The 121,896-nt window shown below is 40.1% G+C and overlaps 1 protein-coding gene across 5 annotated transcripts; it reads left to right on the forward strand.

Moving 5' to 3' along the window:
- The first annotated feature begins 49,991 nt into the window (after positions 1-49,991).
- XPO1 (exportin 1) lies at positions 49,992-121,656 on the forward strand. Of its 5 annotated transcripts, XM_087717481.1 has the most exons (26): positions 49,992-50,158; positions 51,310-51,335; positions 54,907-55,038; positions 57,152-57,253; positions 61,045-61,117; positions 87,654-87,715; positions 87,824-87,868; positions 87,951-88,132; positions 89,187-89,235; positions 89,316-89,435; positions 89,544-89,672; positions 92,580-92,738; positions 102,450-102,647; positions 103,923-104,061; positions 104,443-104,624; positions 105,645-105,801; positions 105,952-106,115; positions 108,292-108,426; positions 109,451-109,634; positions 111,450-111,556; positions 112,493-112,687; positions 115,690-115,858; positions 116,014-116,148; positions 116,242-116,401; positions 116,490-116,586; positions 120,623-121,656. In XM_087717481.1, the coding sequence occupies exons 3-26, from the start codon at positions 54,913-54,915 to the stop codon at positions 120,767-120,769; spliced, it is 3,216 nt and encodes a 1,071-aa protein (XP_087573607.1). In that variant the 5' UTR covers positions 49,992-50,158; positions 51,310-51,335; positions 54,907-54,912; the 3' UTR covers positions 120,770-121,656. The 5 variants fall into 5 exon arrangements, with proteins under 5 accessions (XP_087573607.1, XP_013925408.2, XP_013925406.2 ...); XM_014069933.2 differs by lacking the exon at positions 51,310-51,335; XM_014069931.2 differs by lacking the exons at positions 49,992-50,158; positions 51,310-51,335 and adding an exon at positions 51,607-51,955.
- The last annotated feature ends 240 nt before the right edge of the window (positions 121,657-121,896 follow it).

Consider the following 121,896-nt stretch of genomic DNA (forward strand, 5'->3'; position numbering starts at 1 on the left):
AGAAAGAAAGAAAGAAAGAAAGAAAGAAAGAAAGAAAGAGGGAACAGAACCCTTTCCCTTTGAAGAGTATAAAAGAACTTGTGTTCAAGTCAATTTAAAATAAAAGTAAGAGAGGCCTGGAAGACTAGAGTCACAGTCATTATTAGTTTTTTCTTTCTTTCTCTTTTTTGTTTTGGAAACATGGGTCAATACTTAGATGAGGAAACCTTAAAATTCCAAAATATTTTGGCTGGAATTCAAAATCTATTGGAAGGATATGGGAGAATTGAGAAGAAGTTGGAAAGACTAGTCTGAATGCGGCTGCATTCTGGACTAGCTGTAGTCCCCGAACTCTTTTCAGTGGTAGCCCCATGTAGAGTGCATTGCAATAATCTAGCCTTGAGGTGACAAGGGCGTGAGTGACTGTTTGAAGTACACCCCGATCCAAGTAGGGCAGCAATTGATGCACCAGGTGAACCTGGGGAAAGGCCCCCCTGGTCACAGCTGACAAGTGGTGTTCCAGTGTCAGCTGTGAATCCAGGAGGACCCCCAAATTGCAGGCCCTCTCTGAGGGGGTGTAAGTTTTCACCCCCCAAGATCAAGGATGGACTGTCTGAACTGTCCTTTGGGGGCAGCATCCACAGCCACTCGGTCTTGTCGGGATTGAGTATGAGTTTGTTTACCCCCAACCAGATCCTGACAGCTTCTAGGCATCAGCACATCACGTCCACCGCTACACTGAGCTGGCACGGGGCAGATAGATACAGTTGCGTATCATCTGCGTATTGATGATAAAGATAAGACAATAGATGAATTTATTAATGGAGCAAATGTGGGTGAAAATGGAAAGAAGGAAATATGGAAAAGGGAATTTGACGAATTGGAGCTCCACCCCAAATTCCAGGACACAGAAGAGAAAAAAATACTAATGATGATAGACGTAAGAAGAGAATTTTTTTCAGAAGCAAGATTGACAAACAAAGACAAGTTAACTTTAGTAGCAACTGGTGGGCAAGGAGATTATCTGAGAGACCCTTCAAGCAACAAATTGCAGAGAGAAGCCTATAAAAACCTTATAAAGGAGATAAAAAGAAGACTGACTCCACAATTGGCAAGAGAGATAAGATTGTTTTGTTACTGGAAAGATACAGGTTGACAATGAAAGTTGATAATAAAAAAAATAGTTTTTTTTATTATTGGTGATTAATAAGTAGGAATTTTGTAACTCCTAGATTGTTTTAGATTGTTATTAAATGTTTACTCGCTAACAATTTATTAACTATAAAAAATAATAATGAAATGCTAATGGATCCAGCATAATGATCTATACATGTATTGACAATTTAGTAAAAGAAATTTGGATATAAATTGTAAATTGTGACTTGGGAAAAAGACCTATAAATTTTATTAACAAATTTTCATTTATATCTTGTTATAAAGGTGTAAGGTTTTTTGGGGGTGGGGGCCCTGATGAGAGGAGAAGGGGCATAAATAGTAAATGATTTTTAGTCAATTATAATAACAACAAGGAAATGTTAATGGATATTATTTAACAATATATACATGCTATGTAAAGTAACTTGGATATAAATTTTAGTCAGTGAGTTGGGAAAAAAGGGGGGGAGGCTTAGAAACTTTATTAATTGACTTTTACTTAAAAGATGCTATAAAGGTGTAATGTTATTGGAGGATTTTTTGAAATAGCTAATGAATGCCATTATGTGGTTGTGTTTTTAAGTATGAATGATTTAAGGTAAAAGCATGTTCAAATAATTGTAGTCAAATGAGAATTGTGGTACATTAATAGTAAGATATGCAAAGATTTTTTATTTAAAGTGTATAATCTAATATGAACTATAAGTAATGACTGTGGAAGAAATGCACGAAAGTTATCTGTAACCAATCAACACGCTTTCTACAAGATGTAATGAAGGATGATTCTTTTTTTGTGTTTTTGTTCAATTAAAATAAAAAAATTTCAAAAAAAACTTGCTGCTGTTAGGGACGCCCCCACTCCTACCTGTAAGGTGGAGCTGCAGGTGTTCCTCGGCCTCCTCAATTTCTACGCCCCTTTTATTCCTCACAAGGCATCATTTGCTGAGCCGCACCATCGGTTGCTCAATCAATCGACAGCCTGGTGCTGGGGCAGCGCGAGGCACATGCGCTTGCGGCTGTCAAAGCCATGCCTAGTACAGTATGATGACAGGCTACCACTGATGTTGGCATGTGATGCCTCCCCCTATGGTGTGGCGGCTGTTCTGAGCCATGCCTTCCCCGATGGCTCATTGCTTTTTACTCTCGGACACTTTCATCCATCGTACAGAATTACAGCCAGATTGACAAAGAGGCTCTGGCTGCAGTGTCCGGGATTTAAAAGTTCCATGATTACCTTTACGGGCAGCACTTTATCTTGCTCACTGACCATAAGCCTCTCCTTGGGCTTCTGGCCGGTGACCATCTCCCCCCACCCATCCTTTCACCTCGAATGTCCTGGTGGACTGAGTTCCTGGTGGCGTATTTGTATACGCTACAGTACCACCCGAGGAAGCAGCTGGGGCATGCTGATGCCCTTAACAGCTGCCCGTTACCTCTCCCTGTCACATACCCCTCTCTGGCCTCCACAGTCTTGGCCATCAAATTTTTGGACCTGCCACTCTCCGATTCAGATGTCGCATCCCACTCACTGATCAACCCCACTCTCTCCCAGATCCTCACCTGGAGAAACTGGCCGAAGAGTTTCAGCCTTTTAAGACACACCAGCTGGAGCTCTCCCTCTGAAGCGGGTGCCTACTCTGGAAGGACCGAGTTATAATTTCCCCCACCTCTTTGCAGACCCAGGTTCTGGAACATCTCCACCAGGGCCACCCAGGCATAGCTTGCATGAAGGTTTGGCATGCAGCTATGTTTGGTGGCCCAAGTTGGATGAGGCTATAGCGACTTGGGTCAGCCGCTGCACCAGTTGTCAGGAAACCCACCCGGTGCCCCTGCGGCGCCTGTCAGAGAGTGGGACCTACCCCGAGGCCCCTGGTCCAGGCTACATGTAGACGTCACAGAGTCTTTCCATGGCCAAAACTTCCTGGTGATGGTGGATGCCTACTCGAAGTGGATAGAGCTCTTCAACATGACATCCTCCACCACCAAGGTAACCATCCAGCAGCTGCAGCGCCTTTTCACCACCCATGGCATTCCAGACACCTTAATCCAACAATGGAACCCAATTCACAGCCGCAGAATTCCAGTAGTTCCTGCCCGGCCTGGGAGTCCGCCATGCTCTCACAGCCCCCTACCATCCTGCGTGTAATGGTCGGGCAAAATGGGCAGTCCACTCGGCCAAAGAAACTTTGGATTGAATGGGCCATGGTGGTTGGCTGGACAATGTTACGGCCTACCTCCTTGGACAGCATTCAACCTCCTGCCCCATCTCTCACAAAAGCCCCGTGGAACTGCTGATGGGTCAGCGCCTGAGGACTACACTTGACCAGTTGTCCCCCCTACTATATTATCCCTCCACCTGGCGGTCTCATTAGGCCTCCAAGAGTATTCCTGGAGGGGGATCTGATATTCACCAGAAATTACACAGGAGACCCTAGTTGGGTGACTGCCACCATCACCCAACTAACCGGCCCCTGTCTTATAGGGTCAGTTTCCCGGATGGATGAGAATGGCACTGCCATGTGGACCAACTGAGGCATCGCCTACCAACCGAGGCCTTCCCCAAGTCAGGCCTCCCCTATGATGATGACATCTGCCGGCCAACAGCCTACAACCAACCTCAAGCCGAAGCGCCTGTCATGTTGGACTTTTCTGCAGTCGTGGCCTGCCAGGGAAGGTCCTCCTGACGTCACCCGGAGCTCCACTCCTGTTGAGGAGGAGCTACCGCGGGAAGGTCCTACCTCTTCACTTGCAGCACCGCTGGGTGGCATTCTGGGTGGGTCTGGCACAGCCCCGCCTATTTAAGCGACTACACATTTGCCACCTTCAGGGCCTGCGCTCTTGCTGGGGGGGAGGAGTGTTATGTCCTCGGCTTGCGACCAGTCTAAAGTCCTTGAATTACGACCAATTGCTAGTCCTCAACATACGACTGACAGCCGTCAACTGCTGAGCCACGCCTGATTGGTTTAGACACGGCTGGCTGAGCATAGGCTGTTTCTGTTGTTCCTATTGGTTGCCCTGCTTGACAGCTCTAGTATAAATTACTGTCAAGCAGGGCAAGGTGCTGATTTGTAAATAGTTGCTGTTATCTGCTGTTGCTGTTAATAAAAGCTGTTGTGATTTACCTCAGCCGTTCCATGCTTCCTCTGTCTTCACAGTATTTAATACATGTAGGGATCATAGCTGGCTCTATAAGCAAAAGAAGAAATGCAAATCCTAGGTGCTTCTCCGAGCTAATTTTCTCAACCTTTTGTTTGTTGAATATCTGAGTTTCTGTCTTGATCCAGTCTTTCTGAATGGATTACCAAATCTGCATTTCAAAAAGCTTGCCTCCGCAGTTTCTGCTTGGAACAGGGAAACATGAGGCTAGTTTCTGCTTCCCTTAAGATTTTTTTTTTCATTTCTCCTTATCCTGTCTTTTTAATATTTCCCCAAATATTTCATTCTTCTGGGGGTGGGGCTCCCATAGTACAAATCCCATAGCACAAATCTCAGATTAGGGAAGGCAAAAATCTTAACAAACAAACCACATGGTTGCATGGAAGACAGAGAAGAAGAGACAAACAGACAAGAAAAAACAAAAGTTCCAATATTTTACCTTTTCTTTTAAGTATCTTTATTTAGCCAAATTGGTTTTTCCTGTGTCATTCCTCAGCAAAGCCCAATTGCCACACAGTTTCCTTGCTCTCTTTTTACTCATGCCAGCCAAGATAGGCATGTGCCTGGTGTCACGGGCTTCAAGAAAATCTCCAAGGGAAGTTCCTGTCACCCACAAGCTAATGCTTCCCATGACCCTTTAAATGTAAGGCTCACTTTGGCTTAGCTGGGTGACCCGCCGTAAGTTTCAGAAAGAAAGAAAAATTCTGTGAAGGACTTTGATTCCCTCAATGAAGTATTCAGCAACTTTCTTCATAGGGAATTCTGGCTTATGTTTTCAGATCCAAAAAGGGGACCCAGGAAATATAATATTCTGCCTTTTCAATATTTCCCAGGATATTTCATTTTTCTAGGAGAGGAGGGTGGCTAACTTTCTACACCCTGTTGTCTTTTCAGTTTTCTGACCTCCACTTGAACATCTTGTCTTTCTTGCTTCTATGAAACAAAGACCGTAACTAGTCATTATGGCTTTTAATCAGGGGAAACCTACCAATCAAATAATGTAATTCCTTGCAAAAGATGCTTTCCTGCATGAATAGATCAGTGCCCATTGTAATAGAAAGGAATCTACTAACTAGACAAAATTGCAAGAGGGATTTTAACTTCTGACTCAACCAAAACTCATTTCTCCCCGTGGAGATTCGTACCCTCACCACCCTTCAGACCTTCCGCACAGCCCTCAAGATCTGGCTATCCCGTCAGGCCTGGGGGTAAAGATAAGGTGACCAGATTTTCAGATTGGTAAAGAGGGACACCATTGACGCGGCGGGGGGGGGGGGGCGGCGGCTTGATTAAAAAATTTTATTTTGTCAAAAGGTCACACAAGGCGATTATATGACCCCAGGACACTGAAAGCATCATAAATATGAATCTGTTGCCAAACATCAAAATTTGGATCACGTGACCATGAGGATGCTTCAATGGTCGCTAAGTATGAAAAATGGTCGCTAAGTGTGAAAAATGGTCATCGGCAGTTGTAACTTTGGTCACTAAATGAACTGTTTGAAAGCTAAAGCTAGCTTACATTATGCTAGCTTACATTTTCAAGAGAGAGAAGCTGGATTCAATGGGATTTTTAGAAAATCCCCACTCCTGTGCACACACTCCTTCTTTCTTTCTTTCTTTCTTCCCTCCTCTGGATTCAATGGGGTTTAGGAAATCTCCCACCCTCATACACTCCTTCTTTCTTTCTCTCTTCCCTCCTCTGGATTCAATGGGGTTTAGTTTAGGAAATCTCCCACCCTCATACACTCCTTCTTTCTTTCTCTCTTCCCTCCTCTGGATTCAATGGGATTTTTAGAAAATCCCCACTCCCGTGCACACACTTCTTCTTTCTTTCTTTCTTCCCTCCTCTGGATTCAATGGGGTTTAGGAAATCTCCCACCCTCATACACTCCTTCTTTCTTTCTCTCTTCCCTCCTCTGGATTCAATGGGATTTTTAGAAAATCCCCACTCCTGTGCACACACTTCCTCTTTCTTTCTCTCTCCCCTCCTCTGGATTCAATGGGATTTTTAGAAAATCCACACTCCTGTGCACACACTTCCTCTTTCTTTCTCTCTCCCCTCCTCTGGATTCAATGGGATTTTTAGAAAATCCCCACTCCTGTGCACACACTTCTTCTTTCTTTCTTTCTTTCTTCCCTCCTCTGGATTCAATGGGGTTTAGGAAATCTCCCACCCTCATACACTCCTTCTTTCTTTCTCTCTTCCCTCCTCTGGATTCAATGGGATTTTTAGAAAATCCCCACTCCTGTGCACACACTCCTTCTTTCTTTCTTTCTTCCCTCCTCTGGATTCAATGGGGTTTAGGAAATCTCCCACCCTCATACACTCCTTCTTTCTTTCTCTCTTCCCTCCTCTGGATTCAATGGGGTTTAGGAAATCTCCCACCCTCATACACTCCTTCTTTCTTTCTCTCTTCCCTCCTCTGGATTCAATGGGATTTTTAGAAAATCCCCACTCCTGTGCACACACTTCTTCTTTCTTTCTTCCCTCCTCTGGATTCAATGGGGTTTAGGAAATCTCCCACCCTCATACACTCCTTCTATCTTTCTCTCTTCCCTCCTTTGGATTCAATGGGATTTTTAGAAAATCCCCACTCCTGTGCACACACTTCTTCTTTCTTTCTTTCTTTCTTTCTTCCCTCCTCTGGATTCAATGGGGTTTAGGAAATCTCCCACCCTCAAACACTCCTTCTTTCTTTCTCTCTTCCCTCCTCTGGATTCAATGGGATTTTTAGAAAATCCCCACTCCTGTGCACACACTTCTTCTTTCTTTCTCTCTTCCCTCCTCTGGATTCAATGGGATTTTTAGAAAATCCCCACTCCTGTGCACACACTTCTTCTTTCTTTCTTTCTTTCTTCCCTCCTCTGGATTCAATGGGGTTTAGGAAATCTCCCACCCTCATACACTCCTTCTTTCTTTCCCTCTTCCCTCCTCTGGATTCAATGGGGTTTAGGAAATCTCCCACCCTCATACACTCCTTCTTTCTTTCTCTCTTCCCTCCTCTGGATTCAATGGGATGTTTAGAAAATCCCCACTCCTGTGCACACACTTCTTCTTTCTTTCTTTCTTCCCTCCTCTGGATTCAATGGGGTTTAGGAAATCTCCCACCCTCATACACTCCTTCTTTCTTTCTCCCTTCTCTCTCCTCCTTGTCTCTTTCTGTCTCTCATCCTCTTTCTCTTTGTCTCCTTCTTTCCCACTCTTCTGTCACATTCTCTCGCCTTCTCTGTCTCTTTCTGTCTCTCTCCCCTCTTTTTTCTTCCTCTCTCCCACTCTTTTATCACTTTCTCTCTACCACCCAACCTGTTCCCATACTTATCTTCGACTGATCATGTTTGCAATAATTTACCTTTTCTAAATAGGCGTAGTTCCCTTACCAGATCCCTTGCTCAATCAAACACACACACACACACACACACACACACACACACACACACACACACACACACACCATTTTTCTCCAAACTTTGGTCACAGCATGGTTCTGACTTCGGCTGGTGGGAACAGCTTTCCTCTTTCCCCGTCCAGTTTGGCAACAAGTCTAGCGGAGGGCTGTCCCCATCACCGATGACCGGGGCAGAGCGGGGATAGCGAGAAGGCAGGCCCGGCTCTTCTTGGCTTCTGCCTCTCCTAGCAGCATACAAGAAACCCCGCGACCTCCGGTCTCTCTTAATTTAGATACGGAAACGGCCAATAGGAACGGCTTGTGGTCACAGATCAAAAGAGGAGATTGCGACGGAGAAAGAACATCCATTATCCAGCATTTCGAAACCACCGCGTAAACAGAATTTGCCCTGACGTTTTTCCCATGGACAATGAGCTCTCCCTCAGACCTTTTACAATACAGCCACGCGCTGCCAGACTCCAAATAAGTTCTAACTAGGTTACCCAGCCCATGCAAGCCAGCAGCGTATGGACAGGGGAACGAATGGGCGGCTCATTCGTTCCCCACTCATCTGCCCGCTCACACGCTACAATAGCCAGCCCATGGAAGCCAGCAGCGTATGGACAGGGGAACGAATGGGCGGCTCATTCGTTCCCCACTCATCTGCCCGCTCACACGCTACAATAGCCAGCCCATGGAAGCCAGCAGCGTATGGACAGGGGAACGAATGGGCGGCTCATTCGTTCCCCACTCATCTGCCCGCTCACACGCTACAGTAGCCAGCCCATGCAAGCCAGCAGCGTATGGACAGGGGAACAAATGGGCGGCTCATTTGTTCCCCACTCATCTGCCAGCTCACACGCTACAATAGCCAGCCCATGGAAGCCAGCAGCGTATGGACAGGGGAACGAATGGGCGGCTCATTTGTTCCCCACTCATCTGCCCGCTCACATGCTACAGTAGCCAGCCCATGCAAGCCAGCAGCGTATGGACAGGGGAACGAATGGGCGGCTCATTCGTTCCCCACTCATCTGCCCGCTCACACGCTACAGTAGCCAGCCCATGCAAGCCCGCAGCATATGGACAGGGGAACGAATGGGCGGCTCATTCGTTCCCCACTCATCTGCCCGCTCACATGCTACAATAGCCAGCCCATGCAAGCCAGCAGCGTATGGACAAGGGAACGAATGGGCGGCTCATTCGTTCCCCACTCATCTGCCCGCTCACACGCTACAGTAGCCAGCCCATGGAAGCCAGCAGCGTCTGGACAGGGGAACGAATGGGTGGCTCATTCGTTCCCCACTCATCTGCCCACTCACACGCTACAATAGCCAGCCCATACAAGCCAGCAGCGTATGGACAGGGGAACGAATGGGCGGCTCATTCGTTCCCCACTCATCTGCCAGCTCACACGCTACAATAGCCAGCCCATGGAAGCCAGCAGCGTATGGACAGGGGAACGAATGGGCGGCTCATTCGTTCCCCACTCATCTGCCCGCTCACACGCTACAATAGCCAGCCCATGGAAGCCAGCAGCGTATGGACAGGGGAACGAATAGGCGGCTCATTCGTTCCCCACTCATCTGCCAGCTCACACGCTACAATAGCCAGCCCATGGAAGCCAGCAGCGTATGGACAGGGGAACGAATGGGCGGCTCATTCGTTCCCCACTCATCTGCCTGCTCACACGCTACAGTAGCCAGCCCATGCAAGCCAGCAGCGTATGGACAGGGGAACGAATGGGCGTCTCATTCGTTCCCCACTCATCTGCCCGCTCACACGCTACAATAGCCAGCCCATGCAAGCCAGCAGCATATGGACAGGGGAACGAATGGGCGGCTCATTCGTTCCCCACTCATCTGCCCGCTCACACGCTACAGTAGCCAGCCCATGGAAGCCAGCAGTGTCTGGACAGGAAAACAAATGGGGGGCTCATTCGTTCCCCACTCATCCGCCCGCTCACACGCTACAGTAGTCAGCCCAGCGAGCTAGCAGCTGATGGGTGGGGGAGGGCGGCAGAGAACCGCTCAGTTCCGGAGCTTCTGCCGCCCGTGGCAGTGCAGCGCACAGGGGCTGGCTGTGACGCGAGGAGATGAAATGAACTCCGCAAACGGGGAGAAGGAGGAGAGGAGGCCTGTCTCCTCCCCATAGCGCCTCCCGATTCCCACTGGTACCAATCTATAACATGATTACTCACCAGTGAGTAAGCGCAGCTGCAACCAAAAGACGAAATGAAATGGGGACTCGCGCAGGCGTGCTAAGCTAAGTGGACTCCAGCCAATCAGTGAGCTGGTTGGCCAGCTCACTGATTGGCTGGAGTCCAGGCCAATTAAATCAGTGAGCGGCAGGCTGGGCTGGCTTAAATTTGTAGGTAGCATAGAACAGAACGATGAGCCAGCCCAGCAGCTGATGGGCGGGAGCTGCCAGCGCCAAAACAAGCGTGCCTTTTGAAAAAGCGGGCGGGACGCGGGAAAATGTATCAAAAAGCGGGGGTGCCCCACCAAAAGCGGGACGTCTGGTCACCTTAGGTAAAGAGTATAATCCGCCCCCACCCGAATGTTGAATGAATGTTGCTTGATTTTAATTATACATTGTGTCTATATGTTATTGTATGTTTTCCCCCTCCCATACAAGTTGTTAGCCGCCCTGAGTCCCCTCAGGGAAAAGGGCGGCCTATAAATAAACTCAACTAACCAACTAACTAACTATTTGGGGCTGTGTCACAAAAATTTGGCCATTTACCAAGAATGCCTTCCATGTACCAATACTTCCAGTTTGCTTAGCTAGCATTTAAACAACAACTGTATTAGAATGCCTTAACCAACTTCAGAAACTTATCCCATGTAACATAAATACCATCTATGAGCCTGATGCTCAAAAGGTAGCATTACACTCTCATAGTACCCATACCCATTTCAGGCTTCACAGTTAAAAGCATTCATCATGCTTCTTAAGCCACCACAGAGTAGCACCAAGGTCACCCAAAGAGCAATGAAATCTGATATGAGACTCCATTTCTTAAATTTGGTATTCAGCTAAGTTAGATGTTTCATACTAGCAGCTTCAAATTTCATGGCAAAATCTTTGTGTCATACAATACCTACATGGCACAGCTCCATAATCCAAATGTAAAACTCACATTTCTCACAAGTCGCACCCATTTCCTTAGAAATGAATAACAGTTGGACTAACAATTCAATCTATTTCTCTATCCATTTATGCTGAATCAGGAGCAGGCATTTTTAAGTTAGTCTAGTTCTCAACATTTTCCATGTTTTTTTTAAATTTCTGTAAAACTAAGCAAAATATTTAATTGGAAAGAAAAAAAGTAAAAACCACCAAATTATCTTATATGGATCTAATGATAGCAAAGCAAAACTTTTTTTTATTACTCTAAAAGCTGAAAAATCTAGATATCACTTGATTTGGTTCAAAAGCTGGGATTTGTATTTTATTTAAAATCTCAAAAATAATTTAGAAAAGCATACAGTAGTTAAATAACCATCTATAAAAAAGGAAAACAGTAAACCAACAACATCGAAATTATTTCATGGAATATGCTTTCAGTAAAACAAAAAAGACCTAAATATTAGGGATGTTTAGCTAGAATAGGATATAAGGATTTAGTATTAGTGGAGGATTTTAGAAATAGTAATTGAAAGGCCAGTATGTGGTTATGTATTAAATTTTGGTATATTTTATGATGAGGGACGCTTAAACAATTATAGTCAAATGAAAATGGAGATATGATGATGGTGACATGTATAAATATTCAAGTTAAAATACTTAAGTTAATATGAATTATGTTTGTTGACTGTGGAAGAGATGCACGAAGGTCTTTTTGTAACCAACTGATACACTTTCTATAGCATGCAAAGAACAAAAAAATTAAAAAAAATGACCTAGACAGCTTATATTGTAAAAAGTTATTCTATTAATTAATTTCACTTATGTATGTCTTGGTAACCACCCTGTAATTCTGATCTGCTTCTGTATCTACAAAGAAAGAACTATTGTCTATGGAGATTCACAGTCAGCTCTGAAGAAGCTTCTTGGATGAGAAGCAGAATGTCTTCAAAGAAAAACCAAAAAGTCCAGTTGCCTCTTGAAAAAGTACCTTTGGGACTATAAAGAAATAGTTCCTGACAGCCTTGGCCCTTGGTATTTCTCCTATGCACTTCTTCAAAGAGTTATCTCATGAGTTCCTAACCACGTGATGAGCCTGCCCTAGTAACTGTTCTTCTACATCTTGTCATCATAATATTGTCTTCATCTCATCTCATCATATCTCATCTCATCTCATCCCCAGCACATAGAGAGACTCTTCAGCTGTTCCAGTTTAAAAGTTGCACTTTCCCTCTTCTTTTGACACCATTTTAGCTGAAGTATTAGTACCACTTTATATTAGTATTAGTACCATTTTGGAAAGCCTTAGTAAGGCCACATCTGGAATACTGCATCCTATTTGGTGACCTCATTACAAAATAAATGTTAAAACTTAGGGAAAGGTGCAAAGAAGAGCAACGAAGATGATAAAAGGCCTGGAGACTAAAATATATGAAGAACAGTTGCAGGATTTGGGTTTGGCCAGTTTAGAGAAAAGGACTGCATGGCAGCAATATTCCAGTATTTGAGAGATTGCCACAAAGAGGAGGAAGCCAACTTATTTACTAAAGCACCTGTAGTCAGGACAACAAACAATGGATGGAAACTAATCAAGGAGAGAAGCAACCTAGAACTAAGGAGAAACTTTCTAACAGTGGGGACAATTAAACAATGGAACAGTTTGCCATCAGAAGTTGTAGGTGCTTCATCACTGGAGGTTTTTAAGAAGAAACTGTACAGTCACTTGTCTGAAATGGTATAGAGTCTTCTGCTTCAGCAGGGGGTTGCACTAGAAGACCACCAAAGTCCCTTCTAGCTCTATTCTGATTGATTGACAATATCTTTAGTGACAATGGCACAAGTATCAATTATCCTCATGAGAAACCCGTATTCAGAACAGAAAGTCACAGGATGGGCAGAACACACTGGCTGTAGGTTGTGAAAGGAGTGAGACATGACTATATATTTTCCCCTTATTTATTCAGCCTGTATGCCAAATATATATTACAGAAAACTGGATTGGAAGATAAGTGAGGTTGAACAGTGGAGGAAGAAACTTCAGTAGCCTGCAACATGTTGATGACATGATTCTTAACAGTCAAAAATGCAAAGGATCTGCAATGTCTGGTAATAAAAGTCAAGGAGCATAATGAAAAAGGGACTAAAATTAAATATAAAGGCCAAATTAATGGCAACTGGACTATCGCAATGTGGTGATAATCTGTGACCAGACTAGGAACATAGGCTCCAGGAAGATCAAATTGTTCTTACTGCACTGGGATTGCAACAACTTCCCCACCCTGTGCCTACTGGAAACTACAATTTGTTATCAAAATGAAACTATGTCAGGGTAATAATTTACAAGCTGACCAGCTGCTACGATGATGTAATGCTAGGAATGAGTCATTAAGGTTTTTGGGGTGATATCGCTTTAAGAACCTGTAATAAGAAGAAGCCCTGTTAGGGCATATCTCTCTCTCCATGTGTGCTTCCATACTGTAATTTCTGATTGCTATTTGTTTGAGGTCTGACTAACGTATGTGTATGTATATATTCTTTGTAGATAAAACCACTATTCAAAATACAAATCTCTGTTTACTGTATTTGCTCCTGAGTTGTCTCACATAGTAACACTGTGAGCTCTCTGACGAACTACCTGTGGCATTTGTGGCAATATTTGACAAAAAGCATCTTAGATTATTGCAGATTAGAAAAGGAGATTAAGTCTACGGAGGATAATACAGTGGTTTATTATCTTTCTTAACAAAACATTTACTTCTTCATTTCCCCACCACATCTTCTATCTTACTCTTTGCTCTTTCTGTTAATTTGCAAAAAATACAATTATGCAGCTTGTTCATATCTGTCTGGGGTACAAACCATTGGTGGAAGGCAGTGGTGGCTTTCAATTTATTTCACTAGTGGTTTGCTCATATGTGCATGTGGATGCGCGTGATGCATCTGCACAGAAGCATCCGGGCATGTGGGCAGAGCCTACCACTGCCGCCACTACCGGTTTGTCCGATCCTGGGGCGAACTGGCAGAAACTCACCTCTGATGGAAGGTGAATGTAAAAGATCAACTCCTGATACCTGTAAGAACAATTTGTTTACAGCAGCTCTCTCTTTAGCAGCCAGACTTTCAAAAGCTGCCAGTTCCTTCACCCAGATTTTTTTATGGACAGATATTATAATGTGTTATTAAAAAATAGTTCAAAGACAGAAACAACTTCCAGTAAAAAATACCTCCTGATCACATCACCAGCAACAATTAGTCAGTTTGATATTGTGTGTGTGTTTTTAAAGAAATGCCCTAGCAACTTAAAAATTGGGGAAAGTGACACAATTATTTGCTTCATTATTTTAAAATTACAAGAATATAGAAGCAACTAAATGTACAGATACGGTTGGCATCGCAGCCAAAGCCTGTTTCTGGAAATCATGCCCTCCTCTAACCTGGAAGTTTTTTGAACCATGCGAAAGAAATCATTCTGAGTTCCTGCTGTAGTCTTTTCCACAATCATCTGATCATCAAAAACATTTTTTATATTTCTAAAAATAGATTTATGGATTGGATTGGATTTATTACATTTATATGCCGCCCTATTCCGGAGGGACTCAGGGTGGCTCACAAATCAAGGGAGGGAATACAGACAAGGGGAAAAACAACAAACAAGCAACTACAAAAGAATTTTAAAACAATCAACAACCACACAGTTCTAGCACGGGAAGACTATGGAAGACTATGTCAACCCCTCTCGAATTGTTGAGTGTCAGGTACTATATAAATTTCAATAATAATAGACCAAGTTGGTCTACAAGAAAGATCAAATGATGAATAGAAAAGAGACATAACAAGGCAAAGTATTACACAATCACATTTTGTGACAAAGCAGATAACCACAAGAGCAGGAAAGTTGAAGAAAGAGACAGAGGGAATAATTTTGGCTGCACAACACCAAGCCTTAAGAATAAATATATATAAAATAGAGGATTGAGAAGGCAGAAACAGATACCAAGTAGTGCCTCTGCAAAGAAGCTGGGGAAACAGTGGGTCGCATAGTTAGCTGTTAGAAGAAGATAACACACTTTGACTACAAGCAATGGCATAACAAAGTAGCAACAATTGTGCATTGAAAGGTCTGCAAGAAATACCATTTGCCTGCAAGCAAGAACTGGTGAGACCATAAGATAGGCAAAATAATAGAAAATGAAAAAAACTAAAATGCTCTGGGACTTTAGAATTCAAACAGACATGCACTTGCCACATAAAACCCTCAACTTAAAAATTGTTGATAAGAAAAACAAAAAAGTCTGAGAGTGGATGTTGGAGAACCTGGAGACAGCAGAATAAATGAGAAAGGTTACAAATATCTGCAAATAGAAGTAGAATGACTGTGGCAAAAGAAAGTAAATATTGTTCCAATAGTAATAGGTACAATGCACCACTTGAAACCATGGGCATTGACAAAATCCCTGTCAGTCAATTGCAAAAGGCAGCTTTTACTTGGAACAGCTTATATCCTGTGACAATATCTTTAACATTATCAAACAATATCTGTCTATCTCTAGTCTTTGGGAAGGACTCAATAAGTGAATTAAATGCCAATTCCAATTTAAATTTCTGGCTGACTGTGTAATCAAAAATAATAATGAAATTTTGGTATGATGTAGTAATGTTTCCTAAAGCATCTGACAACTGACCCACTGATGAGAAGGTTGAATAGACATAATATTGATTTTGTTTCCCTCAAGAGCCTCGGCTATGTAATCTCATTTATCTGAGGCAGAACTGATGAAAACAGAACTAGGTCTTTTTTAAGTTCATCAAGGGTTTTTTAAGAAAGTGACCTTAGCCCTTAAATAATTTCAATTTTGCCAGCTGGATTCAGGAAACCCAGAGCATAACTTTTAATTGAACAAAGCAACAGTCTGCCTCCAGAGGTAGGTTCCAGCTTCTGTTACTGCCAGTTAGTTCAGGGATGTGCTTTGCGCACGCTTGATGCACGCTTATGTATGCACATGCAGTAGTAAACAAATTGCTTCTGCGCATGGGCAGAAGCAAAAAACAGGATGGCAGCACCTACCCCACCACCGATAGAACCATTTCAGAGGCGTGGCCAGCTGAGTTATTACCTACTCGTCCGAACTGGTCCGAACTGGTAGGAACCCATCTCTGTCTGCCTCCCCAAAGTCTATGCTTTCCTTGTCCCCACATTCTACAGAACCACTTTCTATAAAACCATACACCACCACAATGCAGTTGCAGGATATACATATCTGGCACTGCCTTGATAAAATCCAATTCAATTCAAGTTGAATAGATACGCTAAAAATAACAATCATGGGACCTGACTGGAGAGCAGGATTTCTCTGTGCTATTTATTTTTATGTGGTAGTACTCTTTTTGCTTTGGTTTTTAGGAGTTGTGGGTTGTTGTTGTTGTTGTTGTTTTGGCTGAACATTGCCTGGTATTATTGGATTGGGGCAGTTTACAAATATAGTAAGTCAGTCAATCAATCAATTAATCAATCAAAGGATAAAATAAAATAGAACCAATAAAATGGCCCTGCCTATCAATATCCAAGCTGGAGGCCCATGTGATCTTTCTCTAAACTTTCTCTCTGTAATGAACATGTGTTGAAACTCAGAATCTCCAAGATAAACCTAGCTGACTATATTTATTTAATTGGAATTCTTTATATGTGATTACTGCCTACCTTTATTTTTTCTATATTTTCTTTGTCACATTTTTTTAAATAGAGAAATTTGGCTTCATTGGTGTCACTGAATTCTTTGAATTTTTCCTTAACATGCAGGATTCTACAGCTGTACACTACCGCTTCTGTTTCTGAACTAGCACAAGGTTTGTTAAGTTTTATATTCTTGATTTTATGCAGGAAGTTCCAAAACAGCTTCTTTTCCTAGAACTGAGCTGAAGAGAGAGGTTCTTGATAGAAGGACTAAGAATTCCTTAGCTGGATTGATTCAGGCATGTCAGACAAACTACTGCTGTGGCATCCTGTTATAAATATCTTTAAAAAAGAAAAAGGTTCAAGAATATATCTGGATGACTACCTATATATTCTCTCTGGGACCCTTAATGACTCCATAATCTATAACACAGCTTAAGTAGTAATTGTTTCCTTTGCCCCTTTGAATAGGCCCTTCCTTGAATTGTTTCATAATCTATACTTGCAGGTTTAAACCAATGCAGTGATATCTGATTTGATATCGTGCTTGCTTCTAGAAAGGTTAAATCAGGGCAACTGGACCTGTTAATCTGAGATATTTTGCTTTCCATTCAGGAACCTTCATCAATCAAAAAAGAAAAAATAATAGTTAGGCAGGGAGTCCATAGAATGTACCAATGTACCAAACCAACTGCAGGAGTTTCTCTGCCAAATGCAGTGGTGGGATTCAAATAATTTAACAACCAGTTCTCTGCCCTAATGATTTCTTCCAACCAATTCACTTAACTGATCAGAAAATTAACAACTGGTTCTCCCGAAGTGGTGCGAACTTGCTGAATCCCACCACTGCCCAAATGTATTGTGATATGTCAAATGAATACTCAATCAATAAAAGGTTAAATCAGGGCAATTGGATCACAGTTTGTTAACAAACCTTTTGGAAAGAGTTGGTACGTTCTGTGGGAAGAAATATCCATCTGATTCAGATCCAAGTGGGGAGAAAGACACTGGAAACATGGAGGCTGGAAACATGATTGGAAATATGGTTTAATGATGAAGCAGAACCACATGGGTTTGTGGTTCTGGACAGCTGACCAAATGGAGTTGAGAGTGAGGGGTTCGATACCATCGACCATGGTATCCTTCTGCGACGGTTGCGAGAGGTGGGGGTGGGAGGCACCGTTCTTCGGTGGTTCTCCTCCTACCTCTCGGACAGGTCGCAGTCGGTGTTGGTTGGAGGGCAGAGGTCGACCCCTAGGCCCCTTAAGTATGGGGTGCCACAGGGTTCGGTCCTGTCCCCCCTCCTGTTTAACATCTACATGAAGCCGCTGGGTGAGATCATTCGGTGACATGGGATAAAATATCACCAGAACGCGGACAATACATACTTGTATCTGTCCGCCCCATGCCAACTCAGTGAAGCAGTTGACGTGATATGTCAGTGCCTGGAGGCTGTCAGGATCTGGATGGGGGTAAACAAACTTGCTCTCAATCTTGACAAGACCGAGTGGCTTGTGTTTTACCCTCCCAATAATTGGCCATGTATTCCAACTCTCAGGCTGGGGGGTGAAATTATACACCCCTCAAACAGGGTTTGCAATTTGGGAGTCCTCCTGGATCCACAGCTGACTTTAGATCACCATTTGTCGGCTGTGACCAGGGGGGCATTTGCCCAGGTTCGCCTGGTGCACCAATTGCGTCCCTGCCTGAACCGGGAGGCTCTCACTCACGCCCTTGTGACCTCAAGACTGGACTACTGCAACGCGCTCCACATGGGGCAGCCCTTGAAGAGTGTTCGGAGACTTCAGCTTGTCCAGAATGCAGCCGCAAGAGCAATTGTGGGTGCGCCTCGGTATACCCACGTTACACCTATCCTCCACGAGCTGCACTGGTTGCCTATTGGTCTCCGGATACGCTTCAAGGTGCTAGTCATCACTTATAAAGCCCTACATGGTATTGGACCTGGGTACTTGAGAGACCACCTCCTGCCGATTACCTCCCAAAGACCCATTAGATCCCACAGACTAGGCCTCCTCCGAATTCCATCTGCTGGCCAATGCCGGCTGTCAACTACCCAGAGGAGGGCCTTCTCTATGGCTGCTCCAGCCCTCTGGTACGATCTCCCCGTGGAGCTTCGGACCCTCACCACCCTTCAGACTTTCCGTAAAGCCGTTAAGACCTGGCTGTTCCAGCAGGCCTGGGGCTGTTGAGTTCCATCCCCACTCGAACTGGTGTGCTTGTTGAGACTTTTTAAATTGGTTTTGTATTGTTGTTGGTTTTTTGTTGCCTTCCCTTTTGTATTGTCCCCCCCCCCTTCCCTTCGGTTTTGTTAGCCATCCTGAGTCCCTCGGGAATAGGGTGGCATACAAGTTGAATAAAACCTCAAACCTCAAACCTATTTGGGCTTTGCACTTGAGCTTCCTGTTCTTGTGCAAGAACATGTATTCTATTAGCTGTTGTCAGTTTCCTATGGGATCCTATAGGGGTTATGTAGAGGTCATAGCTGGCTTTATAGGCAAAAGAGGAAATGCAAATCCTAGGTCAGTGATACCTAACCTTTTCCGGACTGAGTGCCCAAAGTGCGTGCTCCTGCGTGCAAATGTACATGTGTGTGCCCAAACCCACCAAATGCAATGTGTGTGTGGGCCCCGCACATGCACACTTCCCACAGGCATGCACTCCATATGTGCCCAGCATGCGTGCTCCCCCTATATGCACGCACGGTTTCCCCACATGCGCACAAGGTCTCACACACATGCTCCCCACTACATGCATGTGCATCCCCTGCACACGCTCTGCCCCACGTGCATGCACTGCAGTCTGACAACCAGCTGGCCAGTGGGAGGCAGGAGGTGGGAAGCTGGAGGCACACATGCACAGCGGAGCTGAACTGGGATTACAGCTCGTGTGCCCAGAGAGGGCACTGCCTGCTGCCGGTGGCACGGTCCTAGGTGTTTGTCTGAGCTCCCAAGTTTGGTTGAAGTCTGCTTTGAGGGTGATGTAATGAAGGGGTTTGTGTTCTAAAAGAGTTTTGGGTAAGTCCTGCTTTGGCTCTTGGGTGGGAGTATTTGCTTATGAATATCTAGATACTATAGTATCTATCTAGATACTTCTTTCAATATCTTTTAAGTGCTGACATCTGATGTGGATTATTAAGGAAAGTGGGGGTTGCTTTCTGCTTCAAAAAAATGTTTCTCCATTTCTCCCTTTGGGAAATACAATAATCTGCTTTTTTCAGCATTCCTCAAAATATTTCATTCTTCTAGGATGAATGTTTAAAAGTGACAAGAAATAAAAAAAGAGATTTACTTCCAGCTTTCTTCACTACAGGAACAATTATATAGTAACTTTTTACTCTAAACCAAAATAAAAAACACAAAACATCATATAAATATTTATAGATTAATCAGTCAAGTTAACATTAAAATTACATTAAAGAAAACCTCTTACTCTAAGTTTAAACACAAGCATTAAAAATATACTATACATGTTTAATAATAAGATTATATAATATTAATTCTAAAATGAAACCTTATTTTCCACTTTCTCAAGCAAAAAATCCAAAATTGGTCTCCACATAGAAACCAAACTAGACAGTTTTGCCATCTCTGTCAACTCCAATAATTTCAAAAACCAATTGCGGGATTGTGCGTATTTTTCACTTCTGTGCAATTAAAGGTCTTGCTGCCATTGTCATATATAGAATCAAAGTCCCTTGTTTTCTTTCAATCTACTTCTCCATGACATCGAAAAGCTTCTGGTTTCAATTTACATCCATTTTTAATATGTTTGATTCCAATAATTCTTGGCAGTATCCTCCAAATATCCTCCAAATCAGGGGTGGGTTCCAGTAGGCACTACTGCCAGTTCACTTGTGTGTGCGCCGCCCCCCCCCCACACACACTTGATGCACACTGCATGCACATGCATAGTGCAATTGAAATTGTTCTGCGCATGCCCGGAGAACCGGTTCGAACCGATGGGAACCCACCACTGCTCCAAATGTGATAAAAAGGTACCTTCACATTGATTATATTTCCAACACTTATTCTTTATTCCTTTATGCCCCTTTGACAAGTGGGTACACAAATCTTGATAAATATGCATTTAGAGTTTTCCTATGATCAAAAAACCAGTTAAGTGTTCAAAATAAACTCCAACATCATGTTTAGTACCGGTAGCATGTTTAAAAAGAAGTCATAAATAGAATAGAAATACAAAATTGTAATGGCTGTCAGTGGCAACTAATTATTCAGAAGCAAATCAGTAACACATAATACCCTAAATATAAAATCCAACCCTACAACATGTGGTTAACATTATTATATTGTAAAACTCTACCGCCCAGAATTGCCTCAAATTGTGAAATGGGCAGCATATAAATTGAATAAATAAATGAGGACCCAGATTGTGGGGGCGATATGCTGACTCTGTAAACTGCTTAGAGAGGGCTGAAAGCCCTATGAAGTGGTATATAAGTTTAACTGCTATTGCTATTGCTAAATAAAATAAAAGGCTTGCTTGTTTATTTTGATTTTTTTATTTTGGAATCCAAGTGCATTTGATCAGAAAAAATGTGGCATCTGCCAGTAGAAAAGATTTTTCTTCTTCTTTGTGCATCTTCCTAAAATTCACTCTGCATTGGAGAGTGTAAAAGGAAACATGGTTCAGAAAACTCAGTTCTTATATTACTTAGTAGCAGTATAAAATATTTTTGAAACTTCAAAATAGTTAATCCAATACCATACATTTAGTGAGGAGGGTTAGAAATTTTCAATGTCTTCAAACTACGGTAGTAACTACTTCTTATCAGCCTCACCAGCATAATTATGGTAAGCTGAGGTTTGGATTTATATAATGGATTTATATATATTACCTCAATAATACATATAGCAAAAATATTTAGGGAAGGCAGTATTGAACACACCTAAGACTGAATGCCTAATGCCATGCAACTTCTGCAGCTCCAATACCTCCTCTAACCACTTTTCAAGTGTTTATTCTCATGACACAGCCTGTTCCAGCTCTAACTAACCATGAAGGCAGTCTAAATTTGTCCTTAAGTATTCCAGTTTTAAAATATATTTTTCACCTCTTCTCAATATATGAGTTTTGGCATAGAAGCAATCTATAATATCTCATCCATGGCCTTGAAGGCTGCTTGAAGCTCCCTATGGGTACCAGCCCCTCACATCCAGTCACTAATTTCTGGTCTCTATAGCTATTTTGGATTGAACTGCAAAAGAATCCAGACAGCCAGTTTCCACAGAGGCATATGTCCATGTCGTTCATCCATTCAGTCATTCATCAGAATCTATCAATTATTGCCCTTAAATTATTCCATAATAAAGTTATAAGAACAGCCTTATTACTTAGGCAGATTATAGCACATCTGACAAGACACACCAAGCACTGTATTTTCTTGTCAATTCAGGTTCTGAAATAATGCACATTAATGCAGCCATGAGGAAGAGCCATATGGCTATTCATGAGCTAATGGCTAAGATCAGATTTTTTTTCACTATAAACTTTCTTAAGGTATTTATTTAAATTAATCTAAAAAAAATGTAGAACCAGTTTGATGTGCTGATTAAGCCACCAAGCTAGGGTCTTTCACCTTAGACACAAAGTCAGCTACGGCCTTAAGCCAATCACCCTCTCCCAGCCCTAGGAATTACTTCCAAAAATCTTGCCATGAAAGCTACAGAGACTAGTCCATGCCAGGAATCATCATTAACCCAAAGGCATGCAAACAAAGGAACATACTTAATATACATTTGTATCCCTCATAGAAATCCTCTAATGTGGAACAGATATTGAAAATGCCAAAATTGTGTGGGTTCGAACTTGACTTCACAGTGACCAACCTGTCCTCTATAGATAGAACAAGAGGACAGCCAGACTTTTTTGATAACTTATAAATATATGTTTAATTCTGGGCTAGTGAAGAATAGAGATATGCAGAAACCATCATCCCATAAATAAATTTATTTGTTTTATTTTTCACATTTATGTTGCCATTCATTTCACAAAAGGTGACTCTGGGCAGCAAACAATTTATTCTAAAATATTAGTCCAATGATACAAACTCTTGCCTATGAAATTTTTGGGTCCAAGAAATATATCAGGCATAACAATGGCAAACAAATCATTTGTTGGTTTGATATAGGATTACTGGTTAAGGACTGGAAAAATATAGCTGATCACTCAATGACAACAAGGGAATTCAGATAACACATTCTGTTTTCATTGGTGGCAGTCTAGACATGATAACCTTTTTTTACAACAATAAAGTAAAGGGTTATCATATAGGTAAGGTTAAGCCGGACAAGAATGCCCCGAGCCTTATCCATTCCATAGGGGATTGAATACCTTATCTACCTGACTAAGTCTAGGGAGGAAATTGGTAAGATTCTATCCTGATAAGGCAATCAAGATATCCTGTCACTGGAGTTAATGTGTACAAGGCATATGTGACATGGGAAGAATGTGTATTTAGGAGAATGATCAATATCCTGCCTGATAAAGTATAAAAACCTGTAACAAACTGCCCTTCGGGGTTCAGATTCTGCTTGAGCTACCACTGCTGAACCTTGCACAATAAACCTTTCCCTTCGACAAAGAGCTGATCTGGTCTCATTTCTGCAACAACAAAAACCTCATATTACTCCTTTGATAAAAGATAACAGAATAACAAAGTTGAAAGGGGCTTTGGAGGTTTTCTAGTCCAACCCCCACTTGGGCAGGAAACCCTATACCATTTCAGACAAATAGTTGTCCAAATAGTTTCTTTAAAACTTCCAGTGTTGGAGTATTCATAACTTCTGGAGGCAAGTTGTTCCACTGATTAATTGTACATGAACATGCCATATTTAGCCTGTTGGTTAAATGGTCCTAGCAGTTCAAAAGCATGTAAATGCGGGTAGATGAATAAGTCCCACTTCAGTGGGAAGGTAACAGCATTCTGTACGCCCTTCCACCTACAGACATGCTGGCCATATAATCATGGAAGCATCTTCAGACAATGCTGGTTCCCTCAGCTAGGAAAGGAAGGTGAACACACACACACAGTGGACACAATTGGACAGGGGAACTTTTACATTTTTAAATGGTCTTGTAATCTATGGCATTGTGATTATAGTTCTGGAAGCAAGTTAAAAGTCTTCACTTACTAGGCTATAATTTTCTAGAATTCTATGGGGAAAAATACAGATTAAACCCGTTTAAGATAGTAGTGTAAGTAATATCCTTACCTAACCATGCATTTGATTGGATTGAGGATGTAGGTTTTGAATGACCCAGTAGATGGCGTACAGACATTCTTTTAGAAAATGAAATACGTTATTAGCAGCGCTAAGTTCAAGACAATAATATTGTTACACATCCCTTCTATCCTAATTAGAATAAAATATTCAAATTACTGTGCAAGACTTTACGGGTCATTATTTTCCTTCTGCATTTGAAAAGTATTTTCTGAATTTCCAGAATCTTTTGACTTACAACCTAATACTATATCCATTCAAAATCTTCTATCTACAATTTCCAAGATCTGAGAGTAGGGAATATCTTTGAAACTTTTCATCTGCATATTCCCCAGAAAATTCCTTTACATTTTTAATAGTGTTTATTTTCATAAAGGAAATTAATGTAATTTTTCTCTAACCATACATGTAATGGAGTTTGGGCAAATAATAACTTTCCTAGTTATACCTCTCTATACTGCTGCAGAAAAGGTACTAGAGGTTTTCTTGCTGTACAAAGGCCAAAATACAGGGTTCCATTTTGAGCCTAAGGTTTTGATTTTGTGTAGGATCATCATAAGCAGACCCCTTTCCTTTAAATTCCCTTTGAATACAGTCCACTTATTTCAGAATTCAAAAAGAAGTTGCTTTCTACTAGAAGTTCATAAGACAATATAAATATCAGTGCTTTAATTAATATTTTCCCATTGATCCATTTCTGCATTATAACCAAAATTCTTATCCTACTTTATCATGCATTCTTTAACTTGTTCTTCCACTGTTTCAAATCCCAGCAAAAGTGTGTACATTCTTTGAAAACTTATGATCTTCTAATGCAGGGCTGTCAAACTCACAGCCCATGGGCCAAATGCATCATACGCTGGCCCTGCCCATGCCCGGTTTAGCGAAGGGCGGAAAAGTCGCAATACGTCACATGACAATGCCGTGACGATGCAAGTTTGACACTCCTATTCTAATGTAAGGTATCCTATTTTTCAGCAACATCCATTGTTTCATTCTGGCCATACACCAAGTAGCAAAACATATTATAAAAACCCAATCCTCTTCTTTCTTTTGCATCTTATATTTAACTTGTGGTGGTTTTTTTCCCCTTGCAATATAAATTTAGATTTGTCTTTCTGCCATTGTTTAAATAATACACAGCTAGTCGTCAGCTTACAAGCACAACTGAGCCCCAAATTTCCATTGTTAAGCAAGGCAGTTTTTAAGAGAGTTATGACCCTTTTTTTACAACCTTTTTGTCACAATTGTTAACAGCAGTTGTTAAAGGAATCATGCCATTGTTAAGCAAATATGGTTTCTCCCATTGACGTTACTTGTCAGAAGCCAGCTGGGAAGGTTATAAATGGTGATCACATGAGCCTGGGATAGTGCAACTGTTATAAATTGTGTGACTTTTAGGATGCTGCAATGGTCATAAGCGTGAAAAACGATCATAAGTCACTTTTTTTCAGTGCTGTTGTAACTTCAAACAGTCAGGAAATGAATGATTGTAAGTCATGGACTACCTGACTTGACTGTTGTCAAAACAGGTATTGTCTGAAACAAAAATGGCACTCTTACCATTCATTTTTAATCATAGAATTTCTTCCCTACAGGGACAATTTCTAATTTCTTCTAATTCTAATTTTTTAATTTCTCCATCTTAATTTCTCCTACTTAATTTCAATCCGTGTTGCAATGTATTATTTTGAAACAAAGAATTCATATTTGTCACTGTACTCAAGTATTTTACCTATTTTCTCAGTCTTAAAATCTGTTTTCTCTATCAGTTCTATTTGATCTTTCAATTTCATAGTTTTTGTTAATATGTTTGTACTTCGGTTATTAATCTGGAAACCTACTAATATATCAAAGTCCTTTCATCTTCCCATTAGTTTTCTTGAAACGATTTTAGAAGTGGTCCGCCATTATATATGAGAGAAAGGTATATCAGTTATGTTTCAATCCAAGTGAAAATTAGTTTTTGTAAATTCTAGTTATTTTTTTTTCAGAATTCCCACACTGTAATTTTCCAATCATCACATTATGCTCTCATGCAATGCTCAGCCCTACATATGATGAAAGCAGATGTTTCTGGTGTAAACAGCCATCCACTCTGCAATCCCAGATCTAATCTAAATAGCCTACATTATTTTACAATGCCACAAACTGAATACACAGTGCTCAGTCATCCAAAATTGTTCTTTACTAGAGAAGCAACTTCTAGAATAAAAACACAGGTTTAAAATGAAAAGCTTTCAAAATATATGCATGCTGTATAATTTCTCTTCCGGTTCAATGGCTTTCTCTGATAACCAAAGAAAAGAGGTCTGTGTGTTTCTGCATCTGTGTATTTTCTAAAATACTGTTACACCTTATAACAGTTGCTAAAAGTGCCCAAGAAATGGAAAGGAAGGGAAGGGAAGGGAAGGGAAGGAAGGGAGGGGAGGAATGGAGAGGAAAGGAGAAGAGAAGAGTTGGAAGGGATCTTGAAGGTCTTCTAGTCCAACCCCATGCTCAGGCAAGAAACCTTATACCATTTCAAACAAATGGTTGTCCAATCTCTTCTTAAAAACTTCCAATGTTCACAACATCTGGAGGAAAGTTGTTCCACTGATTAATTGTTCTGTCAGGAAATTTCTCCTTAGACCTAGGTTGCTTCTCTCCTTGATTAGTTTCCACCCATTGCTTTTTGTCCTGCCCTCAGGTGCTTTAGCTTGACTCCCTTTTCTTTGTGGCAACCCCTGAGATATTGGAATGCTACTATCATGTCACATCTAATCCTTCTTTTCATTAAACTAAATATACCCAGTTCCTGCAACCGTTCTTCATATGTTTTAACCTCCAGTCCCCTAATCATTTTTGTTGCTCTTCTCTGCACTCTTTCTAGAGTCTCAACATCTTTTTTTACATCGTGGCAACCAAAACTGGATGCAGTATTCCAAGTATGGCCTTACCAAGGCATTATAAAGTGATATTAACACTTCACATGATCTTCATTCTATCCCTCCATTTATTCAGCCTAGAACTGTGTTGGCTTTTTTGGCAGCTGCTGCATACTGCTGGCTCATATTTAAGTGGCTGTGCACTAGGACTCCAGGATCTCATCTTAGAGTGTCATATGAGAGAAGAAATTCATATGTCTCAGAAGTAGTAAGTGTCCATGGTTTTTGTAATGTCCAGACAACTATGAAAATGAGTGAAGCGAAAGAGTTTTAGACATGAGCAAACAAGAAAAATGGTGTTGCTGTTTAACAATCAGAAAATGAGGGTACAAGCAAGAGTAATATTTAAAAAAATATTTTGGATGTGTTGGATTATACCTCCCACTATCTCCAGCAACGAAGACAAAACTAGTTGGAGATTTGGGGAACTATAGCTCAACAGATATATAAAAAAGGTCAGGCTGGGAAAGTCTGATATAAGAGGATATTTTGGCAGAAAGACGGAATGGTTCACAGCAGTCTAATTGAAGATTCAGATATTTGGGACGGGATCACCTTACAGACTAATGTTTGCAACTTAGTATTTGCTTTTCATTTGTTTCCCACTTGCTGTAGAGTTTGTCTCCCAGTTGATGTCAGGATTATATTGGCATCCTTTAGTCTCAAAAGACTATGGTATCGTGCTCTGGAAAGAGGTCCTAACGCAGCATCTGGTGTGGCTAAAAAGTCCAATTCAGGAGTGGCAATCCCATCCACACTGAGGGCAGATACATTCTGTCCCTGCCCAGTCCCCAGATTGTGTTGGTTCCAGGACTGCCTCTTTGCCTCAGTCTGCCGAACAAGTGTCTCTTCGAATTGGAGAAGGCCATGCTGCGTCTTTAGCCTCCAAGCTGAACAACCAGAGGTCAAGGTTTCCCAGCTGTTAATGTCCATTCCCAAGCCTTTAGATCCTTCTTGCAGATATATCATAGCTGTGGTCTCCCACTGGGGCGCTTTCCATGCACTAATTCCCCATACAGGAGATCTTTCGGAATCCAACCATCAGCCATTCTCGCGACATGCCCAAGACAGCGTAGACGTCGCTGTTTCAATAGTATATACGTGCTAGAGATTCCAACACATTCCAAGACTGCGCTATTTGGAACTTTATCCTGCCAGGTGATGCCAAGAATACGTCAGAGACAGCGCATATGAAAGGTGTTCAACTTTCTCTCCTGCCGTGTATAAAGGGTCCAAGACTTACTGTAGTACAAGAGTGTGCTCAGCACACAGGCTCTATAGACCTGGATCTTTGTATGTTCCATCAGCTTCTTATTAAGCCATACTCTCTTTGTTTGTCTGGAAAATGTGATGGCTGCTTTACCAATGTGTTTATTCAACTCAGTATCTAAAGAGAGAGTGTCAGAGATAGTTGAGCCGAGGTACGCAAAGTCATGGATGACCTCCAGTTCTTGTGCAGAGATTATAATATAGGGAGGTGAATCCACGTCCTGACCCATGACTTGTGTATTTTCAGGCTGATTCTTAGTCCAAAGTCTTGGCAGGCCTTGCTAAAACAGTCCATAAGTTGTTATCTAAACTAATTGGTTAGAAAAAAGCTCATCAATTTCCTTTTCTTGGTTGGGTGTTCTATAGTATACATGTATAACAATGTCATTTCTTTTTCCTCTAATTTTCACCCAAATGCATTAAAGGTGGCTTTCATCCATGGTGGTATATATTTCTATAGAGGTGTAGTGATTTATTACATACAATGCAACTCCCCCTCCTCTTTATCTGTTGTTGTTGTTGTTGTTGTTTGGTTAATCTTTGGTGAGATTCACAGCCTTTGGGGCTGCTTGGTAGCTCAACAGCTCGAAACCTAACCAAGGACCTAGGAAATGTTAATGTAACATCGGAGGATATCAGCTGTTCCAAGTAGGGTGGTTTTTTGTAGAATCAGAAAGTTCAAGTCTAATAAATTTAAAATTTCCAAATAGTGAGGTAGCCTTTGGGTATTGCTCCAAGGGCTCCAATTACAATCGGGACAACACATGATTTCTTTTTCCACAGACCCTCAACTTCAATTTGCAAGTCCCGATAATATATTATTATTATTATTATTATTATTATTATTATTATTATTATTATTATTATTATTATTATTATTATTATTATTATACAATTGTATCACAGCGGCCAGTTGTTTTGCCGGATTTGGCATTGGTTACTAGTCGGGCCCCGTCCAGGGGCCTAGGACGTCGTAACGTATTTTCGTAATATGCGTGCAGATCCAAGCAGTGCGGCTTTTTGCATTTGACTGATGGTGATTTTGTCAATTTTTAACTGTTTTAAATGTAATTCCAGTGCTTTTGGAATAGCACCCAGTGTGCCAATTACCACTGGAATTACCACTGCTGGTTTGTGCCATAGTCGTTGAATTTCGATTTTTAAGTCCTGGTATCTTGCGATTTTTTCATGTTCCTTCTCGGCGACCCTGCTATCACCTGGTATTGCGATGTCTATGATTGTGACCTTATTTTTCTCAACCAGTGTGATGTCTGGTGTATTATGCGCCAGTATTTTGTCAGTTTGTATACGGAAATCCCACAAGATCTTGACCATCTGATTTTCGGTGACTTTTTCAGGCTGATGTTCCCACCAGTTTTTTGCTGTTTTGATATTATAATTTTTGCACAAATTCCAATGGATCATTTGTGCTACTGAATTGTGCCGCAATTTATAATCAGTCTGCGCGATTTTTTTACAGCAGCTGAGTATGTGATCAACAGTTTCATCAGCTTCTTTGCAAAGTCTGCATTTGGCATCATCAGAGGATTTTTCTATTTTGGCCTTAATGGCATTTGTGCGGATAGCTTGTTCTTGCGCAGCCAGGATTAGTGACTCTGTTTCTTTCTTTAATGTACCTGTTGTTAACCATAACCAAGTTTGTTCACTGTCCACTTTATCTTTTATTTTTTCCAGAAATTGGCCATGCAGTGCTTTGTTCTGCCAACTCTCCATTCTTGATTTTATCACATCTTTTCTGTATTCTTGTTTCGTCTGTTGGGCCTTCAGTAGATTTTTGTTCTTTACTTCGATTAATAGATGTTCTTGATTTTCTTTTAAATAATCAGCCAGTCCATGTTTTTCTTCTTCAACTGTTTGCTTCACTTGTAATAATCCTCTGCCACCTGATTTTCGGGGCAGATATAGTCTATCAGTATCACCACGTGGATGTAAACTGTAGTGCATTGTCATTAGTTTCCTGGTTTTTCGGTCCAAAAGGTCCAAATCAGCTTGTGTCCAGTTAACTATACCAGCTGTGTATCTTATAACTGGTATTGCCCAGGTATTTATGGCCTTGATTGTATTTCCACCATTCAATTTAGATTTTAAAATTTTCCTAACTCTGTTGGTGTACTCTCGCCTGACAATAGTTTTTACTTCTCCATGCTTGATGTTATCCAACTGCAGAATGCCTAAGTATTTGTAGGCTTCATTTTCTTTGCATTTAATTAATTGGCCATTGGGCATTTCAATTCCCTCACATGCAGTGATTTTGCCCCTTTTTATGGATACAGTGGCACATTTTTCCATGCCAAACTGCATTGAAATATCGGTGCTGAATACTCGGACTGTGTTTGTCAATGATTGGATTTCTATTTCTGACTTTCCATAGAGTTTCAAATCATCCATATATAGTAAATGTGAAATTTTTTCAGCTTCTTTGGCTGTTTGGTAGCCTAATTTCATTTTTTTTAAGATTACTGATAGTGGGATCATTGCGATGATGAAGAGAAGAGGTGAAAGTGAATCACCCTGGAAAATTCCTCGCTTGATATTAACCATTCCGTAGATCTCATTCCCTACTGCCAACTCAGTTCTCCATTGTTTCATCGCCTTTTCAGTAAAGGATGTAATATTTTTGCTAATGCCAGTTGTTTCTAAGCATTTTATGATCCAACTATGTGGCAGTGAGTCAAATGCCTTTTTGTAATCAATCCAGGCCATATTCAAGTTTGTTTTTCTGTTCTTACAATTTTCTAATATCATTTTATCAATTAGAAGCTGATCTTTTGTGCCCCTGCTCCTTCTTTTGTTGCCTTTTTGCTCTACTGGCAAGATGTTGTTTGTTTCCAAATAATCCATCATGTTATCTGCAATAATGCCTGTGAGTAATTTGAAGGTTGTTGGCAAGCATGTTATTGGTCTGTAGTTTTCAGGTGTTGTTCCCTTAGTTGCATCTTTCTAAATCAAGTATGTTTTTCCAGTTGTCAACCATTCATCAATTTGGCCCTTTTGTAAAATTTCATTCAGTTGCCTGGCCAATATTGCATGTAAACTGGTCAGATATTTGAGCCAGAAACCATGTAATTGGTCCTTTCCAGGTGATGTCCAATTCTTTACCTTTTTAACTCGATTTTTGACCATCTCAGTTGTTATTTCTAATACTTGCATTTGTTTGTTGCCAATGCTTTTCTCAAAGTCATGTATCCACTTTGCTTCCTTGTTGTAGTCCTTTGCATTTTCCCACAATTCTTTCCAGAATTCAACTGTGGCCTGCTTTTCTGGTTTTTCACTTTTGGTGTCACCATTTACATTAAGACTTTGGTAAAAACGCCGTTGGTCTGATCGAAATTGCTGATTTTGTTTATATTGGATGATTCGTGCCTCATATCTTTCAATTTTTCTAGCTGTTGCTGTTATCTGCTGTTTTACAATCTCTACAGCTTCATTGATGTTTCTTGTATCCAATCTATATCTTCTGATTATTATTATTATTATTATTATTATTATATTAATATTATTGTTAATGTTATAATAATATTAATAATAATATTAATATACTTTATTCATTAATCATGAAACTCAGCCAACGGAACATTCAAAAATGCATTACAAATACCAGTGACTGGGGCTAATAGTTGATACTGTTTGCTGCCAGAATCCAAGGTATCAACCAAGTACCTTCTTAAAATATAAGATATTCCGAGTAGTGCAGTTTTTTGCAGTTCTGCTGGTGTTATTGCAGGAAGCTGCAATTTGTTGATGTCTCTTGTAAAATTCTTGGACATGGTGCCAAGTGCCCCAATGACAATGGGTATCACTGTTACATGCTTCATCCATAGCCATGTAGTTTCGATGGCCAGGTCGCGATAATTTATTATTTTTTCTAGTTCTTTTTCTTCGACTCTGGCATCTCCAAGAATAGCAATAGCAATAAACTGTATACGTCGGCCTTCTACAACCATGATATCTGGTGTGTTGTGCTCCAAATGACGATCCATTTGTATTCGAAAGTCCCACAAGATCTTCACCTTCTCATTTTCGATAACTTTTTCTACTTTATGTTCCCATGACTTTCTGGATACAGGAAAATCATATTTTTACATAATGACCAGTGGATTAATTTAGCAACTTGGTCTAGCTTTGTAATCAGTTTGTGCAATTTTGCTGCATTCACATATTAAATGTGAAACAGTTTCGACTTTGTTATTGCAAAATCAGCAGTTTGGGTTGTCAGTGGATTTTTGTATCTTCACTTTCATGGCATTAGTTTGTAGTGCTTGTTCTTGAACAGCCAGTATTAAACCTTCCCTTTCTTTCTTGATAGTTCCCATCTTAAGCCATGTCCATGTCACGTTGTCATCACATTTTCCTTCAATGTTTTTCAAGTGCTGTCCATGCAAAGCTTTGGTTTTCCATCTATTTAATCTGTCACCCAGCTGTTTTTCCTTATATTCTGCCTTTGTTTCTGTTGTTTTTATGCTGTTCCCCATTTTCACAGCCTGCAGCAATTTTTTTGTATTTTGGTTCACATAATCACTCAAACTTCATTTTTCTTCTTCTACAGTTTGATGGATTTGCAATAGTCCCCTGCCCCCTAATTTTAAAATGATAAATTTAAAATTTCCAAATAGCGAGGTAGCCCTTTAGGTATTGCTCCAAGGGCTCCAATTACAATCGGGACAACACACAATTTCTTTTTCCAGTCGCTCAACTTCAATTTGCAAGTCCCAGTACTTTGTGATTTTTTTCTTGCTGTTTATCTTCAATTCGTGCATCTCCAAGTATTACAATGTCAATGAACCATATTTTTTTTCTTTTCAACTATTGTTATGTCAGGTGTGTTGTGGGCCAAGTGCCTGTCAGTCTGAATTCTGAAGTCCCACAAGATCTTGACTTTCTTATTCTCTAAAACCTTCTGAACCTGATGTTCCCAGTGGTTTTTGCTGTATTCAAATCCAAACTTTTGACACAATTTCCAGTGAATGATCTTAGCAACATGGTCATGGCGCTGTAGGTAGTCAGTTTGTGAAATTTTGCTGCACCCACTGATCAAGTGGTTGACTATCTTGTCTTTCTCATTACAGAGGCGACATTTGCTGTTGGTGGTAACATGTTGAATTTTTGCTTTCATGCAGTTTGTGGCTAAGGCTTGTTCTTGAGCTGCCAAAATAAAGCCTTCTGTTTCTTTTTTCAGTGCTCCTGATCTTAACCAGTTCCAAGTTAGCTTTTGGTCAGCTTTGCCTTCAATACTTTTCAAGTATTGGCTATGCATAGCTTTGTTTTTCCAATTTTCAGCTCGCTTCTCAATTACTTCTTTCTTATATTTAGCTTTTGACTTAGTTGTCTTTAAAAGGCCTCCTTTATTTACTTCCTTAATCATTGGTTCTTCACTTTTCTGGATGTAATCATTCAAGCTGTGTTTTTCTTCTTCCACAGTCTGTTTTCCTCTAGGAGTCCTTGATCACCCTCTGCTTTTGGTAGATATAATCGGTCAACATCGCTTTTAGGGTGCAAAGCATGATTCATTGTCATAAGCTTCCTTGTTTTTCTGTCCAAATTGTCCAACTCCAAAGGGGGCCAGTCAATTATTCCTGCAGAGTATCGAATCACAGGTATAGCCCAGGTATTTATCGTTTTTATGATGTTTCCTCCACTCAATTTGGACTTTAATATCTTGCGAATTCGTCGAATGTACTTGGCTGAAGTTAATTCCTTGACTTTATTATGCATTAAGTCAGAGGTCTCTAAAATCCCCAAGTACTTGTAGCCTTCTTCTGGTTTTACTGCCTTTATCATTTCTTCATTCTCAAGTTCTATTCCATCAACCTCTATGACCTTGCCTGCTTTGGTTGCCATTGTTGCACATTTGTCAATTCCAAACTGCATACCAATTTCTTGGCTAAATTCTTTTGTGCTTTCAATTAATAAATTCAGTTCAGCTTTTGTTTTACCAAACAGCTTCAAATTGTCCATGTACACCAAGTGCGAAATTTTCAGTCCTTTCTTTGCAAGTTCGTATCCATAGTTCATCTTCTTCAAAATGATTGTTAGTGGTAGCATTGAGAGTATAAAAAGTAAGGGTGAAAGGGAATCACCCTGGAAAATGCCTCATTTAATTTCTACTTTACCCAGTACTTCTTCATTAGCTATAAGCTTCGTTTTCCAGAGGTTCATTGAAGTTTCCATTATTATTATTGTTGTTGTTGTTGTTGTTGTTGTTGTTGTTATTTCCTTCTAGGAGTACATTCCAATCATAGGCTACATCCCTCCAAGTTTCAGTAATGGCAACAATATCTACTATGCTCTTGCTCCTATATACTATGATTTCAAAATCACCTTGTTTGTTCCCCATACTTTGAGCAATAGTGTATAGATATCTGAACCTTTTATGACTGACTTTGTGTTTGCCTCCTACTTCTCCCATTTTATACCCTTCCTTCTCACCACTCCATTCTTTGTTGTCTGATAGGTCATTTTGGGGTTTATGTCTCCTAATGATTCATTTCCCTCACTTTTCAATTTTACTTTAAAGCCCTTTGGATAAGCTGAGCCAATTATTTTCTAAATACATTCTTCCCAATTCTTGTGAGGTATAATCCATCTCCTGCCAGAAGCCCTTCCTTCTGTAGGTAATGTAAACTATGGTCTAGGAATCCAAAGTTTACTCTATGGCACCATCCCTTCAGCCAGTGATTTACTTCTAGAATTTTCCATTCCCTCATTAGATGTTGACCTTCTGTCTGCACTCCTAACTGTTTGGATTTCCTGATATTGTTTTCGTTGTGTCATTTGTCTCAACATGAAAGAATAGAAATAAATAATATTCGGTGGATGATTATTTTGATATCCCTCTCTGCCAATCTTTGATATTTGCACCTAGGACATATTTCATTTGATAAATTCTCTGCCCACAAATTGCTGATTCTGTTCTTTTAAGAAGTGAGTTACCTATCACAATCAAATGCCTTTTTTTCTTTAGGGAATATCAGCTACTTTCCTTTTTATAAAGAATATTTATAGCTAGAGTTGAAATGAGAAGTCCTTGGTGCACTCTGAGTTTTGGAGTGGGTTTTTTGTAGACATTTCATTACCCAAACTAGGTACCTCATCAGTGCTAGTGATGTTACCTATTTGGGTAATGAAACATCTGCAAAAAAAAACCAAGGACTCCCTTTTTCCTTTTCGTTTCTTTAACACTTGATGAAGTCCTTTCTTCAGATACCTGCATATTTTCTTCCTGGGGGAGGCTGTGAAATCAGTTGCTGAGCTCCAGTGGAGCTGGACCTGACTGGACTGGAATAGACAACCGTTGTTGTTGGTTTTTTTATCTCTGAGAGCCATACTGCCATCTGTTTACCTCTGTGGCTCCATTATTCCAAGTAGTTGTTTGTTCCTTTCTGTATTTACTTTGGATATAAACTTCTGCTTTTACTAGGAGTTCCTCATCTTCCTGGTTAAATGTAAGTTTCTGTTTCTTGGTTGAATCCCAAACTAGTTTGCAAATCACTATGGGGCTAATCTGTTTCCATGGCAATGTTATTCTTCTTTTTAAAAAAATTAAATAAAAAAAGAAAAAGTTTGATGTTAATGTAAAAAGAAATAGGGAAAAAAATAAGTCCAAGCTTCTCTCCTATATTTCCATAATTCATTTGGAGTAACAATAAGAAAAAACATCTCTGCAAGAACCTCATCCTACTTTATCTCTTGGGACTGCCTGCAAAATGGCATGAGAGTTGGGGCTCCACTTTCACCTCATCGAAGACTGCTGAGTCTTCAGAGCAGTTACTGCCTTGAGAACTTGGTGGGACTGAGTCAAGTTTGGTGGGAGCCCAGAAAGAGTTCTGAAGAGGCTCCTTTCTTGTGAGTAAGGAGTAAAAAGTAGGTTTCATGCCAACTTACGGTAAACCCTCCAAACTTGATTGCAGAAAATACAACTTCAGTAACAGAGTTGTCAATGTCTGAAATGCACTACCTGACTCTGTTGTTACATCCCCAAACCCCCCAAATTTAACCTTAGACTGTCTATTGTTGACCTCACCCCATTCCTAAGAGGTCTTTAAAGGGCATGCATAAGCGCACCAGAGTGCCTAATGTCCCTGTCCTAATATTCCCTTGTACTCATATTCATTTCAGGTATTCATAATCATGTTTATACTTATATCTGTTATCTAATTCATGTTTGACAAAATAAAATAAAATAAAAAATTAAATTAAATAAGTAAATAAAAGTACACAGGGTATTGCCCCTTAAAAAGTTACTTTAGAACCGGGGTAGGAAAGTGGGTAGGTGATGGGAGAAGGTAATGGGTGATGGGAGACAGTTTAAAATCCCAAAGGATTTGCACCGGCTTCAGACTTTGGGTTGACCTGAGGCAACACCACAGAGTCGAGGGGTGAACAAATGAAATTGGGATGGGGAAAGGACAGCGGCCACCCCTTCTTCTCTTTATTCCCCCTCTTCCTCCTCTTCTTCTCCTTCTCTTCCTACTCTTTAGTGTTGCTGCCACCATTTGTATATTCTCCTCTTTCTCCTGCACCTTCATTCTCTTCCCCCTCCTTTTCATTTTTTTCTACCTTAATAGTTGCATGAGAAACAAATGCTGCACATTCATCAGTAACAGGTTCCCCAGTAGTGCTGCTACTGACACTGACACCATCCTTAAATTCTTCTCCTCCTTCTCCTTCACTTTATTTTTTTTCCTCTTTCTTTCACCTTAGCTGTTCAATTTTTATTTGTATACGCTGGATCAGTGAATGAGTAAGTAGGTATAGGTAGGGCACCTTGATCAGTGTGGGGCACAGCAGAGGTGGGTGTCACATAATGTAACAACCAGCTTGCCCAGAACCGAAAATGTGAGCGTATGCATGTGCACAGCATCAAACACACGCCAATTATATAGGACAGGACAGTGCTGAGGTGGATGAATGGGTGGGCCCAGCTGCTGGTCATAACTACCAGTTTGCCTGAACTGGTCCAAACCAGCGGCAGCCCACCTCTGGGGCAGATTCAAAGGAGAAGAGGATTTTTGCTCTACCACCAGAAGTGAGAACTGTTCCTACACTTTTGGCCTTAAAACTTGCTTTTGTCAGTTGGCTTGGGGCCATGAGAAGGTGCTCAATGCTGGTGATGGTTAATACGGTACTAGCCATCTCCTTGGTTCAGTGGTGTTTTTTTGGCAGTTTAAAATTTTTAATGTGCATAGTTTGAAATTTTTGATGTTTTTTATGTTAGGCAAGCTGCCCATATTCACCCTATTGGGAAAAGGAGTGGTATATTTAATAAATAAACATCTAAATCAAAACAGGTAATCGTCAAGTTGCGAATGTAATGGAGCCTGCCAATTACATTCTTAGCCCAAGGATTCATTGGAGTGAATCATGTAATACTTGAAGGGATTTTCCCTTAACTTCGAATGTCACTAGGTGAATTGTTGCAACTCGAGGATTAACTGTAAACAGCAACATGCCAACCAGCTTAAAGAGCAAACTGATTAATCGGTGTACACTACCTGTGCTTGATAATGTAATTGTGACATTTGGATGTTAAATGTCAAATCAGTGTAGAAGTTGAAAGTTGACCAAAGCATTGAATGGTAAATGTTTAATGTGACCAAACAAGTTTTTATAGAGATCTGCCAATAAACAGGAGTATAATGAAGCAGCCTACTGAAATGGCAATGGGCTGGCCATGCTGCACAACAAATACTGGACAACAACAATCCTCAATTGGATACTAACTTATCTTAAAAGATCCAAATGTCCAAATACTTGACAGATACCGCATTTGAAGGTGTTAACTTCCTGTTAGGAAGGTGTTTCTTCCTGTTAGTTGGAAAGCAGCTGAAAAGACCTTTGACCTGCAGTGAATTTTAGCTGATAAGGAATGAATTATAGATACAGATATATAGATACCTATTTTATATGCAGTATATGTATAGAAATTATAGATGCAGCTATAAAACTCTTTACAGGCATTAAAAGAACAAGTTCAGATTTAGATCTTCAGCTATCAAACTTCTGTATACCTTGAAGTTTGCAACAAACTTGTGAAGTATACTGTATATTGCATGTATAGTCATATAATGGTTAAGATTGAGCCTTGAATTATGGCAACTTGATTTCTGTTATGAATTTACAAGGTTGCTTTAGGCAACTTGTTATCCCACAATCGCAGGTCCCCCTAAATAAAATTCTTTCATTTATAAGAATAAAAATGACCTACTTCATAGTAATGGTATAAGGACAGAAAAATGGAGACCTTGATGATATAGATGTTCTTATTGTGGACAGGGGATAAAGAGTTATTCTTCAGCAAAAAAAACAACCTTGAAAATTTCAAGATACTAGGCAAGATGTCTAAAAAAGATGATGTTGCAGAATCCCCTGCTGTTGACTGATTCTAGTGATTTGAACCTAATTCTATTTTCATGTTTATCAGATTTGTTATTTTCCACGTTTCATGTTTATTATAAGGCAATTTAAAGTCACTAAGAAATACATTTTTATAATGACATTGACAGCAGATATCAAAATGAGTAAAGAACTATCATGTTTCTGGATTTTTGCTATTATAAATCAAAGTTACCATGTAGATTTCTGCAGGAATATAAAAACTATCAGGTGTATTTGCCAATTGTGCACCAACGTATAAGGAATTAATGTGAAGACAAGAATATTTTAAGGGTCATGCAATTGCTGCATCTTTTCCATTTAAAATTGCCCTAATCACCTGCTTGTCAATTGTGGAACTCTCCTGAAAACAAGAGCGCTTCCAAATGCTCACTGCAAGAAATAAATCTTCATGGTTTTCCTGAACATTCATTGCAGAAAATGTCTAAATGATGTAGATTATGTAAAGATACGGCTATCTAAAATGCATGTCTCCAGAGGACTTCCTGTGGGAGGAGCCTGTCGCCGAAGGAGCTCAACGGAGCTCCTCAGAGTTCTGGTTTGTATATCTAATTAAGATCAATAGATATCACCCCTTTCTGGCAGAAAGGGGCAGGCAGAAGCTCAGGTGCTAGGATTTATTCGTAGTTCACAGCCCCCTTTCTTTTTTTTTTTTTTGGGCTGCGAACGGAGAAGAGATCCAGCGTAACTGAGCTCTTATCTCCAGCCAGATCCTCACAGCTGCCTTTTTGCAGCCCTAGACAGACGACCCCCCCACTCAGGACAATGATAAATTGTTTAAAGCAACTTAAGGCAAACGAGCGGGTCTCACCCCTGTGATGTTTTTTTTTTTTTTATAACTATCTAAATACCAGCCTAGTTTTTCCTTTGAAACTTCTTTGTGCAATTGGGATACAAAATGGCGTTTTTACTGTGTTGGTGATTGATGACGCAATTAACCGGCTTTATCTCCCCGGAGACTGCTACTCATTAACAAGCAAAATCTACAAATAATTTATTGAGAACTGACCAGGTGAAGACACTGTTTATCTGTTTATTCTCAGCTTTTATCTATAATGCCTCCCAGATCTAAGCAGGCAAAAAAATCCCCCCCGCATGTGCTTAAAGAGCTTGTTAGTAAATCGCTGCCTTTGTCTCCTACACCACCTACTGGAGATTCATTGACACAGGAGCTTTTCTTTCAAATAATTAATGACTTTAAACACGAAATTAAAGGATTTGTGCTGGATTTATGCGATAAAATACAGACTAAAATTGCTCAAATAAAGGCGGATATGTTTGAAGTTACATCTACTTTGACAGATTATATCGAAGAAATGGAGTCTAAACTGGAAACTTTGGAGGAGGCTAATTTTAATTTGACTTCTAATATCCAAACATTACAACAAGAGATTAGAAGTACTCAAGCACAACTTACAATGATAAATTATAACAGAAAGGCGTCTGCAATAAGAGTCAGAGGACTGCCTGAAAAGAAAGGAGAGAACTTGAAACAGACGTTTGTAGAAGCTTTCAGCCAAGCGGTGGGAGATCCGGGACTCAATTTTGATTGGAATATTCGAAAAATCTATCGCCAGAATTCGCGTGTAGCAGAGCAACGACAGCTTCCAAGAGACATAATTATATACTTTTTCACAAGAGAATCCAGAAATGTGATCACTCAAAAGTTCTACAATAACAGGTTACGAATCGATGGCCATGATTTGTTTGTCTTTAAAGAGATCCCGCTTCAGATGCTGCAAGCAAGGAGAGGCTATACTTTCTTAACCCAAGAACTTAGAAATCGTCAAATACAGTATAAATGGGAAGCTCCAGTTGGAATCACAGTTACATTTGAAAATCAAAGATTTCGTATTAATTCTGTTTCGGAAGCTCGGGACTTTTATTATAAAACTCTGAAGGCGGGGCTTCTTGACTCACTCGGAAATGTGGAAGGACAAGGTGAAGGAAAGACAAGCAGCAAGTCACTTGGTTACAAGAAGGAGGGAGTTGTTCCCCCCCTACTGGAGAGGCAGAAGAGCGGAAACTGAGGATTTAGTCTTATTCTCAAAGCAGCGGGACACGTGGTGATAAGGGAGAGGGTAGCCCTCTTTCTCCGAAAGGCCAGAAAAGTAAAGAATATAGATCCAGCGATGTCTTTAAAATACTTTTTAAGCCTTTGGACTGATTAAAACTTTAGGATTTCTGTTTGGTATGAAATGGTAAAGCTGTGTACTGATGAGGAATGGAAAGAAGCATTGCTTATTCTAGACAGATATTATACGGGACTTTTACAAGACTTATTTGAATCTCAATCCAAACTGCGCATGAAGTGTTTTCTGTGAGGAAAGCGGGGACTAAGATTTATTTGAATTGCGGTTTGGGATGAATGGAGCTGGGAGGAGTGGGGCAGAAAGGAAGGTGGAGCGGGATATTGATGAAGGGATCTTGGGATTGAACGAACTGGTATATTCAATTTGGGCTTGGGAGGAATAGAGACGTGAAACGAAGGGTAGGAAGATGAGTAGCGAAAGCATGATTAGATTGCTCTGTATTTGAAGATAAATTGATTTTTGTATAAATTAATATTTGAATATAAGGTTGGGAAGGGCTATCTGGAGAGTCTATAGGAAGATGGGGGTAAATATCAAAGAAGTAAGGGACGAGGACAAAATATAAATGGAATGATTCACACTGGTTAAATTTTAAGAATGATGGGAGGCTGAGCATAATGCAAAAGAATTTTTTAAAAAATTTTTATTTACTTTTTCTTTTCTTTTTTCTTTTTTGGAGTGTTCTTTTTATGTTATTTTCATTATTATTGTTAATAAGATATTTTGAAGGTGAATGGTACTGAACTGTGCCGGGTGTGGGACCTGGGAAGTCGGAGGGGGTTAGGGAGGGGGGTTCATTGGGGGTGGGTGGGTGGGTGGAGATATAGCTTCAATATATAGAATAAGAAGAATACACTTGTATACTGTTGATCCTTATCTTTTCTTTTTATTTTTCTTTTTTTTTCTTTTCTTTTTTCTTTTTAGTGTAAAAGGAATAGAGAAATGCACCATAGTGAGAAATGGAGGAAAGGAAGAGGGAGAAGTAAGGAGGGAGGAAGAGGGGAATGTAAGGATGAGAGGGGAAGGAAGGTGAGGAAGGCGAGAAAGGAAGGCAGGAGGGGAAAGGGAAGCAGGAGGGGTGATCGTTGGAGGGAGAAAGGAAAGTTGGAGGGGGAGAAGAAGGGGTGTATGAAAGTGATAGGTTGGGTTTATGAGTTGTGTTTAGGTTGGGGTTTTTCTTTTTTTATTATTATTATTGTAAATATCCAGTATATAAGTGAATGTACAAAATTGAAAATGAAAATGAATAAAACATTTAAACGAGAAAAAAAAAAAATGCATGTCTCCAGGCATCCATATTTCTATCCATATCCAATGTCTGAACTATATAAACATTCAGAAATACGAAGATAGATATTAATACTGAAGCGATGTTCTCTTTAAGTTAGATGTAGATACACCTTTATACAAATAGTAAACCTGGTCCCAGGGCAAAACATAATATACACAACAAGCTATTATTATCAATACCTTATTCATCACCTCTCCCTGTGATTACAGTAAAGCTTCCAGCATTCTGCTCCCAGTGCCTGCCTTACATTTTGCTAGATGGGAAGACAGCTACAAACCATCACTGCAACTCCTGGCCCATTCTGGCATGAGATTGGTGGAATTGGGACATCATCATGAAGTTCATTGGCTTGTGCTGCTACTATTGTAATTAAACTGAATGAATTCAGTTGCTGAAAGAGGATTGGAGAGTTGTCTTTGGTTGATAGCATGTTGTCCAAATTAATGTTATTTTGTTTGATAAAATATTTGAATACTGTCCTCCTGGAGGTGAGACAAATCCCCTCTCTTGGCCTTCTGAAGGCATTAAAACATGGCTCTGTGACCTTGCATGGGGAGCCCAGAGGGGCATGCAGCTGTGGGGCTGGTTAGTGCTCTGAGACCCCTCCATTTTTAACAGGTTTTAATTATCCTTGCCTCCTTTTAAATTTTAAGATGCTGTTTTTTATTTTAACATTTTATTGTACATTGCCCATAGTCCCTCTCTGAGGGATATGGGTGGTTCAAAAATATTAAATTACTTCAAAAATGTGAAAATAAACAAATAAAATAGTACATGTATCAGTTGAAATCTGAAACAGAAAATGCCTGATTTTTATTTTGTTTAAACATGTATTGTAAATTAATGATTTTTACTAAAGTGTGTTAAACTTAGAAACCATGGGAGAATGAGGAAAAATATCTTATGAATAGATAACCCATATATATTATGGAGGAAAATGCAGGGAAAAGTAATAAATGACCAGTTTTATAATAGAAGGAGTATAAAAAATAGCATGTGCAAAAATCTGTAAAGGAAAAACTATTGAAAAATGATCTAAAATGTATCCAGGTTTATTGACAAAATAAAATTATTTAAGGTACTTAGACTGCAAAGGCAAAGAGTTTCAAAAAGAAATTCATAATTCATCACAAAATACCATATTTGCCTGAAAATAAGATCAGGTCATATTTTTGCCACCAAAAAAGGAACCAGGTGTTATTTTCAGGAGTTGTCTAATTACTGACTGACCTCGCGGTGGCAGCACCAACAACCTTACCCAGCAGGAGCCTGTTGCCAGCCCACGTCTTCTGCAACCGCTTGCCACTGCTCACACGTCGCCCTTGGCCTCCATTTTGCCATCAGAGGCCTTCCAGAAAGGCCTCTGCAGTCGCAAAACGAGGTCTGGACTGACGCATGCATCGCCCCCGGCCTCCATTTTGCTGTCAGAGACCCTTCTGGAAAGACCTCTGCAGTCGATAATAGAGCTCCTGATCGATTCAGAGCTTCTTTATTGGCTGCAGAGGCCTTTCAAGAAGGGCTTCTGACAACAAAACGGAGCCAGGGGAGACACACGCATCAACAGACATCTTTCTAAAAGGCCTCTGATGGCAAAACAGAGGCCATGGGCGGCGAGTGCAAGCAGAAAGTGGCCTCAAAAGTGGGCCTGCAAGGCAAGGCAGGTGTTGAGGTGTACAAGGCCTGGTAAGTAGGGGAGCTCCACCATCACCATTCCTAGATTTTTACCCATGCGCCTAGTCCCATCTCATGCACCCTGAAGTGGGCAGGGTTGTAACTAGGGTTTATTTGGGGATAGGGCTTACCTTGGACACACATGTAAAAATCTAGCTAGAATTTACTTTTGGGGTAGGGCATATTTTCGAGGAAACACAGTAGTTGGTGTTCTGAGGGCCCTCTGGAGGGAAGGAATTACTGTAGCAGGTTTTCTCCTGATTTCTTCTTACTCCTCAGGGATCCTTTTTTTAGAGGTTGGCCATTGGGAGCAGGGAAAAATAAATTAAAGGATGTCTGGAAAATATTTTAATAATCACATAAATGGGAGCTGAGATATCAATAGGCAATTCATTTGTTGAGCAAATTCCTATTGATAAAGACAATTTATCAAATTAAGTTAAGGAGCTTCTAGGCCAGAGCTGTCAAACTTCCAGTCCGCGGGCCGAATGCATCATGCACTGGCCACGTCCATGCCTGGTTTAGCGAAGGGGGAAAAAGACAACACTGTGACGTGAGTTTGACACCCCTGTTCTAGGCAGTGGTTACAGAATGCCTCATTATGTTTAGCATCACATTTGTCACCAGGCAAAAATATTCCTCTATTTCCCAAATCTTTCTTTGGTTTGATTTTAAGTGCCTCTTCTATATTGGAATACCAGATATAGCTTCCTCATGCAATTTATTAATTGCATGTTATTCTTTCATTGTTTGCTTTTATGCTTTCAGAAATTCCTTACATTTTAAATAACCTGTAATACACTTAAGAGTGTTTCAATTATTGGGCAAATTAGAAGTAAAATAAAAATAAAAATATCAACTCAATAGTAGGCTGCTACAAAAAGGCAAATTATGTGAAAGAAATCATTTGAAAAAGACGTAAATACAATGGAACACTGTTATGCAAATCTGTGATAAAAGGCACAGAATACTTTTGCCTCAAAGTAATGTAGAACTGAAGAAGTTGCAAAACTTGCAAAATAAACTAACCAAGAACAAAATTACATTTGAGCTAGTTGAAGGTATAACTATAGTATTTTATGTGGTATGAACTTGATTCTGGAACCCAGAATCATCCTTAAAGCTGAGTGATTAGAAATAAAACATAACTTCTTATAAATGCAATCTATGAAATTTATACCACAAAGTAAACTGCATGTCACTAACTTAACAACTTAAAAAAGGATGAGAATTCATAGAGAATATACCTGCTGAAGTTATCATTAAGATGTATAAATTTACTTATTCCTCCAAAATCACCATAAAACCACTATCATGCCAAATCACCATTTTATTTAACTAACATAAAGCAACTCCTCTTCAGCAAAAGACACAGAGCAGCTAGCAGCCCTGTTTTGTAAGCCTCAGCACAAAAATAAAGAGTAGGAAAAGAAAAATGAAAAGACAGGGAACCAATTAATGTTGTAAGCCTTTCAATTTTAGATACCTGAAGTTCTTACAGCTGATCAAGTCTCAAAATAAAATTTCTAATGCCAAATTATATTAAAGGGTAGTTTGAGGGAAATAAAGTAAATTAGAGGAAGGGTTGAGAGAGGAAAGAGTAGGGAGAGAATATATCTAAATAACTTAAATGAGAACAGAACTACTACTACTACTATTACTACTACTACTACTACTACTACTACTACTACTACTACTACTACTATAATGTAAAATTAATTAAAGTGGTTAAATAAGAAACCTTTTATAATAATGAAGCTTTAATGTCCATCAAACATAAAGAATAGCAAAAACATAGAAATTATACAAACCTGACTGTATTTCTCTCCAAAATACATGTATCAAGCACAGGAAAAATCATGCTTCCTCTTTTATATAAACGGATACAAACTGGTAAATGGATGCCAACTTCAAAAAAAAAAAACCTTCTAAAGCTAGAGCTGTAGCTCTTTGGATATCAACCTGTATAGATTTATAATGGGCCAAAAAAGTATTTAGTCAGCCACCAATTGTGCAAGTTCTCCCACTTAAAAATATGAGAGAGGACTGTAATTGACATCATAGGTAGACCTCAACTATGAGAGACAAAATGAGAAAACAAATCCAATCACATTGTCTGATTTGGAAATAATTCTTTTGCAAATTATGGTGGAAAATAAGTATTTGGTCACCTACAAACAAGCAAGATTTCTAACTCTCACAGACCTGTAACTTCTTCTTTAAGAGGCTCCTCTGTCCTCCACTCATTACCTGTATTAATGGCACCTGTTTGAACTTGTTAGCAGTATAAAAGACACCTGTCCATAACCTCAAACAGTCATACTCCAAACTCTTGGTGAAGACCAAAGAGCTGTGGAAGGACACCAGAAACAAAACTGTAGACCTGCACCAGGCTGGGAAGACTGAATCTGCAATAGGCAAGCACCTTGGTATGAAGAAATCAACTGTGGGAGCAATAATTAGAAAATGGAAGACATACAAGACCACTGATAATCTCCCTCGATCTGGGGCTCCACGCAAGATCTCACCCCGTGGGGTCAAAATGATCACAAGAGTAAAAAAGCAAAAATCCCAGAACCATGCGGAGCGGGGTGGGGTGGGGGCTAGTGAATGACCTGCAGAGAGCTGGGACCAACGTAACAAAGGCTGCCATCAGTAACACACTACGCCGCCAGGGACTCAGATCCTGCAGTGCCAGACGTGACCCCCTGCTTAAGCCAGTACATGTCGAAGCCCGTCTGAAATTTGCTAGAGAGAATTTGGATGATCCAGAAGAGAATTGGGAGAATGTCATATGGTCAGATGAACTGTTTGGTAGAAACACAACTCGTCGTGTTTGGAGGAGAGAGAATGCTGAGTTGCATCCAAAGAACACCATACCTACTGTGAAGCACAGGGGTGGCAACATCATGCTTTGGGACTGTTTCTCTGCAAAGGGACCATGACGACTGATCCGTGTACAGGAAAGAATGAATGGGGCCATGTATCATGAGATTTTGAGGGCAAACCAGCTTCCATCAGCAAGGGCATTGAAGATGAAATGTGGCTGGGTCTTTCAGCATGAAATGATCCCAAACACACCACCTGGGCAATGAAGGGGTGGCTTCGTAAGAAGCATTTCAAGGTCCTGGAGTGGCCTAGCCAGTCTCCAGATCTCAACCCCATAGAAAACCTTTGGAGGGAGTTGAAAGTCCGTGTTGCCCAGCAACAGCCCCAAAACATCACTGCTCTAGAGATCTGTATAAAGGAATGGGCCAACATATCAGCAACAGTGTGTGCCAACCTTGTGAAGACTTACAGAAAACGTATGACCTCTGTCATTGCCAACAAAGGATATATAACAAAGTATTGAGATGAACTTTTGATATTGACCAAATACTTATTTTCCACCATAATTTGCAAAAAAATTCTTTCCAAATCAGACAATGTGATTGTCTGGATTTGTTTTCTCATTTTGTCTCTCATAGTTGAGGTCTACCTATGATGTCAATTACAGACCTTTCTCATCTTTTTAAGTGGGAGAACTTGCACAATTGGTGGCTAAATACTTTTTTGCCCCACTATATGTTTGCAAATACAGCAAAAGTAAGTTTTTTTTAAAAAAAAGTTATGGTACGAGAAATGATGTCAAGTTCAACCTATATCATCCAAGAACAATTTTACATTCTTTAAACTTTCTCCAGAGGTAATATTGTTATTGGAGAATATTTCAGTATAGTTATAGATATAAACATGGATTGTTTTAATTATATATCTGAATTTAAAATATAGTAATTTCTTAGATTTAAAAATTTAGTTAAAATATGGTTGACTGATATTTGGTGAGAAAAGACTACAGGTAGTCCTCAATTTATGATTTATTATCACAACTGGAATCAGAATTTCTTTGTTAACAATGTAGTCAGAAAGCATGATATCACATGACTGCATTGCTTAGCAATAGCAATCCTGGCAATCCGTTGTCATCATTAACCAAATTCTACAGGTTGTTAACTGAGGGCCCACTGCAATCCAAGAAATTCCACTATTTGTCTTTCCCACAGATAAGGGATTGCCTCCAACTTCCCCCACCTGCCTATCTTCCCATCTCTATCCTTTTGGCTGCTCTGTATGCTACCTTGACAGACAGCAAGGTATTATGAAAAATCCTATGAACTTTTGATAAAAACTCTAAATTATTAATGTAACAAAGCAATACAGCAATTATATTTTCAAATGTTCAAATATTTATTAAGAATATCACTTAAAGGCTTCATTAAGGGAAATTATTAAAATCCTGGCTGTTGTCTCAAACATGTCTACAGGTAGTCCTCAGCTTACAACAGTTCATTTAGTGAATATTCAAGGTTCTGGCATTGAAAAAAGTGACTTACTACCATTTTTTTACACAACCATTACAGCTTTTCCATCGTCATGTGATCAAAACTCAGATGCTTGGCAATTGACTCATTTATGAAGCTGCAGTGTCCCAGGGCCACATGATCACCTTTTGCAACCTTCTGACAAGCAAAGTCAATGGGGAAGCCAGATTCACTTCACAATTGTGTTACTAACTTAACTACAATGATTCATTTAACAACTGTGGCAAAAAAGGTCATAAAATAAGGCAAAACTCACTAACTGCTTTGCTTAACAACATAATTTTTGGGATTGAGACTGTAAATCAAGGACTACCTATATTTCACATCATTTTTTAAAAAAAATGTAAAATTCACCATCTGACTCTGACTAAGCAGTTATCCAGAAATATCAAAGTTACTTTAGATTTATATCTCCAGGAAAAAGGCACAAGTTAAAATATTATATATAGGCATGCTTATTATTCAATATTTTCCAAATTGGTTCAGAATGAAAATAAGCATTATTAGCTTCTAGCTATTCAAAAATAATCATTGTGTGTAAAATATCAACACCCTTTTTTGTATACAATATTTGCAGTTTGAAAGCAAGCAATAAATTTATTTTAGTCACTTTTTATGTCATTCTTTTTAAAATAAATGAACAATACCAGAAGCAAGCCAAAAGTGTTGGCAAAAATGAGACTTAACACATGTAAGCATAGGGGTCTTGTGCAAAATCCAAAGGTTTTGTAAAATGTCTGGCATATGCAGATTTTGAAAACAGGTTAGCCTTATTAGTAAGCAAATTAAAAAAGTTGCACAAAGAATTGTTAATAGTTTCTTATTAATTGCTAGCCAGTTTATAGATCTTATAGATCACATAGGGAAGATAAGACAATCTTTCAATGTCAATTTGAATTCTACAATGTTGGCCAATAGACATAATGGAGAAGTTGATGGGGAAGGTAAGGCTAAGCAAGTTTCATGTAATTTTACTGAATATGCACAAGGTGGTACTTATATACTCCTAGTCCACTAGCAATCCATGATCAGATATTAGTTTAGAAAGAATTACTCAACAAGGTATTCTGAACTTGTTAATATAGTTAACATATTTGAAAGTTCTATTTGTGCAAGAAATCTTATTAAGCTATTTAAGTTTAGTATTTTTTTTAGAAAAATAACGACATGTGAAACCAAATGGAGAAAAGGAGCAGAAAAAAACCTCTTGAGGAAAATGTGAGTTATAATTCTAACAATCCAAATAAAATATAAATATGGCACATTCTCGGAACTAAGTTTCCACTAAGCCAGTCATGGGAAGTCTGTAGTCCAATCCTCCTGGAGAGTACCAATTGAGAAAACTGTTCCCTTGTTTCCATGGGTAAACACAAAAAGCCCGAAATCAAAGAGCACTTTCCAGGCTCAAACGCTAAGCCTTGGTGACTAAGGTATAAACTGATTAACGATGCAGGTGTCGCAAGAATCCTCGACGGTTTGGCAGATCAACGTAATAACTCCTTTAGAAAGAAAGGAACACTCCACGGTTATCTTAATTTCCAAATGCTAAGAACCATCGTCTCTTGAACTACAGGGAGTCAGCTCTCTTTCCTGTCTTCTCTTCATCTCTACTCGTCGCCTGAACCAACGCCTCCTTTCTCCTCAGCATCTTCCGCTCACAATTCAATTACGACGCCCCGAGCTCTGCCGTAAACGGTCTCCTTCGCCTCGAGCTCGCCTCCTGACGTCATCTAAAGCTGCCATCCAATGAGAGGTAAGGCTTAAGTATAGAACCAGTCCTCGTGAATGCTATTTGAAGACATTGGGGCATGGAAAAAAAAAAGGTCGAGGCGGGAAGAAATAGAGGTGGGGACGGGGCGGGACAACAATAAGAGAGACGGTCCTCCTGCTCCAATAAAAAACCGGCTACTTTCCCTTCTCTCTTGCACTTCAGTACGTCCACTTTTCTCCACTCCTGTATTGCGGAAAGAGTAAGAACGAGGGGAAAGAAGTGCTAGGCTTCCCCCACAAGAGCTTCGCGCGTTCGAAAGCAAGATGGATGTCGCGCTTAACCAATGAAACGCCGAGACCTATTATTTGCCTATAACCCCGTTAGATGGTGTATGTGTGTATGCGGATCCCCTTCTACTTTGAAGCTCCCTCCTCCTCTTCTTTCCGTCATTCCTTGGAGCCAATGGGAAGACAGGGCGGCTTGGGGTGGAGGCTTTCCCCCCTCCCCTCCCGCACGCTCGGAGGCGCCATGGGCTGAAAACTAAACCGAGATGGAATCTCCCAGTCTGAACCGGTTTGAGCCGGTTCCGAGTCTGTGGCACTAGAGGAGGAGGAGCGGGAAGAGCGGAAGGAGAAGCAGCAGCAACGAAGGAAAGCGAGAGCCGGGGGGGAAACGAAAGAGCGAGTGAGAGCGAGGGGGGGATTGTGTCCGAGAGAAAGAAAAGCAGTCGCCCCACGCACTCGGTTCCTTTGCCGCCTTTACCGTGTGGGGAGGGGCGGGCGAGCGAGAGAGGAGGAACTGCTGGAGGGCGCGCGTGTGCGAGGAAGCAGAGCGGGGTTCATTAAGCGCAGGAGTGGATTGGCAGGAGAAGAGAAGCAGGGGTTTAAAATAAGGACGGGGTTAGGTATGGAAGTGAACTGAGGGGGGAAAGCAACCCGTGCAGTGTGAGAGCGTGAGGAAAGAAAGGGGGAGGCAGCTCAGCCTGGCCGTCTGACTGATTCCCCGAGAATCGGGTGGTTGAAAAGTGCTTCTGAGTTTTTAAAAATTTAAGGACTCCCAAACAGCCGTGGGGGGTGTCTAGCCAAGTGAGCGTTTTCTAGCTTCCCCGCCTATTTAATTTTGGAGTGGGAAGGAGCGTGGTGTGGGTGTGTTGTAGGCCCCTAAATCCCCCCCCCCTTTCCCAAATTGGCAGATCTCCCTCAACTTCAGTGTTCTGCCTGACTGCCTACCTGAATGAGGCAGTGAGGGAGTCTCCTTAAAATCGCTGTGTTTTAATATATAAGAAGTATTTATGTGAGGGGGGGTGTAGAAACGCCCCCCTCCAACTTAAGGTTTTAAGGAAAAGGCGGGAGAGGGAAACCGGTGGAGAGTCCCTTCTTTCTTGTCTGGTGGTGGAAGAAATTGCCTAGAATCAAATCGCATCCCCACCCTCCTTGTGTGTCTTTTCGGGGTGGTTGGAAAAGGGGGTGAATCTTGGTTACACATTTGAATGGACGACCAAGCCCTGTTTTTTTCTATGGGCGAATTTGTAACTTTAAGAAACAGAAAGTGATTTGTGTGTTGTTTGCCCCCTCGGCCCCCTTTTTTTGTAATTCACCTTTCCTTTCCATCCCCATTTGTTAGTAAGTTGGAGAGTTGGGGGGAGGGTGGGTGGGCTTTGAATGACTTTTGGACTGCTTATGAAAAGAGAAAGATACCTTTCTTTTGTATCTGTGTGGTGGGGAGTTGAGAAGGAAGGAAGCCTGGACAGATCTCTTCACTCCTCCTCGTGCTTTTTAGATTTGCTTGGATTTCTTTTTTTTTTAACTGCTCCTCTCCACTACTTGCCTCTCTAGAAGAAATAGTTGTGATACTCAATTAGGTAAGTGAGAACTTTCAATTAATGAAAACACGTGCATGGGGCATTAAATTGGAAAGGGAGGGAAAAGAGGATTTGCTGAAGAAAGTTGGGGTGTAGAGGAAAGCAATCCCCGGAGAAATCAACTTGGACTCTTATGGAATGGGCTAGATGTGAAAAGATCTACTGGAAAGATTGCTTTATGCTTAGCAGTTCTCAAATGCATTTTAGTTTTTATTTGAAATAATGGTTCTCATTCCCTGGGCCTAAACTGTATACAGTAAACGGTGTGTGATCATCTTGCCGTTTCCAAGGAAAACAAAAATGGGGAGTGCTAAGTACGAAGCTTTTTGGTAATATAGAGATATAAGCGGGTCGTTCTTGAAGACTTGTACTTGCAGCCACATGGAAAGCAGAAAGAGAAAGGGGCGTGTATCTCAAAGAGACATAGGGCTTCAATAGGTGCCAGCTTTGGAGCAAGACGAAGTTCAAAGAAGATGCTTGGGAAATCGGAAATAAAAGTAATGGGAGAGGGAAGGAAAATGTAGCAGATTCCAGCAACCTAGGCCATCCTTGGAGCATGGCGGTGGGACTGGAGCAAAGCAGCAAGTGTAGATTAGGAAACTGGAGCTGGATACTAAAACGTAAGCGGGAGAGAGAAGGGCCTGGCGGGAGATGAAAGGAGGACCTTTTCTTATAGGTAGATGAAGGACAAGGCGGGAGACTGGGATCGGATAGAAAAAAGAACGAGCGTTATCTGTGAATTATTAGGAGTGGAAGTTTCCAGAAATATTTTTTGTGTGTCTCCGTGCAGCAGTATTGAAACGTCCGCCTAGATCACGTGGGGGCCCTGTATAGAAAGCAGGGAAAGAGGAGGGAGGGGCTGCAGCGGCCCTGCTGTGCTCTTTACTGATCCTGGGGCGGAAAAGAAATAATCTCTGCGTGGTCCACTCTGTGCTGAAAAACGAAATCTCTCTGGGAAAATTCTGAAAATAAACTCAACAATTTATAGCTCAGTTGTATGTCAGTAGCGTGGATGTCGCATGTTCTGCAGCGTGTCTGCTTGTTGGAGAAGGGCGGCAGCCAAGGCCTAACCAATGGGTGTGTGTATGTGTATAAGTGTGAACGTAGCGGTCTCCCTTGGATGTATCCCATGTGCGTATGGTTTCTCTGTTTATGTTAGTGGCCTATTTCTGATTAAGCCTTAAATTCTTTAATTCGCTGATTTTTCTGTTAAGTTAATTTCTTGTTCCGAGGAAACCTTACTGAAGCGTCTCTATGGGAGGGGCAGACTGCAGTCCTTAAATACTATATTTTGGACTCCGTTATAGGTTTTTCATCTTACACAGCTTATCTGACTAGATTTGATACGAAGTACCTGATTGTTAACAAATATAAAACTTAGGGAGGCCTACATTTAGTAGCACCACACTGATAACTAAAGATGAATTGGTTGTGCTGAATTGGTTAATGGAATTAAGAAATGAAATTAAGAGAGAGAGTTATTCTTAAATTGTAAGTTTGTTAACTCTGAACATTGAAAGATGGTTGTCCAAATTTATTTCAAATGGTATTATATTCTCTTTACAAATTATTTGATGTATACATGTTACAGATAAATTAGATATACTGATTTGAATAATTAATTTAAATTATATCTAATTTTTAAGCTTGCAATTTTAAGAGGTTTTTTCACTTTAATTACCTTTTGCAATTAGTAAATATATGCAACATTAACTTTAAAGTATCTAGATCTTACAGTGGTGAGGTATCTGCCTTTTTGTACTGTCTATTAGAAGCAGCTACATCATTTTAATGAGCTCATGTGGCAAGAATGTTTCCATTCCATTGATTAAGTTTATAATATGCAATCATATCATATGACTGGTTCTTATTAGCCATCATTCCTTGGGATAGTAAAGTTTTTTCTTCTGTTCAGTCATACCAATTCTCTGAGACTGCCTGGATAGCCCTGCAGTTTTTTTGGCAAGCTTTTTCAGAACTGATTTGCCATTGCCTCCTACCTAAGGAAAGTAACTGACCCAAGGTCATCCATCCTTTGTGCCTAAGATGGGACTAAAACTCATGGTTTCTCAATTTCTAGCCTGACCACTACTCAAACTTAGTTAAGAAAATAGATTTTTTTTTAAAGGAAAAGTAAGCATCCGTGGAAATTGCATATAAGTGTCCACTACAAAGCTTCTGTGTGTGTTTAAACTGCTCAAGAAAAAGTATAACCAGGAATGGAAATAGTGCTTGTTGACACCGAGAACTATAGAATTAAATACCTGAGAAAAGTGTAACTAGATATTGAAAAACATGCTTAATTTTGGACAGTGATGTGAGGAAAATTGTTCTGTCAAACCAAGTAAAGATGTAATTTCCAATAACATAGAAATTCTATATCTGTTATATGTAAACATCACATTTGGACAGGTGTAGTTGGTTACATTTTGTACTTAATAGCAGAAGGTATATACAATTTACTATAACTACTCTAGGGATATTTAAAGTTCAATCCTAAGAGGTTACGCCTGCTGAATTTAATAGGGGGGTTTGAGAGTGAATGAATTGAGATTGCAGCCTTGTTTTGCCAAATTAAAACAACCTCAACATAATCATTATATGTTTAGTTATTATTTCTTTACACATTTGCATTATGGATTCCAATAGAAAATAGTAATTGGACCATTTCCAAAACAATATGAACCACTGGAACATAGGTAAGGCTCAATCATAAACATAATCCTTCCAATCTAGTATCCTGAAATCTGATGAACTACAATTCCATCATCTTCAATTGGTTATAATCAGTGACAACATTTAGTAGGCATTGTAACATATATGGGTGGTCATCAGAGGAAAGCTATTTAATAGCATATTTAATCAGGGAGCACATCCTATTTAACCTAAGTAGAACTTTTGCATAGGGTAAGGTTAGTATTAACACACACACAAACACACACGATTCTTCCTTTAAAAGTTGGGAATGGGAATCATGGATGTATTACCTTTCTTAAAGGTAATACATTAAACAGGCAACAGGCTTCCAACTGCTTATCATTTTAATAAGCTTGCAAAGAAGGCAAATACTGTAATTCCCTCTATAGTTTTCAAAAGTTGTACTTTGATTCTGCTGAAAATGAATTGCATTATTTATCAGTATAAATATTTACAATAAAGATAGATTACTAAAATTCAAACTTAATTTTGGGTATAATGTTTACTATTTTGTAAGAACACAACATTGAAGAGACTTCAGTTTCTCATCTCAGTAACTGGGTCACCAGTGTATTCACGCAACATACAGTGTTCAAACAATCTGTGTTATGATTTAATCTTACGGCTTGGTTCAACAATGCCTTGAAACAACCTGTCCACCAATCATTCTAGTGTTTGTGCTGGCCCAGCTGCTGAGACGAAATCCCTCTGTTATCAAATTTTAAAAATGTATTATTTGGAATTTAATTTTGGTCCTTTCAGAAAGTCATCAATTATTTAAAATGTAATCATCTTTGTAAAATATCTTGCTGAATATTTGAAAACTAAAAATTATTTTTCACTTGATTTATTTTTATTTTTCTTACAATTTCAGTAATCTATGCCAGCAATTATGACAATGTTAGCAGACCATGCAGCACGGCAGCTGCTGGATTTCAACCAGAAGTTGGATATAAATCTGTTGGATAATGTGGTGAACTGCCTGTATCATGGAGAAGGAGCCCAGGTAGAGTACATGATTCAAAATTAGATATCCATTAAGGGATTTAAGTATATTCAAATCTGCAAAGGAAGAAACAAGTTGTTATCTTTAAGAATGACCTTATAGCTTGACTTATAATAAAGAGATCTGAAGAAGCAGGAAATTGCAGTAATAATACATGGGTAGTCCTCAACTTACACCAGTTCATTTATCACTGTTCAAAGTTACAGTGGCACTGAAAAATGTGACTTATGACAGTTTTTCAATTATGACCTTTGCAGCAACCCCATGATCATGTGATCAAAATTCAGATGCTTAACTAGTTCATATTTATGACCATTGCTGTGTCCCAAGGTCATGTGATGGTTAACAACAGGTATTAAATTATCAACTGCAGTGATTCACTTAACAACCGTGGCAAGAAAGGTCATAAAATGGGGCAAAACTCACAAGAAATGTTTCACTTAACAACAAATTGGGGCTCAATTGTGGTTTAAGTTGAGGACTACCTGTACTATAATAATGGAATCGTAGAACACTTTAGAGAGAGTTTATGTTAATATAATCTGATGCCCAAATTCAGTACAGATTCCATCACAGTAATTGAACTGGAAGGCCAATAGCTTACTTAAATCTTTGGTGATCGTTCTTTTAGTGTTATTGTTTGTGTGATCCAGTAGTGAATGAGACATGTTCCTGCTCACTTACCTGGGAAGAATTTGATATTGTAACTCCTGAGGAAATAAACATGAATTTTAGGTTAGTTAACTTGGTCACCTGTTAGATTTTTGTCCCTCTTTGTTAGTGAAGGTCTCCTGGGAAGAAATTGTTAGGTCTCTCTGGTGGTGACTTCCTCTCTGAGGGAAGTCTTGGGGGGGGGGCAATGATACCTTTAATGAAATCATCACTGAACCCAACAGTCCTGAATGCCCAATTTCCAACCTTCCTTTTTGGATGAAAGTTGGCTGTGGTCCTGGGGGAAATGTATTGTCTGCCTTTCTACAATTAAGTTTCATACCAAGACATAGAATTGTGATGGCATAGATCATACTTGTTGATGATCTCTGGCATAGCTTAAAGAGAATGGTGCAACCATCTTGGCTGTCTTGGGTCTCCCAGCTGTCTTGGATACAATTGATCATGGTATTTTGAAACCAACTAATAAGATTTAAGTGTTGGAGGTACTGTATTCTGGGGGGTTCTCCTTTCTGTTTGGCTTGACAGGTGGGGAGAAATTAAGTCCAAAATTCTCAATCTACAAGGTGTCCTGGATTCAACATCTATATAAGACCACTGAATGAGGGCATCAGTCTGGCATCATCAGTATTGATGATGCTCAATTGTATATCTTGATCCCTGGCTGACTGCATGAGGCTTTCAAGATTTTGTCAGTTCCTAGATGCAGTGGAGATCTAGATGAGGAGGAACAGACTTGAAATCAATCCTAGCAGGACCAAGGTGTTTTAGGTACTTGACCCTCAAAAATCCAGGGATTTTCCACTTCTTTTTTGAATGGAATTGCAGTTCCCCAGATGGAACAGATATGCAGTTCAAGAAGCTGGATTTTCAGCATCTGCTTGATAGGAAAGCCAGACTAATCTGTCTGCATGCCAATTATACCTTTTACTTCTTACAATCACTTACGTCTTGGTTACTTCACATGCGCACATTGCTATGCACTTTATTTGGGACTATTCTTGGAATAGTTGAAGTTTCCATTGTTCCAGAGAAGTGGTACAAACAGATGTGGCAATGCCACAGTATACCCATGTAGCACCTCTGTTTTGTGAGTGTACCTACTTTCCCTTAGTTTTCCAGATGCAATTCAAAATGCTGGTTCTGAGGGCCTTTATGTATAAGGCCTAGATATTTGAAGAACCGTCCGTCCCTCTCTTCCTCTCCTCCCCCCCCCCATATAAATTTCCCCATTTATAAGAAAATACTGCTCTCCTGATGCAACTTTTTTGCTATTTAAAGCATTGTAGAATGCATTAACTTTTATCTTACAAATTGTGATTTTGGAACTTGATAACTATTCCTTGTGTATAGGCTATTTGAAATCTAGGTAACACTATTCTGAAATTACTTATGCATGCATGCTACTTCGGTATTAATTATTTGTGTCTTAACTTTTTAGCAAAGGATGGCACAGGAAGTCTTGACTCACTTAAAGGAACACCCTGATGCATGGACAAGAGTTGATACTATTTTGGAATTCTCTCAGAATATGAACACCAAAGTAAGTACATGATTTTTAATTGCGTTCTTTCTTTCTTCCATTCAGACTTTGAGGAAGGTATCTCAATTTTTAGATTTAGTATTTGTTTAATTTTTTTTCTTGTTCCTGCAAATCTCTTTAACTTAACCCTATACTATCACATGGTATTTCCATGAGGTTATTGGTTACTTTTTCTTGTAAAAGGCTTGAGAATTTGAGTCACATGGGATTGGTGTAAAATTATGGTTTGAATATGAACAGATTTGAGTGTAATAACATTTTATAGCTATATCATGTTAAGATTGTGTTTGGCTTTCATTTATATTAATGAAAGCCATATGCACATAACTGAGGACAAGTATGTTCCTCATTTTTTTTTTTACATTGGTATTACTCCATGTAGTTTAAAACAGGCTAGGCACCCCAGATACTTTCTTCTGTTAAATACAATTTATACTTATTTGTAATACAGTTAAGCCATATCATGAGGATATTGGCTGGCTGTGGTGGACATTTCTCAGCCTTCTGCAGTTGTTTTCGATCTAGAAAATTTAGAGGTTTAAATATAAATTGTCAAACATGTTAAAGTGGTTGTCATATAGCTGAAGAAACATGTGCATGGCCATGTTCTTTGCGTGCACACACATATACTTTGCTATACCTTGTTCTAGATAATGTACAGCCATGCTCCAAATAGTTCCTACAGAATTTGGATGATATTTATCAAAGTCTTACTTTTTTTTAAAAAGGCTTCGTAAATTTTAGGACAAGGTTAAGAACTTCCTCAAAGTACTAAATTTAAGTAACCATGTTTGCCTGTTTGCTTGCCTGGTAAACTTTGCTTTTTATACTCACAGACATTACTAATGTTTAAGTTGATTTATCAACAGTATTTTTTAAAACACAAATTTGTCTTGTGAAAAATGAGATGATTAGAGGAACAGAAAGAAAGCAACAGGTAAAGAATTCTTCAATTTACATAAATTGCAAATGATTTGGTGCTAAATTTATGCACTATGACATTTGGCTTTTATGCAGTCATTTTTTTTCTTAAAGCTGTTAACACTACCTGATATTAATCATAATGTTCCATTATGTTGATTGCTTGTAATAGGAAGAAAAGGGGTGTCTTCCTGTGCAACTGACACAGCTAGGCTTTGACGGCAGGCCTCCACAAGGTCTACCCTTTTGATTCCCTTTAACTGAATTCTGTTCATCAATTGCTTTTTTTCCTTGTTTTGGTTTCTTGGGTGGTGGGAGGGAATGGGTTGGTACATTGAATAAGTGACCCATAAAAATTTCTGCCATGGGGATCATGATGCATTATTTTGTCAATTTGCTATTTCTGTCCCATCTTTTGTAATTATGTTTTATCATTTATTTTGAAAATGTTTTTGAGACCTGGAGTTACATACAATAGAGTATGTTTTGCAGCTAACAATTTTATGTACATAAATGGAACTTTTTAAAGCAATTGTAGGCATTGGGTTTTTTTTTTACTAAAAATACATAGTTCTATTAATTTTTAGAACTAAGTGTAAATACTTGCATAACAAAAGTAAAGAAAAACTTGCTTCCCTATCTGCTTGCCCTGCTTTACATATATGTAACTAATTGTGCATTTGTGAAAGAAACTAGTACCATCCTCCAGACTACATGAAAATATAGTGTTATTGGCTTTTCTGAATAATTTGAGCTAAAGTTGCATTAACTATGTGAGCCGGGAAAAGGCATATAATGTAATTTTCTTGTAAATAAGTCCTTAGTGTTAGAGTAATCAGTTGTAGATACTTTGAGAGGATGCCTTAGCTAAATACCCATGCTTTATATGCATAAGTACTCATAACTGCTAAGCAGCTTCCATGGAATGGAGTAACGTGATAATAGCCTTATATCTGTGCCCTCTTATTGCCCCAGATGATTGGGTGAAATTTGGGAAAACAGAAGTCTATTCATGAGATATTCTAAGCATCTTTCTGTATTATTAGTAAGAAGAAGGCAATACTTCCTGCCATTTTGTGTCTCTAGGATCTTGTTGCAGGATAGCAATGAGGTGGCTATACTTTTGAGCTGTAAAAACTGTTCAGCTTTTTGTGTATCCCTGTAGTAGTCAATATTTGAAAACTTGTTTCTGAAACTCCTAGATCTGTAACCAGCTACCCTGATGGGTATCCTCTCCGGGGACAGAAATTATTGTTGGAAACCAGTTAGTCTTAAGAGAAGTGGAACTAATATTAAAACAAGAAAGATACTTGCACTGGTATCTACTGTACAATTTTGATTAGAGGGAATCATCGTAACAGGTGAAGTCTTGTCATGACACTCTGTTGTTCATGTCTGGTGCTTTGGCTACTCTGGATGCTGTTATTTCATGAATGCCAGCACTGTTCTATAGAAATGTTTGTTCATTTAAGATTTAGGCCGTAGCACAAAGAAGTTGCATGCATTGTGGAATAGGAAGGAGAAATAAGAGACTTGCAAATTGCTAGAGGTTTGCTTGCTGTTTCTTTGGCATCAATTCAGATTGCCAAGAAAGCAACCTGCAGTTCAGTTTTAGATGTAGTTATGTTTTTTCTTTTTTTTTAAACTGAGAGGCCTGCTGAAGAAACAGCAAGCAACAGTCCACTGCTATAGATAATGTGTTGCCCCAACATTCATAGATAACTATAGTACTTTAGATTGCAGCAATAAATTTAAAATGTTTTACCACCTTCTGCACTGGAAGTAGAATAACTTATTAGTTCTGAAAGAGATTAAACAATAAACTTTGAGGGGGGAAATGCAGGAAAAGTTAAAAAACAAGTCTCAAAAACTTTTGCAGGAAACACAGTGTAGTTTGGGACAGTCTACATTGTGCTATTCATTTAAAATATCTTACATGATACCTCTGGCTGAAATTAAAATTACCCTATTTTGTATAGACACTAACAGTATTGAAGAACTTTTATTCGTGGCCAAATCTTGACCAGCCATCTTGTTACAGAAGCCTAATTTTGCCTTTCAGGTATTGCCTCCCATCTTCTCACTATCAGCAACTCTTTGACCCCTTTTCCTCCTGTCCTGTGCTATTTCTTTAAATATATTTTTATTTCTATACAAGTTATAATAGAGGTCATATTGAATATTTTTATGCTGAGATAAAAGGAATAAAATGGGTTGAAGAATTTTCATTCCCTACAAACGCATTGCTTTTAAAACATGTGTTGGCAGGCTTACCTGGAAGGTAAAACAACCTCAAGGTATATATGGAAATGGTGAACTTTTGACTGAATACAAAAGTTAATATTGAAACTATAAATATGGCTGTTATAGGGGAGAAATTATTGTACTTTGAAATAAACTTGAATTGTCTTGCTGTTCTTTAAGAAACACACCAATTAATTCTTAGGAAGCACATTTTCCTGAAGGTGTTACTGGATTTAATGTTAAGCCCTAGTCTTAACAATTCAAATGACAGAAAGCCCATTAACATCCAAGTTGCTAAACTTGGCTGTATATTTGGAAGTTATAAACAGTCATTTAGGCCATGATTTTTATTGATTGCTGATTTTCTCCCCTAAAGATAATTAATTTGGCTTCCCAAAACATTTTTTATTTGCTCCCCTCTGGTGTGATCATGACCAAACAGCAGGGCTTTAGACTAGCAAAGGAAAAATGAGGAAAATGCATGGAAAAAACTAGTAAATGGGTGATAGATTTGTTTTTTATCAACATAATCTTAATAAAGTGTGAATGATATCAGCTCAAATGAGAATCCTGAAAGTTGTTGTTAACTCCAGTATATTCACATATTTCACTTCTCCAATTTTCAGTATTATGGCCTGCAGATCTTGGAAAATGTGATAAAAACAAGGTGGAAGATCCTTCCAAGAAACCAATGTGAAGGTAGAGACTTTTTCTGATTGATTGGTAACATTGTTCTTTAAAATGTAGATCTCATTTTTTTCTAATCATTGTATAGTCTTTTCTAGTCTTGTATGATCTGTCATATCTAACCAGCTACTCTCAATGCATTAGGTGACAGGAATCTATCATAATATAATGCCAGATTAATGTTAATTAATTTATTTACTTACCAAGTTTATTGTTGCTTCTGAGTTCCTATTTGTCTAAAAAACATAAAAGTTCAAATGAGTATTGTTTTTCAATATAATCTAATGTGAATATTCATACCTATTACACCCTCATTAGCTAGTTGCCATTTGTATTAGTGAAAAGCAAGCTCCAGGTTTACTTGTAAAGTATGTATGTAGTAAATGGTAATGATTGATTTCATTCTTCTTTTCTCCTTCACCTGTCCTCAGTGGAACGCTTGTTTCCATCGCACCACCCTATGTTAAGACAACTGTTTAACATTGACAAATGAATTAGTAAAATAAATGTCAAGAATAGCTGCTTTAGAAATTACTGGTGTATAAAAAATGTCTTGATTAAAAATTAGCCACATATTTTCCAGTGCTTTGGAGACACAAGCCAGCAATCTCTTTAAAACATCTAAGTTGTTTTGTTAAGCCACCATATCCCAGTGTTACCCTTTAGGTTATGGGAAAGGTAGAGTTGATATTTGCAGAATATTTGTTAATGGGTTCTTGTTAAGCAGGTGGTTCCTATCAGGGATGGTACTCACTTATTTTCCCTACAAGTTCGCAAATATGAGCACACGCCAACTCATGTGCATGGCCTTCCGTGCATGCACACAACATCAAAAATGTGCCTAAATAGGATGGCATAGAGCCAGGGCAAGTGGACGGGCCCATCCACGATTTCCATTACCAATTCAGGTGAACCAGTCCGAACCGGCTGAAACCACCTCTGGTTCCTATATTAGCTGTATTATATTCAATAAGTTGACTTTAGTGCTATCCAAAAACTCTGCATGCTATCTTGCATATAATATCAAAGGTTGGCATTTAGTCTGCCTACTTGATTAATTGAAATTAGAGCAGAAGGACTGTGGCTGATATAAATATCTACATTATAGTGTTATACGAGCTTCAGCAAGCTAGTGGAAGAAATACCAGAATGAACACTGATTAGCTAATGTCCTTACATAAAAACTTAATTCAACTGATACACTAAATTGAAAATTGAGTAGAGACTAGAGCTGTCAAATTCCTGACCCACGGGCCAAATGAATCATTTGCTGGCCACATCTATGCCTGGTTTAGTGAAGGAGGGGAAAGTCCTGATACGTCATGTGACAATGATGTGAATTTGACATCCCTGGTATTAAGACAAAATGTGCTGTAAACTGGAAGTGGACTTTTTGAAACTATTTGTATATGTTGTTCATTTACTTATGTAAATCCTTCATATAAATATAATTATTACTGGAGTGATAAATAGAAGATAGAGGACCAATTGGGTCTGGAAGTTCTAGATACTAAGAAACTGAAAGCTCTAGGTTCGTTAGGCATGAAAGATAGCTGACTGACTTTGACAGAAAGAATACTAGATATGTTCACTGCCTTGAATTATTTATAAAAATAACAAAGGCAGGATGAAAACATTTTATGTTTAGAATAATAATAATGAAGACTCTTGTATATAGTATAGATTATACATACTTTTTAATGCAGAGAATATCCAGCAGATAAAAGTTTGTTGTTCTGTTTGGGGACAATAAATAGACCTATAATTTATATGTTCCTAATGCTGTGATGGTGAACCTATGGCACGTGTGCCACAGGTGGCAGGCAGAGCCATATTTGGAGCTAATTTTTCACCCTCCCAGGCTTCAGGAAAGCCTCCGGAGGCTTGGGGGGGGGGGAACACAATCCAACTGGAAGCTTGGGAACTAACTTCCGGTTGGCCCCTTGGGGCTGTTTTTCACCCTCCCTAGGCTCCGGAGGGTTTCCTGAAGCCTGGGGAGAGGAAAAACAGCCTCCCCCAGCCCATGGATCATTTCCAAACTTCCAGTTGGCCCTTTGGGGCCGTTTTTCTCCCTCTCCAGGCTTCAAGAAAACCACCTGGGGGGGGGGGCGCATCTGCGGGGGGGGCACAGGTGGGGGGGAGATTGCGTAGGCGGGTGCCCGATACCGTGCGCCCGCACAGTTTTGGCACGCGGTAAGAAAAAGGTTTGCCATCACTGTCCTAGTGTGTCCAATACTAACATCATCTTTATTTAATTTAGAACTTTTAGATACATTTATATATTTTCAAATTATATCTACATAGCACTTGGGAAGCACTTAAACAAATGCTAAAATCTTGCATATTGTCAAAAAGATATGGGAATGTCCTTTGTTCAAAATGAAGATTGCTGGTCAGATAGTCATGTTTCTGTATACTTGCAAATAGCAGGCCTAAGGTTTGATCAACTAAAACTACTCGTCCAATGTCCTTGTATTTTATAAAAGGAATGATAAGCCAGTGGTGTACAGTCTTTACATATAAGAAGTGTAGTTTGGAAAGTTTTCTCTCTGAAACCTGGAAAAATTGCAGTTGATAGAGATTATATTGAAGTTGAATAAATATATCAAACCACTAGATTCAGTGCATAATTATAGAAAAATATATTGCCGGGATTTGATGTGAGGTTTAAATTTCTAGAGGTATTATGATTGCTGAGAATTCAGTCTGCATGTACTATTATGTTTGCATTTTATTTACCAGATTGCCAAAAGATTGCTATTAAATATCTGATGGTATTTCAAGGGAAATGACAGGCAAAAGGCATTAATTTTCAATTGATTGTGGACCACACTTCTCCCAAACATGTTTGTAAGAGGAAGGAGATGGGCATTGATTATATGACCACCGTGTGACTTATGATTATGAGACATCTTTGCAGTCTGAACAGCAAAAGGTGCTGGGTAGGAAGGAGAGATTTTGAGCTTTATAGGTGAGTTGGAAATATTTCAGGTGAATTACAGAAAGCAAAAGGAGATGTGGGCTATAGGAGCCACTATCTCCTATGTCATGTTTGTGTTAATATTGTTGCAGGACATTATTATGACCTCTATATAATAGAATCAGCTCTAGAGGAGATGTGCACAAAGCTAATGAATAAAGAAATAAATACTAAATATAATGGCAAAGAGCTATGTTTTCAGTTTTTCTTTGCTGTCATAGTGTGTTGCACAGCGTTTTTCAGATTTGCATAGCGTTTTTCAGATTAAGAGGTTTGTTCCTCTACTAGTTTCTATGTCCAACATACTTGAATCTGTGTTGAGTTTCAGTGAAATGCAGGCTATCTAGAACAGTTTGAGTTAGCTTTGTTAAACTGTGGCAAACTGCAGCTGGTTTAATTGAACTTTCAGGGTATAGCTGCAAATAATGGAAATGTTTTTTATTTATACAAACTGCTAGTTGAGACTACACTATTATATCTGCTATTAGCAAGTCTCATCCAAATAGTCATTAGCATTATAAATATAATAGTAATTTATTAAACTTGTATGCTGCCCAATTCCCAATGACTCAAGGTGGCTCACAAAGCCAAGAAATTACAATAAAATCAATAAAAGATAGCAAGAGTGACAGATCCAATGGAATAAAGCATGGAGTCTCATTTTCCAGTAAAACCGAGGGAGGGGTTACGCGTGGGCATTGTCACAGCCTGATTGGTCCATAGACTGAGGAAAATTATTTTATTTTCCTCCTTTCCCTTTGGCTCCCAGTTTCCTCTCAGTCTTTTGGTCCAAGCACTGTTGTTTTGGCTCTTAGGTAGGAAAAAATTAAGAGCCATGGCTCTTAAAAGGCAAGCCACGATTGTTCCAGACTTCGGCAGCATTTTCAGAGGCCGCAATGGCCATTTACGCTACGTCATGTGCGGAAGGCCGCCTGAGGAACCGTGTGGCCGCCCGCAAGTTCCTGCATGGCGGCCACTAATCAAGGCTGGCAGGACACTGACCTGAATACAGATTTGCAGCTCCCGCAGGCCCAGACACCATTGGAACCTACAGTGGCCTTTGAATCAGGACACGTGAGTGTTGCGATGGCAGAAAGATCTGAGCCTCCACAGGGCCCATTAGAGGCCTCCAACGAAGGCAGGGAATACCAAACAGATAGGCCCAGAACCAGGGCTGCAGCCTCCAAACCTATGGCAGCTCAGTGCCCTTCCAGAGCAGCAACAAGGGATGAACTTAGGAGACAGAGAGCTATGGAGAAGACCCTAGCCAGAGCAGAAAAGCAGGCCCAGATTACCAGGCCCTGTTTGGCCAGCAGATCCAGGTCCCCCATCAGGCCTTCATCCACCCATTCGGGCTCTCCTCCTAGAGGATTTAGTCATCTTTTCCCTTCAGTTTCCCCATCTAGATCCCATAGATATTCCAGGCAAGGAATTTCCATTCCCCTTCTATCTCTCCCAGAGCTGTTGGGGGTGGGGATGCAGACCCTTTGGAGGGCCCTTCTAGGTCATACCACACCTCTGCAGGGTTGCCCCCCAGGATCCACCATTACCAGGCCCGTCGCAGGAGGATCTTGAAGACCTAGATCTCCTGCCTGAAAGTATTAAACGACTCATTTCTACGGCCATTTCATGAGGCATCGCCAGCATGTCCCAGAGAGACAATCACTTTCACATGGGCTTCTCAGAGGATGAGGATTCAGTTCCTCCAGATCCCCCCGCCTTTCCGGGTCTCTTTTCACCAGTCATATTTAAAGCTCTGTTACACAAAGTCAGGAAAACCACTAAGATCGGAACTGGGTTTCCGACGGTCCCTCAGCTTAGGGACCCCAATCTAGCTATGTTTTCTAACACCGCCACAAATGAGGAGATTCCTGCTCCCCTCCCCACGGTTCCTTGAGGTAGTAAAGAACCAGTGGACCCGTCCTTGTACCTTTTCCCATCCGGGCAGCAACGATCACCGCTTCTATAATGTGGAGCAGGCATTTGCCCAGGCCCTGCAATTGCCAGCAATCGATACACCAGTAGCAGCTCTGGTTGCCTCCTCCCCTGTAGTCTCTGGGGATGCAGCTGATAAGATGAAGCCCAAGGACAAGCGTGCAGAACTTACCTTGCATAAGAACTTTAATGCTTCTGCCTGGGCAATCAAATCGGCAGCGGCGGCCTCTTACTTTAACCTTAGGGCCGTTATGTGGCTCCGTCAGCTCCAGGACCGTATTCCGATCCAGGATGAGCGGTTGTATCAAGACATAACTAAAATTATAGCCACCTCTCAATTCTCGGCTGACGCAACCCTGGACACTGTTAAATTTGCCTCCAGCGCTCTAACCACGTCAGTAACCTCCCGACGCTTGTGGTTACGCAGTTGGCAGATGGACAACAAGACCAAATGGAATTTGATGGGGGCTCCTTACACAGGCACTAATCTTTTTGAGGAAGCTCTAGATCCTGTCTTAATAGAAAATAAGGATAAGAAGAAGGTCGTTCCATCTAATGCCAACAAGGCAAACTCGTCCTGCCACCTATCTAAGACCCTCTTATAGAGCACCCGAGCACGATCACCAACAAAGATACAACTCCTTTAGATCAGACAGACAGTTCCAACGCCCATCTTACCATAACCGCAGCAGGTACCAAGGTCAGTCCAGGCGGCCCTTTCGTGGGGGGGGGGGCAGCCGTCCCTTCCGCAGGGGGAAATGACTCCTTCCCGGATCTTTCCATAGGCGGCTGCCTGGTTCACTTTGTGGACCAGTGGGACAGGATCACCACGGACGCCTGGGTCAGATCCACCATTAGGCTCAGCCTGCGGTGGGAGTTCCTTTCCACCCCCACCCCCCTGCAGGTCTTCAAAACGTTCCCTCCCTCCCAGGACATGGAGCACCGCCGCCTAATGAATCTGGCTATAAAGCATCTCAACATTCAGGCAGTGGAAGTGGTTCTACCGGCAGAATGCAGGTTGGGCCATTATTCCAACCTGTTCGTAGTTCCGAACAGCTCGGGGGGCTGGAGGGCAATTCTGGATCTCAAGCGCCTGAACCAATATCTAGTTTACAGGTGCTTCAAAATGTCGTCCCTCAGATCCATCCTTCAGGGGATCTGTCGGTGGGATTACTTGGCCTCGGTAGACTTAACAGAGGCCTACCTTCACATTCCTATTTTGCCAGCCCACTGCAGGTATCTGAGGTTCTCACACAGGGACCTCCACTATCAATACCGCTCCATTCCCTTTGGCCTCAGCTCCTCGTACCTTCATGAAAGTCCTCATGACATTGACAGCTCACCTCCGCTCCACCCCGGTGAGACTCCAATGTTATCTGGACAATGTGTTAGTTCAGGCAGGGTCACATTCTCAGAGATTCAACAACCTTCACCTTACCATCCAGTATCTCTAGTCCGTCAGCTTCCCCAAAAGCCACCTCTCTCCATCCACACGAATATTACACCTAGGGACAGTGATAGATTCAGTGATGGATAGTCCAGGTCTCTCCGGACCATCTGGTCAGTCTCCGCCAGATGGCAATCAAGGTTCACAGAAATGGGTCAGTTTCCATCCTGACTTTGTCTCAGTTACTTGGCAAGATGGTCTCATACATAGGGATAGTTCCCTGGGCCCGCCTGCACTTACGTGCCCTCCAGTGGACTCTAATCCCATTCCAGAAAAGGAAGATTAGCAACTCCCTTCTAATTATCTGTCTTCCAGCAGACGTCCGGCTGTCCCTCCAGTTGTGGCTATCCCCGGCCCTTCTGCGGGGTTGCAGCTTCTGGGAGCCGGACAGAGTAACAGGGACAACAGACACGGTTTTGTTCGGTTGGGGGGCCTTGATGGACTCCAGGCTGGCGCAGGGTCATTGGACAGCTTCAGATCTCTGCCACAACATCAATTGGCTGGAGCTGAAGGCAGCTCGCCTGGCCGTCCGACACTTCAAGGACTTGATTGTAGGATGTCACATACTTCTTCTGACAGACAATGTAGCCATAAAAGCTCACATAAACCATTGGGGGGGGGGTACTCATTCCCGGGCCCTCTGGCTGGACCCCTGAAGACCGGTTCATGGGCAGAGAGATACTTGTCATCCCTGGTGTTGGAACACATATCGGGTACGTCCAACCATCAGGCAGACTGGCTGAGCCGAGCAACCCTCGACAATGGTGAGTGGCAACTCATACCCAAGTTATTCCAGAAGATCTGCCAGAGGTTCTGCACCCCGCGGGTGGACTTATTTGCTACCCCAGCGAACTCACAACTGTCGAGGTTCTTCTCCAGACCCGAACCACGCAGGGCACGGACGCCTTCAGGAGCAGATGGCCACCAGGGCTCCTTTATGCCTTTCTCCCTATCCCTCTTATCCCGAGGACCCTCAGGAAGGTAGTGACAGAGAGGGTGCCCGTCATCATGCTGGCCCTCTATTGCCCAAGGAGGCTCTGGTTTGCGGACTCGTCCAGCTATTAGTATGCCCCCCCCCCATGGAGAATTCCTCGGGAGATCGTCCTGTGCCAAGGGGTCCTGATCCACCCAGAGCCCCAGTGGCTCCACTTGTCCGCTTGGCACTTAAGCAGCAACTCCTAAGGAACGCTAACCTGTCCTCCAACGTCATAGCAACCATTGAGGCCTCCAGGCATCTGTCGACCACTCGAATTTACAACTCCACTTGGTCAGCATTCATCAGGTGGTGTAACCTGCTAAGATGCCTCGGCCCACATTCTTGAGTTCCTACAGAAGAGTCTAGATGGTGGCCTCTCCCACAACACCCTATGTCACCAGGTGGCGGCTTTGTCCTCCGTTCTCGGGGGGGAGGGCCCCTCCACCCTATCTCACCTCCCTCTGACTAAGCAGTTCTTGAAGGGGGTGGCGAACCTCAGACCTCCCCCTATACATAGATTTCCAACCTGGGATCTGCCCCTTGTCCTCCAGGCTCTGACGGGAGCCCTGTTTGAACCCCTTTGAATGGTCTACCTTTGATTACTTTCCCTCAAGGTGGCCTTCCTAGTCGCAGTCACATCGGCCAGACATATTTCGGAACTGGGCACCCTGTCCGCCAATGATGATTTCTGCCAATTCCATCAAGATAGGATGGTCCTTCACCTGGATCCCACCTTCCTTCCGAAAATGAACACTCCATTCCACAGGGCACAGGAGATCATTTTGCCTAACTTTTATCTGGCCTCTTCCCACGAAAGGGAGCGTCTCTGGCACCAACTGGACATCCGCTGCGCCTTGCGGATCTACCTCAGGCGGACGGCGAGTGTGCGCGGATCAGAGGCCCTCTTTGTTTCTTTTCAGCCTGGGTCTTGAGGAGCCAGGGTGTTCTCGGCCACCATTGGCAGGTGGCTGTGGCAGGCCATAGTGACAGCTTAAGAGGCATCCGGTCAGACCCCTCCAGCATGAATCACGGCCCATTCCACCTGAAGTGCCGCTACCACTGCGGCATGGGCTGAGGACATTTGCCGGGCGGCTGCTTGGTTGTCCCCGACCCCTTTCATCCGTCACTACCATCTGGACGCATTCGCCTCCGCGGAGACATCCTTCGGTTGCAGAGTTCTTCAACGGGTGGCAGCCGCCCCTGTCCCATGCGTAACCCCTCCCTCGATTCTACTGGAAAAAGACGTTGGTCTTACCTGAACGTGTCTTTTCAGTAGAATAGAGGGAGAGGTTATGACCCACCCTAGCTAGTATAGAGAGGCCAGTGGAAGGGCCGGGAGGTCCCTGGTCTTTCTTGTATCTTTACAGGTGCGGTCCTTTGACATTGAGGAAACTGGGAGCCAATGGGAAAGGAGGAATATTAAAGAAATTTCCCTCAGGCTATGGGCCAATCAGGCTGTGACAATACCCACGCATAACCCCTCCCTCTATTCTACTGAAAAGACACGTTCAGGTAAGACCAACATTCTTTCTCTTCTCCAAAGGCCTAGGTGAAGAGCCAGGGTGTCACTGCTCTTTTGAATAACTGACAGCAATTCTTTTGTGGGTGCTTTTGGCACCTGAGGGAAAAAAGGTTTGCCATCACTGATCTAAAACTTAGATTCTAAGGTAAAAAACTGATTTGGAGTGCATGAGTTTAATGTCCTTAAACCAAATGCATTTTACATTTGTGATATAATCCCATGCTTCATTTAAGGAGTGATAAAGTGTTGTATATGCAGGTGATCTTAAATATCTTTTTGTGCCTGAATTCAGAACCTTGTAGAATTTTAGAATTTTGTGGACAAAATTGGGGAAAGAAATATCCTTTAATATAATGATTAAGTAAAAGAAAGGGATTACTAGGCTTGGCAGAACAATTAACTCTGCAAGGCAGGAAAGTGTACATAATTTTGTTCACTCTTCTAGGAAGCCAATACCTATTTTTATTAGTTATCCACAAAGCAAAGTTAGAAGTTTCAGGTTTTGATATTGAGCTTTAAAATTCCAGTTTCAGAATTTTATATGAAATTAAGATTATAATAAGTGCAATAAACACCAATACTTGTTTCCTCTCTCAGATTTCTTGTATTGTTTTAAGAGTATCGTGTTCTGTTTGCAACATCATTGAACTTCTAATGTTTCTTAGTTACAGAAATGCAGAATTTTAATAAATACTGCCTTTTTTGTTTTTCCTTTTTCATATCCTCATAAAGTCATTCTGTCTAGGAGTCTTCTGCCAAAAAAGACAACATTGCAGATGTACTCATTTTTATTCTGCTAATTAAATGACACATTTTTAATATGTAATTGAGGGAATTAAGATAACTAAACCCTATGTTTGTGGTATTAACCATAGAATATCCATTTAGATATTTGTAATGTATAGGGTTTTATATTGGAAAAAAGCAGAAATTTCATATCAGCTTCACTAATCCTCATTAACATACTTAACTACAGGTAGTCCTCAACTTACAACAGTTCATTTAGTGACATTCAAAGTTGAAAGGCTCTGAAAAAAATGACTTATGACTGTTTTTCAAATGTATGACAGTTACAGCATCCCAATGGTCACATAACCAAAATTCAGATGCTTGGCAACTGGTTTGTATTTATGACTGTTGCCGTGTCATGGGGGTCATGTGATCAGCTTTTGTGACCATCTCATAAGCAAAGTCAAAGGGGAATCCAGAGTCACTTAACAACCATGTTACTAATTTAATAAATGCAATGACTCACTTAACTATGGCAAGAAAAGTCGTAAAATGGAGCAAACTCACTTAACAAATGTTTTATTCATCCACATAAATTTTGGGCTCAATTGTGGTTGTAACCCAAGGACTTACCTGCATTACAATAGTGGCTAACTATTAATCTGAGGGTTTTTTTAATTGCCAGTGGCTAGGTTTCTTGCTTATTTGTGACAAAATATGTTTTACTAAAATGCTTTTCATACTTCAAAGGGATTTTTAACGTTTCATTTCACAATGAAATCTAAGTATATTTTTGACATTTCTATCTCTTTATGTGATAGAATTGGAATAATAAATTAGATGTAACTTAAGCAGTATTTTTACTAGCTGGTTGTCTTTAGCAATTATTAATGTGAACTTTGGGAAAGGATAATCATTAAGTTCCAAATTTCAGTGATTTACCAATGTAATGTCCTTTGGATAAATTGTACTGCCAAAGTCCAACTTCTAGATTCTTCTTTGTAAGTAAAGTATTTCCATAGTATCATTTAAAACAAAATTTTGCTTTATCTATGTATGAAATCATTTCTATAAGAAACCATGAATAAACAAAAACAAATTTAGTGTTTGGTGAGAAAATCTGTTACCTTGGTATATATCTTGATCTTGACTGAATTCTTTATTAATGGGCATCTGTCTATATGTGTCCAAATATATTTTCTACAATTAAAGCTAAATTTCATGAAATTTAGTATTTCATGAAATACTAAAACTCTTGTCATGACTCCTGGGGTGCATCTCAGGGCAACAATTAGGTTAATCAATCAAATAGGTTAACTTACATAATGCATCCAAAACCTGGGAACCCTGACTAAAGCAGGCCTGTCAAACTGGCGGCCTGGCCCGCGCATGCCATGCCTACCCCAGCTCTGCAAAAGAAAAAAAAACATTGCACTATGTCACAATTCAGCTCACGATACAATCAGGTTTGACACTGCTCTAGAGGGAATGAATTTGAGGAAGCTTCTGTGGTACTGGCTGCTGCTTTGGATGTGTGATTTTCATTTTCAACATTCCATGAATTTCCCAGCCAGTCTCGCAATCCCATGCTCCCTCCCTTAACCATGAGCAGCCACTTACCTGCCTTTTGGGAAGGGGGAGGAAGCAGGAGAAAGGAACTCTGCACACACATACATTCTTCCCAGCCCATACACCATTCCCTGTCCCCCATGTGCCTTCCTTAACCTATGCGGCATCTCTTGCATCTTTCTCCTAAGCACCTTTGCTGACCCACAGTGCCCTCCCCCCAACAGATCTTGCCCAACTATGCAATACCTCTTGGGCTCCACTTCTCCCCATGTGTCATCCTTGATCTGCCTGTGGCACCTCTCACATATCCTTGCCATCTTCTTAACCCGTACCGCATGCCCTATGCAACTTGCACAATACCTCTCATATATTGTATTATAATATATACAGTAATACAATACAATAAAAACAATTCACTTTAAAACTTTTGTCATGTCTCATTTAAAAATCATGAATTAGCATCCCTAAATAAATTACAAATCTATACTAAAAATAAACTAGCTAGGCAATTTTACCACATATTAGAAATCTTGCAGATTTCTGATAAATATTAGCTTACACATTTAGGTGTACGTGCACTTATTGAAAAGTTATTGGGGATGTTATGAACATCTATTGAACCATTGCTGCTGCTTTTCTGTGCATCTTGCAAGATCTCAGTAATAGTACAGGTAGTTCTTGACTTATGACTATAATTGAAACCAGAATTATGGTTGTAAGTTGTGGTTGTTAAGCAGGTCGCCACATGACCTTGCCCTTTTTTTGACCTTTTTTGCAGTGATTGTTAAATAGAGTCATTTTTCCCAATGGGTGTTTTTTTCCCCAAAAACCAAAAGTGCTGGAAACTAGGAAAATACACTCAAAAAATGGTGGTTATATGATCATGTGATGCTCTGAGTGACTAAATGCAAGCAACTTGCCAATTGCCCAAAATGCAATCACATGACTACAATTTTAAAAGGAAGTCATATTTAGCTCTGGGGAGATCTGCCATAACTTTGAATGGTTGCTAAGTGAAGACTACCTATAAATAGGAGCAGTGAATCAGGCACACAGGTATATTCTTGGTTATAGTAAATTTTAGCTTCTAGTTTTCTCACAGAAATGGTTTTGTGCCCTAATTTGAAAGGTCCTACATCTGTAGACCTATAAAATGTGCCATTTCTTTAATCCCGTAGGGTTGAATAGAATGTATAAAGTTAAATTTGTGAGAGAGATGGTTAGCGCATAGGAAATTATTGTTCTGTTGATTTAAAATCAATTCCATTTGCAAAGCACTTAATTTTTTTTTTTAATCTAGTGCTAATTTCCCATTTTGGCTACCTGATTTGCTGCCTCTCATATAATATTCTTGCTTATTGAAGTCTGGAGTTGATAGGTTGGCAAGCAGAGGTTTTTTATTTTTTAAAAAAAATCATTAATTCCAATAAAGGAGAATATTTGTAGTTCAAGGTTGAAATGAGGGATCTTTGGTGTTCTCTGAGCTTGCTTGTTTTCTTACAGATGTTTTATTATCCAAACCTACTAGCACTGATGATGTTAACTAGTTTGGGTAATGAAACATCTACAAGAAAACTAGAAAGCACCCCTAATAATCTGTTCCTTGATTCCATGGTGTTTCATTCACATAAGCTTTACTTTGGAAGGAAAGAATAATGGCCAATAAATTAAAGATGAACATGCATATTGTGTGCAGCAGGGTAATTAAGTATATGTTTCATTGTTAAATGATATACTGTAGAATATCTGATTAACCAAAATAATTTCTCTATATAAGGCCCTTCTGATATGCTGGGAATTATTTATTTATGTAATAACATGCGATGTAGAGAAATAAATTAATACCACTATTTAGACAGAACTCCTTCCATTCACATGGTGATTGTGGAAATATATTTCTTCATATATTACATAAATGGGGGGAGCTTTAAATTAATGTGTTTTAAGGGAATTATTACAGTTTTATTTACCATTTGTACTAAATTTACACAGCCTTATTTTATGATATGCACTACCATGTTTCCCCGAAAATACAACCTGAATATGTCCTGAAACTAATGCCTTGCCACATTTTTCGCGTGGGCAAAAACATAAGCCCACCCCCCAAAATAAGCCCCCTGGACAACCCCCCCCTCCGGCCAGGCAGAGCACTGCTCACCAACCTAGCGGTATCCCGAAGGCACCAAGCCGGGGGGTAATGGCGCTCACGTTGCTTGGTGCCTACCACTAGGTTGGGGAGTGGCATTCTGCCTGGCCGGAGGGGGAGTTGCTGTGCGGCTGCTCCCTTGCGAACTGGTTCCCGAAGATCCGGGCACAGCCTCTGGGGCGAAGCAGCCATGAGGTGACCACATTCAGGATACCCCCTAGGTCAGTGCATGGAGCTCTGCCTGGCTGGAGATGGGGGTTGCGTGAGCGCCTGTTCCACCCCTGCCGCGCTCCGAGCATAACTTCTCCAGCTTCCAAACTCCAAAACTCGGCTGCTGAGTCTTCCAGCAGCAGGCACTCTAGGAGTGTGCTCTATGGTTGTGGGCTGGCTTCTGGAAGACTCTGTCTGTAAGCACAACATGCTTATCCAGATTCATGTTTTGAACTGCACTGTGTTCTTGATATTAAATTAGCCATATGGAACTTAAAGCACTCTAAAGTTAAACCATAGTTTTCTAGTTTGTGTATATTGTGCACATATAACCTCTCCTTTGCTTTGAGTTTTCCCAGACTATATCTTTCCAATAGCAAAAACTAAATACAATGCATTCAGAAAGTATTTGGACCCCCTTCACTTTTGTCAATTTTGTTATGCTGCAGCCGGATTCTACAGTTGTTGAAGTTCATTTTTTCTCATTAATCTACACTCAGTACCCCATAATGACAAAGTGAGAATGGAAGTTTAGAAATGTCTGTAAATTTATATTAATATCTGAAATATCACATTGGCGTAAGTATTCAGACACTTTGCAACATTTGAAATTTAGCTCTGGTGCCTTCCATTTTTCTTGATTGTTGCTGACTTGTTTCTACACCTTGATGGAGTCGACCTGTGGTAAATTAAATTGTTTGGACATGATTTGGAAAGGCACACACCTCTATAGAAGGTGTCACAGCTGACAATGCATTCTGTAGCAGGGCAAAAGCCATTAGGTCAAAGGAACTGCCTGCAGAGCTCAGAGACAGGATTATTGCAAGGCACAGATCTGGGGAAGGCTACAATAAAATTTCTGCTGCATTGAAGGTTCCTAAGAGCACAGTGGCTTCCATAATTCTCAAATGGAAGAAGTTTGGCATAACCCGGACTCTTCCAAGAGCTGGTGGCCCAGTCAAACTGAACAAACAGGGGAGAAGTGCATTAGTAAGACCAAGAACCTGATGGTCACTCGGAGCTCCAGAGATCCTGTGTGGAGTTGGGATAGAGATCCAAAAAGACAACCATCACTGCAGTATTACATTGATTTGGGCTTTATGGCAGAGTGGCTAGATGGAAGTCTCTCCTCAGTGCAAAACACATGAAAGCTCATTTGGAGTTTGCAAAAAAAAAAGCCCCTGAAGGATTCTTAGACTGCGAGGAACAATATTCTTTGGTTTGATGAAACAGAGATTGAACTGTTTGGCCTCAATTCTAAGCATTATGTCTGGTAGAAACCAAACACCGCTCATCACCTGCCCAATACAATCCCAACAGTGAAGCATGCTATGGGGATGTTTTTCAGAACATGGATTAGGAAGACTGGTCAGTGTTGAGAGAAAGCTCAATGGAGCAAAGTACAGGGATAGCCTCAATGAAAACCTGTTCCACAGAACTCAGGACCTCAGACTGGGCCAACGGTTCACTGTCCAACATGACAATGATCCTAAGCACACAGCCAAGACAACACAGGAGTGGCTTAAGGATAACTCTGAATGTCCTAGACTGGCTCAGCCAGAGGCCTGGCTTGAACCCTCTAGAACATCTGTGGAGGGACCTGAAAATGGCTGTCTACTGACGGTCACCATCCAACCTGACTGATCTTGAGAGAATTTGCAAGGAAAAATAGCAGAAAATCCCGTAATCCAGGTGTACAAAGCTTGTTGCGTCATACCCAAAGAGGCTGTAATTGCTGCCAACAAAGTATTGACTGAAGTGTTTGAATATTTATGCTAATGTGATATTTCAGTTTTTTTCTTTTTAATAAATTTACAGACATTTCTCCTAGTAGGTAGAGACATCATCCAGGCATGGATGAATACGACTCGGTCTACAAGTATTAAAGACACACCCACAAGGCTCCTTCTCCCCAGAAATAGACTCAGTCGATCCTTCGATTAGCTGTGTCTCCATATCTCTCCTTGCTAATTAATTCGTTTTTCTCTAAAATTCTTCCAAAAATTCTCTAATTGGCTTTCTTTCAAATTGTGTTTGCTCTTTTAAGGCGTTGCAGCCTCTAGGCGGCTTTTGCCTCTGTCTGACTTGGCTACTTAAGCAGCGGAGAACGTTGGCGACAGCCTACGAGGTTTTCCCTTAGGCTCCTTTTATTGTCTCTCGCTGCTGCTGCGCTGCCCGAAAAGCTAATTGCTGCAGCCGCGCCACCCAACGAGACGATCGCTGCAGCCACACCGCCTGAGGAGCCATTTCTAATCGCATCCATCGGAGCCTCTGGAGCGCTGAGCGTTTCGCACGCCACCGCCTCTTCTTGCCGCATCAGCAGCGTCCTTCTTACGGCCTCAAATTCCACCTCCTGATGATGGAGTGTTTGGCGGGCAGCCTAATTACCTAGCGATAAGCCGCCTTGTCGGCTTGCTACCTCAGCCTTTCCTCAGGGCCCTGTCTACCCTGGCGGCCATTTGGTTTGAGCGTGAAATCTGGTGGCCATTTTGTTTAGGCGGGAACCCTACAATGACAATTTGGGACTCTTTGGTAACCATGAGTAATGGTGACCAATGAGATCACGGTCTCTCAGGGGGATGATTCTCCTACTCCAGCTGTCCTTTCTATTCCGGTCCCCGCTGAACTTAGAAGCAAAAAGAGAGCTTATACCTCCAAGCCTTCTATTGCCAAGCCTGCTAAGGCCCCCTAGGCCTGCCCCACCTCAGGAGGCCCAAAATGTGACTACCCCGAGTGCAGTTCTTGACAAGGTCTCTGACCCTTCTCCACGAAAGGCCACTTCTAAAACCAATCATTGTTCTACTCCTATCCCTGCTCCTCGGGCTTCCCCTCCAACAAATTTCAATCCCATGGAGGATCTCTTTACCGACACCAATGGGGATATCCCCCCCCCCCGGCTTCTCCCTTAAACCCAGAGGATGGGATTGGATTTCAAGAGGATTCTGATTCTGAAAGGATGGTAGCATCACCCCGGACATAGATGTGTGTTCTCTTGCCCCCAGAGCTGTCTCCATCAACCCTAATGATATGACTGACATCATAGCTGCCATCGAACGGGGCATTGCTGCAGGCCTTCAACATCAGCCTCCCGCTGCTGCCACCCCTCATGGCTCCACTTCTAACAAGTCAAAGAGGGGGCATTCTAACCTTTCTCAAGGGGCTTCTACAAGTCCTTCTCAGCCTTCTGCTGTTGACCCTGAGGAAAAGGTCACTCGTGATTCCGACCTGTCAGAGGACGAGGACTTGACTCCTGCTCCTTCTCCTTTATTGGGGCTATTCAAGCCTGCCTTGTTTTGCTCCCTCTTGTTTAAGGCCAAAAAGTTCTCTGGTATTCCGGCCTCAAAACCAGCCACCTCTGCAGAGGTCGACAAATCTGACACCACAGAACCCCTCTTCTCACATCCACCTGTCAAAAAGGATGTGGTTCCTTCCCCAAAGCTGTTCCTGGGAGTAATTCAAAATCAGTGGGTTTCTCCGGGGACAGGACCCCTCCCTTCTACTCTGGACAAACAGTTGTACAATGTCAGTCCAGAGCTCTCTAAACTTTTGGAGGTCCCTTCCATTGATCTTCCCGTGGTTTCTCTGTCATCTCCCAATGCGGCCACCAATGCTCCAGAGGACGCTCTCCGTCCTGAGGACAAACGCTTTGACCAATCACTGGTAAAGGGCCATCAGTCCACCGCATGGGTGGTCAGGGCTGCCTCTTCTGCTTCTTTTTTCAACAGGGCGGCTCTTTGTTGGCTGAAGCAGATGCAGGACAGGATCCCTCCTGGCAATTCCCGCGCTCACCAGGACATCAACAAACTCAAAGTGGCGATGGAATATGCGGCAGATGTCTCTCTGGATGCGGCTCATTTCTCCTCCAGGTCGATGGCTTCTACAGTCACCACGAGGCGTCTTCTTCGGTTGAAGCAGTGGCAAGCGGAGACTAGAGCAAAATAGAGCTAGAGCATCTGCCCCTTTCTCGCCCGGTCTGCTCTTTGGTCTGCCTTTGGAACCTCTCTTGGTAGAGTCCAAGGACAAGGTGCTTCCATCTGCAAACTGCAAGACTGACCCTAAACCTTCTTCTTTCTTCCTCGGGTCGTCCTTTTGTGGGATGGACAGGGGATTTGCCTACCCCCGTCCACAGAGCCAGGCTCTCCCGAGGCAGGGCCATCAGTTTCAAGACTGGTCCAACCACAACTCCCAGTGATTCTCCTATGGGAAGCCCTTCAAGGGCGGCTCAAACTGTACCTTTCAAAAGCAGAAGTGATCTTTCTGAAAACCTCCCTATTGGGGGCCGTCTGTCAGCCTTCGTTGACATCACCAGCGACTCCTGGATCAGGCATACTGTCCATTTTGGCCTGCCGTGGAACAGGGATCTCTATTTCGCAATCCCCCATGCATCACTCTCTGGGGAGCTCACATTCTGTCGCACATGGCCCAAGGCCTTTGGTCATGCTCCGACCAGAGGAACAGTATCAACTGGTTGGAGCTAAGAGCCATGTTTCTCGCCCTGCTTCGGTTCGAACCTCTTGTGGCCAATGCGCACATGCTCGTCCTTACAGACAATACCACCACCAAAGCATACATAAACCGGCAAGGGGGGGGGGACAAAATGCCAGCATTTAATGACTCTTGTCTTTCCAACTGATATCTTGGGCGGAAACCCACCTGTTGTCTCTCCGGGCTAAGCACATATTGGGAGCCCAAAACATTCAGGCAGTCTGCCTCAGCCGCATGCACATCGATCCAGCAGAGTGGAGCTTACATTGGCGCATCTCCCAGCAACTGACGGTCAAGTTCGGACTTCCGGTACTTGACCTCTTTGCCTCCCAGGACAACACTCAGCTGCCAAGGTACTTTGCACGCTATGCGACTCCAGGGGCGGAGAGTGTGGATGCTCTGAGGAGCAACTGGCCTCTGGGCCTTCTGTATGCCTTTCCCCCTACCCCTCTCATTCAGCGAGTGATGCAAAAACTGCTGGTGGAAAGGGCAGAACTGATCTTGATTGCGCCCCAGTGGCCTCGCAGACCCTGGTTTGCCGACCTCCTGAACCTCTCTGTAGCTTCACTGTGACAACTGCCTCAATTCCCCTCGCTGCTCCTTCAAGGGTCATTCCAACATTTTGACTTTCCTTGGTTGCGTCTCACCACTTGGAGGTTGAGCAGGAAGCTCTAAGGACTGCCAACCTGTCAAGCCTTTAGGCGCTCTTCTACTAACCGCATTTACGATGCCACTTGGATTCAATTCTCTGTCTGGTGCCATACAAAGGGCATTGTTCCACTACAGTCTTCTATTCCTTATATTCTCCAGTTTTTCCAACAGAGGCTGGATCTAGGCCAAATACTCTTCGTCGCCAGATCGCAGCCCTATCCTCAGTCCTCTCTCTGACTTCTGCTCAGCCCCTTTCTCATGACCCTCTTATTCGTTGTTTCTTGAGAGGTGCCACAAACATCAAGTCGCCGACAATACACAGATTCCCGACCTGGGATGTCTCCAAAGTCCTGGAATCCTTAACTCAGTCTCCATTTGAGCCTTTGCATTCTGTGTCTTTACATGATATGACATTAAAAGTGGTTTTCCTTGTAGCCATTACCTCAGCGAGGTGAGTTTCCGAGTTGGCAGTTTTGTCCATCAGACAAGATTTATGCATCTTTCATCCGGACAAGGTAGTCCTCGGACTTGATTCGGCCTTTGTCCTAAGGTAAATTCTGTATTCCATGGAACCCAGGAATTGGTGCTTCCTGACTTCTGTCCTCAGCCATCTCACAAGCTGGAACGTAAGTGGCACTACCTTGATGTACGACATGCTTTACGCGTTTATATTAAACGAACTGCTGCTTTCAGGTGATATGAAGCTCTTTTTGTCAGGTTTCAGCCAGGAGGTAAGACAAGCTCCAAGGCCTCCTCTTCTGACATTGGCCGTTGGGTAGGGGTGGCTATTTCTAGGGTGTATTCTGCACTCTCTCTGCCTGTTCCACCTCATATCACAGCGCACTCCACACGCAGCGCAGCCACCTCTGAGGCCTAGTCATCTCATGCTTCGTTGGAGGAGATATGCCGAGCAGCCACATGGACCTCTCCGTTCATCCGCCACTACAAGCTCGATAGATACGCCTCAGCAGACGCTTCATTCGGACGGCGCGTGTTGCAGCAAGTGGTTTCTATTTAAGCTTTCTTATCTTATTCCATTACCTCCCGATGGAACTATTGGGCTTTGGTATGTCCCATGCCTGGATGATGTCTTCACCTACTAGGAGAATGGGCGTTGGTTCCTACCTGATACAGCTTTTCTCAGGACGGTGGCGACATCATCCAGCCCCACCCTGTTACCTTGACTTACTCCTGGTTTTTTTCTCTATTTCTTTCCTTGGGGAGAGATAATATCTATCATTTCAGACTGTTTACACAGCGGTCTACAAGTCACTCCATCTATTTCTGGGGAGGAGGAGCCTCGTGGGTGTGTCTTTAATACTTGTAGACCCAGTCGTATTGGATCTTGACGGAATCATGACCGTGCCTGGATGATGTCTCCACTGTCCTGAGAAAGGGCATATCAGGTAGGAACCAACGCCCATTTTAAAATTTTGTTTTCACTTTGTCATTATGGGGTACTTACAGATTAATGATAAAACAAATTTCAACAACTGTAGAATCAGGCTGCAGTATAACAAAATTGACAAAAAGTGAAGGGGATCTTAATAATTTCTGAATGCACTGTAAGACTTCTAGACTCAAGGTTAAATCTGTTGAAGAAATACGGCAATGTGTAACTTATACTTTTAATGAAACATCAATGGCTGAAAAGAGGAAGAATGGATTTTTAAATCCTAGAAAAGAACATTGAAATCAAAATGAAACAATATCTTAAAGTATTTATTAGGACTAAATATATATTATATAAAAGCAGGGATAAGTTGTAAAACTTAGAAGTTTTTTAGTAGAAGAAAGCTGAACAACACTGATACTAGAATGTATAGTAATTATAGCAATTATGCTGTATATTGTAGCTGAGCTGTAATGATAAAAGATGCTCTGAGACAAGGAATGTAATCACTATTCCTATTTTAAAAACGTAGAGTATATATTTCATGAATTAATTATGAACTGCATAACATGTGGCATCTTTTATATTATCCGCTTTGTTTTACCAATCATCGTAATTGAATATGACCTACTACTATAATTAAGGTGAGATTGTGAAAATGCCTTTTTTGCCATCTTTCTGGACCATGGATATTTTTCAATTTTAGACCACATCCTGATTGCCTTTGTTGTAACTGTCTCATTTGGTTGAGGTTCAATTAGTTACCTGATCCCTTAGATTCCATCATTTCTTAGATATCAATTTCAGTGATTTTGTGGATGCATTTGGCAGGAATTGTTGAAAAAAACATTTTAGAGCTCTAACCTCTTGTGGAATTTCAGTCTTAAATATTTTGAGATTGCTTGTAATCTTGGCAACTTCATGTACATTACTAAAATTGAATTACCATATTTTTTGGAGTATGACACACACACACGCACCCCAAAAGTGGGTGGAAATGTCTGTGCGTCTTATACAGTGAATGTTGTCAAAGCCCCGCTTACATGCCGGCCCCCATCCTTCGGCCTCGGCACAATTTGCTTCCTTGCAACAAACAGCATAGTCACCTTCAGCACAGCCTGATTTAGCACAAGCAGCTGATTGGCGGTTGGATCTGCCTCTCGGAATACCTATCAGCTGTTCCTGGCTGCGGAGATCACTGCTTCCCATTGGCACCGGTACTACCCATCGATGTTGCCACTTCCATGCACCCCATTTTTGACCTCCACGCATCCCATTTTCAGCCTCCGCACACCCCGTTTTCGGCCCATTCCAAGGGGTGGGAATCTGTGATCCCTACCATCTGGAACAGGCTGAAAATGGGGCACGTGGAGGCGGCAATGGGCAGCAGCGATCCCCACAGCCTGGAACAGCTGATAGGTATTCCGGGAGGCCAATCCAACTGCCAATCAGCTGTTCATGCTAAATCAGTCTGTGCTGAAGCTGACCTTGCTGTTTGCTGCAAGGAAGCAAATTGCGCAGAGGCAGATTTTTTTTTTCTTGTTTTTCTCCCCAAGAGCTAGGTGTGTCTTATACTTATAGTCTGAAAAATATGGTAAGCATAAAAAAGTTAGCAAATTGCTTCTGATACAGAATGGGGGAACATTGCTTATATTCTTTTATAAATGACTTGTCCCATTTATTTCTGCTTTATGCTTTTCATTCTTCAATTATAGTCATACCATACTATTATATTTGGAGCTCTTTAATGAAAAGTTAATCCATAGCTTTTACTACTGGGGAAAAATACTCTACTCATGGTGCAGCTGGGCAAATTCATGGTGGTAGTTCAACAAGATTCCTCTGGTCAAAATTCTGAGCATAAAACTGCAGTTGGTGTCTTTATCAAGTTTCCTTAATCTTCAGCAAAAGATGTTTACACAATTTCTATAATTTTAAACAAATTAATTATTCAGTTATTCATTCAAAAATACTCATCATTATTAAACAAGATTACAAACATCTCTAGTTTTAAAAATAAAGCTATACAAAGTCTTAACCAAAATTTTAGCATTTTTTCAATTCATTTTTCAAAATACATTATGTTAGTAATTTTTACATTTCTTTCATCTCTTTGTATTATGGTGCATCATTGAAGAAACCTCAAGAGAAAATGAAATCGCATTATTTTCTCTATATTCTGTTCATCATAGCAAAATATCACAATTACACATCTTTAATTTCTTACAAAAATCTCATTAAAATGTAGTCTACATTAACTTCACTTTTTAAACCCACATACTTAACAATAGTCAAAATTAATATTATGCTCAAATGTTTTCTATGTCAAAAAATAATCATTATTCATAAACTTCTGTCAAGATTTATTTACTCATTTATTTTTTGGGAGGGGGGTATGCACCATCTTATTGTAAAACATTTCTGTTACAAAAATCAACAACCCTTTGGGATAAGATATAGTTCAAATATCAGTCTGAAAATTTAAGGTCACATCTTCCCATTTAACCTTTGCTTGGTTTATGTTGGTAAAACTGAAACCTTTCGTTTTCTCAAATTTCAAAAAATATTTATTTTAAAACATTATATTTTGGGTTTTAGCTTTTAATACTAAATCAGAATCCTCACAAGAAATTTCCTCCTGCATTTTTTCTTTCAATAAAAACAGGAGACTTAAAACATAAGTATTTATAGAATGTCCTTTTTATCTTTAATTTCCATTTTATATTTTACAATCCACATTAATTATATAAAACTTAGCTTTTAAGGATCATAACAATATTTTAATAATTCCATTTATAGAAATGTGATTTATTAAAAAAAACTACATAATCATACGCACAAAATAAAATTGAAAAATCCAAAACTTTGTCTTGTTCTAAAAGCTAAAATCCCAAATGATTTTTTAGTCCAAACTAACTTCTGAAATATTGAAAAACAACAGGAGATAAGACTTCATGATTGAGGGAAAACACTCTTCAATTTAAAGATTAATACATTAAATAAAGTGCTTACAAAATAAGTCAGGTTTAGTGTTTGTTTGTCCTGGCTGAACTACAGCATTTAACTTGAAACCCTACCTCCCAACTGGTCATTCACCAGCAATCATAAAAACATCCTTTTTGTGACCTTTCAAGCATCAGCTGTCTGGAGGTTATACGAGTTGATTTTTTTGTTTTATCTTATTTTTGGATTCTCCTTACATCTAGGTAATTATCCAGGCTTCTGAAAATCTGCCTGGACCCCAAAAACTTAACTCAGCCTGGACTGCCACTTCAGGGAAGCTCTTTAACCCATCATTTCCCCATCAGAAATTACAAAATAAAATTTAAATATGAGTTTAAGGACTGTAAAAATAAACCTTTAATATAAATATATACATATATTTATATTATGTGTGTGTGTGTGTACACAAACACATACATACATACATACATACATACATACATACATACATACATACATATATTATATATAATGTACAATCTCAATCTTACACAGGAAAAGACCCAAATACAACAAGACCAGCATATTTATATAAATATATATTTATTTACACACAGAGAGAGAGAGAGCAAAAGGGTAATTAGAATGCAGATTTTGAAAAGCTACAAATTGACTAGAGGTCAAGATATATTTTAAATAAGATTTTGAAATAAAATGTAAGAATCCCTTGGGAAAATTCTTTTGTTTTGAATTCTTTAAAAACACATGATGGTGGGACTTTGAAGGTTGGACACTAGAGGGAACCAAAAGAACTGAAGTTTAATTGTAGAAGAACATATAAATTTGAATTAATACAGAAAATCCTTTTAAAATTGGATGTAATGAAGGTTATTTGTGAACACTGGACTCCACAGTTAATTTTAAGAGTGTCTGCCATTATAAACACTTTAAAAAAATATTGAAGAGGAACAAGATTTACCTGACAAGATTGAGACTAATCTGAAAATGGATTTAAAATGGATTTAAAATTGGGGCTACAAGAACAATATGATATGAATGATATGAAAAAAAATAGCTGGATATATCAAAGAAACTGGCTGATGTCTTAGTAATTAAAAGGGATATAGGGATATAGAAATAACAAAGAATGACTTGGATACTTGTACTTTATTGGATATATAAAAGAAAACTTGTTGAAATTATGAAGAAATTTAATGCAAACAGATAAAGTAAAATGAATGTAAATCATGTTCTAGGATCATGATAGCAAACATGGTACGCATATCATAGGTGGCACATGGAGCCATATCTGCCGGCACGCAAGCCATCAGCTCCAGCGTGCATGTGCACGCTGGCCAGCTGATTTTTAAATTCTAATAAATTCTAATTCTAATTTTTGACCTTCCAGAGGTTCAGGGGAAACCATTTTTGTCCTCCCCAGGCTCCAGGAAAGTCTCCGGAGCCTGGGGCGGGCGAAAAACGGGCCGAACCGGCCAACCAGAGGCTTGTTGGGCCTGTTTTTTCTCCTCCCCAGGCTCTGTGTGGTCATGCACGCATGCATGGGGAGCACAAGTAAGCAGGGTGCATGGCATTGTGGGTGTGGCACAATTTTGACACATGTTTACAAAAAGGTTCGCCATCACTGTTCTAGGACATTTTTTGAAGGAAGGGATTGAAAATAAAGATAGTTAAAAGTAAAAGGAAATTTAAAGTTAGTTTTTTTTCTTTCCGTATTTTATTTTCTTTCTTTTGGTTTTTATTTTATTTTATTGTAATGTTTAATAACATTATTTTAAAAATTGTAAGCATCATTCTTTGCATTTTTCCTCTCCTAAGGGGAATACCCTGTTAACATTTCCTATATTTTGAGAATTTAGTATCACTTGTGGAAGGAGGCTATTTATTGGTCTCTATATATGTTTGTAAGTTTTTCAAAGAAATATTTTTTCCCTTGGATTGCTTGGTGCTGTGATTGGTAAGAAAATACAATTATTGCTCTTGAGAAAGAACGGGAGGCAAAAGTATGAAAAGAATGTTGTTGGGAAACAGAAAACTCCAAAATACAAAATAAAATCATGGAAAATTAAAAGAGATTAGCAGATGGGAACTGAAGAATTGACAGTAAAATTAAATAATCCAAAATATGATAATCTGACTACACAGGTGCCACAATTTGCCAGAGCAGCAGGGTTTGTGGCTTTCCACAGTAAGACATATGGAAAATTATGAAGGATGATCTATTGTGTTATAAAAGGACACTTCTTATTAGCTGAACTACAGATATGAGAAATGTTCATACCAGTGCTAGATTTAGTATAGATACTGCATTTTCAAGAATAATGAAGAAAATGGCAGCATTGGACAGGGAACATGAAATTGTTTAGTGGACATTTTTGTCTTACAGCTTGAAAAAGAATGCTAAAAAATTGATTAAAAGATCTAATAGAATTTTACTCACGCATGTTGGAAGCACTAAGGATTAGCTAGGAACATCACTCTTGCCCAGGGGATGCCCAGTTGGGGACTCCTTGCACCTCCCCATCAATGTACCCACTGAAGTGGTGCCTATCTACTTGCAGTTGCATGCTTTCAAACTGCTAGGTCAGCAGGCGCTGGAGCTCATAGAATTTTACTGTATTTAGGAAATAATTTAGAAAATATATTTTTCCCACCAAAACATGGCTGCATAAACTTGTGGGCAAGTTACTGCATTCATACCTACACACATCCTTAAACATAGTCACAGAAAGTGTCTGGGCACTAAACTGTCAAAAAAAGAACAAATCATAATATTCAAATAAATGTAATTCCAATAGCTTAAGAAGAAGAGAAAATGTGAATGCAAATAATAATAGAATAGATTTCTACTCCTGGGTTTCCTAGAATTTATAAAATAGCTTACTTTATAATTGCTTAATAGTGACTGCTTTTGGAAGAAATATATTTGATGATAAATTATGCTAAAAGTTGTTGAGGGTGTATAGGTGTCCTAAGGAAATGTACCGGCACATTGATGAAATAATGTAGACACCAATTAGAGAGATTTATAAAACACATTTTAAATTAAACCAACTCTATATACAATTAGTGTGGATAGATGAGGTACAGTCTTGAACACTGATGATACTTAACTGTACTCAAAGTTGAGAGTCTCAGGGGAACATGTTAGATAAGGTAAAGTTAGTAGGGGCAGCATAGGAATCTTGGGAGAGAAGACAATAGCTTCTCAAAAGATTGCCATTGATCAAATAAGTGACCACCAAGAACTGAATTATATTTCCAGGTTTCCCGTGCCCACTCTTCATGAATTTAGCCTTTAGGGCTCTTTCAGTCATAAATTTAAACTTCTAGTTGCTAAAGTTTCAGAAGTTCAGTGTCTCTCAAAATTCAAGATATAATTCTTTTTAAAAAAAAGAAAAAAGATTGTTATATGTGAAAGCATGTATGTGAGATAGATGCAACCTAATTGGCAGTTGATCGTTTACCGTTTCTTTATGTAGCTGTTGTTTACTATTAAGTTATTATCATTTACTATTAATTAATTTTTGTTTACTGTCTACAGGTATCAAAAAGTATGTTGTTGGCTTAATTATCAAGACCTCCTCTGATCCAACATGTGTTGAAGTGAGTAAAAGTTCCTTGGGGATACAAAGATGGTCCTTGTAAATTAAATAGGATATATCTTAATTTCTTTATTTTTCTCCCTTATCCTCTCCCTTCTCCCTCATTCAGAAAGAGAAAGTATACATTGGGAAATTGAACATGATTCTTGTTCAGGTGAGTCGAATTTCTGGTCTTTATATATTATTTAAGTCTGGAGTAATAATTGTTCACTATATTCACTTTTCATATTTTTCAGATACTAAAACAAGAATGGCCAAAACATTGGCCAACATTCATCAGTGATATTGTTGGGGCCAGCAGAACAAGTGAAAGCCTTTGCCAGAACAACATGGTCATCTTGAAGCTATTGAGTGAAGAAGTCTTTGATTTTTCCAGTGGACAGATAACTCAAGTGAAAGCCAAACATTTAAAGGACAGGCAAGTGATTAATATAAGGAGTATACCAGAAATGCAAGTTTGAATTGTAATTAAAAACAAATAAAATTCTCCACCTAATGTCAAAGATCCTTGAACATAAGAAGGTGGTATCAGTTAAGATACATTTTATTGAATTGTGTTCCTTGATACCAAGAAGCCATTACTTCCCATTTCCTCTGTCATAGTCTCTTACTTTCCTGTGCCAAAGAAGATACATGCCAGACAACTCCATAGTAGCTGAGCTGCCTCACTTAAAAAATGCTGAGCCTTGTTCTATTTTGTCCAGAACTTCCTACCTCAGCAGTCATTCTGCATCTTTGGTGAAGTGCAGAATTTCCTTTGGTGATTCTGCCAGTTTTATCTTTACCTTTTCTTTTTTGGGAGAAAAGGGCTAGTAAAGTTTTTAGATTAACAGCTGGAGATTTCCAGTTTCTTATGGATATACATAGACTGTTGAATTTCTAATCAATGTTTTTGTTTTGAATATATTTATAAGGGTTTGATAAGTGTCCTGTTGTCATTTAACTGTGTTTGTATTTTAAAGTTGTGCTGTAGAAATTGTTTATTTTTAAAAGTAGTTTAAATGTTTATTATATCATTTAATTCATATTTAGCAATTGAATTGGTAATAATATGGCATGATAATACAAACAGCTAGAGAAGAACCCCTCATTTCATTAGGTGCTGAAGGGCCCCTCATTTCACTAGGTGCAGTGGGAGTGGACAAGATACTAGGAGTTCTCTGTTGGGACTTCCCTTCTTAGTAACAACTTGCCCATCCAGGGTGAGGGTGATTCCCATTCATGAGCTCCTGGATGCTTATTCCAAAAGCCTTTGGGGATTGATTAATGTTATCATTATATATATATCGTTTGAATGGAAATAAAACATTCAACTGTCCCCATACATCAAAAAATACTGTACATGGGGTGTACTTACTTTCTCACACAACCATAACTTATGCATTAATATCTACATTCCATCTTAGTCCTAAATACTAAGGTGGTAAATGAACTGTCTAATACTAAACCTGATTATTTTCTCTTGCTACTAGCATGTGCAATGAATTCTCACAGATATTTCAGCTATGTCAATTTGTGATGGTAAGTTTTATAATATAATTGTTTATAAGATACCACTTCACAATATAGGTGGATTTTCTCACATATCATTTTATTAACAGGAGAACTCTCAAAATGCTCCTCTTGTTCATGCGACATTGGAAACTTTACTTCGATTTCTCAACTGGATTCCACTGGGCTATATTTTTGAGACCAAATTGATCAGTACATTAATATACAAAGTGAGTACTTGCTATGTGTAGATTAACTTACTGAGAACAAAAATTATATCTTGAGTTTGCCTAATAAATAAGACATTGCCGCTTATGTTGTTTTTTCTTCTTTTATAGTTTTTAAATGTTCCTATGTTCCGAAATGTTTCTTTGAAGTGCCTAACAGAAATTGCTGGTGTCAGTGTGAGTCAGTATGAGGAACAATTTGTCACACTCTTTACTTTAACCATGATGCAGTTGAAACAGGTAACTTTCACATTCAACTATTGATCTTTTCTATTTGCCTGTTAAATAAATAGCAGGTTTCCTTATATATATCCTGCTCATATTGAATAAGCTGCTCTTGGCTTGTTTAAAAGCATTTCCCCTACAGAAGTCTTCTTTTTTTAATTCTGACCAACTGCAAAGGCTTTAATACACAAGTACACATTAATAAGTATACAAAATGTTAAGTGTGTGGTAATACATACTTTTTTAGATTAACAACTGGAGATTGCTAGTTTCTTATGGATACACATAACTGTTATGTTGAACTAATTTCTAATCACTGTCTTTGTCTTGAATATATTTATAAGGATTTTATAAGGGCTGTATTTAGACTCAATCTTGAAAGGAGATAATAATTAGCTCTGGGCTAGACTTTGATGTAAGACCTGAGGTCCTTTTGACCCCAAATGCTTCAGAGTGTAACTCCTAATTGAATTTATATGCTGTTAAGTTCCTATGCCATTCAGAAAAGTCAGGACTGTCATTCAAAATCTTTTATGAATTTATTTTTCTATCCCACCTACCATTTGGAACTACTTTATTTACTTAATTATTGCTATTACTACTTTCTACTACTACTAGAAAATATCTTATAGCCATGTTTAACCACAGATTGATAGCTTATTAAGTGCAGTTCCTGCTCACATTCTGCTGAAATTCTGACATTGGAAAATCTTACCTCTGACTTTCGTAGCATCTGGTCCACTTAGAAGTTCTCCTGGTCTCAAAGATTGATGTAGCCATTCAGGAAATTTTACAGAGTGTCCCAGACTGCTTGCTTAGATAGAAGAGACATAAATTTACAAGAGCATTATGTCATTTTAGTTAAATAATCAGAAATGTATTGGTGTTGATGCACAGAGTTATTTTATTGATTGAGTTTGCTTGTGTGCCATTCACTCCCGAAGGTTTTTGATAGCTAACTTTGACCATTTATAAATATATAAAATAACAATCATATTCATATAAAAAATGTAAACACCATGTTCCAGTGAACCTCAGCTGCAGTTAGAATACCCTTCTTCCATGAAATTAGAAAGGATTTTATTAAAATCTAAGCGGGATATAGTCAATTGAATCTCTTTGACAGGAAGAAGTTTAAAAGAGCAATGGGCTACTGAAGGTTGCTGATAGGTCCAAAATTGTCCAAAACAGTCAGATTAAGCAAAAAATTCCTGATTAATTGTGAAAGGAACACTGCTTATTTAAAGAAGCATTGATTACTGACTGGATGCAATCTCCTGCCAATTCATGGGAGGCCTTAACCAACCGTGAAGATCTCATCCACTTGAGACTCTCCGACATAATTCTAATTCATAAGACAAGACCCCCATCATCTCTACGGGTGCTGTCCAGCTGGAATCCAGTTCTCCTCATGTTTATGAGTGGTTTTGTCTGCCAAATGCTGCAAGAATTCTTCACAGTGTTTTTTCAAATGGTCTTGATGAATATTCTTCTATTGAAGTCACCTTAAAAAAGCCAAAGGGTAGCATTAAGCCAGTGCCATAACTAGCAAAATGCTTTCTTTCTGCTGCTTGAATCATCTCTGAATATACACCAATGTAAGTTCATGCTTGCACAGATCAGACTGCCTCCAGGGACATTCAATGCATATCTACTACTCAATTTTCCTTAACTGCTCAGTAACCAGTGAGCTGCAATGAACATACAAACAAAAAATGCCTCTCCATTCAGTCCAACATTATGCAGACATCTTTATTCCAGGAGATGACCAGAATTTCATCTGAAAAACCCACCAAATCCTTGAGAAAAGACCTCTTAAAAGCCACAAGATCCATAAAACAGCTGTAGCAGACTGATTTAATAGGTGCTCCTCTATTGCAGGGGGGAGTCGCAGTACAAAATTCCATAGCATAGTGTGAGATCTCTCATGTGTCAATGCCATGGTTGCCATAGCAGCCATGAATTCCAGAGCCACTCCAGATCTGCTGAAGAAACTTAGGTTCCCATTACTATATCTGGGAAAACTTATCAACAATCAAGTTAAGCAGCAACAGTAATGCATACAAGCAGCAAACCAAATTGGGGTCCCTAGCCCAGCCGAATATATTCCAAATATCTTTAGTGTAGCACATCTTAAGTCTGAGATTACAACTTCTCCCTACCTGCTGCTTCTCCAGGAACTGCATCTATTGCAAATGTCAAAAATCAGGTGAACAGATTTCCAACAGGGAAACATGTCATCCTCTTGCACTCAGAAAGTACAGTAAAAGGATTTGTTAATTGCTCAAAATCAGCCTTAACGCTACATCTTTGAATAGTATACTATCTTCAGTTGAAAATACATGTGGGACTTGCAGTTAAATTATTTATAGCTTCAATCCAAAGAAAAGTAAATCAGAATATTTAAGCAAAGCTTTGTTACAGTAAGTGGAAGTATTAGTTGTCATTTCTGAAGGCCAGTCTTGTATATGTATGAGAACTTCCATGAATTTCTCAGATGAAAGTTATGTTAAGAAGTAGTTTATAACTCTAGGGCAGCCTTTCTTAACGGGTTCTATGGGAGGCTATAATTTAAAAAATACATTTTTTGACCTTTATACACTGCAATGCTAGTGCTCAAATTTTAATGCTCTGACACTTGGTGGCAACCTGCTGTTTTGCCATTGTATTTTTTGTAAAACAGATTAGAAGTGAATTGTATGTTCAAGTTTTCATATTTTTTGCAAATTTTATGTAAGGATTTATTGAAATCAGAATTTTTTTTCAAGGGTTTCTCCAAGATAAAAAGGTTAAGAAAATCTGTCGGGAATAAATACAATGTAATGTCTTCATTTATGTATGTTTTATGTAATACACAAAAATAAAATTATTAGCAGGACTTAACTTTAAGTTCAAGATTATAACTATATTTTACTTTCTTAGATGCTTCCTTTGAACACCAATATACGACTGGCATATTCCAATGGAAAAGATGATGAACAGAATTTCATTCAGAATCTCAGCTTGTTTCTCTGTACCTTTTTAAAAGAGCACGGTCAACTTATAGAAAAACGTTTAAATCTCAGAGAGACGTTAATGGAAGTAAGCTCCTTTTTATTTTTATTCACACCTATGTCAAATTGAAGATGTGGAGTTAAATTTACTTTATTGTCATTGCACCTTGTACAATGAAATTAAATTCCATCTTCAAGTGTACATTATAACTATAAAAATAAAACACAAACACACATCCTTCACATTCTATACAATTGAATTGAAAACCTGATACTGCATTCGTATTGCACTATACAGTAGAATTCAATATTGTTACTGCCCTGGGATAGAAGCTGTTTTTCAGTCTATTTGGTCCTTGTTTTTATTATCCTGTACTGTCTGCCAGGTGGTAAAAGTTCAAAAAAAGGTTGCCCAGGATGAGATAGATCTTTAAGAATGTTTTGAACTTTCCTAAAGCTCTTCCAAAGAGGGGAGAGGGCAACCAATGATCCTCTGAGCAATGATGTTAACTCTCTGGAGCACTATCCTATCTGCCACTGTGCAGTTGGCAAACCATGCACAAGTGCAGTAAGTTAAAATACTTTCTATGGCGCAGCAGTAGAAGGTCACCAGCAGTTTTTCATTCGGTTATTGTTTCCTGAAAAGACTCAGTTAGTATAATCTCTGCTGGGGCCTTTTGACTAGTGCTGCAATGTGAGTGCCCCAGGTCAACTCTTCTTTTATGATAACACCCAGAAACATAAAACTGGCCACTTGCTCCACTTGGTCTTTAAGCACTCGGTCAGAGATACCAGCAGGACTGGCAACCTTTTTAAGGTCCACAGCTCTCAGAATGCTCCTCATCTCCTGTTTGTCCACAATTAGGTGGGGGCTACAATGAGCTGGTGGTTGTATTTTAGCTGTCTCTGATGTCTCCACTTCAAAGTGAGCAAAGAAATGATTCAGCTCCTTTGCCAACAAAGTATCCCCCTCAGCACGGATGGCATTGGTCGGTTGATGATTGGTAATTTGTTGAATCCGTTGCCACACCTGCCTCATGTTATTACTATAAAAATTATCCTCAATCTTCCTCTTATAAGCAGTCTTGGCCTTCCAAATACCTTCCTTCAGACTGGCTCTGGCAACACTGTATCTTGCCCCCATCCCTGGACCTAAAGGCCTTGGTCCTGTCACACAAGAGGCACTGGACTTTCTTTCTTTGGAGAACAAATACAAAAACTTGGTTTGATGCAAGATGTAAAATAGACCAATTGAGTATTTCTATTCCATTTTAGTTTATCTTTCTATCTCATAAGTTTGATTAAAAGTATATTGAGAGGTGGGAGTCAAACATGATGGCTGTCCAACTGTGAGTAGGAAATCTGATAAATCAATGCCTCAAGCATTCTATCAACTACGAAATTGTTCCAATCTAGATATTTATATTCTATCCGATCAGTGCAGGTACTGTAACTGCATAACAAATTGTAAAGTTTTTTTTTTAATCTGGCTGTCACCTTTTTCTTTTTTAAAACGATTTTTATCTCTCAACCTTTCAGAGATCAAGTGGGGGGGCGGTGATCTATCCTAAAGAAGAAAACTATGTGTTTGGCTTCATAATATAAGAACTTAACAGTTTGCAGGAAAAGATATGAACATTGCGCAAAAGCCATTTTGCTTTCAAATTTTAAAGGCAAAACTGGGACTGCACATTGGGAGTGATAGGGCTATATGTAGCTGGTGGCATTGATTATGCTTACAGATGCTTCTTGTGGGCTCAGATAAGGGAGATGTAACTCGTGATCATATCTCATTTATCTGGATTGATACTATCAATCATGGAATCCTGTTGGATCATCCTGGGTATGGGAGGCACTGTGGTAACCTTATCTCCCAGAACAATTGTGATGATGAGATGGTAGTTAAGCCTTACTTTATGCACTTCCTCAGGGATTAGCATTTTCCCTGCTCCTATTTATAATCTTCACATGAGGCTTTAGAAGAAATAATATTAATATGGGGCCACATATCAATATACAGATGTTACCAGTTGACCTCTGGTGAATTAGGTGATATTGTGGTAAATCTGTTCCATTGCCATTACCCAAAAATGAGCCTTACAAGCCCCCTCCCCCAAATAAATCCTAGTGAAGGGGGTGGGGGTGGCCAGCACAAGAGATGGCAAGCATACATGAGTTGACTGGCAGCAGCTTGTGCAGCCCAGGTGAGTTGATTACTTATCCAAGCAGAGGTGGAGGGAGACACGCAATTTGGAAAGCCATGTGGGTCGCGAGAAAGCTGAGAGTCGAAGGGCCAGAGTGGGCAGGTGACCACGAGAGGTTCATCTTTGAGTCTCTCGGCTTGCCTGCAGCATGTCAAGACTGCCTTCTTTCCGCGCCTCTGCCTCCATCTGCTGCCAGTGCCGCCATGCGAAGCCCAGCCCATCAACTCGGCTTTCCCGCAGCACATCTGGATTGCCTGCTTCTCTCTCCTGCACCTCTGTACATCTGCTGCTTGTACAGGAAATCAACTCACCTGAGGTGCACGAGCTGTGCAATCCCAGAGTGTGCCGACCAAGTAACTGGCAGGCTGCAGGTGCTGTGATACTGTCGGTCACCTCACGCTTGCCACCTCTTGTGAACACGCCAGGGGCAGGGTGCCCAGCCAGACTGATCACCCTGAAATTGTGCTTCCCTGAAAATAAGCCCTAGTGCTTACTTTGGAGCCCAAAAACATAACACCAGGTCTTATTTTCTGGGAAACACTGTAGGTGTTAGATTATGGATGGGAAGAAACTAACACTAACAAAAGCAAATTATTTTGGATTCAAGCACTTTATATTTCTGGAGATTCACTAGGAAATGCACTTTCCTATAAAAATTTTGTGCATAATTTGGGAGTCCTCATGCTGCCATTACTTAAGCAACTGAAACCACAGCTTGAAGAATGTTTGCGTAGATGCATCTGGTGCATAATCAGGATGTCCTCCTCCAAGTCACTCATGACTTAGTCACCTCTCACTTGGACTGCTTTACATGGGATTCCATCTAGAAACAAGAGCTTAGTCCAAAATACAGTGGCACAAATTTATTTAATGTATTTATATGTCACATTTACATCCCACTGCAGTTTTATGTATTTCTGGTTGCAGTTCAAGATATTGGCTATTAATTGTAAAGCTCTGCATGACTTGGGACCTAGAAACTTACAGGACTGCCATTCTCCAATTAAGTGATCTCATATTATGGGACTTCAGAAACAAATCTGCTTTGTGGCTGCCTCTGCACCCTTATAATAGCATTCTTCAAAAAATTTGCGTTGATCTTGGGAGTAGATTTGTGGACACTCTTCGAATATTGTCTTAATTTTGGTTGATTGTGGAGTTTTGCTTCCCCAACATGCTTCCATATTTCTTGTATTACTTTTGCCCTTGTCTATTATTTTAAATTGCATTCATTTAATGTTGTACATTACCTAGAGGCCCTTCTATGGTTAGGCAGCTTATAGGTAACGGTTGAGTGGATGAATGATACTGCCTGCCCTGTTCTCTGTGTGCTGCTTGGGGAATGTAAGCATGGGTTAACTTTGTCCATTAGCCTTGAGACTGAGTTATGCAAATTGCTGGCCACGCCTCCTCTGACTGGACTGGTTCAGTTTTTTTAACTCAGTCCAGCCTAAAGAGACGCAAAATAATTCGCTCTAGGTTACTAGATAGATTCATCATTATTATTTCACAAATTCATCATTATTATTTCAGCTTGGATTCCACTTCGCTGGATTGAGTTCCCCTCAGGGTAAATATCTCTGCAAGGGGTTCCTTTCTCCTCAGTTACAGTGACGAGTGGGTTTTGGCGTTCCCGGAGCCTTCGGGGCCAAGGAACGTTCTTGTTGGAGGCAGGGGTGCGCCATTGTTTACTGTGGGAAGGTTGGTTCACCGCCTTCATGTTGTCTTGCCGCGGTTGGGGTTCGGTTCGCCGCCCCGCGCCGGCCGCTCTCACCGCTGTCTGCCTCCCCCCCTCGAGATTGCTCAACAAAATGTGGAGCCCGGACTCTCCGTCGGAGTCTCTGGAGGCCCCGGGCGCAGTCGCTGGCAAGAATCGAGGCAGGCATTTTCCATTCTGGCAACTGCCTTTGTGCCTCGCCAATTTGAATCTCCCGCCTTCGCTGTGCTCATGATGGCCATTTTGGGTTGCGGAGGCCATTTTGAAGCCCTTTTTCATGCCAGACAACCAGTCTGGCTGGACGTGGCTTCAGTTTCCCACCCACAGTGACATAGAATCACCAGATTCATTGCTCCACAGAGGTCCATTCTACTGGAGCACGAGTTTGATCCCTAACAGCCTCCTGTTTCGATTGCGATCAACATTTGGCATTCAATGAACGTGAGCTTGAGCCCTTTCAACTTAGCTTACATGGCGGATCGTTCTATTACCGGGGGCAGCGCTGGGGTTCCACCTCTCCTCAGTTGTTCTCCGATGCCACTGGGGCCTCATCTAGAGTGGGTAGGGCTTCAACCAGGGCCGCCAGCCTCAGACCCCGGGCCATCTCAGCAGCTCCTGCCAGGCCCGCTAAGTGCACCAGTGTCCAAAAATGGGCCTAGGGATCCCTCATCTTCCAGGTCCCCTTCCATCCTACTGCCTCAAGGGCCTTCTACCTCCGGCCTAGCTGGAATTCAAGGTTGCTCTCCAGACCTTCCCCTCTCTCAGGATCTTACAACTGCAGGGCCTGGCTCAGGCGTTCAGGGCTCGTCTGATTTTCCAGGGCCCAGCTCAGATCCGCCCCCCCCTCCCATTCAGGTGCCTCAGCCACCTTTACTCCCACGGCTGCTGGCAGCAGACCGGAGGATAACCCAGAGTTTGATCTCAGGGACATGATTGCCACTGCCATATCTAGGGGAGTGGATGCAGAGTTACAGCATAGGAGTCAACGTCCTAAAAATGTGAACCTTGCCAGGGATTCAGCCACCTCTCAGGATGTCCCCCCTCCTCTCCCTTTCCTTCCATCTACAGCGAAGGGTCTGTTTTAGCGGGGGGGAGGTGAGATTTTGGGGAGGAAGGTGAGATTTTGGATTTGGAATTATCGGATGAAGAAGGGCTGGTTCAGGATAATGTTCCCTTCTTGGGCCTCTTCAAACCAGCCCTATTCAAGTCTCTTCTTTACAAAGCCAAGGCCATCTCCAATTTGGGGGGGAGCAACCACCCAGGCCAGCACCGACGTGGGCCTTGATCCCACGGGGCGCTTGTTCGCTGAACAGGTGCAAGAACAGGAGACTATTCCATCACCCAAATTGTTTCTGGACATAATCCAGAAACCGTGGGCTCACCGCAGTTTCGCCCCCCCAGCAATGGCAATAGAAAGCTTTATGCTTCCACGCTGGAATTGGACACCATTTTACAGTTTCCCACTGTTGACCAACCGATAGCGGCCTTGGATTCCCCTGCCCTTATTCCATCTGAAATTTTAGAGGGATTGAAGGCAGAGACCGCAAGGCGGAGCTTGTTATTCGCAAAACGCACCAGGCAACTGCCTGGGCATTGCGTGCCGCTACGGCGGCCTCGTTCTTCAATAGAACTTCCTTAGTTTGGGTAAGACAACTTCAGGAGAGGTTAGGATCAGAGGACCTGCACCTTCATCAGGATGTGGTCAAACTGGTGGCGGCTTTGGAATTCTCGAATGCAACACTCAATGCGGCCAACTTCGCGTCCCGAGCTGTGGCATCCAATATAGCTTCTCGTTGCTTGTTATGGCTACGCCATTGGCAAGTGGATGTACAATCCAAATGGCGCCTTGCCTCCACCCCCTTCAAGGGCAGTTCCCTATTTGCTGCAGCGCTGGATCCTATACTGGTTGAAATGAGGGAAAGCGAAAGGTGCTGCCCTCGACCACTAAGCACACGGATTGGAGGCAACAACTGTATCCTCGGAGGCAGCCCTTTTGTTTTGGGGAGTCGGGGTACTCATCCCTCCTACACCCCCTTTTCTAATAGATTTTTTTCCCAATCCCAGGACAGGTTTCAGGACAGGTCCAATACTAGGGACAGAGGTAGGAACCAGCACCAACAACAGGCCCAGGCCTGGCGGCCCTTTTGTAGCACCAACAACCGGTCCTTTCATAGGTACCGGTGACTCGCTAGAGGTTGGCCCTATTGGTGGGCGCTTAACTACCTTTGTTCGCCAATGGGAAGCCACAACCTCTGATGCCTGGGCTCTTCAGACTGTGAGGCTGGGCCTCATTCTGGAGTTCCTGGCCATTCCCCTGAGACGTTTCATCAAATGTCCAGTACCCAGGTGCCAGTTAAAGCGACGTCTGATGGACACGGAAATCCAGCATCTCATTTCCATCAGCAATAGAACAGGTGCTGAGGGGACAGGAGGGTCTAGGTTTCTACTCCATACTATTCCAAGTTCCCAACGCCTTGGGAGGATGGCAGGCCATCCTAGACTTGAAATGGCTCAATTTCTACCTCAAATACCAAAAATTCAAAATGCAATCACTCAAGAGTATTCTGACGAGCATTCGCCAAGGCGATCTCACCTCCATCGACATCAAGGATGCCTACTTGCATATTTCAATACATCCGGCCCATCGAAAGTTTCTGCGCTTCCACTTCACGGGTCATCATTTCCAGTACCGTGCCTTACTATTCAGCCTATCATCAGCCCCGCGGGACTTCACCCAACTGCTAGCAGTAGTTGCAGCCTTGCTGAGGTCGGTTCCCCTAAGAGTCATTTGTTATCTCGATGACATCTTAATCTTATCGTCTTCCCGGAACCAGGCCTATTGTGACTTACATCTGACAATCGACGCCCTACAGGATCACGGATTCATGCTGAACTTTCCAAAAAGCCACCTGCACCCGATCACGTCCATGCTACATCTTGGGGCAGTCATCAACTTGGAGACTTGTGTGGTCTCTCTCTCGAGGGAGAGACAGCAGAGCCTGCAACCCCTGGTGAGCCAAGTGCTCAAACAGAGGTCACCTTCCCTTGCAGTATTGTCCCAACCTCTAGGGAAGATGATATTTTGCATAGATGTTGTACCTTGGGCATGGTTCCACCCACAACCACTGCAGTGGTATCTACTCCCATTCTAAAGGGCTCACACCAGTCACACTCCAATCATGATTCGCTTACTGACCAAGGTGTTCCTATTGCTCTGTTGGTGGCTGTCATCCCGCATCCTCAAGGGATGCCTTTTCAAGGAACCGGAGCGGATTGTGGTTACAACGGATGTGAGCCAATTCAGGTGGGGGGTCCACGCCCTGAATTGAAGGTCGTTGTACTGTCCGGGAGCTGAACAACAGCATCAATTGGCTGGAGCTACAGGCCATCCGCCTAGCCCTCCGTGAGTTTTGACACATGGTCCCCTCCAACCATGTACTGATACTCACCGACAACGTGGCCTCCAAGGCGCATATCAACCGCCAAGGTAGCACGAGGTCCAAACCCTGATGATGAAAGCAGAGCGCCTACACCACTGGGCGGAGAACCATCTGTTGTCAGTCTGAGCGGAACACATATTGGGCACTGCAAACATCCAAGCAGACTGGCTGAGCAGGACCACGGTGGATCAGGCGGAGTGGAGCTTGCACCCAGCCCTGTTCCAAGAACTGTCCCACTGCTTCAGCCACCCGCAGAGGGACCTGTTCGCCCAACCCGAAAACACACACCTGCCGTGTTATTACACCAGGTACCAGGAGCAGAAGGCACCAACGCTCTCCAAAGCCCTTGGCTGTTGGGCCTCCTTTATGCCTTCCCGCCTCTGCCAATTGTGCCGCTGGTCATACGGAAGATTCTGACAGAACAGGCGGAAGTGCTGCTGGTTGCACCGATGTGGCCACGACGCCCCTGGTATGCGGACCTCGTCCATCTGTCCATCTCTAGCCCGTGGAAAATTATGGACGACCGGATATCCCTCTCGCAAGGAGCTCTCATCCACTCGAATCCACAGCTGTTACAGTTAGCCATGTGGCATGTGAGCGGGCGATCCTGAGTCAGCAGCATTTCTCTGATAGGGTCATCTCCACGATCCAGGCGGCTTGCCGCCCGTCAACAACACACATCTACCTGGCGAGCATTTGCTGCAGATGGTGTCGGGCACCGGGTGAGGACCCAACTGGGGCGACCACAGGTTTTGGATTTCCTACAGATGGGCATGGACAAAGGACTAACACCTAACACCCTCCGCCATCAAATTGCGGCTCTGTCTACCGTAATTGGTGGTGGGCAAGGCCAACCCCTAGTTCAACATCCAGGGATGCGGGCCTTCCTGAAGGGAGTGGCGAACCTTAGCCCACCTAACGTTCATCGCTATCCTACCTGGGATCTCTCCCTAGTACTAAATGCCCTTACGGCGGCTCCATTCGAGCCTATTCGGACCATCTCCCTCAGGTTACTGACTCTTAAGACTGTCTTTTTGGTAGCCATTACATCGGCCCGGCGTGTGTCCGAGTTGGCGGTGCTCTCCGTCCAAGACGACCTCTGCATCTTCCATCCAAGCAAGGTCGTATTACGTTTGGACCAGACCTTTATTCCAAAAGGCAACTCGTGGTTCCACAAGTCCCAAGAAATCACTCTCCCAGATTTCTGTCCACAGCCATCTCACCCCCGAGAACGGCATTGGCATCATCTCGATGTTTGTCGTTCACTTCTCCGCTATGTGAAACACACTGCGTCGTTCAGAAGGATGGAGGCCCTGTTTGTGTCCTTCCAACCTGCTACCGTGGGCCATAAGGCATTGTGACATATCATCGGCCGCTGGTTGAAGGCGTGTATTGCCCTAGCCTATGACTGCCAGACCCGACCAGTTCCCAGTCATATTACTCCCCATTCTACTAGGAGTGCAGCCACGACGGCGGCCTGGGCAATGCAGGCCTCGGTGGAAGACATCTGCAGGGCAGCGGCCTGGTCATCACCGTCACCCTTTATCTGTCACTACAAGGTGGATGTTTATGCCTCGGCTGAGGCATCCTTTGGACGGCACGTGCTGCAAAGGGTAGCTTCTTCAGCTACGGCATCAGACCAGCCTCGCTCCCGCTCCTGAAGTGTATTGCTTTGGCATGTCCCATGCTTGGATTCCCCAAGCAGCTCACAGGAGAACGACCGTTGACTTACCTGAACGGTCCTTCTATGTGCACTGCGAGGGAATCCAAACCCGTCTTCGGCTATTCTGGGCCTGGACTTCCTTTTTTCCTATGACATTCTGACTTACCTTGACTTCTAGACTTATTTTGCTTCTCTCAAGCCGGCTGATCCTTTGTGCAAAACTGAACCAGTCCAATCAGAGGAGGCGTGGCCAGCAATTTTTATAACTCAGTCTCAGGGCTAATGGACAAAGTTAACCCATGCTTGGATTCCCCTCGTAGCACCTATAGAAGGACTGTTCAGGTAAGTCAACGGTCGATTTATGAATTATTTCATCTGAACACGTTCCATGTTCTTTTTTTCTGTTGTAGTGATCAGTATGGATAAACTATTTGCTCCTTTTTTGGATGGATGGATGGATGGATGGATGGATGTTTCTGAAAATATAAATATAGACAGAGCAGAAACAGCCTTATTTATTCACTCGCCTCATCTGTGGTGATTTGCAATTTCATGCAATAATTTAAATGACAAAAATATATATTAAATGCTGGAATTCTATGAGATTTTAATGTACTTGATTTCAGCAATTTTTTAATTTTCTTTTTGCAGAGGGTTGTAGATAACAATTTCAGAGCTACTACTTCATAACTACTTCATTTTAGGGATATTTTGAAATAATCTGACCAATTTCTAAACCTTTTACTAATTAAACTCCAAAATAAATTTATATTAGGCTCTCCATTACATGTTGCTGGTATCTGAAGTAGAAGAAACTGAAATCTTCAAGATTTGTCTGGAGTATTGGAATCATCTGGCTGCTGAATTATATAGAGAGAGTCCATTTTCAACATCAGCTTCTCCATTGCTATCTGGAACTCAGCATTTTGATGTTCCTCCCCGGAGACAATTGTATTTGCCTGTGCTGTCTAAGGTAATTGTAATCACCAGTTTATTTATACTTTCTATAAGTATGAAAAGAGTTTACTGCAGTACCTTACTATGACTTAGGAGCTGTGAGTTCCTGGAGATACATGGCCAAAAACTGGAGATACTCTTATCTGGAACTCTAGATAGTGATTCACTACTCCACCTGGATGTTGTGTACAATTTGGGGGTGCTTCTGGATTCCTAACTCTTACTTGAAGAGCTGGTGATGCTGTGATTAGGCTTTATACAGCTGTGCTAATTACACTGTTTTTCCTGAATTGGGAGGACCTGCTCATGGTAATTAAAAGTTTAGCCACTCCTCAATTGGATTATTGCATCATGCTCTATATGAGCTGTCCTTGAAAACTAGACAAGCTTCAGTTGTTTCAGAATGCAGTAGTGTAGGTAGTTATTGGATTTCCACATTACACATATGTAGCACTTCTACTCTGCAAGCTGCATTGCTTCTCTACATAGAGGTTCCAGGTGCAAATCAGGATGCTGATTATGGCCTATAAAGTCCTGCCTGGCAATGGCCTGGTTTATTTGTTAGGTTGCCTTCTCAAGCATATCTGTCCATCCAACATACTCCAAGAGAAAAGACCTACTCTTCTCTGAAGCAATGTCACCTTTGAGATACAGGGGACATGCTTTTTGGTGGTAGCCCTTCTTCTTTGGAACACTTACCTCAATACTACAGTTGACCACAACCCCAGAGCCCTTTAAAAGGCAGCCAAGACTTGGATCTTTCCCTGGGGTTGGGTGAAGATGAATAGAATTCCCAATTGAAAAGATATTGCCTATTTTAGTTCCAAATGTCATTTAATTGATTTGTTTGTTTTTATGATATACATTATTTGTCTTTATATTTTTATTTAATGATTCTGTACACTGTCCAGAGGTCATGTTTAAGTTTGATAGCTTTATAAATGTTTGAAAACAATAACATTTAAAGGTGAGGTGGAATAGAGAACCCGATGAGGTTGTGTGATGGTCACAGGTACACAGCCACCCACTGGTAAATGTTAAGGATTCCAGCTCTATGAGTTTTGTGCCTCAGCAAATGAGGTTTTTGGTTGCTTTCTGTAGGAATAACTGTTATCATTTTAAATGTACATCAAGTTTGTAATTTGCTTTTCAAGTCTTGTATACTGTACTACAATAATCAATAAATTCTGAATCATTAGATAGCCTCTGCGTCATCTGGCCTATCAGTTAAATAGTGATGTGAGAAATCTGATTTACATACTATGCTTTTTAAATATATATTAATATATAGGTGCGATTATTGATGGTTAGCCGCATGGCAAAACCAGAAGAAGTACTTGTTGTAGAAAATGATCAAGGAGAAGTTGTTCGAGAATTTATGAAAGATACAGACTCTATCAACTTGTACAAGAACATGAGAGAAACATTAGGTAAATTATATTTGCATGATTATTATCTTTAATTTTGATTTGTTAAGGAAAAAAACCCCAAAACTAAAATGTGAAAATGTATACTATTACAGTTGATAGGAAGTGATAATTTTTTCCGTTGATAGCCCCAAACAAAGCTAGAGTAGAGGTTATATCATTTTCATAAGCAAATTTATTTTAGCCATGATTCTGTAGATTGAATTTTTTGTTGCAGTTGCTTATAATTTTTATTAAGGTAATTGGTTGTAGTTTGCATTGGTCTCCCTCAACTCTGAAAAAAACTAGCAAATTTTACAATTCACTCTAGCATGTCATTAAATGTTAGTGGAGAATGATATTCTGAATTCCTGGTAGTCAACTTACTTAAATTATTTCTTCCAGTTTATCTTACCCATCTGGATTATGCAGATACCGAACGAATAATGACAGAGAAGCTTCACAATCAAGTAAATGGTACTGAATGGTCATGGAAAAATCTCAATACCCTGTGTTGGGCTATAGGTTCAATAAGTGGAGCAATGCATGAAGAAGATGAGAAGAGGTTTCTTGTAACAGTAATAAAGGTATAGTAATGTATACAGTCTTTAGTAGCTTCTCAGGGAACTTTATATTTTGTAAAAAGAAAATCAACCTTTTAAGACAATTTTGCAAATACTATATATCAGGAAACATTGAACTTCTAAAAAGGTTGGTGTTGTTTTCATGGAAGTCAACACCAATATTACAGCTTCACTGGCAAACAGCATTTTGAATGCCTTCAAGTCCAAATACACCTCTCATTTAGCCACCGCATTTACTTTCTTAAATTGGAAACAAAATAATGGCTAAGCAAATTATGTGACTGATAGAGATGTTGCAAAGTTCACTGGTTGCAGCCATCTCATTGAGGTAAAGTTGTCTCATGCAGCAGTGTCAGTGATACTGTTCATTATTTTGATTTTTTTTTTAAAAAAATATCTTACTTATGAACGGTCACTAAACAACATTCCTTCACTCCCTATTCATTATTCAGACACCAGCTACTTGAACGTGTATATTCTCTATTATCTTTTCAAGCAGGATTGGTTCACTTGATGAGAACAAAACTAGGAGTGTCATTTTGATGGCTGCTCTTAAGTCTTTGGATTTTGTGAGGCTTTCTCTTTCTGCTATTCTAGGAAGCAATTTTTATTCAAGTATCTGTTTATGCTAAAGCTGGTATATATTTTTAAGTTCACTTGAATTTGTTTACCACGGTGTTTTATTGTGTTTTCACTAGTGTATTACTTATTACGTCTGAAATCTTCTGTTAATTGGTATATTAATGAAATTTTCATTATGATGGACTTCTGTTACTAGTCTACTCAGAAGAGGATTTGTCTTACTATATATTCTTTGTTAGTGCTACATTAACTGGATTTGAGTATAGAAAAATGTCCTCATATTTTGCATAATTACAGTATTACAAGACAAGGTCATGATTGTTTTTACAAGCATTTGATTTCACTTATTTTACCTTATTTTTTATTTTTTTCTGCAATGGTGCTCTAAATTTTTTATCCTAAATAAAAATGGAACTTTTTACAAACCTTGTGTTTCTGTAGGATCTTCTTGGACTCTGTGAGCAAAAAAGAGGAAAAGATAATAAAGCCATTATTGCATCAAATATAATGTACATAGTAGGACAATATCCAAGATTTTTGAGAGCCCACTGGAAATTTCTGAAGACTGTTGTCAACAAGCTATTTGAATTTATGCATGGTAATGTATCTGGAATTTAATCTGCTTTGTGCAATAATAATGTTAAAACCAGTAACTTTTCTATTAAATATCATAATAGATGGGTACAATTGGGAAATAACTTCACAAAATATTCTTATATTGGCAACTATTTCTAATTTTTCTCTTTAGAAACTCATGATGGGGTCCAGGACATGGCTTGTGATACTTTTATAAAAATAGCGCAAAAATGTCGAAGGCACTTTGTTCAAGTTCAAGTTGGAGAAGTAATGCCATTCATTGATGAGATCCTGAACAATATTAACACAATTATTTGTGATCTTCAGCCACAGCAGGTATATATATCAAGTTATAATATTGCAAAAATATCCAAAATAAGGGAATGTGCAAACACATGGGCATCAATAAGGCAGAGTGTTTTTTTTAATCTAGAATATACTTTTTGGATCTACAGGTGAAACTCGAAAAATTAGAATATCATGCAAAAGTTCATTTATTTCAGTAATACAACTTAAAAAGTAAAACTAATATATGAGATAGAATCATCACATGCAAAGCCAAGCCATGATGTGTCATAATTGTGATGATTTTTTTTTTTTAGACATTTTATTAAGATTTATAGGCTGCCCTTTTCCCTGAGGGGACTCAGGGCGGCTTACAATCGTAGGGAAGGGGGTGCAATACAAAAACAAACAATATGTGAACAAAATAAAATGATAAGACACAACTTGCATTCAACAGTCAACACTCGGGCGGGTAAATTGAGAACCTATCCCCAGGCCTGATGGGATAGCCAGGTCTTAAGGGCTATGCGGAAGGTCTGGACGGTGGTGAGGGTGCGAATCTCGACGGGGAGGTTGTTCCACAGGGTCGGAGCTGCAACAGAAAAGGCTCTCCTCCGTGTAGTCGCCAGTCGGCATTGGCTGGCAGATGGGATTCGGAGGAGGCCCAGTCTGTGCGATCTAATCGGTCGGAGGGAGGTAATCGGCAGAAGGCGGTCTCTCAAGTACCCAGATCCACTACCGTGGAGTGCTTTGAAGGTGGTCATCAATACCCTGAAGCGCACCCGGAGATCAACAGATAGCCAGTGCAGCTCGCGGAGGATAGGTGTTATGTGGGCGAACCGCGGTGCGCCCACTATCACTCGCACGGCTGCATTCTGAACTAACTGCAGTCGCCGGATGCACTTCAAGGGCAACCCCATGTAGAGCACATTGCAGTATTCCAGCCTAGAGATCACAAGGGCTCGAGTGACTGTTGCGAGAGCCTCCCGGTTCAGGTAGGGCCGTAACTGACGGACCAGGCGAACCTGGGCAAATGTCCCCCTTCTCAATGGGTTCAGGTCAGGCGAGTTTGCTGGCCAATCAAGCACAGTAATCCCACGTCATTGAACCAAGTTTTGGTGCTTTTGGCAGTGTGGGCAGGTGCCAAGTCCTGCTGGAAAATGAAGTCAGCATCCCCATAAAGCTCGTCTGCGGAAGGAAGCATAAAGTGCTCCAAATTCTCCTGTTAGACAGCTACGTTGACCCTGGACTTAATGAAGCACAGTGGACCAACGCCAGCTGATGACATGGCTCCCCAAATCAACACAGACTGTGGAAACTACACACTAGACTTCAAGCATCTTGCAGTGTGTGCCTCCCAGTAAGACGCTTCTGACGTTTGTTGTTCAGGAGCAGCTTGACAAAAGGAATACGACATTGGAAGCCCATGTCCAGGATCCGTCTGTGTGTGGTGGCTTTTGATGCACTGACTCCAGCCTCAATCCACTCCTTGTGAAAGTCTCCAACACTTTTGAATGGCCTTTTCCTGACAATCCTCTCCAGGCTGCGGTCATCCCTGCTGCTTGTGCACCTTTTTCTTCCACACTTTTCCCTTCCACATAACTTTCTATTAATGTGCTTTGATACAGCACTTTGGGAACATCCAACATCTTTTGCAATTACCTTTTGAGGCTTTCCCTCCTTATGGAGGGTGTCAATGATGGTTTTCTGCATAACTGTCAGGTCAGCAGTCTTTCCCATGATTGTGATTCCTACTGAACTGGACTGAGAGACCATTTAAAGGGTCAGGAACCCTTTGCAGTTGTTATGGTTTGATTAGCTGATTAGAGTGGGACACTTTGAGCCTAGAATATTGCACCTTTTCACAATATTCTAATTTTCTGAGATTGTGGATTTGGGGTTTTCATGAGCTGTAAGACATAATCATCACAATTAGGACAAATCATGGCTTGAACTATCTTGCTTTGCATGTAATGAGTCTATCTCATTTATTAGTTTCACCTTTTAAGTTGCATTACTGAAATAAATGAACTTTTGCACAATATTCTAATTTTTTGAGTTTCACCTATATTCTTTACTGAACAGTAAATTGCATCCATAGATATCTAAAGATTTTAAAACAAAAAAGAAATGTAAGATTTGAAACTTACAGGTTAACTGTTTTATTGAAATTATTGAGTTCCAAACATATTCAATTACATATTTAGTATACTTTTTCTTCAATTAGGTGCATACGTTTTATGAAGCAGTTGGATATATGATTGGTGCTCAAACTGACCAGACAGTACAAGAGCATTTGATAGAGAAATATATGTTACTCCCTAATCAAGTATGGGACAGCATAATTCAACAAGCTACAAAAGTAAGAGTTCATAATATGTATATTCTTTGCAGGCATGATTATAATTTCAGAAAATGTTGGTTTCTTGTGAAGATTACCTTATTTTTCGGAGTATAAGATGCACCTTTTTCCCTCAAAAAAGAGGGTGAAAATCTGGGCGTGTCTTATACAATGAATACAGCATTTTTGGCCTCCTGAAACCCCGCCCCTTTGCAAAAATGGCTGTGCATATCCTTTAGGAGGCTTCCAGAGTGCTCCTGGGGGCTGGGAGGGCTAAAATGAGCGAAAAACGGACCATTTTTTGCTTATTTTGGGGGAGAGACAGGAGCACTCTACAAGCCTCCTAAATGCTATGCATGTTCTTTTTTCACAAAAAATGGGCCCATTTTTGTGAAAAACAGGATGTTTTAGGAGGTCTGCAGAGTGCAAAATTTGCCTCTTCAAAATCTTGGTGCGTCTTATAGTCCAAAAAATACAGTAAGTTGGGTGTGATTTGTTTTGCTTTCAAGAAAAAATTGGTGAGCAGCAAGTATTTTATCGGAATTGTTTTATTATTGTGTATTGTGCATAATCAAAACAGAAAACTATTCGTGCATTAAATAATTAATATTGGGTAGTCAATCTCTGTATTAGAATACATATGTTACAAGTATTTTTGTCTGTATACAAAATGAAATGGAACTGTTGAATTCAAGATTATTTACCCATTTGTCATATTTAAATTATTATTACAGTTATAAAATTATAAAAAGTACAAAAATAAAAAATACTAGGTGAAAAGCAATATTACACAATATTTCACCAGCCAGATGACACAACCAGGTCTTGGGGAATGTTTGGAAATTTAAAAGGGACAAAGCTAGCCTTACTCTGGAAAGAATAATAATTATAATGCAGGGACCACAGCAGAAAAGGCCCATGCTGCATAGGGCTTTAAAGGTCAAAAACTGCATCTTGAATTGTTCCTAGAAACATACTAACTTTTATATACTATTAGATGAAAGGCTGCTTTGCTTGCTAAATGCACAAATTTCTGTTTTAACAGAATGTTGATATTCTTAAAGACTCTGAAACAGTTAAGCAGTTGGGGAGTATCCTGAAAACTAATGTGAGGGCATGTAAAGCTGTTGGACATCCATTTGTAATTCAGCTTGGAAGAATTTACTTAGATATGCTGAATGTGTATAAGTGCCTAAGTGAAAACATTTCTGCAGCTATTCAAGCAAATGGTAAGAGTGACTGCTTTAATTACAACAATATTTTAGATCTTCTTACTTATTTAACATGTCAAAAAAATGAACTTGACTAATATAGAAGAGGAATGTAAAACAAATCACGGGATGATTCAGTAAAGATAATAAGAGCAAGTTTAAAACTGGGTTGTATTGTGGGTATCTGCTTAATTTGTGATAGGTGAATAAGCTTTATTGAAATGAATATGATCTCACCAGATGAATTGTTGCAGAACCTAAATAGCTTCATACATTGTAGTGTAAAGATAATTGCTAAATATAAAATCATATTTTGGTAACATAAGACACATCAGCATAATTTTTTGGTTGAAAATAGCACTTTAGCCTAACAATACCATGTTTTCCCCCCAAATAAGACAGGGTCTTATTTTCTTTTGCCCCATGAAATATGGCCTTGGGCTTATTATAGGGGAGGGCTTATTATTTTGGGGGGCAGGTGAGATGCAAAGTGCGCCTTTTACCTCTCCAGCTCCATCGCGTTCCTCACCATTGTGTTCAGGGAAGCCGCATGAGTTCAACTCGCAAAGTTTTTTTTACAAGGGGGTTCAATGGGCGAAAGGGCGAGGAACGCAACAGACCTGGAAAAGTAAGAGGTGCGCCTCGCTTCTTCCCCCACCTGCCACCCCTCGCTAAAGGGACGGCGGGGAAAGGAACCAGGCAGGATGCCTTTATCATTTGGGTGGGCAGTGTTTGTTTGCGCCAGAAGGAACAGGCTTGAGGGGGTGATCGCATTGCTGGCCTGTCGCTGTTTTTGCGGTGGGCTCTTTTTGCGTGGGAGGGAAGGGTGGGAGGTGGAAGCACTTTGCTTTGCCTGCCGCTGTTTTTGCGGTGAGTCCTCTTTTTGCCCCGCAAGCTGTACCAGTAGGCAGTACAGTGGTAATGGCGGGAACCAGTTGCGCATGCGCTTAAGTAGTTGGAGGCGGGCTTTTGGGGGGGGCTTATGGCGCATGCTCTGAAAAGCCTGATTGGGCTTATTAGCAGGGCATGTCTTCTTTTCGGGGAAACACGGTAAAACCCTGGCTTAAGTTTGAAGCACTAAGCTCATTTGAGCATAAAACAGGGGAAAGAATTTTTTTTTCTGTACTTAGCACCAGACCTGGGCCTCATTCCAAAAACCTATGAATGGACCCAAAATAAAATGAAATTGAATTTAAATCATTTAAATAATATTACCCTTCCTTCCCCTTGTGACAGTAAATAAATAAGTCTAGCAATCATTTTTAGTATTCTCCAAGAACCCAGCACAAAGCTTTTCAACTCATGTACTTAATCATAGCTAGGGGCAATGTATACAAATACTTCTAGTGATAAAGATGGAATAGAGTTACATGGCACATGAGAGAAGGATGTAATCCAGAATCATTTCCACAAAGTCAATTAAAGCTTATATTTTTACACCCAATCAAAATGTACATGTTATAATAATCTGCTGCAGATTTTCTGTAACTATAAAAATAGGAGCTTGTTTGTTCTGTAATCATACCTTAAGAGTTCATGGCCTGGATCACCTGTGTTCTGCCAACATAATCTATACACTTAGTGAAACCAAGGTATCATGGAGAATTTTGGTATTTTCTGTCTTTATAGAAACGTTACTATATATAGGAAGATTTTGTAACTCTTCTGATGCATCTTGAATCTGAATAGCATTTAATAATAATTATTTCGTTCTGGATTTTCTTTCATATTCCCTAATTCGTTGATTTTTGAAAAGCTGAGTTAAAATTTTCTAAATCACCTTGCTCCTCCAAGGCTATTCTTGATTTGTAATTGACCTTAAAACTCTTCCAGGTGAAATGGTAACAAAGCAACCTCTGATTAGAAGTATGAGAACAGTAAAAAGGGAAACTTTAAAACTCATTTCTGGTTGGGTGAGCAGATCTAATGATCCTCAGATGGTAAGTGCAAGACCTTAATAAACTACTAAAACAGAGGATTAATTTGCTAGACATATACAATCTTGACTTAACATTAAGCCTAGTAGGCGATTTACCTTGACCTTGGGAACCCCCTTCAAGTCTGAGACACTAGAGTTGCAGTAGTACCAGACACAAAAACCAGATGGTTAGTAGCCTAAACTTAAAAAAAAAAATACCAAGAGAATTATTTCTGAAAACATGTTTAAGTACAGTTAAAGCCAAACAAATAATTGAGATATGGTAGTATTCAGCACTTCACCAACTGTTATGGTCCTGGTATGGAAAACAAAAGGCTAGTCTCATCTGCATATCAACTATAAAAATATTTCCATGTTTATTCTGTTGGAACACATAACTCACTCAAAACATTCCAACAGAATGTTTCCAATTTTGCTGCTTTGTTTGGAGCTTAGAACACTTTTTTTCCCTTTGATTGCCTCACCATCTTTCCCTGCTGAGAACAAATATTACAACTGCCTTTATGATGTTTTACTGATAGCAGAGGGGATATCTTGATTTTAGACCATTGCATGGGAAGTTTATTTCCTTTTCCCAATTTTGTTTAAAAAATAAGACCCTCAGAAATAAAACCAATGGGGGTGAGAAATAGAAATTTGTCTGAAACAGTTCATTACTTAAATCATTTTAGTGTGTGTGTGTGTGTGTGTATGTATGTATGTATGTATGTATGTATGTATGTATGTGTGTGTGTGTGTGTGTATATATATATATATATATATATATATATATATATATATACACACACACACACACACACACACACACACACACACACACACATACATACATACACATTCATATATATTCTCAATTTTTGTATGATTTACACATTATGCAAACAGGTCAAACTTTAGGAAATATTGGGTTAATCCTCTGTTGATTTTTTTTCCCTAGGTAGCTGAAAACTTTGTTCCACCTTTGCTGGATGCAGTTCTTATTGATTACCAGAGGAATGTTCCAGCTGCCAGAGAGCCAGAAGTGCTTAGTACAATGGCTATCATAGTAAACAAATTGGGGGGGCACATTACTGCTGAAATACCTCAGATATTTGATGCTGTTTTTGAATGCACATTGAATATGATTAATAAGGTAATTCAGTGACTTATAAAAATGAAAAATAGCTTTTGGAAGACCACTTATAAACACTGGTTTGACTGATTTTTAGTAAAGGATGGTTTGTTTTTTTGTAGCAGAGCTGGAATTCTGTGTTGGTTTTATTTTTTTCCAAATTTATTGCTAGCTAGGCTCATTTCCCACTGCTTTTAATAGTTTGATGGTGCAACCAACTATAATAATCATCACTTTTTTTCTCTATTTCCCCTTCATCCTGTTAATTTCATGTGTAACTTTATTATTTTCTATGTCCTTTGCATCCTAACTTCATGTGTTTTTTCTACGTTAATAGAATATTACACTACATGTTTTATATTATGACTACTCTCCTTAAAGTATTTTTCTGGCTTCCTCTGCTCATGGATTGAGCACACACAGATTTCTTTAAACCCTACTTTGCAAGTGAAGAAGACTTTTTCTTCATATCTTTCTGCACTTATATTCTAACAAATTAGAATTTCTAAAGGTAATAATTCAGTTAATATGTTCTCAATCATTCAAGGACCCCTCAATTTCTGAAAACACTTACAATCACTTTCTATTCTTTGCACTAAGAACTGCTTCTCACAACCTTTGTTTCTTTTAAGTTCCTTCTCAAAATTCTAGGAGACATTTGGATCATCCCCCTCAATTAGAGGTGTAGAGTTTAATGACTCAAGATGACCTGATTAAACCAAACAGCTTTGGTTGTGGCTTCCAACAACTCCAAAATAGCTTGCTAAATTATAACATTACACATCACTAAAGACGAAAATGAACAAATACAGGTGAAACTCGAAAAATTAGAATATCGTGCAAAAGTTCGTTTATTTCAGTAATGCAACTTAAAAGGTGAAACTAATATATGAGATAGACTCATTACATGCAAAGCAAGATAGTTCAAGCTGTGATTTGCCATAATTGTGATGATTATGGCTTACAGCTCATGAAAACCCCAAATCCACAATTTTTGCATGTAATGAGTCTTATCTTATTTATTAGTTTTACCTTTTAAGTTGCACTACTGAAATAAATGAACTTTTGCACAATATTCTAATTTTTCGAGTTTCACCTATACATCATTAGAGAGTAGTGTTAAGTATTGAAAAATGAAATAAGGTATCATTTTTCAATTTACAATTCTAAATTTGCCATCAGCTATGAATCTCTGCCTCTGTGTCTTACTGTAATTAAGCCAACATAAATGAGTTTTTGTCATAAATAGGTCCATGTAAATTCTCTTTGGCAATAGTAATTGACTTAGGACTGGTTGCTTAACAATCATTTGAAATTAATACAAACTTGATTTGCACGTTGAACCACATGGTTTATTTAACGACCAGGGTGACTGACTCAACAGCTGTCATAAACAGTCTACAATTGAGTTCAATCATGTACCCCGAGTTATGACTGCAATGATTTATAACCAAAAATCCTGTTCTGGTTCTGGTTGAGGTTATAAGTCAAGGGCTACCCATATATTCTGCCATTATCTTTTTATGAGATTTTTAAAAATTCTTCAGTGTAATCTATAGCATAAGAGTACTTTATTCAAGTACAAGCCAGATCTGGCCTGATTTAGATTTAGATCTAGGATCAATACTTTTATTTACTGCAGGTAATTTTTCCCTTTTTCTTGACCAAACTTTCCGTGTTTGGTTGCCTCTTTGCCCTCTGCCTCCTGGGAATCCACACTATGTTCTATCACAGGTGTAAAGGGAAAGAGGTGCATTTTGTGCTCAGGTTACAATAGAATTTATTACAGGTAGTCAACTTAATATCCATAGTTGGAACCAGAACTTCTGTTGATAAGTGATGCAGTTGTTAATTGTGCCCAACTTTATTACCTTTTTGCTACAGTTGTTAAACAGATCATTGCAATTGTTAAATGAATCTAGCTTCCCCTATTTACTTTGCTTGTCAGAAGCCTCCTTGGAAGGTAGCAAATGGCAATTATGTGACCCCAAAATGCTGAAACACCCAGTTGCAAAGCACCCAAATTTTTGCCATGGGGACACTGACACTCATAAGAGCAAGGACTAGTTGTATGTCGTATTTTTCAGTGCCATTGTAACTGTGAACAGCTGATACATGAATGATTGTAATTTGAAAACTACCTGTATAAACTGAATAAGGGTTGCTAGATGGTCTAACTGGAATCTAAATTGGTAGGACTCACAGTTTTGCTATTTGAACCAATGTCTAATGCCAGTTACAATATTCTTAAAGGTGACTGTCTTGACCAAGTGGATTTTGTAGCTAAGACATCTTTCTTTATATCTTAAATATTTTTCAAATAAATCATGACCATAGACTTCACCCTGCCTTAATGTTGAAGTTAAAGAGAAAAGATAACTACTGCTATCATTTCCTGCCTTAATCTCTGCTTATAAGAGAAGAACTAGCATAATTGGAATGCAGAAGAGTAATGAATTTTACTTTGTACAGGATTTTAGAAACTGCAAAGACCTTTCAGGACTTGGGGATAGTTTTGAGAATAACTACTTCAGCAGCTTTCCAGTTCACTTACAAAAGCTATCTGAGGCACATCCCAATAGATACTTCAGGAATATTACTATTTATTAGAGGTTGTGTACTTTAGAAAGTCAGTGTGGGGTGACATTTTTTGAATTCTACAAATGCATATTGATTTTATATTCCCTGAATATTAGAGAATCATTTGTTTAGTGACTGAATTACGGCATTAAAAATGGTTTTATGACAGTTTTTCACGCAACCATTGCAGCATCCTCATGGTTATTTCATCAAAATTTAGATGCTAGGCAAGTGGCTCACAGTTCCATGGTCATGTGATCACCCTTTGTAACCTTTTGACAATCAAAGTCAATGGAGATGCCAGATTCACTTAACCAACTGTGTTACTAACTTATCAACTGCAATGATTCATTTAACAATTATGGCAAACAAGATTGTAAGATAAAAATTTACAAGTAAAGAAGTTTCTAGAATTGCATGTAAAAGTTTCTCTTTTTCCTTAGGACTTTGAAGAGTACCCTGAACACAGAACAAACTTTTTTTTATTACTACAAGCAGTAAACTCCCATTGCTTTCCAGCGTTCCTGGCTATTCCACCTGCACAGTTCAAGCTAGTATTGGATTCTATCATTTGGGCTTTCAAGCATACAATGAGAAATGTTGCAGATACAGGTGAATATGCTTTATCCTAATCTAAGTGATCATGATTTCAAAGCATGTAGCTATGCCACTTTTTTACAGTTTGTTATCTGTTCAAATATTGTCAAAATGTAATTATCAACAAACGTTAACATTTTAGAATGACTTTGCTTTGTGTTTTTTTCTAGGCCTTCAGATCCTTTATACACTTTTACAAAATGTTGCACAAGAAGAAGCTGCTGCCCAGAGCTTTTATCAAACTTATTTCTGTGACATTCTTCAGCACATTTTTTCTGTTGTAACAGACACATCTCATACTGCTGGTAAGAACTGAATCCTGAGGTGGGGAAAATCTGCTACAAGTAGAACCTACATCAGTTACAAATATTAACTCCTAATTTGTATATTCTAACCAGGTTTGACGATGCATGCATCAATTCTTGCATACATGTTCAACTTAGTAGAAGAAGGAAAAATAAGTACTCCTTTAAACCCTGGAAATCCAGTAAACAACCAAATGTTTATTCAGGAGTATGTTGCTAATCTTCTTAAATCTGCATTTCCTCATCTACAAGAGTAAGTGCTCGATTTCCAAACACAACAAAATTTATATGCAAGCACCCGTCATATAAACTAATTCCTTTGACTTTTTCTTTTGTGTTAGTGCACAGGTTAAACTGTTTGTAACAGGACTCTTCAGTTTAAATCAGGATATTCCTGCTTTCAAGGAACACCTTCGGGACTTCCTAGTACAAATAAAGGTATGTTTGATTTTATTAATGTGTATTGGATTGCATTTATATAGGAAGAGGAAAAAATATTCATGCCCAGTGAGCATAATTGCCTGGTCAGATGGTAGACTGAAATTTTTGAAGCACTGAACTTTCTTTATAAATTTTGCAAATATTGTATTAGTAAATATAGCCATATTCTATATTCCTGAGTTAGCTTGAGTTCTTAAATGGATCTTGTTTTCATCATCTGACTTTGTATTATTTAGATCAAGCAATAATGTTTCCACGTACATGATGTGCATGAAATATCTAAATATATTTGGTTCTGCAACTTTTAGGTAAAGTTGGGGTTTTCTAATGGTTAAGTAGCAGTTCAGGAAGTGGTGAACTCTGCTGAGGTGTGAAATGAGTGGCTAGAAGTCTTCAAAAGTTATTTAATGGACCGTATTTTTCGGAGTATGGGATGCACCTTCCCCCCCCTAAAAGAGGGTGAAAATTTGGGTGTGTCTTATACACTGAATGTAGCTACACCCACCCATCAACACCCACCCTTTTGCCTCTGCTCCCAGCCATTTGCCTCTTTGCAGCAAACGGGGGCTTCAATAAGCTATAACAATCCCTGCAGCCTCTAACAGCTGATGATCTGGAGAAATTGAAAATGAAACTTGCTGTTTGCTCCACATGGCAAATTGCTGGGAGGCAGATTTTTTTTTTCTTGTGCTAATGTTTGCTGCAAGGAGGTAAGTCAACAACTATAAATGCCTATAGAGTGTTCAAATTATTAGACATATTTTTTAAAGACTGCTTTATTATTGTTCTAGACAAAGTAACAAAATGAAGAAGCTTTTTAAAATAAATGCTTGATCTGAAGAGGCCCAGTGCCTCTTATTTTAAAAACTGCTATTCTTTTCAATAGCAGAGAATAACTATACTTCCAGAAAGCACATTTTAACAGCATCTGTACAAGTATAGTCTGAAATATAACACTACAAACAGTGTATATTGTCTGTACTGTTTGTTGCAAGGAGCCAAATTGCTGGGAGGCAGAGGCAGATATTTTTCCTTTGTTTTCCTCCCCAAGGTGCATCTTATACTTCAAAAATACAGTAGTTGAGGTATTCAAATAATTGAGAATATGTGTAGCTCAGGGTTAAACTGTTAGGTTTTGTTTTTTTATTTAATTTTTATTTTTAAACAAACACAGACAGAACAAAAAACATAAAACCATTTTCCATTACAAATTATAGAAAGTGTCAGTTGGTTACAAAATTTCTGTGCATCCCTTCCATAGTCATCACTTACAATTCATATCAAATCACATATTTTTAAATCAAATATATTTATATACATTACTATTGACTATAATTGATTTTACATCTTTTTATATGAAATATTCTAAATTTAAGTAAAACTATATAATGGCATTCCATTAGACCCTCCTAAAATCATCCAATAACATTAATCTTTATAACATGTTCTAAGTAAACAAAATTGGTAAATAATATAGAATCTTTAAAGTTTGTCAAATCTATACCTAATCCAGTTGTTTTGAGGTTTTGGTTTTGGTTTGTAAGGGCTCCATATTCTACCGTTCTGTCAGAAGATTTCCCTGTTTCTAACCCTGTGACTTAAGCTGGATTTTTAAAAGAATAAATGTATCAGTAACTATCCAGAGGGGCTGGATTAATATTTTATTTATTGGGCAGAATAATAATTACCCAATTAATAAAATCAGATGAAATGTTCTTTTCGTATCTTGCAAGATTAATTTGCAAGATTAAAAGCTTCTGCATCTTACAAAATTTTGTGTTTTAATATGAAAATATGTTACAGTATTAATGTTACTAAAGAACTGTCATCCTTTGAAAAAAACAATATGCAGGATGAATTACTAATGATAATATATAATTGTGTTATTGTAGCAGGCAAAGTCTTAATGCAGAGTTCCTCAACCTTTTCAGCTTTGTGGACTAGCCCGGGGTGGGTGGGATGGTTCCGTGTGTGTGGCGGGCGAGCACAGACCTTCCTTTGTGTGAAAATGGAGTGCGCGCGGACACAGCTACCCACTGCTCACGCAAATGGGAATGTTGTGCACTCAACCACTTCAGTGGCCTGGTTCTGAAAGGCTAAAGGACTGGGGGTTGGATACCCTTGTCTTAGTGTCTGTTTCTAGGCTATTGGATAATTCAAACAACTTACAGACTGTACTGTTTCCATAATAAGCCCTCAAATATTATGAAGATAGATCTCTTTCAAAATATTATTATGCATATCTAATGCAGTGGTGGGTTCTGGATCCCGTTGCAACCAGTACAGTTGCAACGGGGCCCAATGTCCTCCACATGAACACGCGCATGCATCCTACTTTCCAATGATTCCTCCGCGACACTTTGGCTGCTTAGCCGAATGTCGTGCAGGTGCTGTACATGCCGTGTGCTGAAGTGCCGAAGAGTTTAAAGACAGGTAAGGACGACGGGCGAGTAGGCCTTCCGGAGCACCGTACCAGAATGGTATTTAGTACACCGGACAGGCACCGGTACGCCCGTATCGGGGCGTACCGCCTACAACCCACCACTGATTTAATGATATGTTTTACACTACTTAACAGAGTTACCATCTAGCCAGTGTGTTCTCTGTTTTGGTCATTTCAAAATCTCCCACAAATTTGGAGTGCATCCAAAATTCTTTTAGCAGCAGTAAGTATACCCTAATACAGGTAGTCCTCGACTTACAATCATTTGTTTAATGACCAAAGTTACAATGACACTGAAAAAAGTGGTTTATGACCATATGATTAAAATTCACACACTTGTCAACTGGCGTATATTTATGACAGTTGCAGTGTCCCAAAGTCATGTGATCACCTTTTGCGACCTTCTGACAAGCAAAGTCATTGGGCAAGTCAGATTCACTTATTGACCATATTACTAACTTAACTGCAGTGATTCACTTAACAGTTGTGACACGAAAGGTCATAAAATGGGAGAAAACTAACTTAAAACATCTTGTTTAGCAACAGCTGGGTCATTCTCTTGTGTTTCCATTTTAAATGTCTTCTAATCCAGACATTTTTAATCCAATATGTCTGATTCTATTTCTGCATCAAGCAAGATTGTTTCACATCTGTCATTCCTTCATTGACATAGCCTATCTATAAAAGCAGACATCACTATTAATATTATTGATATTGTGGTTGCCAATTTATGGCCCCATTCTTTGAAGATCTCTTTTAATATTTAAAATTATAGCATTTTTAGTTATTTTGTAAATCCAATATTTAATCAATATTAATCCAATATTGGCCTTCAAAGTTCAAGCCATCCCAGCACTTCCACAATCATATGATCATAATCACTTAGCAACCAGCTCATATATAAAACTGTTGCAGGTCCCACAATCAGGTGATTGAGATTTGCAACCTTCTCTGCCAGCTTTCCACAAACAAAGATAATGGGAAAGGCAGCAGCAAAGGTCTCAGGTAGCTTAGGTAAGTCTCCCCCACCAAGTTTCTGCCAGTTTACCCACTGCCTTTGGTTGTTGGAAGCCAGCAGGAAATAGCAAGAAGCTGTTAATGATCCACAATCCTCACTGAAAAGCAATGGAGACTGCAGTGGTTGCAGTTGCTAAGTGGCGCAGTCATGTGACATCACTTTACAACCATGTATTTAGCAACAGAAGTTCTGATCCCAATTACAATTGTAACTCAAGAACTACCTATATAAACCCTTCAATTCAAAATCTTATTTAGCTTTTTAATAAATACTAAAAAAAATAAAAAGACTACTTCCAACTCTGATATGCTGTGATTCTATGGTAAAAAGGATCAATTCTGCCAGCTTTTGAAAATTTGGGATTAAAGGGAAAAGAATTTTAACATAAAGAGGAACCAATTTAAAAAAGATTTGCTTTAAAGATATAATCTAAAATAATATTGTGTTTAAATAAAATTTACTTCAGCGTGATTTGAAGATAAATGACTATATTTAGTGCCTTTTAAATTATTTTTAGAAATTATTTGCTGTATGACTGGGTTTATAATTTCTGAATTATTTCATTTCCATAGGAATTTGCAGGTGAAGACACATCTGACTTATTCCTGGAAGAAAGAGAGACAGCTCTTCGACAGGCTCAGGAGGAAAAACACAAACTTCAGATGTCTGTCCCTGGCATCCTTAATCCACATGAAATTCCTGAGGAAATGTGTGATTAAAAAATAACCAGTTTTTCTGTTTTCTTTCTGTACAGCTGCTTTGTTGTAGGAGAAAACAGGACTTGGATATTTGTTGACCAAAATGATGCCAATTTGTAAATTTAAGATGTCACCTAGTGGCCCTTTTTTCTTATGTGTTTTTGTATAAGAATTTTTCTGTGAAATATCCTTCCATTGTTTAAGCTTTTTGTTTTGGTCATCTTTATTTAGATTTGCATGAAGTTGAAAATTAAGGCATTTTAAAAATAAAACACTTCATGCCCATTTTGTGGCTAAGAGTAAAAAAGGCAAAACATATAACTTGTAAAGTCTATTGCAAAATTAAACATTTTTCCAGTTAAAACACTTTTTTTTCTTTTAATTAAGGATCATTTTCTAGTCTGTTCTGCAGTCTAGAAAAAGGGTAATAAAGAAATCCATCAAATTAATTGTTAGTAATAGGAAGATGAATGCTGCATCATCAGACATGAGCAGCTTTGGAGCTAAGTGATAAGGCTAGGCTACTGATATTTGCAAGTCATATGGCAAATTTGCAGCAAGATCATGTGCATATCATCCCATTGTAAAGCAACTTGGAAAAATATGGGAACACAGTACAGTTAGTTATTTTTACACAGTTCTTTTGTTTTTGTGTGTGTGCTGTCGCTTTGTCGACAACAGCTTTTTGTTTTCCTCAATGAGGAGTGTTGCTCATTTGTGAGCCTTCATTAACTCGAAGTGAAATGGTTAAAATATTTATCCTGTTAGAATAGGCTGCATCTTTTTAACAAGCTCATTAAAGAAGAACTCTGGCTTTTGAGATGACTTCTACTAATTTACATTGTTTACCATGCTGTAGTGCTTTAAGAACACTACTTAAAAAGCAAAATAAACTTGGTTTACATTTATTTTCCTTTTGTGGCTGTATTCTTTCATTAGAATGCTTTAATCATTGTGAAGTTTAGAGTAAGAGAAAATTTCAGTGTTGATCTGGAAAAATTGTAGAAGCTATCATCTTGACTGATGGGATCCATAGCATGGAATGGGACAACTGCAGAGACCCTGACCCTGACATCTGGATGTGGGATAAGAGGGGATAACTCAATGGTTTTGATTCCATCTGTTCATGGTATACTTGTGGGCCAGTT

This window comes from Thamnophis sirtalis, unplaced genomic scaffold, assembly GCF_051295495.1.
Source record: "Thamnophis sirtalis isolate CommonGarterSnake01/CBP01778 unplaced genomic scaffold, rThaSir2_p1.2 scaffold_6, whole genome shotgun sequence".
NCBI classification, from domain to species: Eukaryota; Metazoa; Chordata; class Lepidosauria; order Squamata; family Natricidae; genus Thamnophis; species Thamnophis sirtalis.

Coding starts and splice junctions, on each gene's coding strand:
- XPO1 (XM_087717481.1), top strand. CDS start 54,913: ATGCCAGCAATTATGACAATGTTAGCAGACCATGCAGCACGGCAGCTG. Junction 61,118..87,653: donor TCCAAGAAACCAATGTGAAG/GTAGAGACTTTT, acceptor TACTGTCTACAG/GTATCAAAAAGTATGTTGTT. Junction 116,149..116,241: donor AGACACATCTCATACTGCTG/GTAAGAACTGAA, acceptor TATTCTAACCAG/GTTTGACGATGCATGCATCA.